The 127,227-nt window shown below is 37.0% G+C and overlaps 10 protein-coding genes and 1 long non-coding RNA gene across 17 annotated transcripts in view; 3 read left to right on the top strand and 8 right to left on the bottom strand.

The window, feature by feature from the left end:
- LOC126709922 (mediator of RNA polymerase II transcription subunit 33B) overlaps positions 1–3,960 on the bottom strand; it is a 10,944-nt gene extending 6,984 nt beyond the window's left edge. Inside the window, exons 1-5 of one of the 2 annotated variants that reach the window (XM_050410292.1) lie at positions 3,373–3,960; positions 1,973–2,083; positions 673–1,020; positions 116–435; positions 1–8 (exon numbers count right to left, since the gene is read on the bottom strand). The exon at positions 1–8 is cut by the window's left edge and continues 84 nt beyond it. In XM_050410292.1, coding sequence (XP_050266249.1) covers positions 1–8; positions 116–435; positions 673–1,020; positions 1,973–2,083; positions 3,373–3,674 — 1,089 coding nt within the window. In that variant the 5' untranslated portion in view covers positions 3,675–3,960. Of the gene's footprint in view, positions 9–115; positions 436–672; positions 1,021–1,972; positions 2,084–3,372 lie in introns of those variants that run through there. The other variant, XM_050410293.1, reaches the window with a different exon arrangement.
- Positions 3,961–20,154: 16,194 nt separating this feature from the next.
- Positions 20,155–24,667, bottom strand: LOC126708248 (heavy metal-associated isoprenylated plant protein 42-like). The gene is made up of 4 exons (XM_050408051.1): positions 24,566–24,667; positions 24,437–24,493; positions 21,128–21,206; positions 20,155–21,032 (listed from the first exon to the last, which is right to left on the bottom strand). Exons 1-4 carry the CDS (start codon positions 24,665–24,667, stop codon positions 20,155–20,157), a joined length of 1,116 nt encoding a protein of 371 aa, XP_050264008.1.
- A 1,628-nt stretch (positions 24,668–26,295) lies between these two features.
- LOC126709534 (uncharacterized) lies at positions 26,296–31,745 on the bottom strand. Of its 4 annotated transcripts, XM_050409822.1 has the most exons (8): positions 31,530–31,744; positions 31,092–31,134; positions 29,493–29,644; positions 29,261–29,394; positions 28,880–29,085; positions 28,579–28,785; positions 27,470–27,550; positions 26,296–26,839 (listed from the first exon to the last, which is right to left on the bottom strand). In XM_050409822.1, the coding sequence occupies exons 3-8, from the start codon at positions 29,584–29,586 to the stop codon at positions 26,575–26,577; spliced, it is 987 nt and encodes a 328-aa protein (XP_050265779.1). In that variant the 5' UTR covers positions 29,587–29,644; positions 31,092–31,134; positions 31,530–31,744; the 3' UTR covers positions 26,296–26,574. The 4 variants fall into 4 exon arrangements, with proteins under 4 accessions (XP_050265779.1, XP_050265777.1, XP_050265778.1 ...); XM_050409820.1 differs by lacking the exon at positions 31,092–31,134; XM_050409821.1 differs by lacking the exons at positions 27,470–27,550; positions 31,092–31,134 and having other exon boundaries at positions 31,530–31,745.
- A 3,099-nt stretch (positions 31,746–34,844) lies between these two features.
- On the bottom strand, positions 34,845–36,655 carry LOC126710293 (uncharacterized). 2 transcript variants are annotated; one of them, XR_007649625.1, is made up of 3 exons: positions 36,560–36,655; positions 36,350–36,432; positions 34,845–35,451 (listed from the first exon to the last, which is right to left on the bottom strand). It is a non-coding gene; the product is annotated as an uncharacterized LOC126710293 (long non-coding RNA). The 2 variants fall into 2 exon arrangements; XR_007649624.1 differs by having other exon boundaries at positions 36,370–36,432.
- Positions 36,656–47,119: 10,464 nt separating this feature from the next.
- On the bottom strand, positions 47,120–48,352 carry LOC126708247 (uncharacterized). Its single transcript, XM_050408049.1, has 2 exons — positions 48,239–48,352; positions 47,120–47,923 (listed from the first exon to the last, which is right to left on the bottom strand). Exons 1-2 carry the CDS (start codon positions 48,350–48,352, stop codon positions 47,120–47,122), a joined length of 918 nt encoding a protein of 305 aa, XP_050264006.1.
- Positions 48,353–52,198: 3,846 nt separating this feature from the next.
- On the top strand, positions 52,199–57,645 carry LOC126709452 (endo-1,3;1,4-beta-D-glucanase-like). Its single transcript, XM_050409702.1, has 7 exons — positions 52,199–52,512; positions 53,382–53,403; positions 55,956–56,079; positions 56,284–56,374; positions 56,519–56,608; positions 57,009–57,106; positions 57,333–57,645. Exons 1-7 carry the CDS (start codon positions 52,278–52,280, stop codon positions 57,477–57,479), a joined length of 807 nt encoding a protein of 268 aa, XP_050265659.1. The 5' UTR covers positions 52,199–52,277; the 3' UTR covers positions 57,480–57,645.
- Positions 57,646–67,443: 9,798 nt separating this feature from the next.
- On the bottom strand, positions 67,444–68,040 carry LOC126708246 (uncharacterized). The gene has a single exon (XM_050408048.1). It carries the CDS (start codon positions 68,038–68,040, stop codon positions 67,444–67,446), a length of 597 nt encoding a protein of 198 aa, XP_050264005.1.
- Positions 68,041–70,576: 2,536 nt separating this feature from the next.
- Positions 70,577–75,227, top strand: LOC126708245 (endo-1,3;1,4-beta-D-glucanase-like). Its single transcript, XM_050408047.1, has 7 exons — positions 70,577–70,805; positions 71,952–71,973; positions 73,620–73,743; positions 74,035–74,125; positions 74,270–74,359; positions 74,766–74,863; positions 75,071–75,227. The coding sequence occupies exons 1-7, from the start codon at positions 70,577–70,579 to the stop codon at positions 75,218–75,220; spliced, it is 804 nt and encodes a 267-aa protein (XP_050264004.1). The 3' UTR covers positions 75,221–75,227.
- Positions 75,228–76,612: 1,385 nt separating this feature from the next.
- LOC126710143 (sm-like protein LSM2) lies at positions 76,613–80,238 on the bottom strand. The gene is made up of 3 exons (XM_050410525.1): positions 80,072–80,238; positions 79,549–79,707; positions 76,613–77,023 (listed from the first exon to the last, which is right to left on the bottom strand). The coding sequence occupies exons 1-3, from the start codon at positions 80,072–80,074 to the stop codon at positions 76,904–76,906; spliced, it is 282 nt and encodes a 93-aa protein (XP_050266482.1). The 5' UTR covers positions 80,075–80,238; the 3' UTR covers positions 76,613–76,903.
- A 5,543-nt stretch (positions 80,239–85,781) lies between these two features.
- On the bottom strand, positions 85,782–89,102 carry LOC126710142 (BTB/POZ and MATH domain-containing protein 2-like). The gene is made up of 4 exons (XM_050410524.1): positions 88,400–89,102; positions 87,416–87,764; positions 86,883–87,159; positions 85,782–86,297 (listed from the first exon to the last, which is right to left on the bottom strand). Exons 1-4 carry the CDS (start codon positions 88,858–88,860, stop codon positions 86,119–86,121), a joined length of 1,266 nt encoding a protein of 421 aa, XP_050266481.1. The 5' UTR covers positions 88,861–89,102; the 3' UTR covers positions 85,782–86,118.
- A 33,184-nt stretch (positions 89,103–122,286) lies between these two features.
- The window catches only part of LOC126710401 (uncharacterized), a 6,984-nt gene continuing 2,043 nt past the window's right edge, over positions 122,287–127,227 (top strand). Inside the window, exons 1-3 of one of the 2 annotated variants that reach the window (XM_050410835.1) lie at positions 122,287–122,562; positions 123,788–123,971; positions 125,471–125,888. In XM_050410835.1, the coding sequence (XP_050266792.1) occupies positions 122,479–122,562; positions 123,788–123,971; positions 125,471–125,888 (686 nt within the window). In that variant the 5' untranslated portion in view covers positions 122,287–122,478. The remainder of the gene's footprint in view (positions 122,563–123,787; positions 123,972–125,470; positions 125,889–127,227) is intronic. The other variant, XM_050410837.1, reaches the window with a different exon arrangement.

Below are 127,227 nucleotides of genomic sequence, written 5' to 3'. Positions count from 1 at the left end.
TACTAAACCTGCAACAGTAATTCTGGTTCAATAATGTTGCTAGAAGAACTTAAGTCTCATCCACTCCAGGTAAATCAAAGACTGAAAGCACTCATATACAAAAATTGACTCCTACCAGTAAGAGTTTCAACAGCACTAGTTGCTGCCACTTGTGATCCATCCATAGCATCTTCCAAAAACAAATCAATGGGGAGCCAAAGGGCAGACAAACTAGTTCCATGAACTTGATTAGCAGAAGATATCAGAGACCCAGAAGCCATAACTGCATGAAACTCTTGCCCCGACATTGTTTTGCATTCTCTAGATAGAAGTCGACGTGTGTCAGACGTCAACTGCAGAAGGGTCTCTGGAGTTATGTGTTTTGAATTCCTCAAGACCACTGATTTTGCGGAAAGCAGTTGCAGTCGCTGAATGAAACCTCCCCAATGTGATGGCCTACAAAGGGAGAAATATTTAGGTCTCAAGTACCTTATATTCAATAAATTTCTCAAAATTCTAACTGGCCACTCTGAATTTATTTAATCACATAACTGCACCAATGTTAGGCTTTAGGTTGAACATGACACACTCAATAAACTGCTTACTTTTCTCTTCTCTCTCACAAACAAAACACATTAACATTAAGATGCACAAGAAGTGAAGAGGAAATCACTAGCAAATATAAGTTCTTACATGTTTCGACGTGCCAAGTAAAGAATCCTTGAAGTCACTTTGTTTTGCAAAAACTCTCCAATTATCTCAATAGCCATTACGGTATTTACTTTCTGCAGTCCTTCATTGTGCTCTATTCTCTTCTCACTAAAGCCATCATGACCATCTATTTCCATATCTTGGGACCTCATTGGCCATCTAGACTTCTTGTCTGGGGTAAGTTCCAACAACCCTTCATCATCCAAAGATGCATCAAGTAACTGCCATACAATTGAAAAGACAAATTCAACAAGAATTACCCCAGGTTCAGACACTTGAAGGCCATATATCTGGGAAAGATGAAGAACGTCATCAATGGATTTCATGATCCTGTAATTTCAATTAAAAGGTATTTTAGTACTTTATTAATCTATGGAAGAAAAAGTATCTGAAAGAACAAACATAAGAAAGACCACTCAAAACCAAGCTCAAGATAGGCTTTCAATATTTTCCTGTATGTTTATGTGAACAAGAACAACTCTAACATTAACTGGTTTTTTTTTTTTTTTTTCTTTCTTTCTATTAACAGAAAACTTAAGGGAATAAGAAAGCCAAAGACATCTCATCCAAACAACGAAGGGCTTTGCCTTTGTTTGGCTTCAAGGATCCCTTTTTGGTGGTAGGGAGGAGGGGGGGGGGGGGGGGGGGGGGGGGGCAGTGAAGTCTGCAACGGAATATGAAAAATGGTACTTTTTAATGAAAATCTTCTCAAAATTTTTTTATTAAGATATAATAGAAGATAGACATGATTGTTAATTATCACCAAAGGTAGAAATTCAGTTTTAAAAATATTTTTACTATATTATAGTTCAAGCTAGCATCAAGCAATCAACAAAGAACTTATCAAGTACTGAGAAATATTACCGTAATAATAATAAATCATTATACTAATGCGTGCTTTATAGCACTATTTAATATAATTAGAGTTAATAGGGTATGGCTTAAAACTGTGAAGAATAGGCCTCTTAAGAAGCGTGTTTTTCATGAAAAACAAATATTAGTAGTACGTGACATTAGAAAACTGCCACTGCTGCATAAGGCAAGTCACCTTACTGGAAAACTAGCAATCTCTAACAACATTAGTCACAAAAATCTTTCTAATTTAACACTCCATCATGAAACATTAAATTTCTTTGTTGAACTTTTAAGCCAACATTATTTTTGGATATTGCAACATATAATGGGCCCAGTGACAGTACGTTTTGACTATAAAACTGAGCAAGAGATCATCAAGTCATCTCTGCACAACAAAATAAGGGGAAAAAAAAAAATTGAACCTTACTTATGATAATTTGGACCACGGATTTGAGATGCAAATGACAACGCATGTCGCTTGAGGAGTTCCATATATAGTCTGTATGCTCCAGGCTGGTGCTGCCGATTTGGAATGACCCTGTATAAAAACAAGGTTTAAAGTGAAAAGATGCACATAGTCTGATGGGTGATCAGCAATGTTCTTAGGGGCAAAAACAAGGACACAGTTTAAGTCTTCGACATACTATGACATAAGCCACAGCAATATCCCAGGAAAACAAAAAATTTCTAAATCAAAGAGTAGCACATAAGCAAACTCCGTTACCACCACTACACAAACGATATTCAATGCCAGTCAATTACCAGATGGTACTACCACGTAAACAAAGCACAATTGAAGAATAACTATATCCCAAAGATTGTTTCACAAGGAAAGCCCTCCACCCAAAAAAAAAAAATGGCAATGATAAGGAAAACAATGTAACATACATATACAACTCTTCTCAAATAAATAAATAAATCTTTGAAACAAAACCAAAATGTTGAAGACTTGAAGCCAGTGAAATTGGACTAAAATGGCATTTCCTCCTCCCATAAGAATGGATAGTGTAAAGTAGACTCATAGGTTCAAAACCCATTGGCTGTCTGTCTAACTTACTAACAAAAAAACGAAATTTATCAAGGCATAATTCGTGCAACATTACCAAATAAAAAATAAAACCTTTAAAAGATCATAAGCTTCAATTACTTGCCCCCAAATATCCCAACTAGTTTCAATTGCCCATACAATTCAAGCTTCATAATCTTCATACATGCACCCAATTAGGCAATTACACATAATCCTCTACGCACATACATACATTTAACACAAACATCTAAACATACAAACATACAAACACAAATACATACATATTTGACACAGAGCCCATGCAGGACCCAACACAAGATGTAGAATGGAAATATGGTTCCAACTCAAAATCAACTGCTTTGATACCATAATAAATTCAAAAAGTATAGACACTCACATTTTCCATGACTTTTTTGCATAAATAAAAGTGATCAGTAACTGACCCATGAGAGAAAAAAGTGACATTGCTCCAATTCCAACAACCTAAGGGGTGTTTGGTACATGGAATTAAACAACATAATTCAGTTTTTAAATAAAAATATACATATTTTTACGCACTTTTTTACCACAAATATTTCTAAAAAATACAAACAACCTTACTAAACAAAAACAAGGTTATCAAATGCCCTAAAAAAGTCATGCCGACTAAACAGCTAATTTTAGCCATTTTAACCATAATTCTAACAATTAAACAAGACATTTATGTATTTCACACCTAGTACAATAATACCTTAATCGTTAAGAATAAAAAAAACCCAACCAAAAAAAAAAAAAAAGTGGGAGTGAGAAAGTCACGTGACCTGGTGGAGAGGAGAGAGAGAACAAGCATAGGAGGAGCGATCTTAACAGTCAAAGCTTTCTCGAGGAACTTCCACGTGACAGGCACGTGATTAGCGAAGCAGATGTGAGAGACCAACAAGTGAGCCAACTCCACCGACGGCAGGACCACTCCGGCCGAGCTCAGGCTCGTGCTTAGCTGCACCGCCCAAAGCAGCGGGTCGCTGTTCTTTTCCTGTGCCGATTTCGTCAACTCCAACACTCCGTCCCATAGTCGCTGCCTCTGACGCGTGGCTTCACTCGCCTGTACACTCATCATCGACATCGAGAACTTGTAGATTCTTCTTCTTCTTCTTCTTCGTCGTCGTCGTCGTCGTTGTTGCCTTTGTGGGTTTTTGTCTATGGATTCATTGAGAAAAAAGGGAGAGGAAATTAATAAATCACTGTATGTGTTTGTGTTTTTGACTGACAGAAACAAATAGCGAGAGAAGAGAGAGAGAGAAATAGTCAGTCGTGGAGGGCGCGCTTGTAGGGATTCTCTATGCAAAAATACTATGCGCGTTGTTTTTGTTGACTGGTGGAATGACTTTTTTAAAGAGCAAAATGGATGCGTGAGATGAGAGGATTAAAACTAAAAAAAAAAAAGTGTGTTTTTCTCTTCTGTTTTTTGATACCACAACAAGTGTCTTATTCCTTAAGCTTTTGCTTTTACATTATGATTTTTGACCTAATCTAATTCCACTCATTGGGTTAATGTCTAATGTGGTGTCCAAAAATATCTTAATCGGATTACGGATTTATGGAGTGTGAATCTCTCACCAGTTTATGAGGCCTACATGTGTGTGTGATCCACGTGGTGTGACTTGTGAGACACCCACACTATGGCATTTTTTTTGGTTGTTATGGTATGGACTTTTGTTAAGGCAAGGGCTCCTTGGACACATGTGGAATGAACTCCATATGCAATAGCCCTTACATATAGTCAAGTGAGAAAGTTTAGTATTTTGAGCGTGAAGAAATCTCCAAATAGGGGATTGAAACCTATGACTATGATGTTTGGGTTTACAACTCATCATTGTGTGGCTCTTGAAGACTAAGACAACGGCGTACAGGTTTCAAGGTATTTTTGGATTTTATAATTTATTTTATTTTAAAGTCTGTGGACCTTATAAGTTATAAGAGGAGAATTCCCCACATAGGAGTAAATAATTTCTCCGTGTTTCAAGCTCTAAATATTATAGAATTTCCTCCCTTTCTTTGCTAATAATCTTCTTTCTTCATCCACATGCTCTGCTTACTCATTAGAGTCATTTCTTTAAAATATTGGAAGTGTTTTATTCAGATGATAAAGGAAAACAAAGGGCTTTTTCTTTTTTCTTTGTCTTTTTTTTTTTTTGGGGGGGGGGGGGGGGGGGGGAATCAATGTGAAGGGACAAAAATTAGTTAACAAGTGTTTTTTTTTTTAGCTGGAGATGTTATATTCGGATGAAAAATGAATTTCTTTTTAAAAAAAAGCTAAATTTTAGGGAAAAAAGATGAACTTGAGGAAAAAGAAGTCTAAATTTTAGGAGTTCTTAAGAGCATCCACAGCAGCTTGTGGATATTCATCTAAAATACAAAAAGTGCTCCAATTTACACATTTTATCCCAAAATCCTTCCACATCAGTTCTTGTAAAAATGTCTAAATATACGTGATATCTTGCAAAATGAACAGTAACCGTGCATATATACACGGTTACTGTTCACCATGTAAATGATTTTTTTTCTCTCTCCTCTATCAAACTACTTCTCTTTCCCAACCATTACAACAACCCAGCGCGCCAAAATAACCACCCAACCACCAAACCCAGCGCCACCACCAAACACCGCAATCTAGCACAGAGTATTAACCAAACTCAACTGAAAATTAACCCAAAATCAACTAAAAATTAATCTAAACACGTCCACACAAACAAATCAACATAGAGATACACTTGCTAAAAAAAAAAAAAAAAAAGAGATACACCCACACACAAACAAACCCAAACGGACAAACAACAAAGAGAGATCGGTGCATATCGGAACGATCGGTGCTTGACTGGAACGATCGGAACTCGTGGGTATGGGTCTTGCTTGATCGGAGCTGTGGATCGGAGCTAGGGAGATCAGTATAGAGATGATTCAGAAAATTGATTCAGAAAGGGAGATTGGTATAGAGATGATCGGAGCTAGGGAGCTAGGGAGCAGTGGATCAGTATAGACCGAGAGGGAGAGTTGATTCAGAAATGGGTATAGAGATGGGTTATGGGTAGAGAGATGGGTATAGAGAGAGAGAGCTGTACCAGAAAAAATAGGTTCAGAAAAAATGGGTTGAGAGAGAGAGAGAGAGAGCGCGTATAATAAGGGTTTAGGTGAGGAAATAAAAAAAAAATTGAGAAAATTGATTATTTAATAAAAGAGGTGATAAATTAGATGAACTGATGTTGGTGTTTTGTAAAAGTGGATGTATAAAATAGAAAAAGTAGGTTTTTGGTGTAAAAATGGATGTGTAAAATACACGGACTGATGTGGTTGCTCTTAGGTATTAGAGGTGTTTTATTCTGATCAAAAAGTTATTTTAAAAAATTGCTAAATTTTAGGGGGAAAAAGAATGAAAAAACCAAAATTTTAGGAGTTCTCTTTTTTAATTCAAAACAATAGTAGCTATAAATGTTGTAGAAAACGTTTTGTTTTCAAATTTTTAGATTTGGGGGTATTTTGGTCATTTTTGAAGATTTTAGAGTACTTTGGTCATTTTCACTTTAGTGGCATTTTGGTAATTTTGATAATTGGGTAATTGGGTGGTTTAGGGTTTACCCATAATAATTGGATTGGGTTGGGTTAGATTTGGGTTAGAAGCAATTAGTTAAATGAATTTTAATAGGTAAATGAGTTTTATATATGAAGGGGTAAAAATTTGCATGACGGACCTTCGTTATGTTGGGCCTGACGGATCCTAGCCCATAGGCCGACAGTGGGTAAGCCCAAGGCATAGCGAAAACCCTGACTTGAAATACTTGCTACACATGCCTGAATCCTCGTAGAATCCCAAAGGAAATAGGAATCCTAGCACAAGAAGAATTCCTGAAGATACGCATGTTAATGAAGACATTCTCTACAAGGAAAAGTCTTGTCCATCACGTTTGGGATTATTCAAGAGGATTCCTATAAGGAAAAGACTTCTACATCAAGTAAGAGAGGCCAACCTTCTACTACTATAAAAGCCCCAATACCCTCACAAATCAAGGTACGCATAATTTACCCCTCTCTAGCACTCTAGAGTGGAGAATAGTTCTAACTTGACCTTCAAATGGTATTTAGCCGGCACCACATCGATGCTCTCTGTAAGGTCACTTCTTTCTTCTTGCAGGTCGCTATTTCAAGCGTGCGAGGATCATGTAGCTCACTGGTGATTTTTACGGCATCATCAATTGGCACCGTCTATGGGAAACGTCGAGTTTAGCCAGACTATCGCTTCCTAGACATAAGAGTTGCATGGTACTCACTCGCTCGATGGCTACCACCAACAACGTTCAAGGAGATGAGCCACCCCGATCCACTGCGTTGGAGAGGCAGGTCCAAACTCTCAAGGCAGCAGTAGAGCATCTCACAAAACAAAACCACGATCTGGAGGAACAGCTACGTCAAAAGAACGCAGGACACGATGTTCAAGAGGAAAACCAAGAAGGTACTAGTGCTGAACAAAGGGACCAAAAGAGGCCAGAGGGCAGTAATGCCCCAAGCAAACCGAAGCGGCAGAACCTGAGCCTTTCATCTCTCATGGATTCGGCCCCACCACCTATTGTCGGAAAGATGCAGGCGATGAAGGAACAAATGGAGGTCATGATGAATGCCCTCAAAGGACGAGTGTCCAATGATCTTGATGAACTAGTAAACAAAACCGATTCATCGTTCACCGTCTCTGTCAACTCCTTCCCCCTGCCATAGAAATTTCGCATGCTCTAAATTGAAAGCTACGATGGGGTCAAGGACCCCCTCGATCACCTAGAGACTTTCAAGACCCTGATGCACCTTCAAGGAGTACCGGACGAGATCATGTGTAGGGCCTTTCCTACAACGCTGAAGGGACTTGCAAGAATTTGGTTCAGTAGATTAACGCTAAACTCCATCAATACTTTCAAGGAGTTAAGCGCCCAGTTCACTTCACACTTTATTAGGGGACATAGGTACAAGAGGTCTACTGCGTGCTTAATGAGCATCAAGCAACAAGAAGACGAGACGCTGCGGTCCTACATTACTTGTTTCAACAAAGAGGCCCTTTCAATTGACGAAGCGGATGATATGATACTCGTAGCAGCATTCACTAATGGGTTACTGAAGGGTAAGTTTTTGTTTTCTTTATACAAGAACGACCCAAAAACCATGTCAGACGTGCTCTACAGAGCCACCAAGTACATGAACGCGGAAGATGCATTGCTGGCCCGTGAGGAGAAGCCCAGAAAGAGGGAAAGGCAGGAGGACACATGACAGGATAGGGGGTGAAAGATGGCTAGAACTGGAGATCAACGCGATGAAAGGCGCTCTAGACCCCCCAATGGGAAGTTCACAAGCTTCACCCCACTAACCGCCCCGATAGATCAAGTCTTAATGCAGATCAAAGATGAAGGAGCACTGACGTTCCCTAGTAAGCTAAAGGGAGATCCCAACAAGAGGCCAAGGGACAAGTATTGCCACTTCCACCATGACCATGAGCACGACACGGCCAACTGCTACGATCTGAAACAGCAGATTGAGGCCCTTATTAGACATGGGAAGCTGCAGAGGTTCGTCAACAAGGAAAGAACCGATCTGCCCCAGGAGCAGGCCCCACGACCGGAGAACGAGCACCCTAGACCACCTATAGAGGACATAAGAATGATCGTAGGGGGCACAACCGCTACCAGATCTTCCAAAAAAGCCCACAAAACCTACCTCAGAATGGTCCATAGCGTCCAACTTACAGGATCCGTACCTAAAATGCCATGAATAGATAACCCTGTCGTCGGATTTTCAGAAGATGATGCTTGGAGACTTCACCATCCGCATGACGACGTACTTGTGGTCGGCTTACAAATAGGAGATTATAACATGCATCGGGTCCTTGTCGATAACAGCAGCTCAGCGAACATCCTATACTACCCGGTATTCCAGCAAATGAGGATTGACAGGGAACAATTAACCTCAATGAATGCCCTACTCGTGGGATTTAGAGGAACGAAGGTGTTCCCCTTGGGCGCAATCACACTATCTGTGACGGCAATTGACTATCCTCAGCAGATCACTAGAGAGGTAACGTTTCTCGTAGTCGACTACTCGTCTGCCTACAATGCCATTCTTGGACTACCCAATCTCAACTCCTAGAAGGTGGTAACTTCAACATACCACTTGATGATTAAATTCCCAACGGATTACGGGGTAGGAGAACTGCGGGGAAATCAAGTGGCAGCACGGGAATGCTATATTGCCATGTTAGAGATAGAGGATCAACAGCAAACGATGTGTATCGGAGAACAACGAGCACTAGCAGAGCCAGTTGAGGAACTGGAAGAGGTGAACCTTGATGACTCACGGCCGGAACGGACGACTAGAATTGGCACACTAGCTAATCAGCCGGTACGCCAAGCACTCACAGCTTTCCTTAGAGATAACCAAGACGTGTTCGCCTGGAGTCACGAAGACATGTCAAGAATTGACCCCTCAGTCATATCTCACAAGTTAAATGTATCGCCCTCATTCCCTCCAATCCGGCAAAAGAAACGAGTGTTCGTCCAAGAGCAGGACAAGGTCATAGCGGAGGAAGTTCGAAAATTACTAGAAGCAAATTTCATCCGAGAAGTATACTACCCCCCGACTGGTTGGCAAACGTCATCATGGTTAAAAAGGCCAACAAAAACTGGAGGATACGCGTAGATTTCAAGGACCTCAACAAAGCTTGCCCTAAAGACAGCTACTCGCTCCCACGGATAGATACCTTGGTTGATTCAACTGCAAGACACCAGCTCTTAAGTTTCATGGACGCTTTCTTGGGTTACAACCAGATCAAGATGGAAGAATCTGATCAAGAGAAGACCTCCTTTGTTACGAGCCAGGGACTATTCTGCTACAAGGTGATGCCATTCAGATTCAAAAATGCTGGGGCAACATACCAGAGGTTAATGAACAAAATGTTTGCACACCAGATTGGCAGGAACGTACAGGTTTATGTTGATGACATGTTAGTAAAAAGTCTGCGTGAAGATGATCACCTAAACGGCCTCAGAGAGACCTTTGACACACTCCGATCGTTCAACATAAAGCTAAATCCAAACAAGTACGTGATCAGAGTGATGGCAGGGGAAATTCTTGGGCTTCATGGTGTCCCAAAGAGGTATAGAGGTCAACCCGGAGAAGATACGGGCCATAATGGAGTTGGAACCACCAAGGACGGTTAAAGAGGTCCAGAGTTTGAATGAAAAAATCACGGCCCTGAACAGGTTCATCTCGAGAGCGATGGATAGATGCCTACCCTTCTTCCGCACTCTAAGAAAATCATTTGAGTGGATGGACGAATGCCAGGCGGCATTTGACAACTTAAAGGCATATCTTTCCTCTCCACCATTGCTCAGCCCATCCAAGCCAAGGGAAGAGCTTTACCTGTATTTAGTCGTTTCACACGCCGCTGTAAGTGCAGCTTTGGTAAGAGAGGAAGACGGATTGTAGAGACCAGTTTACTTTACGAGCCGAGCACTCCGAGGGGCAGAAGAGAGGTACCCTCATATGGAGAAGTTGGCTTTCGCGTTGATAATCACAGCGTGAAAACTAAAACCGTACTTCCAAGCACATACGATCGTTGTATTGACGGACAAGCCCTTGAGAAAAGCTATGAGTAGTCCAGACGCAGCAGGAAGAATGGCTTTGTGGGCAGTAGAGTTTAGTGTTTGACATACAGTACCGTCTGCAAACAGTTGTGAAAAAGCAAGTAGTGGTTAACCTGGCCAGGGGGCAGAGGAGAAAAAGACAGTGGAATATTTATACAAACAAATCTTCAAATAGACGAGCCGGAGGAGCCGGCGTGATGATCCAAACCCCGGAGCGAGATAAGATCCGTTGTATGATCCGACTAGATTTCCCCACAATCAGCAACAAGGCAGAATATGAAGCCTTGGTGGCAGGGCTAGACCTCGCAAAAGCTGCATGTGCGGAAAATGTAGTCGTACATTGCGACTCACAGGTAATAACAGGTCAAATCAATGGTAGCTACGAATGTAAGAATGAAAGGATGAAGAGGTATCTAGAAAAAGTGAAGTACCGAATCGGTGACCTCGAAGTCAAATTCATTCAAATCCCAAGGGAAGAAAACGTATGTGCTGACCATCTAGCAAAAGCTGCCTCAGCCGAATTGATGCTAGTCCCCGAACATGTATTATCATTCGTTCAAATCTCCTCACTTATTGATGACGGAACGAATATGCAGGAAGTATATTCTGAATACAATTGGACTACACCATTGATATCCTATCTGAAAACTGGCATGTTACCAGAAGAGAAGGACGCCGCAAGAAAGTTGAAGGTCCAGGCATCACGGTTTGTGCTGATAAAAGATGTCTTATACAAAAAAGGGTTCTCTCGACCATACCTAAGGTGTTTAGGCCACGAGGAAGCAAATTACGTAATGAGAGAAATCCACGAAGGTATCTGCGGGAACCACTCGGGAGCACGGTCATTAGTACACAAGTTGATCCGAGCAAGATACTACTAGCCTACAATGCTGAAGGACACGCAAGCTTATGTCAAGTCCTGCGACAAGTGTCAGAGGTTCAGCAATTTCATCAAGCAACCGTCCGAAGAGCTGGCCTCGATGACGGCCCCTTGGCAGTTCGCTCAATGGGGATTAGATATCATGGGCCCGTTCCCAACAGCGGTCAGGTAACTAAAGTTTCTGGTAGTTGGCATAGACTACTTCACTAAGTGGGTAGAAGCAGAAGCCTTAGCCACTATCACGAAGAAGAACATCTGAAGTTTTGTCTGGAGAAATATCATATGTAGGTACGGGATACCCAGAGTGCTGGTCTCTGACAACGGTAAGCAATTCAACAACAACGCGTTCAGAGACTTCTGCTCAGAGCTAGGAATCAAGAACCACTTCTCGTCGCCTGCACACCCACAGGCTAACGGGCAAGTCGAAGTCACGAACCGATCCTTACTCAAGATAATCAAGACTCGGCTCGAGGGGGCAAAGGGTATCTGGCCGAACGAATTACCAAGCGTTCTGTGGGCATACCGAACTACAGCAAGAACACCCACTGGATAAACGCCATTTTAAATAACATACGGAAGTGAAGCTGTCATTCCCGCAGAAGTGGGGCTCACAAGCTACCGGGTGGAGAACTACGACAAGGATAAGAACGAAGAGGTCATGCGCCTTCAGCTCGACCTAGTGGACGAAGTCAGAGCGGCAGTAGAGCAGAGGTTGGCGCGTTATCAGAATCTCATGGCGAAACACTACAACTCCAAAGTCAGGCATAAAGACTTTCAGGTCGGTGATCTTGTACTACAGAAGGTAATGGGCACCACTAGAGATCCTTCACAAGGAAAGCTCGGCCCCAACTGGGAAGGACCCTACAGAATCACATCATGGCAAAGGAAGGGCACCTACCACCTCGAGATGATGGACGGACAAAAGCTGCAGCACCCATGGAACCCGGAGCATCTACAAAAATACTACCAGTAGAGATAATATGAAGAACAGCGACGATCCCTAATTTCCCAGTTTATTTAATCTTAGCTACAAATTACTAGTTTTTCTTTGATAATTTTTGCTACAATACTTTGTGCCTTTTTAAGCCCAAGGGGGCAGGTACTTTTTCTTACAAACGTATTTTTATTTTTAAAAAAGAGGAATATTCAGACACAACCGTGTTTTTCTACTTGAATTCTTACAAAGTTCAAAAGTGAACGAGAGAAAACGACGACCAAAAAGTGGACGGACCACCCATAGGGTGGAAACTATTATCAAGTCCACAAAGTGGACGGATCACCCATAGGGTGAATTTATTATCAAATCCACAAAGTGGACGGACCATCCATAGGTTGGAAACTATTATCACGTCCACAAAGTGGACAAATCACCCATAGGGTGGAAACTATTATCAAGTCCACAAAGTGGACGGATCACCCATAGGGTGAATTTATTAAAAAAGCCCACAAAGTGGATGGACCACCAATAGGGTGGAAACTATTATCAAATCCACGAAGTGGACGGACCGTCTATAGGGTGGAAAATATTATTAAAGTCCACTAATTGGACAGATCATCCAAAAAAGGATGAAGTTTCTAAAAGTCCATAAAATGGATGGTTACACAGAAATCCCCAAGATGGACGGATCATCCTAGACGGGCGATATTCAAAGTCCATAAAATGGGCAGATAACAAATAAAGTCCGCTAGATATACAAAGTCCATAAAAATGGCAGTTAATATACAAAGTCCACCAGTTGGACAGATCATCCCAGACAGATGAAACTTTCAAAGTAAGTAAAATGGATGGATAACAGGTTCTCTAAGTTCACATAAACGACGGATACAAGCCCACCAACCGCACGGATCATCCCATAAGGTGAAGATTCCAAAGTCCACAAGGAAAGACGAGATAAACTACCTAGTATTTAAGGACGGTTTGTCCAGAAACTAAAATTAATACACACATCCGTAAAGATGTTCGGTTCTACATGTAATGGATAACTGGAGAGGACGGAGATTTGTACATCTCATTCAAATAATAAAGATAGAGCAGGCATAAAGTTGTGAAATAAAGCAACATTGACGGATAAAACCCTCAAAGGGCAATTGTTCAATACACAAAATTAATGACGGATTGTTCTCAAATATATAAAATAAAAAATAAAAATAAAAAAACGATCTACTCTTTAGGGTCGGCATCTTGAACATTCTTTGCTTGAGCTGACTCTCCGTCACCTTGAGCTGCTTCCTCAGCAAAAAGGTCATCTATATTCTCTGAGGCGACGGGCATAGCAGACGTCTGGGCTTGATCGTCAACGTTTATCATGGACACGTCCAAGGCAGGGTAGGCTTTCTTAAATTGACGGAGCGCATCATCAAAACCTTGCAGGAATGAGTCTCCCAGCTCAGCCAATAAGGCGTCGGAGTTACGGTATTCTCGGACCGCTACCTCCTTAGCTTGACGGAACTTTTCCTTCAGGTCTTGGATCTCCTTATCTTTGACCTCCAAGGCTTTCCTCGCCTCATTCATCTTCTGCTTGAGCTCCTTCCTCACCTGCTCTGAAACCTCAAACTTTTTCTCCATAATGGACTTCCATTTATTAAGTTGACCCAGCTCATCCCCCGTTTGCTCTGCCGTTGCTCGCACACGATCCAAAGCCGTCTCAAGGTTGATGCACCGATCCATAAGCCCCTTCATCATAATCATGGACTGAAACAAAAAGTTAGAGGGGTTAGATAAAAACAAAGTGGAATGGACGGATATAAGCTGATGGACAAGGGTTACCTGTGCAATTGCAAAAAGCCCCGTCTCCCTCATTGCCTCAGTGGAGTGGTTGCTTAAATCCTCGTAGTCTTCCGACGTGATGATAGATGAGAGTTTCTCTAGGGCATATTTGGAGTCGTCACGGAGGAGGGGAGGTGGCTTCTCCTGGCTAGTGGACGGGGCCTTCATAAAACCCTTTCCAAACCCATGCTTTGCTGGGGTGACCGTCTTCGCACCCTCAGCCATCAACCCTACGACAGGCTCCAATGGGACTTTTTGTTGTTTAAAGGGACGGTCCCTTTTGGACGGTTGCTGCTTCCTTTTAATGGACGGAATCGTCCCCTTAGGAGCCACATCGCCGGACTCCTTTCTCTTTGCAACCTGTGTTTTAATCAACGCCCTCCTCTTGGCATCATCCATCTCTGAAAATAAGGATGGATGAAGTTATTAACTAAAAAAAAAAAGTCATTAATGCAAAATAAGGCTGACGGACTTACATCTGTGAATTTTTGCGTTATATTTGACGGCTTCCAGCATGGGTTTAGGACCGTCACAATACCAGTGGATGGTGTCTGGATTTACTAACTTCGCCCAAGTCCTTTCCTCTGACTTGGTTTTTGAAAAATTCTTCTCAATAAAACTAAACTCCTCAATACTAACTTGTGGACGCCGTCTAACTGCAAAAGAAATGGACGGTTAAAAGAGATGGAGAAATTATAATTGAACGAATATAAAAAGAATCTACAAATTAGGACGGATGCTTATTGGACGGATTTAATACTCCCCAGGTTATGTCAACGGGCATATATTCCGTCTCCCCTAGACGACCCATCCACTCATCACTTTCTAAGAAGAAATAACGACTCTTCTAGTCTCTATTTGAGTCGGGTGTTTCAAATATGACCTTTAACAATGGACTCCTACTAACAAAACTATACATCCCCCTTAACCTGTCTATTTCATCTGGACGGTAGCAATGAAGGAATTCACACACCGTCAGCCTCCTAGCACCGTTTGTCATAGCACCATAAAGAATCTCCATTGCTATGAAGACCCTCCAGGCATTCGGGGATATCTGGGTGACGGACAGACCCAAATACTTTAAAAGCTCTCTATGCAGGGTACTTAGTGGAAACCTAAGTCCCGCCTTCAGCATATGTTCATACACTCTGACACCTTCTACCCCCTTATAATAACATTTCTTTGATATGCAGGGTAGACGGATTGGAATGTTATCTGGAATTTGAAAATTAGCCCTAAATGTGTTGAAGTGTTTCTCCTTGATGACGGATGTGAATTTATGCACCGTCCACTCTGGTAGCATGATGAACTCCCTAAGTCCATCAGCACCAACGACGGATCTCAATGGTTGATCCTCACCGTCATCAGAAATATCTTCTGATTCAGCCATCTCCATATCCTCATTTGTTGAGGACGAGGAAGAGGTGGATGGAATCCTCTCTTTGCCTGGACTCTCTTGGTCTTTATGACCAAACGGGTATACTTCCTCGTAATCCGCCCCGTCACGAACGACTAGCTGATTACTTGACGCACTAGACATTGCCTGCACGTGACGACAAAACCTAAGACTGACGGATCTAGAAGTGATGACGGGTGTGTAAAAAAGGTCTAAGAAAATAAAATATACATTTGCAGGACTCATGAAAAGAAAATACTCACCAAGTCTGAATAAGTGAAGGTTGACGGTTGTATCGATGACGGGTATAGCTATTTGATGGATCACTGTCTGACAAGGTTGACGATGGCGCTCTGACAATATGTTTTAGTTGAAAAGTGGAGAAATGAAAGAGGAGGAGTGTGATATATATATGAAATGCACGGAAGACGAAGCGACGCTTTGATCCGGGGGGAAATCCAATCAAAAAGCGACACGTGTCATACCTTATAATTGCTTGACAACCTGTCAACAATGATCGCAGTCCGCATCGTCCTCTTTAAGAATCGTCAACCCCAAGATCCTTAAACTGTCAACCCCAAGAATAGTGAACCGTCACCCTATTGGTCCGTCCATTCAAGCATGACAAACCATAGGGTGAAGGGGGCAACTGAAGGGGTAAAAATTTGCATGACGAACCTTCGTTATGTTGGGCCTGACGGATCCTAGCCCATGGGCCGACAGTGGGTAAGCCCAAGGCATAGCGGAAACCCTGACTTGAAATACTTGCTACACACGCTTGAATCCTCGTAGAATCCCAAAGGAAATAGGAATCCTAGCACAAGAAGAATTCCGGAAGAGACGCGCGTTAATGAAGACCTTCTCTACAAGGAAAAGTCTTGTCCATCACGTTTGGGATTATTCAAGAGGATTCCTATAAGGAAAAGACTTCTACATCAAGTAAGAGAGGCCAACCTTCTACTACTATAAAAGCCCCAATACCCTCACAAATCAAGGTACGCATAATTTACCCCTCTCTAGCACTATAGAGTGGAGAATAGTTCTAACTTGACTTTCGGAGGGTATTTGGCCAGCACCACACCAGTGCTCTCTGTTAGGTCACTTCTTTCTTCTTACAGGTCGCTATTTCAAGCATGCGAGGATCGTGTAGCTCACTGGTGATTTTTACGGCATCATCAATATACCCAACCCAATTACGCCCACCCCAAACCCACCCATTTGTCACCCATAAACAAAATGGGTAGGTTGCCCCCCTCTACCCATTTTTGTTCATCAAAAAAAAAAAAAAAAAAAATTGTCCAAACATCCGTATTGTATAATTTAACCACCAACTATCAATTAAGGCAGATGCAATGCCCCTAAGGGATATATCCGTACACTCACAATTCGATGGGTAGCACATGTTCATACATACACTAGATAGAAAGCACAAGTTCAAACATCCACATTTGGTTTGGTAGTATAATTACTAAACTATTTGCCACTTCTTTTTTTCATAAATACATATATTTCACCTAGTAACAATAGGTAATGTCAACAATTATAAAAAATATTATATCCCGACTTTTTGCTAAGAATTTTTATTATTGTATTATTTAAAGTATAGCACATGCCCATACATCCACATATTTTGAGAATCAAATATAATGTATTATTAATATATATATATATATATATATATATATTTGTCCCCTCTTTTTTCTTAAATTTTGGTGAAGAGAAAATAATGTATAAAGAGTGATGCCTACGCAAATTAGAAATGTACATGCATAGCAGCATCTGAATTATCTATGTTGATCTTATTGTCAAGAATATGTTCCTATTAACAATAACCAAAAATTAAACATTAATTAATTTCACTAATTTGTAGAATTGTATTCTCTAAAAAGAAAAGAATGTGTCGCAACAACTATGATATTTTTTAGTGTTTTCAATTTTGTATAGGAATCGGCCAAGTGTATGTTTGTTGTTCTTTACCATTAGGTTAAGGCCTTTATAGGTGGCTTCATATTTGATTGAATTTTTGCATTTCAAAGGACTCAAAATAAACACTTTCTAAAAAAATAACAATAAAAATCTTGTTTTGTCGAAACCAAACAATGGTGGTCCATAGAAAATTTTAATGGGGTGTAATTGAAAGCCATAATACCGTGCCTCATTTGGTTGTGGCCATGGAAAAGATTGGGCATGGGATGGTTCATCTTGGCCGTGAAATTGGATGGCCAAGTTTGGTTGTGGGTGGCTCATTTTGGCGATAGGTGGTCAATTCTTCGTCATTGGGGGCTAATCTAGGCTGTGGGTTGGCAAACTTGGCTATATTGGGTGGGCGATCTAGGACGTTGAGTGGTTGATCATGATTGTAAATGGCTGATATTGACTGTTTGATATATTTATGATTAAAATTGAATAAAGAAATAGAATAGAGAACAAAATAAAAGGATCAAATGCAAATGGATTTGAAAAATAGGCTAGTTAAAATAGAAAAAAATAAATAAATAAATAAAGAGTTTTATTAACTGCAAATTAGTTAATTTGTAAAGAGTCTCATGTGACTGTGCTCTAAAGGCATTAAACCGCAATGAACAACAATGAACATCCAAATGGTATTTGATATCTAAAATCTAGTTTCCTTGGAAAGCATTCATTAATTTTTTTTTTTTTGGATTGCCCTACTTTTATTGCACTTCCCACCATTCATGGTTTTATTGTTTTATCTAAGGTCCATATTTTAATTAGTTTTTTTATTATAAAAGAATCAGTATTTTAATTTATTTAAAAATTATGCAATTTGGGTCCAATAGCTGCCATTTCGCAATCCTAGATTGCGCACACTGCACACATGGTCAAATCACTTTCCCATCCTCAGCCTGCATTTCACATACGTTTATTTGTTTATTTTATTTTATTTTTAATTTTTTATAAACGCACGTTTATTTGCTTTAGACTTATGTGCCGGCAGTGACCTTTCTTGCTGGCTAATAATGGCTATTTTTCTCTCTGCCAAGTAGAGTTGCCTGGCAAGCTAAGAAGCACGGGGTGTGGATTTGGATACAGATGCGGTTGCGGTGCGACGATTCGATAATTTTTTTTAAAGTTAAGATATGGGTGTGTTGGGATATATTTATTAATAAATTATTTAAAATATTTTTATTTATATTTTTTTATATATTATTAAGCATATATTTTCATATAATAGTAAACATATATCAATTTAAGAGTAATAGTAAATAATAAAGTGAATACTGAATACATAAGTACATAATCATTCTATGAAGTGAGCTTGGATCAGTGAGCTTGAGGAGAGATGGAGGGATTGATTCGTGGGTTTGAGAGAGAGAGAGAGAGAGAGAGAGAGAGAGAGAGAGAGAGAGAGAGAGAGAGAGAGAGAGAGAGAGAGAGAGAGAGAGAGAGAGAGAGAGAGAGAGAGAGAGAGAGAGAGAGAGAGAGAGAGAGAGAGAGAGATGCGTTTTAGGGTTTTTTTTTTTATTTTTTTAAATAGAGTGAAATTGTGTCTTTTATCGTGTGTTTTAACTTCTTCTTTTTTAAACATGTGTTTCGTCCCAAATCGGACCGATTTGGGGCTATTTCGGCCCATTTCGACCTAAATTGAAAATCACAAAAAAAAAAAAAAAGAAGAAGAAGAAGAAGAAGAAAAAGAAGAGAGAGACTCGCAATAGACGCACATGCAACCACGTCGACGGCCACACACAGCATCCGTACGAGCTGTTCGGTGCAAATTAGCCACTCTTAGAGGCGCACCTGTGCTTCCTAACTGGCATGTCCCAGCTGCAGCTATAAATAACTGAAACTCCACAAAGTTTAAATAGAAAAGAAAGTCTAGGGATAACTTTTTTTGTTAATTTTTTTGTCACAGTGGTCTATTGTAAGTGATGGAGAAAAAATTGTAAATCTATGTCAAAATGATTATCCATTGTCATAAAAGTTGTGACAAATGATGTGGTCCTAGAAGAACCGTAGAGAAACCACCAAGAAGGAAATAGAAACACCAAACCCTAGCAATAAAACCCCATCATAGCACAACACAAGCAACTCAACTATACACACAAACCAAACCCTACACTTCTACCCTTTCGGGTTAAGGCAGTGAAACTATGAGTTGAAAATATTATTCGTTTCAAAATTGCATGGATGCATCTCTAATTCTTTGTTGTCGGTGTAAGTTATGGATATTCTATCTTTTATTATATTGATTTGTCAACTTTAGCCATGCATATATCACATACAGAAAAATTTATAGCAATCACAAGTAACATTGAGTGATTTCAAGTTCTTGAAATAAATTGATCCATTATTTCACTTTCATTTGCCAGTTCCTTAAGAAGGATATATCCGTATCTTTAAAAACAATGTAAGAAAAAACCAATGAGCCACCAACTTAAATATATTGGGGGTTTAGAAGCATCCAAAGCAAATTGCTTAGCAAAAAAATCCGACTTAAACATCCTTAATTTGTTATTAACACATCACTAAAAATACTTGAGATCATGTCATTGTCTATATCACACAAAACACATGTTTGCAAATTCCAAGGCATATAACAAAGAAGAATAAGTCTAGAGTCACACAATTTTTCCTAGCAAATGAAAGTAATGTTGCTCTATTTATAATATCATGTCAGTAATTATGAAAAAAATTGTAAAAGGTACTCAAAAATATACAAATTAATTATGAAGTTAAGTTTGTAATTATATTCCAACTTCATAATTACAAGAACTGTAAGTTCGTAACTTCATCTCAAATGTTTTTGAATGAACAAAAAAAAAAGGTGTCATGAAAAGTCTAATAAAATTAAAAGACAACATACTTTGAATCTATTTAGCTTTGTTAAGAAAAACCCAAAGCCAAGCAAAGCACTGCAGCAACAGCTCACATTATAGAACAACCTTTAGTGTTATCATCACTAAAATAGTGGAAGACGGAGTTGCCAACTGGTGCATCCCTAGTATAGCAAGAACCATACGGAGGCAATGGTGGCGCCACCCTTGGTTTTTGCATCATTGGCCTATACTGATGATCATAATAAGCCGCTGGTGGAGGCGGAGGTGGCAGTGGCCTTGCATACATCCCTTGTTGATGGTGATATCCTTGATACCCATATGGTGGTCTCGCTGGTGGTGGCATTGTTGGATACCCATATGGTGGTCTCGCTGGTGGTGGCATTGCTGGATACCCATATGGTGGTCTCGCTGGTGGTGGCATTGCTGGATACCCATATGGTGGTCTCGCTGGTGGTGGCATTGTTGGATACCCATATGGTGGCCTTGCCGGTGGTGGCCTTGGTAGACCATAGCCATACCCTTTGGTTGCACCACGTAGAGGAGTGCCTCTAGTCTCTCTCCTGCCATTCACATGGTGATGGTGTAGAGGAGTACCTCTAGTCTCTCTTTGGTCATTCACATTGTGATGGTGTTGATGATGCCCATTTGGTCCATGGTCGTGCCTAGGCTTTGTTTTATGATTATTATGATGAGCATATTCACAATTTTCATCATGCAAATCATCACTATCATCTTCGTCGTCGTCGTCATCATCAAAATTAGAATCAGAATCAGCAATATGATTATTATGTATCTCAGTGAATAAGTGGTTAAGTTTCTCTTGTGCAACTGGGGGGTCCTTTTCATAGGACAAAAGCTCTGCCTTTCTTCCAATCTTTTTTATTGCCTCTACAACTTTGGTTGGTTCTATGTTACCAGTAACTTTAACCAGCCCTTGCTTTACATCAATATAGATAGAACTCACTCCTAAGTCACCATAAAAAATGAGAACAATATTATTATAAGTAAAAATAAAATATAAACTAGTTAAAGAATTATTTCATAGAAAATTGAATATATACCATAGACCTTTTGCAACTTTTTTCTCAGTTTCCCAGGACATGCTTTGCAACAATTAATATTCACTTTCAGCACACAAGCCTGCAAATAAAATCAAACATCACTCAAATAACAAATTACTGAAGTTTAAAAAAGATAAATGAATAGTATAGGGTATTTCTGTAACAAAATGGACGAGTATATATATATATACCGAACCAACAGGGCGGTTGGCTTCCATTGAAAAGAACTTCAAGATATGCCTCAAAAACCCTAACAGAGAGATTGATTGGTGAGAAAGAGAATTGTTTTGTAGATGACAAAGAAAAAGTTCAGCAAAGAGAAATGTCTTCGCTGAATATAAATTTAGAGAGATATGCACAATCTATTACCCAAATGGAAAGATTTTTTGGAAACCTAAACGGAAATATTTGTCATTAATAAAAAGCAAAGCCAGAAATTTTCAAAGATTGAACCACACTCTGGTCCTGGCTTTATTATTTCTCATGAGGAATTCAAGCATATAGTAGATTGTAATTATTAATATACCAATAACAATAATAGCACTTCATTAGTACTAACTATTATCATCTTTAAGACTAATAGTCATATCTGGCCCACAATAGGTGAGTGTTTGTAAATAGATTTTTTTATTGTTATTTTTGGTAATTAATTTGTTTTATTATTTGTTACAATTAATAAAAACGTAAAATGGGGAGAAGGATAAGCTAAGCTACCATAATTTTTTCATCCACTATTTTGAATTACTATTTTTTTTTATAAAAAATAAAAATACATGTATTAGTCTTAGGGTCATTAAAACACATTGACCTCCTTAGAAAGGGCTAGGGAGACCTTTTTATCCTTCACTGATTATAGTGTGTTAGTTTAACACAATGACCATAGTACCCCATTCAAAAAATTGTCTCGATATATAGCTTCATATCAAAAGTAAGGGTATACGATAGTCTTCTTAACTCAACAGTTTCACTCCCTACTTTGACATGCTACTAACGGAACCCTAGTTGGAACATAAACACACGTACAAGAATATAATCTTTCTTCTCTCACAGCCACTCATCCAACCACATCAATCACAAGAAACCCCATCCATTGTAGGCATGCAAAACATTTTAGACAACAAAAACGCAAAAATAGATTGAAATTTGGCTACTATGAAACAGACCCACATACGAAATTGAAGAATTTAATCATTTTTGTTTTGGAGGATGAATTTTTCTTTGTAAATATATAGAACAAAAAACCAATTTGCGATTAAAAAAAACAATATTGTTTTCCTTGTAAAAACTGAACTTTGTAATACGTAGCAATAGTACATGCAGTTATGAAAAAAAAAAAAAAAAAAAAAAAAAAAAAAAGAAAAGAGAATAATGAAAAAAAAAAAAAAAATTGCACCTTCTTGGCTGGGATTGATCCGAGAAAACTTTGTTAGAGAGAAATCTGCAAGAAAGAAAAATTAGAAGAGACATGAAAATGGGTTTTGCGAAAGACAAAGAAAGGTACTCATATTCATATATATATATAAATATATAGAGAGAGAGAGAGAGATATCAGATATGCACAATATCATGTCAATATATTCTCGGAATGGAAATGATTTTTGGAGGAACAAAAATGGAAATAATTGCTAATAATAAGCAAAACCAAACGTTTTTGTGCGCACAGGTTAAGGAATTAAGTTAAGGGGAAAAAATGGGGCTTAATGAAGGAAGAAATTAAATTTATAGTGTACACACCCTATGTATGCGTAATTTTGGTTCATTTCTGTCAAAATTTTGGGCATAAAGGGCTTAATGTTTTTGGGTAATTTTGGGCATATAAATCACACCCTATATATTTACGCATTTTAATAAATTTTATTAAAAAAAAAAAAGGCAACAACAAACGACAACATCGAAAGAGAAGATGTACAAAACATTTTTATTTGGGTGTGGTGTACAAGTAGAGCAAGTTTGTTGTCTCTCTACGCTCTCTGCAAAGCACGAAGCTGCTTGTGAATATTTTTGTTTTCAGGGGCAGCAGGGGAACACGCCGTTCCCCCTTAGCCGCCGTTTTCTTTTTCATTTTTTTTTAATAACAGTTTCACTTTTTTTAATTACGAAATATAAAAAATAAAAGCTTAAAACTGCATTGTTTTAGTTAGTAAGCCGGAAAAGCTAATAGAATCTTAACAGAATACTTAATTGATAAAAATTGAAACTTAAAATATTGAAATGACAAAATTAAAATTTAGAGGACTAAAATGACAAAAATTAAAACTTAAAGGGTCAGTTTTTGATTTATATATATTGATGAGGATAAAATAAGTGGACAAGGGTGATGGGACACTTTTTGCCGTCAGCATTTCTAAAGAGCTGACGGCGATATGATGTGAAGGAACTCTACTTTGCCGTCAACATTTCTAAATAACTGACGGCGATATGGTGTGAAGGAACTCCACGTAGAGTACCATAAAGCTGGGCATCTTGAAGCTGACGGTGCTGAATCTGACGGAAGAACATAGACTGACGGCGTCAGTCATTGAATGCTTGATCACCACGTTTGCGTGTATAAGTAAATAACTTGCTCCCCACGCTTCATGAAACCTAAGGACTCTTATATGGAGAGAATCTCGCAAAATACGCTCAAGGAGACTCCTATAAGGAAAAGACTTCTACTCCAAGGAAAAGGAGGCAAGCCCTACTACTATAAAAACCATACTCCCTCACAAACCAAGGTACGCATAATTGACCCTCTCTAACACTCTAGAGCAGTGAGAATAATTCTGACTTAACCTTCGGAGGATGTTTGGCCGGTACCACATCTGCTAGGTCCTTTCTTTTCATTGTGCAGGTGCCATTTGTAGTGCGCGAGGACTGTGCGGCTTACTGGTGGTATTTTCGGCATCATCATATATATATATATATATATATATTAAAATAATCTAACTTTTATTTATATATTTTGAACTAAAATAACTTTTAATATTTTGTAATAAATTTAACATAAAAATTATAAAAAATTATAATTTTTTTGATAAACTTTATATAAATAAATTATCCAAAATAACATTCTAAAAAAAAATTATCCAAAATAAGCTGCTGAGAGAGAGCTTTGCCCCATGCATTACCGTCTAACACAATAGGCGCCGTCTACCCCTTTCTATTTCCCTTTACCTTAGTCCGAGCCTCGATTTTAATTGCATAGTCAATATCAGAATATTGGCTATAAACAAGTGCTTTCAATTTTAGATTGATGGGTTTTAATGGACTGGATCCAATATCGTAACACAAAATCACCTAAAAAAAAATGTAATACTTGTCATTAATCACCTGAAAATCCTGAACCCTCTTGCCCAAATCAAAGTACCAATTAAGGTGGAATAGAATCTAAAAACCAAAATGGATAATTAGAAAATAAACCTCAAATAAATCAATGTGAAAATTTATTATGAGCTGCACCGTCCACAGCAGCCTGTTCCTCTCTTGCGCTGCCTTCATCAGCTCCAACACACCATCCCATAGCGGTGGCGTGCCCTCACTCGCCTTTCCAGTCACCGCCATTCAGATTCTTCTTAGTTCTTCCTGGTGGTTTTTTTTTTGTTTTTTTATTTATTTATTTATTTTTTTTTAAAGAAGAAATGAGAAGGAGAAGGTTTTTTGAGAAAAGAAAAGAAAGGAAAGGGAACTGATTATGGCGCGTATTTAGGATTTTCAGTTTGTTGACTAAATATATATAATTGGAATAAGACTTTTTTGTCTATTTTTTATTATTTTCAAAATGATCCTTTGATGTCCTTCAAAATATAAATTATGCGGAAAAAAAAAGTATTTGACACTTGGTTAAATGAAAATTTAGAATAAAATAGTCAATTAAAAAAAAAGTCTTATCTACCTTCATACTACACATTTATTTAGTAGTATTATATATATTAAAAATAAATTTCAAGCAGGCTCATAATGCGAGCATGAGACTAGTTTTCAACTTGGTTTCGACGTATTATAATACCACCACTACAAAAGGTTGATTTTTTTTTTTTTTTTTTTTTTAAGAGGGTCCAAACCCTTGAAAAAAAGTATGAAAAATTCGTGAAAAATATTATTTCAAGGGTCCTGATGACCCTTGATGACTCTTGAAAACAAACACTAGTGAAAAAGACATTTTGATAGCTTCATGACCTTTTTTTTTTTTTTTTTTTTTTTTTTTTTTTTTTTTTTTTTTTTTTGAAACTATAGCTTCATGACCCTTAAAACAAGTGTTTTATCATAATATTATATGTTTACATATATAATGAGTTCCAGTTAACTCAATTGGTAAAATTTTTTATCATCGAATAAGAAATCAATATAAGAAAAGATTTGTCATAAATTTGAAGAATTTGCTTCTCATTTTTTTTTTTTTTTTGAGGAAAATTTGCTTGAAACAAAAACTTTACAGAACTAATATTGAACTATATTGAATTCAATTATCATAAAAAAGAAATGCATCTAATTTCCAGTTTAGGATTGTTGTAAAAATGTATGGTTTTATTATAAAAATTTTAGCTGTAAAGAACTTAAACTGAAAAGCCGTTAAACGTTTCGTGTTTTGAACTTGTTACATTCATATGATAATCAAATTGATTAATAGCTTTTAAAAATGAGAGTAACACAACAGAACATTCTAAAACTGTCTGTTATTTTATTTTATTTTATAAATATTTAGTTTTCTACTCTAAGTTGTCTTACATACATTTCACAGTTTCTATGAAAAACATAAATATATCTTATAAGAAATTTAGGGTAATTAAAATTTTCAAACATCTAGTTTTTCAAATCCAGCAATAAAAACTTGTGATATAAATTATTACTAGCTGTGATCTTAGGAAGTAAGAAGTGACTACTGAATTTATTAGGACATCCATCCATCTTATTGACAACTTCTGCAAGGGCAAAACTGCAGCTAAGTTCTGCGCCTTCTACAAATAACCCCAGAAAATTATTCCAATTACTATTGAGAATTCTGGTGACCACTCCAAAGTACATTTGATGACTAACATAAACCTTTCTATAGAGAGGCCAAACAGATTGCATAAATTAAATCACATAAAAATGAGAGATTAAGGACATCATCTTGGTTATCTTTCCCCTGCATTTGCAGATGTTGGAATTCAACCCTGTACAATGAGCATTTCAGTGGAAAAACAGAAATCTGTGTTTACGACACCCTGTTGAAAAAAAAATGTTAATTTACACAGCAAGTTCTTCATTTTTATTTTTTCTTGTGGAAAGTATCAAACAATATTAACACTCTAGTAAGATCCCTCCGAATATGTAGAACTCCTACTATAGCTCCAACACCAATCTATTCCTAAGAATGGGCTACTTTGAAACTATATTCCTCTCCAACCTCAATAAAATGTAATTAAAAAATGATAGCCTTCCATGCTCTGAGAAGATCAACGAGTCTGATAGATGAAAGAAATCAATTGCTATGGCTGTATTGCTTGGCTTGAGTCCAGACACCAACATTTATAGTTTGGTCTTGAAATTTCATATAGCTCATCTGGGCTCATCTGCTCAAGTTCCTTAGCTCTTAAAGAATCAAATTTGCTGGTAACGTTTTGGGATTTGTAGGCATCAGTTGATATCTCACTAGCATCATTCGGATGATCTTGGGCACGCATTCTCTTGTACAATCTCATTGCAGACACACTATCTATATATGGATCATGAAAGCTTGTCTGGATATTGTACCTGAAAAATCAAAACATTGTGATCCTAAAATATTAACTAAAACACTCACAAAGTTCTACTTTTTCAAGCAAATAATAGTATCAATTCTATGTAAAGTGCATCATGGAGATCCCTAAACCAAATCATGGGTTCCTTATGAAGATTGATATCATTCACATATAAATCAACTATGCTCGATGAAGATTAAGTTGAATGAGTCAAGATTGATGTTTACCACAAGAAACATATTTCAGAGAGATAAAGACTCTTTCTTCATCCTTTCTTGAAGTCCCTTGTAATCTTCCAGATAAGACTATTTTTGTTCTTTCTACTTTGTATGGGGACAAATATGTTTAGAATAAAAATAAAAATAAAAAAACAATTCCCAACAACAACATCAGCATTATGATAGCAACATCAAGTGTTCCGTGGGGCAAATATGCCAAAATTGTGGTTCCATTATATAACTAATATGAACATGTTTTAAGATATCAAGAATGCAATACAAGCACAACACTAGTACAAGAAGTACAAAATTAAGTGTTATGACCAAGCTTCTTCAGATAAAAACCATTGAAAACCAAAGAGATTATTTAGAAAACCAAGGAAAACTCAAGATCATTATCAATAAAACAACTGAGAAGAACTTGCCCTAGATATTTTTGGGTGAGGTACTTGAGTGAGTGGCAAACCAGATTTGTTTTCATCAATGGAGGGTACTTTGCCGTATCCCTGCATTAAAAGAAACAAAATGGTAACCATCAAAAACAAACTTTAATCTCCAATAAAAATCTGCTAAGTGAAAGTATAGCGTAATGTGTTCCAACTTTCCAAAACTTGGAAGTTTGATTCAGAAACTTTGATCTTCATGCAAAGCTTTTAAGTCTAAATTAAATATATGCTAGTAAAACTACTTAGCTTCTCCAAAAATTTACAATGATTGAGGCCCAGCACTTCTAGTTTTGGCTGAACTAAGAAAAAAGAAGTGGACTATCTGGCCCCTATGATATTGACCAAAAAAGAGTGATACCATTAATTTCAGAGAAACTTTGGGGCAAGCTAGAAATTATGGATGATATTTAAGAAGGGAAGGGGGTAGAAGTATAATATTTATATACTATTATCAATCTTTAATCTTATATAGAGTTAAGATGTGTTGAAAGCAAATGAAGATTTTTTTTTAAGGATAATTTTCTATGTTTTCCATTACAATTGAAGGTAAAAATCCAGTCTTTGCTGCAAAACTTCAGTTCCATTAAGATAATGCAAATGTTGTTAATATTTTGAAATCCTATGACAAATTGATAATACTGTGACAACAAAAAAGAGACTCATTAAAGGTTATAAGAAAAAAAAATAGACTCAATCGGAATACACTTTAAAGAAATAAAATGATTTTTTTTTTTAAACAGACAATTAAATTGTCGGAGTAAAGGATCGTCAACAAGGGCGTTCTAGGGTGTTGTAGATTCTTATCCAAGACTTGTATCATTTGATGATGCCATGTGAATCGCTAGAAACGTGTGAAGTGTATGGCTAACTCAATAACGAAAGTCCCATATCAACTACTTGATATGGTGTAGCAGATAAGTAGTCCACTAAGTTGCCAGTTGCATATGCTGATCCTGAAGCAGAATATATGATATGACATAATAGTTTCATTCAATTATAACTGCAATCTTGTACATTTCTCAAGATGAAATTTTAAGATGCACTTGCTTCATAAACTAAGTCTGGCATCTAGAAAGAGTTTCTAATACCTCAGCAGGTTATCAGGATAAGTCATTCTTAAGCAATCCAAATCATGCTCCAATGCATGCCCCACAAGAAGCCTAGCCTTTCCACCCTGCATCCTTGCCCTCACAATAGATTCTCCATTGTACAGAATTTGCAAAATTTTTTCTTGAACTAACTTTAGTGGCATGGCATCTCTTAGATGCTCTTCAGTTAACCCAGTTATTTCGAATCTGAAAATATTTATGGTGACATGTGAATTATAAGTGGGCCAATTCGTGATAATTCTTCTAAAGAAATCAAGGATGATATAGAGCATACAAATACCTGTAATTAGTGACAGGAATTTGAGGACGCACATATGTGTGGAAAATCACATTCTCATCTTCATCAATTAGACACACTAAAGCACAAAGGTCCAACGTTCCATCATCTCCACCTCCAACCATTTCACAATCTATGGCAATTGCTCCAGGACCTCTGCCATTGTGGCTTACAACAATTGGGTTTGAATATGGCAATTTCATGGTTCCCTGAAACAGTTCAACACAAAGTATATGACCATTTGAGTTTGCATGTCTAGATACAATTGCTGCTGAGTGTCTTTGATTGATCAATTGATTAAAGGAAAAGAGCATTTAGAAGTACCAGAAGATTATAAACTTTTAAATTTTGTACGGTGCTTGAAGTTCACACTCATCAACTTACTATAGGACTAGGTGCAGGTAGTTGGCAACTTCTCTTATGCTCACCGAGAGAAATGGGGCTATCAAAAACTTTCAAGCAAAGATTACAGCCTTGTTCAGAGAAGACCCTTGAACAACTTTCTTTTGGCAATGGACCTAAATGATACAGAACATATGAGATAAGCAACTTAGGAGATAAACCCATACAAACATCCAATACTCTGGATCAGAATGCATATGAAATAATATCTCACCAATAACATGCTCCCTCAGTGATTCAAAAGATTTACAGTGCTTCAGACACACCCCGCATCTAGGCTGATGAACTGAGTGGTATGAGACCTTCATGTGCTCAACAAGATGCTCCTTTTTGTTATACTGCTTGAAGCAGGCAGAACATTTGTGCCTGTAAACAAGTGTTTCAAAAATCCTTCAATCATATGGAGCCAAGTCAATATATTACATAACCAACAGACAAAATCAACCTCACAGCAATATCCTTCACTTGTTAACATCAATTTGTACAGTTTGTCAAGACATGTTACTTGTTCAAATTTGAGACATTATAACACAAGACATGAGAAGACAGAAGACTGAATAGTATTTTGAATAGTATCCATGCAGGGGAGTACTGCAATGCAAGAAAAAAGAATCAAAGGATCTGGCCTCCAATAAGCCATTTTTCCACAAAATACGATCAAACAACAGGAACCTCATTTTCCATCTTCAACTAGTGTTAAAGTGCCTCTTCAAAATTTGGGGTAGGTCCCCTACCAACCCGCCTCCCAGAAACACAAAAGTCCTTGTGCATTGAGTGTGACTTTCTTACAACCATTTTAACAAGTTTGGAAGTGCTAGCTGGATAACCCCTCAAAAACATATGCACAGAAATACAAAATGTGAAATCTGAAATCAGCCACCATCAAATCGGCAGATAAATGAAAATTTTAAAACAACCAAAAACTCCTGATAGTTGTAAAGCCCTCACAATCTCAGTTTTCCTATTTATATGCAAGAACTATGGAATTTCATGATATTTGAATAAGAGAATGTTTGGTCCAAAGAGGGGCTAACTTAATTATAGCAACATATGATATTGTTAGGGGGAGAGTTCCATTGAGATTTGGTTTACTTTAAAACATTACATCATGTAAATTTATTTTTACTTTTTCAAATAAAGCAACGCATAACAATATAAAATAAATATATTAGATGTAGACTTGTAGTGATTTAATGAGATTCTCTAAGCAAGTTGAAAATATTCCAAGTTCTAAAATACTACTCTACCTCGGTGTGCTAAATACAGCAAGGACAGGCTCTAAGGCAGCAGCAACAGTAGGAAAAAGGAAAACAAACCAAGCACAAAAGGGAGGGCCAATAGAATTATAAAATTTTAAGAATAGCTCACTTCTATATTCCTCACCTTTAATAAAGATTCTAAAACCTACAATTGATAATTATAACAATATTGAAATATAGTTTGGTAAGTCATACACTTGCTTGCATTAACCCTGACCCTTCTCAACTACCCTGACCCCTTGCAATCAAAAGACATTCCTTAAAGTATACACCAGCACATTACTGAACATGGATACACATTAAACAAAACAGTACATGAATATTCAAGCAAGAGCAAAAGAACCATCAAAATTAAATTTTGCTTCTTTTTTTTTGGGGGGGAGGGAGGAGGATTTTCTCAGCAACCAAACATAGCTAGGAACCGTATAACAGTTAAGAAATTACTATAAATAAATAGATACAAACATAACAGTGTTCCCCAATGGAAAAACCAAGGCAACTTTTGTTTTCAAAATATTGTTTAAATCTAAAACCCAAATTTCCCCCAAACATACCCATTTGATTCGCATGGAATTAACTGCCTCAAAGCCTCACAAACTGCATAAACGAAGACAGGGAGAGAATTGGAAGCTACTTGCAAAATACTAATAAAATAAAAATAAAAAAAACTCTAAATTTCCAATTACTTTTCCAGCTCTTTCTCAGTAACCAAACATACCCATTTGAACACATGCAATAACCTGCCTCAAAACTACACAAATTGCATAAAAGGAGAGAGAACCCACTTGCAAAATACTAATCAACAAATTGATAAAACCCATACACAATCAAAGAAACTTCAGAACTCAAAGCTCACATTTTTATTTTCTCCACCTTTCTCAAGAACCAAACATACCCATTTGAAAACATGCAATAGACTGCCTTAAAACTTGCACAAATTGCATACAATTAGTGTTAGAGAAAGTGTAAGAGATAGAGAGAGAAAATGGGACCTGGTGGTTAGTTGCTTCGAAAAGTCTGATTCTGCTTCAAAGGCCATAGAGATGAAAGAAAGCTCTCAAACGAACTTCCTGGATTGAAGAATCTGAAAATGGCGGGAATTTGATAAAAATGAGTAGGCAATGTTCTTGAAGAAGGTCAAGCTGGATATTCTATCAGAGCACAGATATGTCAGATTAGTCACTCATACTCATTAGTCACAGCAAAATTAGGGTTATATATATAATATAAGGGTAATTCTAGTGTACCCCTCTCTTTTATTTGTTGGGGTACGGTACCATTAGTAAGCAACTTACTATATCCAGTTACTAAAACATTATATTTGATAGTACCATCTTTATATTGTATAATACTAACATCACATGTAACTGTACTTTTGTCACATTTGGTAGTTCCCTTATTTTTTCTCAGATTTGATAGTACCATCCTCACATTGTGTAGTACCAACATCACAAATGACTGTACTTTTGTCACATTCGGTGGTTCCCTTTTTTTTCTCACATTTGATAGTACTGTTCTCACATTGCGTAGTACCAACATCACATGTAACTGTACTTTTGTCACATTCGGTGGTTCCTTTATTTTTTTTCTCACATTTGATGGTACAATCCTCACATTGTGCAGTACCAACATCACATGTGACTGTATTTTTGTCATATTCAATGGTTCCCTTATTTTTTTTCTCACATTTTATGGTATCATCCTCACATTGCGCAGTATCAACATCACATGTGATTGTACTTTTGTCACATTCAATGGTTCCCTTATTTTTTTCTCACATTTTATGGTATCATCCTCACATTACACAGTACCAATATCACATGTGACTGTACTTTTGTCACATTCGGTGGTTCCCTTATTTTTTTTCCCTCACATTTTATGGTACCAGCCTCACATTGCACAGTACTAACATCACATGTGACTGTACTTTTGTCACATTCGATGGTTCCCTTTTTTTTTTCTCATATTTTATGGTATCATTCTCACATTGCGTAGTACCAACATCACATGTGACTGTACTTTTGTCACATTCGGTGGTTCCTTTTTTTTTCTCACATTTTATGGTACCAACCTCACATTGCGTAGTACCAATATCACATGTGACTGTACTTTTGTCACATTCAATGGTTCCCTTATTTTTTTTCTCACATTTTATGGTACTAGCCTCACATTGCATGGTACCAACATTACATGTGACTGTACTTTTGTCACATTTGATGATTCCTTTTTTTTCCTCACATTTTATGATACTATTCTCACATTGTGCAGTGCCAACATCACATGTGACTATACTTTTGTCACATTCGGTGATTCCCTTATTTTTTCTCACATTTTATGTTACCAGCCTCACATTACATAGTACCAACATCACATGTGACTGTACTTTTGTCATATTCGATAGTTTCTTTATTTTTTTCTCACATTTTATGGTACCATCCTCACATTGCGTAGTACCAACATCACCTGTGACTATATTTTCGTCACATTCGGTAGTTCCCTTATTTTTTTTCTCACATTTTATAGTACCAACCTCACATTGCGTAGTACCAACATCACATATGACTGTACTTTTGTCACATTCAATGGTTCCTTTATTTTTTTTTCTCACATTTTATGGTACCATCTTCACATTGTGCAGTATCAACATCACCTGTGACTATATTTTGTCACATTCGGTGGTTCCCTTATTTTTTTTCTCACATTTTATAGTACCAGCCTCACATTGCGTAGTAACAACATCACATGTGACTGAATATTTATCACATTCAGTTGTTCCCTTGTTTTTTTTCCTCACATTTTATGGTACCAGTCTCATATTACTTAGTACCAACATCACATGTGACTGTACTTTTGTCATATTCGATGGTTCCCTTATTTTTTTCTCACATTTTATGGTACCATCCCCACATTGCGCAATACCAACATCACATGTAACTGTATTTTTATCACATTTAGTGGTTTCTTCATTTTTTTTTTCCTCACATTTGATTGTACTATCTTCACATTGTGCAACACCAACACCATATGTCACTGCACTTTTATCACATTCCCTGATAGTCTTATTTTCTCTCACATTTAATGGTACTATATTTACATTGAGTAATACCACCATCATGTGTGGCTGCACTTTCATATAATAAAAAATTTTCAGTCTCTACTCTCAATTTCTGAATCTTTGACTTTCTTCTTCTCTCTCTCGGTTTTTCTATAGTCTACACTTCTCTCCAATTTCGTCTCTCAAATTCTTCTCGTCCAAACCATCCACAAAAACCTATCTAGAGTGACGATTACTAAACAAAACCCTAAGCAAGACCCACAAAAGAAGAAACAGATCCCTAAGCCATGAACGGTTCCTCACCAACTCTAGCGAGGGAATTGTTCTCGCCAAACAAAAGAAATCCATTGTTTATTTGCTGTCCTGCGTTCCCTCTCTCTCTCTCTCTCTCTCTCTCTCTCTCTCTCTCTCTCTCTCTCTCTCTCTCTCTCTCTCTCGACTATGTTTTCTTTCCTCTCTCTTCGACTTTGATCCATTTTCAGAAAAGACCTCACCATTAATTGATCTCATCAGTGCAGGGAAAGGGGTTTTACACGGCAACGATTGAAACCCATTTTCAGATATGATAGAGTTGGTTTGAAATTTCCCCAAATTTTTTTGATTTGTGCTTCATTTTTTCACCAAAATTGCTTGATGATGGCATTTGTGAGGTTTGTTCATTCCAAGTTGACTTTTTTTGGTTTCCTCTATTCTGTTACAAGAATTTGATAAAGTTCGCATTTTTATTGATTTTTTGTGAGGATTTGTGTTTGTTTGTGGTTTGGTTTTGATGGGCATTTATCATTTTGGTGATTGGTCGTTTTGTTTATGGTTATTTAATGAGCAATGACTAATTACATATCTTAGTTAATAATTTAATCACTTTTTTTTTTTTTTGAGAGCTTCTCCATGTCAAAGCTACCGTTGTCTAAAGGTTCTTACGTACCAATCATAATGAAGTCTGGACTTATGTTTGTGTCCAAGAAGCTCTTTTCATGAACAATCTCTGTTTGTGTTTGAATTCTAGCTGTAAATTGTACATGCCAAAGTTGGAACCCAAAAAAAAAAAAAAAAAAAAAAATTATCAAACTCCACTCTAGAGAGGTAAAAAACAATCTCATAATTGCCAATAGCTGATAATGTATTAAAAAAAAAATGGAATAATCAGTAAGCGCCATAAAAGAACTACATCAGCTCTCAAAACCTTATCTTTAAACTCCTAATCAACTAGAATAACATGTAAGCACCATAAAAGTCAAATGAAGATATAAAGAAACACACAAAAAACCTTATTAAATTAAATATTAACAAATAGCAAGAAAATTTACAACTGATGAAGGCTTCTATCAAGTCTTTTACCTATCATCTTCACATCTGAATAGACTTTCTTCATACTGATTTCTACACATATGTTTAAGACAATACTCCTCACTTCCAGAAGTCACTGATACCCAGTGATCATTCAGTGACCCTTTCGGAAGTGTTAGTAGATGATCATTAACTGCCTTTTTCTTTTGACCTTGCCCTGAGATTCTTTAGACCAAGATATAACCATCCTTTCTAAGACTGCTATATTCTGAAGCAAAAGTCCTCACCACAAGTACTTCTTTTTCAGTTCCAAGAAAATCACCAATTTTGGTAATTTTGCAGGCCCTCCCTCCCCATTGGTTCCTCAAATGATCCTTCAACTTCATAACTGATACTAGATGAATAACCAAGTGCTCGATGTGCAAGAAAAATTAGCCATGGTTGCTTTTGCCTATCGACTGATGCCAAGCAATGCTCAATGATAAAAATTAGCCATGTGTAGTACTATTCTGTCATGGCCTGTTCGTGATAAAAATGTATACGAGAGGAGACCAATGCTTTGAGTCAATATCCTGATTATGGAATACACTAATATTAGGAAACAATAAGTTTGTACTGGCAATAACAAAATTAACAAAATCTATATGAATAAATAGATTAAAAATTATTATTCTTTGATGTATAAAGTTTATTCTTAATATCTTTGTTCACATGTCAATGATATTTTACTCACCATAATTAAAAAAACAACTATCAAATGAGTAAAGCATCAAATTACAGGGAATAAAGAAACATAATGCAAAAGTACACATGTAGAAAAGATGCAAGGGATCTAGAAGTCATAGAATCCTAGAATACGTGAAAAGCAAATGGACCCCCAGGCCAAATAAATTTCCAACTTCTTGAAAGTCAAATTTCCTGAGTAATTGAGAATAAAGAAGTATACTATTCTGATGTGCTCAAGAATCTCCTGACTCTTTTTTCACCATCACTAACAATTTTTTTTCTTAGAAAAAAAAAAGTAGGAAAAAAGGGTTAGGATTTATCATCACATGTTGTACATGATTGATGAGGTCCACTAAGTTCCAACTTATTACTCTCATTTTGAAACTTAATTGAATTCACATCAATCATTTTCATGAAAAATAATCTAGTGCAGGGGTGGACTCAAAATAGAATAAAAATTATGACCAGCTACTAACATCCAAGAATGTACTACAAGGTGATACTCATAACAAGCCCATGTATAAATTAAAATTCTTTATCTTCACTCCCATCCAACCTAAAATAAATAAATAAACAGTAGATCAACACTATTTTTTACAAATGAACAAACTTACTTATTTATAATTTAGGAAAAAAATTGACTACTGTCTAAATTTGCCTTACATAATGAACAGGGATCAATAAAAACATCAACCAACATGGCAACATAGATAATCAAAGAAGTTTCATGGTTTAAGTATATACAATCATCATAGTTTTCTCACCTGCTAGTGACCAAAAGGAGTAATAGAAGAATTAAAACCTACTGGGTTGTGTTCCTAGCAAACCTGCGAAACCAAAAGGGAACCAAAAATTAAAAACAGTCAAGCAATAAAGGGACCAAACGGAAATTTTAAATATATATAATAAAAAATAAAAACCAGATGGAAAAATGAATGAAAAAAAGGGATGTACCGAAATTTAGAGGCGATAAACGACAGATTTCGCGAACAAAGAGAGATGTAGAGAGAGATAGAGGAAACCACACGAGAGGGGAGAGTGACAATCCTATGCTATGGGCCCAAGGCAACACGAAGGAAATTAGGTACCAATGCATTTATTAGTAAAAGATTAGGAGGACTCAAACTCAATATCAAAGTTTTGTTGACCCAAGACTTGGCCATTGGAAACTCATTTTTATGTTTTGTATCTTAGATTTGTCCATTAAATTTCAATCATTTAGTTACATTGGTTGAATTTATAGAGTGACACTAATTTATGTGAGACTATAATCTCATTCCTATGCTTTGAAACAAAGAGTGTCCAATTTATAATAAAGATTTTGTTTTCCATTCATTAAAATTAAGAGGTGTATAAGAGGTTAGTCTTAGTAATTATACACAAAATAGACAATCAAACATATTTCTCAATTTAATAAAAAGTCCAAAGAGATAAATAGAGTCACAAATAACGAGTGAGATGCATGTCCAATTATGACCACATGTAAATATAGCATTTATTTAAATATGCTCGAATAAGCTCTTCACATAATTATAATATATAAGATAACCTAATCATATTTTGGTTTGTCCATGTATGGAATGAACTTGTAATTATCATGGAATCGACTTTTTTTTTTTGAGAATAATCTTGGAATCGACTTAAGCATCAAATTATAGATAATAAATTCATAATCCTAACCCATTTCAATTTTAAACTGAACAGGTATATTATTATTTTTTATTACAACTAGGTAAGAGGGATCATGAACTAAGAAATATTTATAGTTAACTCTTTGTGCATAGTTGAAGTTTAATCTAAGGAATGAATAGTTGCATAGATCATTATTAGAATAATAGATTATCAAATCATTCAAATAAATTATTTAACAGCTGCATAAATTTTTTTTTTTTTTGGTAAAACAGAAGAACAATGAGTAGAATTTCATTCTCAAGGTGGATGTTGTCTTATTTATTTTTTTTTTTTTGATGGGAGAATGTTGTCTTATTTTATTCAGGGCATGCTTAGGAAGAAGTGATTTCCTATGTAGCTGTCTTATTGGGAATAATGAAAACATTTCTAGATACTCAAAGGATTTATATCCAAAGCAAGTTTAAAGTGAATTCAATGAAGTGTGTGTGGGGGTGAGGAAGAATGGAAATGACTTTTTGAAACCCAAATGAATATAATTGCTATAAAGCAAGCAGTCATCTTTGCACTCGTATGTCAAGCAAGTTAAGGAATATGATTTTTTTAATTTTTTTTATAAAAGAAGTACACAAATTATTGTGATTGATGTGTAATAAAATTAGTATTAATAATGAATTCATGTAAAAGTAATATTGCTACCATTATAAAAATTGTGTCAACAATTACAAAATATTGTCATGTAGCTAATATTCTTTTAAAAAAATTATTATGCAAATTTATTAGGGTAAATCCGAAACCAAATTGGTAAAGTCTCGTAGATTATGGTTTGATTAATATGTTCATTCTGTACATATACGTGAAATGATTACCAAGTGGAAGTAGTGTGGAACTCCAAAAACCAGTGAAGGGGCTGGCCCGCAGGGAATCTATTGGGTTAAAAAAAAATCAGTTTTTGAAGCGGCCCATATTCTATCGTAAATGGGCCTCTGAATGCTTGGTTCTACCTAATAATTTTTTGTTTATTAAAGCTCTGTTAATTTATCCCAAAATAAAAGTGCACCAAAAAATAAAAAATCTTTGTGAAGCTCACTAATTATTTTATTTTTATTTTAATAGACGTGCATATATTGGCTGATTTTCTTTATTTGCTTTTGGAGCATGGGTGCTTCATATATATATATATATATATATATATATATATATATAAACACATACTTTTTTTTTTTTTTTTTTTTTTTGGTGTGGTTCTTGGGCAAGAGATCTTTGCTGATAAATGATAACGCTATAAAAGTCAAACAAGTAGAAATTTGATTGATAATAATTTGGGCATAAAGTCATATATACTTTTTTTTGGGTTAGTAATAATATTAAACTATTGGACGGAACCTCTGAAGTCTCAACAAATTAATACAGTTTATTTATTTATTTTTTTTTTAACCCCAATGTGTATCATAAGCACGTGGAGATTTTAAAATCATCTCATCATTTTTTTGTGGCAAAATTCTACGGTACCTATATTTTTCTTTAGGGAATAGTATCCATTATGATTATTGTAAGAACACGGTTTAAGTCCTAAGCCCAAAAAGTAAGTGGATTTAGGCCCAATGAGTCCAATATAATGAATTTGTAAAGAGTGGATTGGAAAACTAAGTTCTAATGAGTTGGGTAGCAATTATAATAGATCAAAATGACAATAAAGTAAAAGTAAACTGGTTTTATCTAAAGCAAATCACCCTCGGCACAGTCCAAGGAGATCAGTTCTTGTATATATTATTTTGGAGTTGGTTACAAATACAGTGCTAATTGCTATGGTGTTTCTTTCCTCTCTGATCTTCTCTCCTTTTCTCTCAAAGCCTCCCTTTTATTTTATACTATCTTTTTCCTTTCATCTCTGTCATTTACGTGTAAAGCAGATTGTTGGTGTTGATCCTTGTCACATCAGCACCTTCCTAAAGTCTTTTGGGAGTAGCTGTAAGGCTGAAAACTACTGTTCAGGTATCACTTCCTCATTAATGCAGCCAGAGAGTTAGCTGCAAAACATTTAATGCGGTGATAGCAGCTTTCCCTTAGATATTTCCCAGCTCCCCATTTGTCCTTTACGTTCACAATGCATATCCTTATCAACAGAACTTCCTGGAACGCCGCTTTAGACAGAACACACTTTTTGCCCTTGGCTTAGTTTAGCTGAGGAGATACTCCTCCTCGGCCTGCCTTCCCCAGCCTTCCCGTTCGTAGCTCGCTCACGGAGCTCTGAGTTTCACATCTTCATTACTGTTTATCTGTCCTCGGACCACTAAGCGTCCTCAGACAAGGACCAAGGCCCAACATATATTCTTGGACCCATCAATCATACAATATCCCCTCAAAACTCTGGTTTTTTCCCTCATATCCGAGGAGAAAAAGTGGGGTTTTGACTCTGGTAATTGAACCCATATGTTTCTTTGATTTCCACACGTGAGAACATTGCTTTGCGTGTCCCGTGATTGTTCCTGATGCTTCGGAGCCCGCGACGTCTCATTAAATGCTCTAGGTGGTGCTTTGTTCCCCGCATCTTATGATGAGAAGCAAATCCTACGGCTGGTATTTCTCCTTGAATTTTAAGCGGGATAACTCTCTCTTAATTCTGCCTCCTATATAAGGCACGTAGTGGGTTTACTTTTTCTTTTACTTCACAAATTTGCAAAATCTTAAGATTTTCAAACTCTCAAGCTTTCAAGACTTCCCAAATCTCCCAACTCTCAAGAAGTTCCTGAAGTGTCACATGTTTTCATTTTCATAAGTCTCTACATTCTTAAGTTCATCCCTTCTCAGCCAACCTCCTCGGCCTTTTAATCTTCAGTTCCTTTTTAAAAACATTTCCCTTACTTCCCCTTAGTTTGCTTAGATGGGTAGATTCAAGCACCGGTCGTTATGGAGGGTTTTAGGGCAAAATATCACATTCCACAGGGAGTTGCCCTGCGGTATTGTGCTTCAGATAAGGTGGTTATAGATAGAAATGAAGGGGAGGCTGTGATTCCTATGATCGCCTTAATAGAAGGAGGAATGACGTTTCCCATGGGTAGGGTAACCTGAGACTACCTAATCAACCATAGGCTGTGTCCTCACTAGTGCACGCCCAACCTATTTAGAGTTTTAGGTAGCGTCGATGCTCTCAACAAGCAAATGGGTTTGAGACTCACCCTGGCACGATGTCGTCCATATGTACGAGTGTCATTCACTTGCTTACTCGGGGTATTACCTTAAGTCCAAGTCCTTCATTGTTAGGCTTGTATCGTGTCTTCCCAAGTCCAACAAGAGCATGAAGGACGACTATTTAATCGCCTCTGGGGAATGGCACAACGGTCTTTACTGTCCAACTCGGGAGGGAGAGCCAGGTGGGGTACCCTAAGGTTAGGTCCCTTGACACGAGATTTAGTTCTTTTAGCTTTGCTACTCTTCCCTTTAGTATTTCATTTTCCTTTGATGATGAGTTTTATTAGTCTGGCCGTGTTCTGTTCCTCGGCTGTTTTTGCAGATAAAAGGCATGTAGCGCCCCGCCTCAGTTTGGTCAACGTCGCGGACCTCAACAGAGTCCTAAGGTCTGAGGTGTTTGTGAGTGAGGACAGGCAGCTGAGAGCAGTCCACCTCATCCTAGACTTCGAACCGCTATCAGACAATTTCTAGGAAGTGGGCCATGCTATTAGGGTAGGCGATCCTTGGCTATGCAAGATAGACGTCTCAGTACCTGGGTTCCTTACCTGTGAGGATGTTGTGCCAGTTGAGGTGCCTCCTCAACTTGCCTTCCCTGAAGCAGCGGCTCCAAGGGAAGAAACTTCTTCCTCATGCTTATCACTCGAGGAGGAAATAGACCAATTCCAACTCGAGGAAGAAAGGGAGGAGCAGGGGAATCCTGTCATCCACATATCAGACCCGGAGGACAAGTTTGACAGGATCTCAGGTGTTCGCACCCCAGGTCTCATACTTACAAAAATAGATGACAGCTCCAAGGAGGAAGAAGAAGAGATGTCACTCAATTCGAGGAAAGGCTTAAAGGACCTCCTCGTGGGGAGGAATAAAGGGTCATCTTCTGAGGAGGCCCAAAGTCCCAGCCCCCCTTTTCTTTTCCCCCTCCTCCCCCTCCTATTATTGGCCTGCTCCCCATACCCAATTTGAAGAAGAAAGAGCAGGAAGTGGAGGAGGGTGAGGTGGTCCGCCAAGAGACCAAGCAAAAAATGGCCCAAGACAAAGGGCGAGCTACCTCAGTGGAGAGCAGGGAGGACCCGGGTGTGGCCGAGGTGTGCCAACAACACCACATCTAGGTTCCTCGGCTGGAGTTAGACGAAGCTGTCATTCCATGGAACTTCTCTATTAGGGAGTTTCAGAGAGGGCATTCCTCTTACGTAATTGAGACCCTGGAGTAGCCCCTCCTCCTGACAAAATACATGGTTGCTCTGAGGCACATGAGGCAGCCAGACCTCTTCATATCCTTGAAAAGGGATCTAGCCCTGGTAGGTTCACTGTCATACCTTTTAGTTTAAATGCTAAGTTTCCCTGCCTGTTTGCTTTATTATCACAAATTCATTGTACGTATGTATTATTATTATTATTATTATTATTTTACATGGTATTCCCTTGTTGTTTTTGCACAGGCTATCCAGGAAGTTTTTGTAGCCGAAAAGTGGGTTAGGAATGCTCGAAATGATGCCTGGGTTGAGGCCAACCTCTGCACCGAGGCCAACAAGGCCTTGGGCACATTTGAACAGAAAAATAAAGAGCTTACTAGTAAGCTGGTTGCTGAGGAGAGGGCGCGTTTGAGTGCCAAGGTGGGCTTGAAGAATGCCCAGGACCAAGTTGAGGACCAGCGCAAAAAACTCTATCACACTGAGATAGAGCTACCTACTCAGAAATAGCTGGTCCTGGAGCTAAAGTCAGACCTGCAGAAGGTCAAGGAAGCAGCTCGAACGACCAAGGAAGCTGCTAAGGCTTCGGAGCAAGCATCCTACGAGCGTAGGGTGCAAGAGACTGAGATACGACTGGCAAATGAGCTGGCGGAGGTGTGCAGAGATTACTGCAAGGAGGTGTAGGTAGAAGTGCTCAACCGAGCAAGAGTCCCTACTACCTCCGAGTGGAGGCTTGCTGAGAACATATTCTTCTCGGAGGACATTCAAGAAGTTCTAGTGGTGTCCTTCCTCCTACTGTTCCTGCCCTTCCCCCCTTGAAGCAGCCCTCCACCACTCAGGCCTCTCTTCCTCCTTCCGAAGTCTCCAAAGGGCCCAGTAAGGAGGCTGAGGTGGCCAAGGGTAAGGAGGCTAGCCAGGGAGGTCCTTAACTCGAGGATAAGGGCAAAGGCAAGGAGGTCAAAGCCCTACCAGAAGCCAAGGGTAAAGAGGCTGCCCTCAAGATCAAGGATGCCGACTCCAAGGCCAAGGATACTGCTGCCAAAGCCAAGGATGCTGTTGCCAAGGCCAAAGATGCTGAATCCATAGCCAAGGATACTAATGCCAAAGATGACCCTCCCCGCACCAAGGCATAGTTTTAGGATTTTTCCTTTCTTTTTTTTTTTTTTTTTTTTTTTTTTGGTGGCAGTTTGCTGTTGTATACAATGTACCTTCCTTTTATTCAATGAAAAGACTTCACTTTTTACTTTATGAATCTTTCTTTTTCCCTGTAATATCTGATGAGACTTAGGATTGATGATGTTGCTAACAGTAGTAGATTGTTGCTAGTTCAAATAAATTAAACACGTATAAATAGCAAAGAAAATGATCATGTGCTTGTACTGAGAACCGAGCCACCAACAGGGAAGGCTAAATCTCATGGAGATGAACAAAACACTTACTAGAAAAAGATCTGAGGGACCAGACATAGTCCTGGTTCTGCTTAACACTTATGCAAATAATCAAGGATATTAACTTACCCAAGGCAAGTGATCCGAGGAGCCAGATATAGCCAGAGATGTGTTTTAATACTTAGAAAAATAGATAGAGAATGTTAATTTACCCAAGACATGTGATCCGAGGAGCCAGACATAACCAAGGTTCTATTTAACACTTCAATGAATAACATGAAGTATTAATTTACCTAAAGTATGTGGTCCGAGGAACCAAGCATGACTAAGGTTCTGTTTAACACTTAGAAATATGTCATAAAGTATTAATTTACCCAAAACATGTGGTTCAAGGAACCAGGCATGACTAAGGTTCTATTTAACACTTAGAAAGATGTCATTAAGTATTAATTTACCCAAAGCATGTGATCCGAGGAACCAAGCATGACTAAGGTTCTGTTTAACACATAGAAAGATGTCATAAAGTATTAATTTACCCAAAGCATGTGGTCCAAGAAACCAAGCATGACTAAGATTTTGTTTAACACTTAGAAATGTGTTATAAAGTATTAATTTACCCAAAGCATGTAGTCCGAGGAACCAGACATGACTAAAGTTTTGTTTAATACTTAGAAATAGTGATTGGAAATATCAGTTTACCCAAGGTATATGGTCCAAGAAGCCAGGTATGACCAAGGTTCTGTTTGATATTCAAATAAATAATATGAAGTATAACGCATAATGTAATAAATGACAATATGATAGGGAAAACTTTCATTAATAATAATACATTCTCAGGTTATTTACATTCCAGGGGCGTGGTACAACATTTTCATCTAGATCTTCAAGATAATATGCACATATTCCAGCCACCGAGGTGATGCGATATGACCATTCCCAGTTAGGCCCTAACTTTCCCCACGCTGGGTTCTTTGTAGCACCCAAAACCTTCCTTAATACCAATTCTCCAGGTGTTAATTGCCTTAATTTCACGTTGGCATCATAACCTTGCTTGAGCTTATGTTGATAATACGCCAATTGGACCATGGCATTTTCTCTTCGCTCCTCAATTAAGTCTAAGCTTTTCCCTAACAGCCCATCATTGTTGTTCGGAGTGAAAGAACTCATTCTCAAAGTTGGGAATCCAGTCTCCAGAGGAATAACAGCCTCGGCTCCATAAGTCATTGAAAAGGGTGTCTCCCCTGTTGACTTATGAGGTATGGTCTGATATGTTCAAAGGACATGTGACAGCTCTTCCACCAATTTTCCCTTCGCATCATCCAATCTCTTTTTGAGTCAATTCATTATGACCCTATTGACAGCCTCGGCCTGTCCATTCCCGTGTGGATAAGCCGGGGTGAAATACTTATTCGTAATTCCTAGGTAGCAACAGTACCTCCTGAAGGCTTTGCTATCAAATTGAAGACCATTGTCCAAGATGAGGGTATGGGGAATCCCAAACCGAGTGACAATATTTTTCCAAACAAATCTCTTGGCATCCACGTCCCTAATATTTGCCAATGGTTCAGCTTCGACCCACTTGGTGAAGTAATCCGTGCCAACTAGCAACCATCTCTTATTTCTTGTTGCCTTAGAGAAAGGTCTTACAATATCCAAGCCCCATTGAGCAAATGGCCAAGGGCTGGATAGAGGATTAAGGACTCCCTCTGGTTGGTGGATGTTTGGTGCGAATATTTGGCATTGATCATACTTCTTCACACACTCTTATGCTTCCTTCTGCATGTTCAGCCATCAGTATCCCTGAGTAAGGGCTCTATGAGACAAAAACCTGCCTCTCGTGTGGCTTCCACAAATTCCCTCATGTAACTCCTCAAGAAGTAGCTCTGATGCCTCAGGTGTATGCATAGCAAGTATGGCCCAAAAAAAGAGTGCTTGTACAGCTTTTGGTCCTCGGACAGCCAAAACCGATGAGCTTTTCTTCTCACCTTGTCAACCTCTGATTTCTCCTCAAGCAAAATATCCTCCTTGAGGAATAGCACTATGGAGTCCATCCAGCTAGGTCCTACCCTAATTTGATGGATATGGACCACCTCTCTCTTCTTCTCACTAGGCTTGCACAAGTTTTCAACAAAGATGACCCGAGGTAAACCTTGTGTCGAGGAGGTTGCAAGAGTGGCCAGAGAGTCAGCATATGTGTTTCCACTCCTAAAGATATGCAGCAAGTTGAAATACTCAAACCCTGATTGCAAGTGTCTCACCTGATTCAAATATTCTTGCATTCTCACATCCCTGGCCTCTAACTCCCCCTTCACCTGGCCTACGACCAATCTTGAATTTGAGAATATCTCCACTGCCTTTCCTCCCATTTTTTGAACCATGACCATCCCCACCAATAGAGCCTCATACTCAGCCTCATTATTTGTGACCGAAAAGCCTATTCTTAAGGATTTCTCAATAGTAATCTTCTCAGGAGATATTAACACTAGCCCCACTCCAGATCCTCTTTGATTCGCTGCACCATCAACATACACCCTCCAGGACAAAGGTTCCTACAAGGAGACCATGCCAACTAATTTTCCATCCATGCCCTGCAACCTTTTCTTCTAATGGGGATTTAGCAAACTAGGCCACTAAATTTGCGAGGACTTGACCCTTGACGAAGGTGCGATGCATATACTTGATGTCGAAAGTCCCTAGGATTGTACCCCACTTGGCAATCCTCCCTGTGAAATCAGCACTCCGAAGTAGTGATCGAAGCGGAGTTAAAACAACTACTGTATGGGATTGGAAGTAGTGGGGGAGTTTACATGTAGCATGTACTACTGCCAAAATGACCTTCTCCAGTGGTAGATAATGAACTTCTACTTCATGCAACTGTTTGCTTACATAGTAAACTAGCCTCTGTACACCATTATCAATTCGAATTAACACCAAGCTTACAGCATGAAAAGCCACAACAATGTAAGCAAACAAGACCTCGTCCACCTCAGGTCTGGACATGACAGGTTGTCGAGAAAGGTATTCCTTAAGCTGTTAAAAGGCAAATACACACTCCTCGATCCTCTCAAATCCCTTCCACTTATTTAATAACTGAAAGAATGGTCTACATCTGTCCGCTGACCGAGAGATAAACCGGTTCAGGGCATCGGTCATTCTTGTTAGCTTCTAGACTTCTTTGGGATTCCAAAGTGGTTGTAGACTATTAATTGCCTTAACCTGATCAGGGTTGACCTCAATTCCACGATGAGTGACCATATAGCCCAGAAACTTGCTTGATTCCACGCCAAAGGAGCACTTGAAAGTATTAAGACGCAGTTTGTGCCTCCTCTGTATTTTAAAAATATCCCCAAGGTCCCCTACATGCTTGGACACCACCTTACTCTTCACCACCATATTATCTATATAGACTTCAATATTTTTGCCCAATTGTAGCTCAAACATCCTAGTCATCATTCTCTGATAAATGGACCCTGCGTTCTTCAAACTAAAAGGCATCACTTTGTAGTGGTAATTTCCTGTAGGAGTGACAAAAGCTGTCTTTTCCTAATCACCCAAAGCTAGTGGTATTTAGTGGTATCCCTAGAAGGCATCTAAGAAGCTCATCCGAGGATGGCCTACAGTTGCATCCATTAACTGGTCTATTTGAGGCATAGGGAAAAAGTCTTTTGGACAGGCCTTATTTAAATCTGTGAAGTCCTTACACACCTGCCACTTCCCATTTTTCTTCTTTTGCCACTACAATATTGGCTAGCCACTCAGGATAAAACACCTCTTTAATAGTCCCAACCTGCTTAAGTTTCATCACCTCGTCTTTAACAGCATCAGAATGGTCCTTAGATGAGCGCCGAGATGGTTACTTTTTGGGGGTGACAGATGGATTGACATTCAAATGATGACAGATGAAACTCAGATCCACCCAAGAGCCTCGTAAGCACTCCATGCAAACACGTCAATATTCCTTCTGAGAAACTCTATCAGCTCTTCCTTCTCCTGAGGAGGTAGCTGAGCTCTGACCTAAAAAAATTTCTCTGGATCGTCACCTACAACAATTTTCTCTAAATCCTCACACTTCGCCTCCTCGGCTGTCCCTCCACGGGTAACACCGGAGTCCTTGATTGCTATAAACCTCTATCAGTAGAGGCCGAGGACTTGATTTCAAGCTGATGCATAATAGCGGCTACCAAACATTGTCTAGCCACGAATTGACTTCCCACTAGCTCCTTGATCTGATCCCCGGACGGATACTTCACTTTCAAATGGAGGGTGGAAGAAACAGCCCCCAGGGTATGGAGCCAAGGCCGTGCTACAATGGCTGTGTATGGAGAATAAGGATCCACCACAATAAAATCCATCTCCACCACCTCAGAGCCTGCCTGCACGGGTAGTCTAATTTGACCCTTTGGAATAACAACCTTTCTATCAAAGCCCACCAGAGGTGAATCATAACTCGTCAAATCTTCCGGCTTCAAATTTAGCCCATTGTATAAATCAGGATACATAATCTCAGCCCCACTACCCTGATCCACTAGTACCCTCTTCACATCATACCTCCTTATCCTGAGGGTGACCACCAGGGCGTCATCATGTGGTTGTATAGTCCCAGCCTTATCATTGTCCGAGAAGCTCAACGTTGGTCGGATCTCTACCCTAGCCCTCTTCGGCTCATGTCCAGAATCCTCAGTAGGTGGCTGAGCCACAGACATCACCCTAGACAGATGAGAACCAGTCCTCCATGGGGCAGTGAGGATGACGTTGATTATGCCCAAAAAGGCTCTCGAAGAAGCATCCCTCCGAGGTTCTGATCTTACCCGGCCCCCTTGACCACTGGGATGATACAAAAATTGCTTCAACCTTCCTTCTCGAACTAGCTGATCCCGATGATCCCACAAAGTTCTACAATCATCTGTGGTGTGCCCTTTATCCTGGTGGTATTAGCAGTGAAGGTTTTGATTGCGCTTCATGGGGTCGCCTCCCATCTTATTTGGCCATTTAAAGAATGACTCATTCTTGATCTTCTCCAAAACTTGGTGTACTGGTTCTCGGAACACCGCGTTAACCATTTGAGTATTGGTGGACCCCAATTGCCCAGCATAGTCTCTTTGGGGCCGATTATTGTTGTATCAGTCCGACTTGAAATTCCTCCTCTCCTGAGGGATAACCTTATCCTTCCCCTTCCCCTGTTGTTGGTCTTCTTCGACCCTCTTATACTTATCAATTCGGTCCATAGGCTAGCGTACACTGATAGCGGGTTTCCCAGTCAAAGACTTCTTCAAACCATGCTCAGCAGGTAGGCTGACCTTGAAAGTCTTGATGGCCACATCGTCAAAGTCACCATTTATCTCATTGAACATCTCCTAGTACCTGTCCGAGTATGTTTTCAGGGTCTCCCCTTCTCGCAATGTCATAGACAGCAGAGAATTTAAGGGCCGAGGTACCCTACTACATGTGATAAAGCGAGATCCAAATGCCCAGGTAAGTTCCTTAAAAGAATCTATAGAACCTGCCCCTAGGCCATCAAACCATCTTATCGCCACAGGCCCCAGACTAAACGGGAACACATTGCATATCAAGGCCTCATTCCTGGAGTGGACAGCCATTCTCTGGTTGAAGTGGCTTACATGCTCCACATGATCTGTTCGACCATTGTAAATGGTGAACGTTGGTTGAGTAAATCACCGAGGAAGTTTTGCCCCTTCAATTCTACGTGTGAAAGACGACCTGGAAATTTGGTTCAACGCCTTACTTATAGCGTCATTTCCCAAGCCTTTGTGAGACGGGCTCTTGTTCCTACGTTCACGGTGGTAATCCTCATCACACGAGAAAGATTCACTAGGGGGAGTTCTTGACCTGGGTCTGTAGCTACTATCCCCCTCGTCACCAGAAGAAACATCAGAGTTGGTGGGAGTTCGCCTTCGCCGTTCACGGCACAACTTCATCTTCAAATGATCGATCTCCAATTGCATGGCTCTAGCGTTTTCCTCATGAGAGACATGACTCCCACCTCGAGAGTGGCTCCTACTAGTATGAGTGGTATGCACACTAGTTTCCTGGTCCCTTCTGAACCCAAGATTGAGGAAATGATCTTCACGTTGAGATCCTATGGACTGCTTCTAGTTTGGACCTGAACCTACCATAATTGACAGTTACACTCACTATCACGCAAGAATTTCCCACAGACGGCGCCAATTGTAAGGACATGGTTTAAGTCCTAAGCCCAAAAAGTAAGTGGATTTAGGCCCTATGAGCCCAATACAATGAATTTGTAAAAAGTGGGTTGGAAAACTAGATTCTAATGAGTTGGGTAGCAATTATAATGGATTCAGATGACAATAAAGTAAAAGTAGACTAGTTTTATCTAAAGCAAATCGCCCTCGACACAGTCCGAGAATATCAGTTCTTGTATATATTACTTTGGAGTTGGTTACAAATACAGTGCTAATTGCTATGGTGTTTCTTTCTTGATTCTCCGATCTTCCCTCCTTTTCTCTCAGGGCCTCCCTGCTATGGTGTTTCTTTCATCTTTATTGGTGCTGATCCTTGTCATCACATCAGCACATTCCTGAAGTCTTTTGGGAGTAGCTGTAAGGCTGAAAACTACTATTCAGGTATCACTTCCTCATGAATGCAGTTAGAGAGTTAGCTGCAGAACATTCAATGCGGTGGTAGCAGTTTTCCCTTAGATATTTCCCAACTCCCTATTTGTCCTTTACGTTCACAATGTATATCCTTATCAACAGAACTTCCTGGAACGTCGCTTTGGATGACAGAACATACTTTCTGCCCTTGACTTAGTTTAGCTGAGAAGATACTCCTCCTTGGCCTACCTTCCCCAGCCTTCCTGTTCGTAGCTCGCTCACGGAGCTCTGAGTTTCACATCTTCATTACTGTTTATCTGTCCTTGGACCACTAAGCGTCCTTGGACAAGGCCCGAGGCCTAACATATATTCTTGGACCCATCAACCCTACAATTATAATTTCATATTTTTAAGTGTTTTTAATCATTATCATTAATACTTCATGAATATAAATAAAACCCTAAGATTTAAATATTTAAAATAAATTAATTTAATTGACACAGACAAAACCCTCAGCTCATGGTATTCAATTTAGGATTGTTTCCGTTGAAAATATTGGGACGTGCCAGTTAATCTAAAGGTCAAAGTTAGTTCATAGTACATACTATTTCGCTCCATTTTTTTCCAACGGAAAACCTTATGTATGTGAAGCAGTCTTCCAATTTTTTTGTGTTAGATAGTATAAAAAAAATAGATTCAGATCTTCTAGATTTCCTAAGGTACTCTATTAATAGATTTCCTTAATCCTAACCACTCTTTTATGATTTAATGGTCTGAATTTTGCCATGTCAACATTCTACTAACTTTAATCTTAAAATAATAAAATAATGTTGCAAACAAAACAGTTAAGATTATTGTTAGTGGAATGCTGACATGACAAAAATCCAGACCATTAAATCATAAAAGAGTTGTTAAAATTTAAATGAAATTTATTTGGTAGAGTACCCTAAGATCTAGAAGATCTGAATCCAAAAAAAAAAAAAATAAGTCAAAGAAAAATTATCTCATAATTTTCCTTATTTAGCTTATAGAATGAGATCTAAAGTTGTTTTCCACTAAAATTTTATGAAAGACAACTCTATTTCATGTTAGACTAAATAAGAAAAATAATTCTATCTCACATGAAGATAAATATGAAATGTTAAAAGACAATTTTCCAACTCATTCTAGATAATATTTTTTGGGAAACGATTCATTTTTCAAAAAATATTGCCCAAACCCAAAAAATATTGTCGAAACTTTACTTATATTGCACAAGCCCAACAAATCTAATTTTTTGAGATACGCAAATAATGGTGGAGGGGAGGGAGAAATGGAGATGGGGTTCTTTGTTTTTTGAGCAAAATGGAGACGGGGTTCTAATAAATAATTAAAGACATGAGCATTACAAAGGTTATAATTATTATTACTTAAACCGCAACAAAATGTCAAAATTTAATCAAATTTTGTAGTTAAACTTTGTCAAAAAAAAAATTAGCTTCCTAGATATTAAATTTCTCTAAATTTTATCTGTGTTGATCATAGAATCCATTGTTTCATCACTAATCACAATTGAATAATTAATACAATACCTAGACTTTAGAGATATTATAGAAAAACTGAAGTATCATAGAAGATTAATACAATACTTAAACTTCAGAGATATCATAGAAAAACTGAGGAAATATCATAGAAAATTAATACAATACTTGAACTTTAGAGATATCATGGAAAAACTGAAGTATTATAGAAAAGATCTAGAAGTATTACATAAAAACATAATTTATTTCAATAAAAAAAATTAATTAATTTTCCTAACCGAAAACGTGGGCAATTTTTTTGAGGGTGGGGGCAGTTTTATTTGAATGGCGCAAATAAATTATTCAAAGACTAAGGGTCTGTTTGGATAGAACTTATTTTGCTGAAACTGAAAACTGAAAACACTGTAGCAAAATAATTTTTAAATGTGTGAATAGTATTGTGGGACTCAATTTTAATGAAAAAGTTACTCAAAAGTAAGATTTGTGGGTCCCGTACACTGTTCACGGGACCCACAGAACTAATAAAAAGACTGAGAAGTCAACAATTACCGGCTACTGTTCACATGAACAGTAGCCGTTGTTCCCTAAATGAGTGCGCAGCAGCAGGAAAAAAAAAAAAAAAAAAAAAGTGAAGAAACGTAAACGCAAACGCAAAAAGCTGGATCCAAACCCAGCCTAAGTGTAGTGTCATAAACTTTTCCACAATTCTTTTTCAAATAAAAAAAAAATATTTCTATAATATTGCCACAACTTTACTATATGGTGACTTATGAGTGATAAAATCATGAATTTAGATGGACTCATTATTTTATTTTCACCATCCATAAATAGCCCGCATAGTAAAATTGTGGCAAAATTTATGGTAATAACTTCCCCTTATTCAAAGAAGGAAAAAATATTGATCACTTTTTACGGATATATTGTCTCTGTCCTATCTAATAATAGGGCAATAATCGAAATCAAAGAGGCAAAAAGGTAGGCGTTGACTGCAATAAGAAACCTAATTATACCTCCAACGACGTCGTTTCAAGCATTCCATAAAAAGCGTACCCATTCTCCAGTTCACATACCATAAAAAGACAAAACCATTTTAGTTCATAATCTGACAAAGTTATAAAAGCCATCGAGCCAATTATCAGTAATTTTGTGTCACCTTTAACAGTTTTTCAATAGTTTCATTCATGGCTAAGATAGCTCAAGTTTCTGTGCTCAAGCTAGCTTTTTTTGTCACTCTTTCTAGTTTTGTATCTCTTTCTCTAGCTCAAGAAACACTAAGCCGTCACTGCTTGGAGAACCCACCAACTCCTAACTCAACCTATGGAGCTGGGTTGGTGAAAGACATTGGAGGCCTCAAAGCCTATGTTAGTGGCCATACTCGTTCCAGGCTGGCAATCCTGCTTGTTTCTGACGTTTATGGTAAGAACTAATGACATATACTCTTTTAAAAATATTTTGCTTCCAGTATGTTATGGTGTTTGGGTTTTTAATTTCACATATGAGCTGTTTTCTGATCTGGGTTTGTATCCAGGATTGTAGTTATGGTGTTTTACTTTCATATTTTAGCACTTTTCAGATCTGGGTTACACTCAACATGTGCTTTTGAGTTTTTCCATGCTTACTTTATTGGAACATGTTCATTCTTTTAACAAAGAAGAAGATTTTCTTTTCTGAATTCTTTATTCAATTAAAGTATTACAAAAAATAATTGAAGTTTGAAATGTAAAATTTCCTTAATTATGGGCTAAATTAAAATTCAACCAAAGTAAAGAAGCTTGATGCTAATGTCTTTCATACCAGGCTTTAATATTTTAAGGATTTCTTTTTTCTTACAACAAGAGGTGGAAGAGGATTTGAGAAAGAACAATAACGAGTTCACTAAAACCGTAAAACACAAAGCTCTTGACAATTTTAAGAAGAGACGACTTTGGAGTACATGTGTTTGTGAAATTTGATCATCTATCTAGTATCTATTGATTAACCAATCAGTACTTTCTAGAAGATATCTTGTGTTAGATCTAATCCCCTATCTCAACGTTGGAAATTTAGTACTTATATCTTGTACTTTATAGAACATATCTTGTGTTAGATCTAGTAGCTATTGATTAAGCAATCAGTACCTTGGAGTACATGTGTTTGTGGAATTTAAGATTGAGTTCCCATATATATTTCCATCACTTTGTATTTGGTTCTATTTATATTTCTTTTGTTATTATTTTTTTCTCCTTGTGTTACAATTTGCCCTGTTTTTTTTTTTTTTTTTTTTTTTTTTTTTTTTTTTTTTACAGGATACGAAGCACCACATTTAAGGTATGTACACTTCTCAACCCCTAATGTGATTTTTAAAAAATTCATAGATATAACATGAAATGAAACCTTAGTATGCAATCCTGGATCCCCCTCGTAGTCACATCTGTTCTATATTTAGATCAAACGGTTTCTATTTTTCTGCCTACTTTTGACCAAAGAGACATTGTTAACGCAATTTGAATAGTAGTTGTCAACATATTTAAATATGGGGTGGAAAAAAAATCAGAGATAATGTGGAACTATCTATTTTGACTTTTCAGTCTCATATTTAGGCTTTAGCCCGAGCTTAAGCAGAAGGCCAGGACCATGATGAATAGGAATATGCTGGCGACTTTACAAATTACTTTGACTTGTCATATCATAAAGATTGATATTCAACTTTGGATGTGGTCCTATATAGCTTCAATGGTACATTTGGGCCTTACAAATCACATCCTTTCAAGTTTCAACCTAATAAATAAGTATGCCCCATATTCACACTCGAGAAATTGAGTCTTTGTAAAAGGGAGGCTGCGTGTATGACTCTCTCTTCGATAGAGTTGGTGCATGAGTCTTGACCAAAGCCTACCTTCAACCTTTGGCTAGATAACCCTCATAAGCAAATATAAGTAAATTTAACCAATTGCCTTAAAATTTGTGTTTTCTGTGTTCATCAATGAGCATTTGAAAAAGGGTAACAAAAAGGTCATGTTTGAACGGACATGCTCTATATTGCTTGTTTGATCTAGTAGATAACCTATGATACATGTGAATCCAAAGTCTGCCTTGCTATTTGTGTTGTGGTTGGAAAAATGCGTGCGTGCACACACACACGTGTGTGTGTTTAAACCATCAAGATTTTAATAGTATAATAACCACTATCATGCTCAGATTAACAAAGTCAAGTGATCTTTGATCTTGTTAAGGCCTATATCAGCAATCTGACTGCTTGGAGAGTAAAATTTTAAATTAGAAATAGCAAACCTGCATATAAATGAAAATTACTCATGCTTTAACAAGGAGATAATGTCATATCACTGCTGATAAGATTATCCTTTACCTATAGTAGCTTTATACTTTTGTTGGTATATTTTAATAAAAATAATAAATTAATTATATTAATTTTGTTTTTACAAAATTTACGTTGGAATATTATACCATATTTACTCGAAGATTTGTTACAAAAAATGTTTATATCCCATTATCTATTTTCTCAACCCAAAAAAAAAAAAAAACATTAGCTTTCTAATTTAATTGCCATTATGCTATGATTATAACTCATATGTATTCTATGTCTATATAAAGGTGAATTATCTCTATTGAGATATCTATCTAAAGAGTGAGATATTTGTGGCTCAGCCAAGTCATAACTGGTGATATCTATCTTTCATCTATCATATTGTTATATATCTTTTCCTCAAAAAAAAAAAAAAAAAATTATAAATCGATCTGATAAATGATTATCCATTTGAATGATTAAGATGATAAGCGACAAATTACATATTATTTGTTGTTAGGTTGCTCAATTATTGTGATTTATTGCATTATTTATTATATTTTTCTTCTATCGAAACCAACAATATTAAGGTGTTTGGCACCACTGCGGGAGAGTATCGAAGACACATCTCAACCGTTGCAATGGGTTCACTAACACGCCACCCCTTTCATTAGCGTTCTAGAGAATTAGCCCAAATTCTTATACGGTGGCGCAAAATGCTTAACATTGTTGGTTTCATGGTAAAAAAATTAAAAATAATTCACTAAATCACAATAATTTAGCAAGCTCTCGCTTATCATCTTAATCATTCAAATGAATAATAATTTATCATATGTAGATAGATTTATAATAATACGATATAAATAGGATAGATATCACAGGTATATATATGGCTTGATTATATCTTGTTATCTAGATTCTAGATAGATATATTAATAGTAGTAAGATACCTTTCATATAGACATATAATACATATGAGTTATAATCATAATATAACGATGACAAACAAATTAAAAATATAGTGAAAATATAGTGGGGGAATTAATGGGATATAAATATCTTTTTTAACAACTCTTTGAGTAAAGGTATAATATTACATGGTAACTTTTGTAACAACAAAATTAATATAATTAATTTATTATTTTATTAAAATACATCAACACTTTCTATATTCTTCTCTTTATATCCCAAATTAAATATTTTCCTTTGGTTTGCAAAATTTCCTAGATTCATTTGGTGCATTAAGTAATGTAGTACATAAAATAATATGTCAATGAAAATTGAATTGTGCTGATACGCAGCTCATGACAATTGTAGCACCGTGAAGAACATGCTCCAAACCCCAGCACTTTAATTACACTGCTTGATTATGTTATTTACTGTGATAAATTCTCTGTTGTTGTTGTGTACGTATATTCATTCATTGCTCTCTAATAATCATCTTAGGCCTAACTTACAGAAACAATAAGGAATAACAGATTTTACCCTCGTGAGTGTGAACATATTTCACATACATAAAAGTGTCTACATTTTGCTTCGAGACTAATGCCTAGTTCTTTTGACTGTCACTTGAAAGGGATATCGCTGATAAGGTTGCTCGAGCTGGATTCTATGCTGTGGTTCCTGACTTCTTTTTTGGTGATCCCTACGTAGTGAACTCTTCCAGGACAATACCAGAGTGGTTAAAAATTCATGGAACAGTTTGTGCCCAACTCTTCTCAAATAAAGTTGAACATAATATATTATCTGTTTTATCATGAACTTCAGTTTAAACAGTCATCATATATAGTTAAAAATATTTCTTTGCCATTTTCTTACCTACAAATCCTGATTTGTATACAATATTTGCTTTCGAATTAAACTAATTTTGTTGCCATCGTATTCCTCCTAACTGTCTGATTTAGGACAAAGGATTTGAAGATGCTAAAACAGTAATTGCAGCTTTGAGAAAAGAAGGCATGCATGCAGTTGGGGCAGCAGGGTTTTGCTGGGGAGGTGAGATATCCATTCATCTTTTCTAAATAGTACTTTTTATCTTCTAACCCTTTTTTGGCTTGGCTTATCGAGTTAGCTTATTGATAAAGGAAGCTTTCTAAAGTACCTTGGCTAAAATCTTAGTTTCTTGAATTCTTTTGTCAGGCAAGGTGATTGTGCAGATAGCAAACACTGACTTCACTAAAGCTACAGTGTTGTTACACCCTTCATGGGTCACTCTGGATGATATTAAGGGTATGATTATTAAAACAAATCTAAAAATTATGTAGGTGTAAACCCAGACATCTTGCAATGTTACATGAAATGCTACTAGAAAATAAGGATAAGCCCTGAACATGCGTGTATACTAAATATCAACAGAGGGACTTCAAGATAATAGGAAGGATAAGTGCTTTACTTCTATTGTCTAATGTGAATATTAGACTTGTATAAGTATACACAAAACACACACAAAGAGGTGAAAATTTGCCTGTTTTTGGGCCTAATTCATCTGATACAAAATAGCTGTAGGAGAGCTGCTTCAATTTCTAGTGAAAGATCATCGATTAATTGGGCTTTCCTATTTACTTCAATAACATTTATTGACACAAATGCTTGTATAACTCACAAATGCTGAAGAATTCTTCTTTTTCAGCTGTCAAGGTTCCAATGTCCATATTGGCTGCTGAGTTAGACAATGGCACTCCACCTGAACTCCTCAAACAGTTTGAGGAGGCTCTAACAGCAAATAAGGTAAGGATCTCCAAATTTCAGATAATCTAAGTTCATGCTGCTTGACTACTAGCCTTGGAAGTGAGTCATGTGACAATTAGTTTTGGAGATAAATATAAATGACATCTCATCAACAATCGTCATGTAAGAGTTTTGCAACAAGAATTTCGATTATATTGTGAAAATATTTATTAAGTAGGTTCCCAAAATCGACTTTCAGTCTCCAATTAATTCTGCCATTCTGCAGGTTAACAACTTCATCAAGATATTTCCTAAGGTTAAGCATGGATGGACAGTCAGGTACAATGAGACTGATATACCAACTGTGAAGGCTGCCAATGAAGCCCATAAAGACTTGTTGGATTGGTTGAGCAAGTATCTCAGGAAACATTGATGTTCCTAGCAGTCAAAATACTAGAATCCTATCTGTAGCCCAGAATTTGTTAAAATAAGTTGTATGATCCTTAAAAACTTATTTTTTGGGGCCAAGATAAATTCGAACAAGCTGTTTGCATGTTTCAAGAAATGAATAAAAATATATTTGAGTGTCTTTCATTTAAGTATACAATATTTCTGAATGGGAGATATATGACATCAAAACATGCCTTCTTTATAGCATATTAAAAAAGTTTACCATCCATATCTCTATATTTGATTATATCCCCCAAATTTTGTGCCATTGATGACATAGAAGGTGTAATTTGACATGCAACAGCAGAATCAATCAATTCTCCTATTATATTCACCAAATTTTGTGCAATTGTGGTAACTCCACGCTTAAAGAATTGATGTGTAACACTCCCCCCCCCTCCCCCCCCCCCCCCCCCAAAAAAAAAAAAAAACCTTCTAAAGAAAATTTGTCACTCACAAAGATTAGATTTGCTCACCTATATTCCAAAACTAAACCTGAAAATTCCAAAACAAGGCATAAATCTTTTTGAAGATGTGTGGCTCATAGTCAAACTATTTGTAGACGTGTCCTAAATACAACAATATTCCAAAATAATGTAGTAGTGCACTAGACACCAGACAAACGTTGTATCCGTTTAGAAAAGCTCAAAAAGTATTGTAAGGACTGGATTTGCGTCCTAAGCCCAAAATTTAAAAGGCTCTAGGCCCAAAGAGTCCAATACAATGAATTTGTAGAGAGTGGGTTGGAAAACTAGGTTCTAATGGGTTGGGTAGCAATTATAGTAGATCCAAATGACAATAAAGTAAAAATAGACTAGTTGTATCTAATGAAAATTGTCATCAGCATAGTCCGAGGAGATCGGTTCTTGTATATAGATCTTAAAGTTGATTACAAGTACAGTTCTTATTGCTACAGTAATTCTCTCTTAATTCTCTGATCCCCCTTCTACGCAGGGTCTTTTACATTATATATCTCCCTTTAGATGATCTTGGCCCTCCATTTGTTGATCGTCCAGGCCACTACTTGAGTGTTTGTCCCATCGGACACCCTCTCAGACCTTCTGTGAGTTGGGGCAGCCAAGACAGCACTATTCAGGGGTCTTCTCCACATAAATGCAACCAGAAAGTGAGTTGCAGAGCATTTAATGCAGTGGTAGTAGCTTTCTCTTAGATATTTCACAGCCTTTCTTTGTCCTGTTCCTTCCTGATACTTATCCTCAACATTGGAATTGTCCAGAACGTTGCTCTTAATGGCAAACCGCACCTTCTGACCTCGGCTTTGCTCAGCCGAGGAAGCATCCTTCCTCAGATCACTCTTTTGAACCCTCACGACCATACCTCACCTTTCATTCATTAACATGGACTCCTCTGACAGTGTTTCCCTGTCCTCGGACTACTTAATGTCCTTGGATTGGGCCCCCGACCCAATACATACATAGATACGCATTACTGGGCCTACCACCCTATAATAGCTCCTTGAAATTCTCCTCTCTGGCTCCTTGGAGAGAAAGGAGGATTTCAATATTACCACAATTGCCCCGCACTTATCATATATCACCTCTGTCAGCGCAGGTGCTTTTTAACTGCCCCACGCATGCTCTTGACGCTTCGGCATCCGAGACGCGCCTTCATTAAATTTCTGCGACACCATGTTCCCCACGTTCTACGGCACGATGTGGATCCAACGGCTGAGAATCTTGTTGGAACCCAAGTGGGAATTTTCCCACCTGTCTCCCTTCCTTTGATATAAATACTATCCAAACACTTCATTCACTTCACTTTAGCACTCATACATTGAACTTGCGCACTTATTCAACTTACTTGTGCCTTCACAAATACCAAGAGCCAGTCCGAGGAGAGTTTTTTTTCTTTGCGTAAGTCTTTATAAACCTTTCCATTTATTTTCCCACATACTTTTCTTTTCTCTGCGTCTATTCCTCCTCGGCCTTCTTAGTTTCCCCCTTTACTATCTTAGCACCTCCAACCCTTCTCTGAATATGGGTAGATTTGCTTACCTGGTAGACTCCGCGGAGAATATAGAGAGCTTTAAAGCTCAATATAGAATCCCGCTAAAAGTCTCCATTAGATACTGTAAGGAAGGGAAATGGCATGAAAAAAGGCAAAGGGAAGAAGTGGTAATCTCGATGATTGCCTTTATAGAGGGAGGGATGAGAATTCCCATGGGCACCGTCACTAGGAATTACCTTAGGGCTCACAGATTAGTTCCCACCCAATGTGCCCCAAATATGTTTAGGATTTTAGGCAGCGTCGATGCCCTCAACGAGAAAATGGGCTTAGGTTTTACCCATCACGATGTCAACTAGGTCTATAACCTTCACAATTTAAAGGAGCAGGGGTATTACCTAAAAACTTGGTACTTGGAGGTTAGACTCATCTTGTGCCTCCTTGAGTCCAACAAGGGCATGAATAAGGATTTCTTGATCGTTTTAGGGGAGTGGCACGATGGCCTCCCTTACCCGACGAAAGAGGGGAAACCAGGTGGGATTTTAGGTCTAGGTTCATTACTTGAAAAATCACCTCTTTTTCTCTTGACATATTCTTTACCCATTTGCCTATGTTTATGCTTGCAATTGAATTTTTTCCTTTGATTTGTGCCATTTTTTGCTAATGATATTTTTTGTTTTCCAAATGGTCTTGCAGATAAGAAAGTTGCTATTCCAAATTTCAATCTCATCAACCAACAAAGCCTAGATAAGATCCTCCAAGCCGAGGTGTTTATTCACAAGGATGGCCAACTAAGAGCGGCCCACCTAATCTTAAACTACACCCTAATCTCGTCCAGTTTTCAAGCGCCAAAGTGCTAGATAAAGGCAAAAGATCCCTACCTGCACCAAATAAGTGTTGTCGTTCCGAGTTTCCTCACCATCGATCCTATCCCAGAAGGCATACCAAAAGTAGCATTGCCATTCCAACGCAGTGCCGAGGAAGAGGCAACCTCGTCCCAGTTTACAATTAAGGAAGAGGAAGAGGTCGTTGAAGTTTCTGATTCGGAAGACAACTTCGAAGTCTTCAACCAACCTTTATCCCCTGAAACCCCAACTGGTGACCTTGGCCACCATATTCCTGCATAAGCTAGTCACTCCCAAGAAGATTATTCTATCCCAGAAGACATGGGAATACAACGAAAGCCCAAGGCTTTCCTTATAGAGGTAATGAAGTCCCAGGTTAGAGGCAGGTCACCCAAGGCGACCGGCCAAGCTAAACCTCTTTCCCTCCCTACCCCCCCATGACTCTCAACCCGATCTAGTAGACAAAAAGTAGAAACAGGAGCAGAAGGGGAAGGACGTGGTAGAAGAGGGCTGAGGTATCCCTTCAAAGGAGAACGAGCCCCAAAAAGGGGCTAAGGTGGCTAAGACCACTCAGACGAGGTCCCTAAGTGATGGAGCACCAGGAGACAAGGAATGCGATCTATGCACCAAGGTTTCGAACTGGAATCCCCCCTGGTGTTAGACGGATTCTCTCTCCCTACGAACTCCTCAATCAGGGACTTCCAACAGGGAAAGGCTGGGTAAGTAGCAGACGTTGTAGAGCAAGCTCTGTAATTACCCGATGACATGGCTGATCTGAGGACCATGAGGAAACACAAGGTGTTTCTAAGTCTAAAGAGAGACCTCATTATGGTGAGTTTTTCAAGATAAGTCCATTATTCATTAATAAATAAGATTTTTTTTTTTTTTTTTTTTTACTCTTTCCTTTGCTCACTCACTAAGTTTCTTTTGCAGGCTATCCAAACCAGTTTCAGAGCTGAGGAGTTGATGGATATTTCTTACCTACAGATGAAGGAGGAGGAGGCCAGAAGGGTTGCTACTGTTGAGGCCTTCAACGTGGCCAAGAAGGGAGTGAAAGTGCTGAACGCCAAACTCCTTAAGGCCGAGAAGGAGTGGAAAAGTGCTGAGGCGGTGTTGGAAGGGGCGGAGAGGCAAGCCGAGACCCAGCGTAAGTAACTCCACCAAGCCGAGGACGAGCTTACCGCTGCCAGGGAGTGGATCAAATTGTTAAGGAAAAAGCTGGAGGATGCTAAGAAGGCCAAGGAATAGGCCGAACAAGATGGCTATGACGTGGGGGTAGCCGAGCCCGAGGGGGCCCTTAAGGTTGAGGTCTCAAGGGTGTGTAGAGTATACTGCCTTCAGGTGTGGAATGAGACCCTCAACCTGGCAGGGGTTGAGGCCTCTTCTGCAATTAGAAGAGCAAAAAATGTATACTACCCCCTGCAATCCGGGCACCAGGCTCCACAGCCCCCAAGGATGATGCAGCCCCCAACATCACAAGCCATGTTGAAGAGGCTCTGACTAAGGACCCTCTTCCTCCCAACAATCCTCATAAAGGGGCAGAGCAAACCGGCGTATTTGACAAGGAGAAAGAAGTCCCTAAGGAGGTCGCCCCCGAGATGACAAAGACCTCGGACGCACCTAAGGATTCTTCCCAGGGAGGGGTGGTTTCTCAAAGCCACAAGCTGGTTTTGGCAACTTTCCCTATCCCTGCCAAGGAAGACCTTAAGGGTAAGGGTTCGGCATCCTTAGCAACAACAACCACTCAGCCTGCCAAGACTCCTAAGGAAAAACTTGTAATAAGGATGAAACCATGAGTTGTTGTTTTTGTTTTCTCCCTCCCCCCCCCCCCCCTTTTTTTAACTGTTGTTTTTGTTTCTTAGCTCTGTAATTCATTCAACCTTTTGTAATCTACTTGCCTTTTTCAGAGGCTTGGTTTAATGATAATTGCAAGCTTTTCTTCTATACTTGTGATGTTTATATGGATCCAAATACAGTTTATGTTTCACTTAATACTTAGCCAACGTGACAATGAGATACAACTACTGCATAAGTGGTAGCATACTTACCACCCTCATATGAACAGCAACAGAACAGGTTAAACTTACTAAGTCCACGATCTCAACAAAGTGTAACCTTAACCTTAAAAACATACATAATGGTAGAGCACCCATTCATGTCAGGCTCTACCCAATTCTCCACCTATCAGTAAGTTTAAGGAACTGGAGATGATAATCAATTCTTAAACAGATCATAGATATACTTTCAAATGCTTTAAGTGGTGCTTATGAGTGTCTATTTTATCATGTTATTACAATGAAGATGTCTGCCATTTAGCATGGCTTGTTTTATTGAGACTTAGATAAATAACAGATAGTATTAGTTTGCCTAAGGTATGTGGTCCGAGGAACCAGACATAACCAAGATTCTATTTAACACTTACACAAATAATTTAAAATATCAATTTACCCAAGGTATGTGATCCGAGGAGCCAGGCATGACCAAAGTTCTGTTTGATACTTAGAAAAATAACTTAAAATATCAATTTACCCAAGGTATGTAGTCCGAGGAACTAGGCATGACCAAGATTTTTTTTGATACTTAGAAAAATGATATGAAGTATTAATTTACCCAAAGTATGTGGTTTGAGGAGCCAGGCATAACTAAGGTTCTGTTTAATACTTAGAAAAATAACTTAAAATATCAATTTACCCAAGGTTTGTGGTCCGAGGAGTCAAGCATGACCAAGGTTCTGTTTGATACTTAGAAAAATGATATGAAGTATTAATTTACCCAAAGTATGTGATCCGAGGAGTCAGGCATAACTAAGGTTCTGTTTAATACTTAGAAAAATAATTTAAAATATCAATTTATCCAAGGTATGTGGTCTGAGGAGCCAAGCATGACCAATGTTCTATTTGATACTTAGAAAAATAATATGAAGTATTAATTTACCCAAAGTATGTGGTCCGAGGAGCTAGACATAACTAAGGTTCTGTTTAATACTTAGAAAAATAACTTAAAATGTCAATTTACTCAAGGTATGTAGTTCGAGGAGCTAGGCATGACCAATGTTCTGTTTGATATTCAAATAAATAGTAGGACGCATAACGCATAATGTAATAAACCAAAATATGGTAGAGAAAACTTTCATTAATAATAATACATTCTCATGTTGTTTACATTCCAGGGGCGTGGTACAACATTTTCATCTAGATCTTTAAGATTATATGTACCTATTCCAGCCACTGAGGTGATGTGATATGGCCCTTCCCAGTTGGGCCCTAACTTTCCCCATGCTGGGTTCTTAGCAGTACCCAAAACCTTTCTTAATACCAGGTCTCCAGGCACTAATGGCCTTAGCTTTACGTTGGCATCATAACCTTACTTGAGCTTGTGTTGGTAATACGTTAGTTAGACCATGGCATTTTCTCTTCGCTCTTCAATTAAGTCTAAGCTCTTCCTTAACAGCCCATCATTGTTGCTCGGAGTGAAAGAACTTGTTCTCAGTGTTGGGAATTCAATCTCCAGAGGAATAACAGTCTCGACTCCATAAGTCATTGAAAAGGGTGTCTCCCCTGTTTATCTACGAGGTGTGGTCCAATATGTCTAAAGGACGTGTGACAGCTCTTCCACCTACTTTCCTTTAGCATCATCCAACCTCTTCTTGAGTCCATTCAATATGACCTTATTGACAGCCTTGACCTGTCCATTTCCCTGTGGATAAGCCAGGGTGGAATACCTATTTGTTATTCCCAGGTCACAACAATACCTCTTGAAGGCTTTGCTATCAAACTGAAGACCATTGTTCGAGATGAGGGTATGGGGATCCCAAACTGAGTGACAATGTTTTTCCAAACAAATCTCTTAGCATCCACATCCCTGATATTTGCCAATGGTTCAACTTCAACCCACTTGGTGAAGTAATCCGTGCCGACAAACAACCATCTCTTATTTCCTGCTGCCTTAGGGAAATGCCCTACAATATTCAAGCCCCATTGAGCAAAAGGTCAAGGGTCGGACACAGGATTAAGGACACCCCCTGATTGGTGAATGTTTGGGGCAAATTTCTGACATTGGTCACACTTCTTCACGTACTCTTGGGCTTCCTTCTGCATGTTCGACCACCAATATCCCTGAGTAAGGGCCCTGTGAGATAAGGATCTGCCTCCTATATGGCTGCCACAAATCCCTTCATATAACTCCTCCAGGAGTAGCTCTGATGCCTCGGGATGTATACATAGCAAATATGGCCCAGAGAAAGAACGCTTGTACAACTTTTGTTCCTCGGACAACCAAAACCGAGGAGCCTTCCTTCGCACTTTGTCAGCCTCAGATTTCCCCTCAGGCAAGATATCCTCTTTCAGGAATAGTACTTTAAGGTCCATCCAGCTAGGTCCCACCCTAATTTGATGAATCTAAACCATCTCCCTATTCATCTCAACAGGCTTGCACAAGTCTTCAACAAGGATAAACCAAGGCAAGCCTTGTGCCGAGGAGGTTGCAAGAGTGGCTAGGGAATCAACATGCGTGTTTCCACTTCTCGGGATTTGCAGTAAGTTGAAAGACTCAAACCCTGATCACAAGTACTTAACCTGACTTAAATATCTTTGCATTCTCACATCCCTGGCCTCTAACTCTCCTTTTACTTGGCCAACCACCAACCTTGAATCCGAGAAGATCTCCATTGCTTTTCCTCCCATTTTCTAAACCATGGTCATCCCCACTAATAGAGCTTCATATTCAGTTTCATTGTTTGTGGCCAAGAAGCCCAATTTTAAGAATTTCTTAATAGTGATCTTTTTAGGAGATATTAAAACCAGCCCCACTCTAGAGCCTTTGTGATTTGATGCACCATCAACGTATACCCTCCAGGATAAAGGTTCTTGCAAGGAAATTATGCCAACTAATTTTCCATCCACGCCCTTCTTTTTAGCCTCCTCATCCAACGGGGATTCAGCAAACTCGGCCACCAAATCTACGAGGACCTGACCTTTTATAGAGGTGCGAGGCATATACTTGAAATCAAAAACCCCTAGGATCGTACCCCACTTGGAAATCCTCCCAGTATAATCAACACTCCGAAGTAGTGATCGAAGCGGAAGTTGGGTTAAAACAACAACTGTGTGGGATTGGAAGTAGTGGGGTAGTTTACGTGTAGCATGTATTACTGCCAAAATGGCCTTCTCCAGTGGTAAGTAATGAACTTCTGCTTCATGAAAATACTTGCTCACATAGTATATTGGCCTTTGCACGCCATTGTCAACCTGTATCAGCACTAAGCTCATGGCGTGAGAAGCCACAGCAATGTATGCAAACAAGACCTCATCCACCTCGGGCCTAGACATAATAGGTGGCCGGGAAAGGTATTCCTTGAGCTGCTAGAAGGCAGAGGCACACTCTTGGGTCCATTCAAATCCCTCCCACTTATTCAGCAATTGGAAGAAGGGTCAGCACCTGTCCGCTGACCGAGAGATAAACCAGTTCAGGGCAGTGATTATTTCAGTTAACTTCTGGACTTCTTTAGGATTCTGAGGTAGCTACAAACTGTTAATTGCCTTAACCTGATCAGGGTTGACCTTAATTCCACGATAAGTGACCATATACCCTAGAAATTTGCCTGATCCCACGCCAATGGAGCACTTGGAAGCATTGAGGTGTAGTTTATGTTTCCTCAATATTTCAAAAATATTACCGAGGTCTCCTAGGTGCTTGGACACCATCTTACTCTTTACCACCATATCATCTATATAAACTTCAATATTTTTGCCTAACTGTGGCTCAAACATCCTGATCATCATCCTCTGATAGGTAGACCCTGCATTCTTCAATTCAAAGGGCATTACCTTGTAGTGGTAATTTCCAGTAAGAGTGACAAAAGCTGTCTTTTCTTGATCATCTAGAGCCAGTGGTATTTGGTGGTATCCATGGAAGGCATCCAAAAAACTCATCCAAGGATGGCCTACAGTTGCATCCATTAGTTGATCTATCCAAGGCATAGGGAAAGGGTCCTTTGGACAGGCCTTGTTCAAATCTGTGAAGTCCACACATACTCGCCACTTTCCACTCTTTTTTCTTACCACTACAGTATTGGCTAGCCATTCGAGGTAAAACACCTCTTTGATAGCCTCATTCTGCTTAAGTTTGGTCACCTCATCCTTGATAGCATCAGAATGGTCCTTAGATGAGTGCCGAGGTGATTGCTTTTTAGGGATGGCAGACGAACTAACATTCAAATGATGGCAGATGAAGTTTGAATCCACCCTAAGTGCTTCGCAAGCACTCCATGCTAACACATCAATATTCCTTTTGAGGAACACTATCAGCTCTTCCTTCTCTTGGGGAAGCAGTTGAGCTCCGACCTGAAAGAACTTCTCCACATCATCACCAATAATAATTTTCTCTAACTCCTCACATGTTGCCCCCTTTGACACTGCATTCGCAGACAACATCGAAGTCCTTGATTTCTATAAGCTCCTCTCAGCAGAGGTTGAGGACTCCATTCCTAGCTGATGCATTATTGCAGCAACCAAGAACTGTCTAGCCACGAACTGGCTCCTAACCAGCTCCTAAATCCGATCGATCCCAGATGGATATTTCACCTTCAAATGCAGAGTGAAGAAAACGGCCCCCAGGGCATGAAGCCAAGGTCTTGCCACAATGGCCATGTAGGGAGAATAAGCATCCACTACAATGAAATCCACATTTACCACCTCTGATCCTACTTGTACAGGTAGTCGAATCTGGCCCCTCGAAATAACAACTTTCCCATCGAAGCTTACTAGAGGCAAATCATAAGTTGTCAAGTCCTCAGGTTTCAAGCTTAGTCCGTTGTACAAATCAGGGTACATAATCTCTGCCCCACTACCTTGATCCACCATCATCCTCTTAACATCATACCCCCTATCCTGAGGGTGACCACTAGCGCATCATCACGTGGTTGTATGGTTCCAAACTTGTCCTCTTTAGAGAAACTCATCGATGGCCGGTTCTCCATTCTAGCCCTCTTCAACTCAGGTCTATAGTCCTCGGCAAGTGGCCAGGCTACAAACATCACCCTGGAGGGGTGAGAACCAGTTCTCCCCAAGCCGCGAAGATGACATTGATGATGCCCAAAGGGGCTTTGGAAAAAGCATTCTCTTTAAATCTTGATCTTGTCTAACCTCCTGGTCCATTGGGCTGATGCGAAAATTGTTTCAGCCTCCATTCTCTGACCAGTTGCTCCAGATGACTCCTCAAAGTTCTACAGTCTTCTTTAGTGTGCTCTTGGTCCTGGAGGTACTGGAAATGAAGGCTTTGATTGCGCTTCATGGGGTCACCTCCCATCTTATTTGGCCACTTAAAGAATGACTTGTTCTTGATTTTCTCCAAGACTTGGTGTACTAGCTCTCGGAATACTGTGTTAACCATTTGAGCAGTGGCAGACCCCGATTGCCCAGCAAAGTCTCGCCGGGGCCGGTTATTGTTGTATTGATCCGACCTGAAATCCCTCCTTTCTTGAGGGATAACCTTAGCTTTCCCTTTCCCCTGTTGTTTATCTTCCTCGACCCGCTTATACTTATCAATTCGGTCCATAAGTTGACACACACTGTTAGCAGGTTTTCCAATCAAAGACTTCCTTAAACTATGCTCGACAGGTAGGCCGACCTTGAAAGTTCTTATGGCCAAATCATCAAAATCACTATCTATCTCATTGAACATCTTCCAGTATCTGTTTGAGTACGTTATCAGGGTCTCTCCTTCTTGCATGGCCATAGATAGTAAGTAATCTAAGGGCCGAGGAACCCTACTGCATGTGACAAAGTGAGATCCAAACGCTCGAGTAAGTTCCTTGAAGGAATCTATAGAACCTACTCTCAGGCCATCAAACCATCTCATTGCCACATGCCCCAAACTGGATGAGAACACCTTACACATCAAGGCCTCATTCTTAGAGTGTACAACCATTCTCTAGTTAAAGTGGCTCACATGCTCCATAGGATCTGTTCGACCATTGTACATGGTTAACGCTGGCTAAGTGAACCGCCGAGTATGTTTTCCTCATTCAATTCTACGTGTGAAAGGCAACCTGGAAATTTGGTTCAACACAGTGGTCATAGCATCATTTCCCAGGCCTTTATGAGACGTGCTCCTATTCCTACGCTCCCGGTGGTAGTCCTCATCACAAGAAAAGGATTCACTGGAGGGGAGTTCTTGACCTGGGTCTGTAGCTACCATCCCCCTCAACACCAGAAGAAAAATCAGAGTTGGAGGGAGTTCGCCTTCGCCGTTTGTGGTGCAACTTCCTCTTCAAACAATCAATTTCCAGCTGCATGACTCTAGTGTTTTCCTCATGAGAGATATGACTCCCACCTCGAGAGTGGCTCCTACTAGTATGGGTGGTATGCACACTAACTTCTCGGTCCCTTCTCCGCTCAAGATTGAGGAAATGATCTTAACGTTGGGACCCCAAGGATTCTGCCTGGTTTGGACCTAAACCTACCATAAATGAACGTTAAGCTCACTAGAACACAAGAATTTCCCACAGACGGCGCCAATTGTAGGGACTGAATTTGAGCCCTAACCTAAAAGTTAAAAGGATCTAGGCCCAAAGAGCCCAATTGAATGAATTTGTAGAGAGTGGGTTGGAAAACTAGGTTCTAATAGGTTGGGTAGCAATTATAGTGAATCTAAATGACAATAAAGTGAAAATAGACTAGTTGTATCTAATGAAAATTGTCCTTGGCGCAGTCCGAGGAAATCAATTCTTATATATAGATCTTGAAATTGATTACAAGTACAGTTCTTATTACTATAGTAATTCTCTCTTAATTCTCCAATCCCCCTTCTATGGAGGGTCTTTTACATTATATATCTCCCTTTAGATGATATTGGCCCTTCATTTGTTGATCATCCAGGCCACTACTTGAGTGTTTGTCTCATCAGACACCCTCTCAGGCCCTCTGTGAGTTGGGGCAGCCTAGGCAGCACAGTTCAGGGGTTTTCTCCACATAAATGTAGCCAGAGAGTTAGTTGCAGAGCATTTAATGCGGTGGTAGCAGCTTTCTCTTAGATATTTCATAACCTCTCTCTGTCATGTTCCTTCTTGATACTTATCCTCAACAGTGGAATTGTCCAGAACGTTTCTTTTAATGGTAGACCACACCTTCTGACCTCGACTTCGCTCAACCGATGAAGCATCCCTCCTCGAATCACTCTTTTAGACCCTCATGACCATATCTCACCTTTTCATTCATTAACATGGACTCCTCTAACAGTGTTTTCCTGTCCTCGGACTACTTAATATCCTCGAATTGGGCCCCCGACCCAATATATACATAGATATGCATTACTGGGCCTACCACTCCTACAAGTATCATAGATTTTCTTTTTCTTTTTTTAGAATTGGAAAAAACATAATTTTACTGACGAAAAATGTGGGCATTTTTATTTAAATGATCCAAATAAATTATTTAAATAAAGAAAAGGATTTAAAATGTGTTTGGATACCGCTTATTTTGCTGAAACTGAAAAATTATTGCTGAAAGTACTATAGATAAAGGTAAAAGTTAGCTGAAATAGTACAGTGGGCTCATAAATAGTGCCAAAAAATGCAGTTGGACTCATAAATAGTAGCAAAAATAAGCTGAATAGAGAAATAATTTTAGTTTTTCATCCGCATCCAAACGCACACTTAACCACGTTTTTTTTGGATCTATTGTCTCTGTCCTATTTTACAATAAAGTAAAATCAATGTGTAAATATTGTTGGTGCTGAAATCTTGGCATTAAGTTACAATTTAAATTTACAAAATATACATTGTGTAACAAATCTTTTTTTTTTTTTTTTTTTTTTAATCTTCTGGTTGAAAGGGAACTTAAATTATATTAAACAGATAAGTAGTACAAAGTCTAGGTAAGAAATACCCCAAACCTCAGTCAATAATTGGTACAAAATATAGAAATTAAATGAGGATATATACATTTGGTACAAAATATAGAAATTGAGGATATATACAAAAACAAAACAAAACTATCACCAGAAGAAAATCAATCCTCAGCCAAAATGTGCGTAACACATCTGTGTGAACTAAACATAGCCCAAAATCAAATTCAAAGAACCAAAAATGCTGGCGTTGACTGCAATAGGAAGCATAATAATATTTCCAACGATGCCGATTCAAGCATTCCATAACAGGCTGACCATGATTAGCAACCATGCATTATCCAGTTCACGTACCATAAAAAGATAAAACCTTTTTAATCTGACACATGCAGTTACAAAAGCCATTGTGCCATTGTCAGTTTCATTCATGGCTAAGGTAGCTCCAGTTTCTGTGCTCGGGCTAGCCTTTTTTGTCACTCTTTCCAGCTTTGTATTTCTTTCTCTTGGGCAAGAAAAACTAGGCCGTCATTGCTCGGAGAACCCGCCAACTCTTAACCCAAACTATGGATTTGGATTTGTGAAAGACATTGGAGGCCTCAAAGCCTATGTTAGCGGTCATTCAAAGCGGGGAATCCTACTCGTTTCTGATATTTTTGGTAATAACTAATAACTAATGACATACTCTTTACTATATTTATCTTCCAGTATGTTATGGTGTTGGTGTTTTAGGTTCATAGCTGTTTTCTGATCTGAGTTTGTATCTGGGACTGGATTGTAGTATTGGTTATTGAATCATATTAATGGGTGTTCTTAGGGCAGTTGTTAATAAACTATATTAGAAAACTTTTGATGCCACATTCATGGGAATATAAAAAGCTATTGAAAATTTTTTTTTTTTTTCATAAAATATTTCTAAAAATAATTTTTAAATTAATACATTTAGAGCATCTATTAACATTTTCCTTGATTATTTTAGTTTCGTATTTCAACATTTTTCAGATTTGGGTATTTGTCAACTTCGGGTTTTGAGGTATTCCATGTTTGGAACTTATTCATTCTTTTAACAAATAAGAAAATTTTCCTTTTTCTAAAATTTGAAAAAAAATTATTGAAATTTGAAATGTTATATTTTCTAGGAAGAAAAATTTGTCCTTATCAAGTTATTAGTCCTTATCTAAGAAGCAAGTACAAATACGAGTATAACACACACAAAAAAGAGAGTAAAAAATAAGAATAAATACGACACCTCAAGTGAAGTATTCTAGCTTCCTAGAATATTTTTTAGTAATCTACGTCCTCTCAAATTTAAATTCTCAAATTTAAATTCCCTTAATTACCGGCTAAATTTAAATTGAATCAAAATAAAGATGCTTGATGCTAATGTCCTACGTACTAGACTTTAAGATTTAAGGATTTTTTTTTTCCCTTTACAACAGGTGGGAGAAGAGAATTCCAACTTAGGTTCTATATTCATGGATAGAGCCATGACAAAAGTCACTAAAAAGTAAAAACACAAAGCTCTTGACAATTTTAAGAAAAGTGTGGTTGTGATTTTTGATCACCTATATAATATCTATTGATTAACCATCATGAAAATTGTGATTAGTAATTTTTAGAACATATCTTGTGTTAGATATAATTTTCTTCTCTCTCTCTCTCTCTCTCTCTCAGGGGAGGGATAATTTTGACATAAATTGTATCATGATTGAGTACCCAAATTTATTTCATCATCTTGTTTTTGGTTTTGTTTATATTTCTTTTGGTATTATTTTTCTCCTAACACAATTTTTCCCTTTTTACAGGATATGAGGCACCACATTTGAGGTGTTTCCACTTCTCAACTTTACCTCTAATGTGATTTTTAAAGAACTTCGTAGATATAACATAAAATGAAACCTTTCTTTTTATTATAGAAGAACATGAGTATGCAGTCCTGGATCCCCTATAATAACCATTCTGTAATTAGATAAAATGGGTACTATTTGTTTGCCTAATTTGACAAAAAAATGAAAGCAATATTTTTTAACAATTTGATTAATAACAGGTTTTCTTCTTTATGATTGGTTAACATATTTAAATATGGAAAAAAAAAAAAAAAAAAAGAGTAGACAATCTAGAAATAATGTGGACCTATATATACTTTTTGGTGTATTTTAATAATAATAATAATAATTGTATTAATTTTGTTGTTACAAATTATGGAATATTACTTTTTCAAAAAAAAAAATTATGAAATATTATACTGTATTTCTCCCCTAGACCCCTAAACAATTTGTGCATGAGAAAGTACTAATTCAGCTACAATGTCATTATATTGTGAATTGTGATTGTAACCCATGTGTATTTTATGTCTATATAAAAGTGTTTCACAACAAATATTGTATATTTTATCCCTTATCATTTTAATCACTCAAATGAATAACCATTCATAGTATAGAGGATTTATATAGATAAGATAGATATCAATAGTGGTAAGACACATTTATATAGACCTAAAATACAAATGATCATGTTATAATCACAAAATAATAACAAATAAATTAGAAAGATAATGGGGGTTAATGGGATATAAATATTTTTGTAACAACTCTTTGAGTAAATGTGATATAACATTTTCCGTTGTAAATTTTGTATAAAAAAAAAATCAATTTATTATTTTTATTAAATAAATATTGTCTATATTCTTCTCTTTATATTCCAAATAAATATTTTCCTTTAGTTTGGAAATTTTCCTAGATTCATTTGGTGCATCAAGTAATATAGTTACAAAAAATAATATGTCAATGAAAGAATTTTGTAAGCCAGCAACTGAAACCCCATTAAAAAGTAAGTAAGAAAATATCTATTTTCTCAAATAGATCATAAGTGACATTTTTTTTTTTTTTTTTGAGAAGAAAGACCTCGAATTTCATTAATGGAGACTGTTAAAATCAGCCAGTAAAACAGTAGTGATATCTAGTGGTACATTTTCCATCTAGACATGGAATTGAGGTGTGGAAATTGGACATGTGAATGTGATACTAAGCTTCAACATTTGACTCTCTTCATATTAAGAAATAAACTAACCTTTGAAATAATGTGTTAGTTTTATTCCGCATAGGGTGCTGGCAGTGGCACCTCAGCTTTCCATGATTTCAATATTTTAATGGTAGAAGAGAGAAAATTTGAATTGTGCTGTTATTACACAGCACACGACAATTTTTGTTTCGTGAAGAACATGCTCCAAACCCCAGTACTTTACACTGCTTGATTACGTTATTTATTGTGATAAATTCTCTATTGCTGTTGTTGTGTGTGCCTATATATTCATTACTCTCTAAGAATCATCTTAAGCCTAAATTATAGAAACAATAAGGAATAACATATTATCTTCTCTTGAATAGGTATTGTACATAGATTCCACATACATATAATTGTCTACGTTTTGCTTCAAGTCTAATGCCGAGTTCTTTTTGATTGTCACTTTAAAGGGATATTGCTGATAGGGTTGCCCTAGCTGGATTCTACGCAGTGGTTCCCGACTTCTTCTATGGAGATCCCTATGTACAGAACTCTTCCAGGACAATAGAAGAGTGGTCAAAAAATCATGGAACAGTTTGTGCCTAACTCTTCTCAAATAAAGTTGAACATAATATATTCATCTGTCTTATCATGAATTTCTTATAAATAAATTTTTTTTTTAATTCTGTTTTTTCATGAATTTCAGTTTAAACATATTCTCAAAAAAAAAAAAAAAAAAAAAAAAAAAAGTTTAAACAGTTATTGTATCCAGTAAATAATATTTCTTTGCCATTTTCTTACTTACAAATCATGACTGTATGCAATATTTGCTTTCAAATCATACTAGCTTTATGCTATCATATTCCTCCTAACTGTCTGATTTAGGACAAAGGGTTTAAAGATGCTAAAAAAGTAACTGCAGCTCTGAGAAAAGAAGGCATACATGCAGTTGGGGCAGCAGGGTTTTGTTGGGGAGGTTAGATATCCATTCATCTTTTCTTAATAGTATTTTTGATCTTCTAATTCTTTTTTGGCTTGGCTTATTGAGTTAGCTTATTGATAAGGGAAGCTTTCTAAAGTACTTCAGCTGAAATCTTAGTTTCTTGAATTCTTTTGTCAGGCAAGGTGGTTGCACAACTAGCAAGCACTAATTTCACTAAAGCTACAGTGTTGTTACACCCTTCACGGGTCACTCTGGATGATATTAAGGGTATGACTGTTAATACAAATCTAAAGATTATGCAGGTGCAAACCCAGGAATATTACGATCTTACATGATATGCTACTAGAAAATAAGGATTATCCCCGTACATGTTTATACTAAATATCAACAGAGGGACTCCCAAGTCTCCAATATAATAGAAAGTATAATTGCTCTACTTTTAGTTGTCTAATATGTAAATATTTAGCCTTGTATAAGTATACACAAAAGACACATAGAGGTGAAAAGTTGCCTGTTTTTTGGGCCTAATTCGTCTGATACAAAATAGTGGTAGGAGAATTGCTTCAATCTCAAGTGAAAGATTTTCAATTGGACTTGCCTATTTATTTTATACACATTTATTGACACAATTGCTTGTATAACTCACAAATAATGAAGAATTCTTCTTTTTCAGCTGTCAAGGTTCCAATTTCCATATTGGCTGCTGAGTTAGACAATGGCACTCCACCTGAACTCCTCAAACAGTTTGAGGAGGCTCTAACAGAAAATAAGGTAAGGATCTTCAAATTTCAGATAATCTATGTTCATGCTGCTTGACTACTAGCCTTGGATGTGAGTCATGTGACACCTTGTTTTCGAGATAAATATAAATGACATCTAAACAGCAATCTTCTTGCAAGCGGTTTGCATCATGAGATATTCAATTAGGTTGGTTCCAAAAAATTCTCTCAATCTCCAATTAATGCCTCCATTCTGCAGATTGAGAACCGCATCAAGATATTTCCTAAGGTTCAGCATGGATGGACAGTCAGGTACAATGATAGTGATTCAACAGCTGTGAAGGCTGCCATTGAAGCCCATATAGACATGTTTATTTGGTTAAGCAAGTATCTCAGATGGCATTTCTAGCTGTGGAGTGCTCGAATCCTATCTGTACCCCAAAATTTATTAAAATAAACTGTTTGAACCCAAAAACTTATTTTTGGGGCCACGATAAATCCTAATAACAAGCTGTTTGCATGTTTCAAGAAATTATTATAATATAATTGAGTCTCTTTAATTTTGTGTAAGCAATATTTCTGAATTGAAGGTATACGGCATCAAAACATGCTTTCTTTACCACATATTAAAAAAGTTCCCAAACCCTATCTCCATATTTGATTGTATCCCCCAAATTACGTGCCATTGAGGACATAGACGGTGTAATTTGACTTGCACCAGCAGAATCAATCAATTCTCCTATTATATTCCCTAAATTTTGAGCAATTGTGGTAACTCCACGCTTAAAGAATTGATGTGTCGCAAAAATAAAATCTTCTTCTCATTTAGTGAAGATTGGAATTTGCTCACCTATATTCCAAAAACTAAACCTAAACCTGTAAGGCTGTAAATTCGGAGTCCTTTTTTGCCTTTCAAATGAAACAATTACATGGAAAAAGTTCAAACCCCAAGTCTAGTATGGTTTTGTCATAAGAAAAAAATCCAGTATAAATTAATAGAAAGGCAATGTGCTGAGTATAAATATATTTAGAATATTAATTAAACTGTTCAATAGAGTTCACATCTATATTCCTACCTCCCGTTGAACATCTACCAACGAAGAGAAAATTTGTCCTCTCTGTAGTCTTTACATACACACAAATCTAACTAAAATAGTCAAATTCTCTTGGAATCATAATGCAATGTCGGAATAATAAGAAAATTCTCTCTCTCTCCGGGAGATGCTATACTTTTCTCAAAGACTATAAATAACTAATGTAATCTACCAAAGATAAAACAATATTTTACAAGGTTGATGAAGCATAGAAATTCATTATAACTATTAGGCCGAACCAACCAAGAGAGAGAACTCAATGCAAATAGCAAACAAACCTAAAACGGATATAAAAGATAGAATCTAAGAACGACGAAGAAGAGGAGAGTGCGGTTTTGGGAAGCAGCAACCAGCACTGATTTATTTATTTATTTATTTATTAAAGCTATTACACATATTAAGAAATAACTATTATGACCATACGGGTCTTTAAATAAAAAATAACCACCAAATAAAAAAATAACTATTCTTTTGAAGTGGATGTTCCATTTAGAGTTTATTCTTGCATATCAAAAGTGCCATTAGTAAAATAATTATGCAGCAATTCAATGCCCACATAAGGTTGAGACACCCCACATAATTAGTTGGGAACCGAGGTTCATTGCTTGCATTATGCTCTCCTCATGACGGCAGTGGCCTTGAGCCTAGTTTAACACAAGCGAATAATGCAGTAAGATGTTTTTGACTCAAAAAGGTAGTCATGAATATCAATGAACTGCCATGTTTCTGTTAAACATTACATGTAAGATGTAATATTAGCAACCTGCTCATACAGACAAATCATATTAGTATATATGTTCACTCAAAAAAGTATAATCTAGGATTGAGGAACATATAGATCTATTCCAAGGCACATGTAAGAAGTTAACATAGCAACTTGCTTAAGAGGAGAAAAAGAAAAGCTTAAGTCATATCACAATGCATAATTTGCTTCAACAAATAGTTTCATCCATGAGTATCTTGAATCAAGAGTTCATGGGATACAACAACATCAACATTCAGCCACCCCGAGCTTCTCTTCTTGTTGCATCATGAAGCAGTTCAATGTCAACTCCCTCTGGAGGTAGTTGAACGTATCTCACCACTGACCCCCGGATGAAACAGTTTCTCACTGAAAGCTGCCATTTTTGCAGAAACATTAAGAAGAAGGGGAAAATGCAACAAAAACTAAAGTCATTTTGGGAGTTGATATATTAACAGAACCCAAAAATTCTCATTCACGTAAATGAGCATTTTGTAGCACAATAAAACTAGTCATGTCAGAAATGCATAATATACAATTTGAGAAAATTAATCATATACAGCAAACACAACACAAGACCCCCGCACAACCCACCCAGTCTCCCCCCTCTTTCCTTAATTATTTCCTCCCTGAGAGAGTAGGAAACCCCCAAAGTTAACCTTGATGATATATAAACCAGAATTGAGACTCATGAAACCATGATGAAAATGGAGTAGAAAATCATTTGGTCAAACCAATTTTTTTCAAAATTTTTCTTTTTATTTTTTATTTTTTATTATTAATATTTTTCATTGATCAGTAAGTTACACTGGTGAGTCTTGAACCCACTACCTCACCCTTCAACCCAATCTTAAGGGAGAGCTAGAGCCCATTATAAGCAAAATTAATAGCAGGTCTATAAGTATCTTCCAGCTGTAGGATCCAAAAGAGATACCTGATTCATTAATGATTCCAATTGTCTTCCAAAGAAATTCCATCTAAATGAATTAAGTGTCTATATAAATTTTTTGGATAAGTAATAATACTTCATTGAAAAAAAAAATTGAAAAAGACCCCCAAGTAAGCAGACTGTACCAAGGATATAAAAAATGGTCAACCAGGTGTCTACATGATATAATCTTCATATAAGATAATGACTTAAAAATAAATAAATAACTCTATATAAGATAATGTGAATCATTCTCTACCGTATTTTGCATTGTTAAGAAGTTCCAGATCAATTGTAATGCAGCATGTGAACTCTGAAGTCACAATTATCGGTTCTAATAGAAATTACACACTTATGGTCATTGGTCTTAAAAACTTCAGGACTAAAAATAAATAAACCTTTGAATGACATCAGACTGCTATATGGTTGCCTGGACATTGAATTAGATGATTTTTCCAATATTCCAAATAACCACTCAGATGAGAGAACAGGTAGGCAGAATATTAATTCCTTATATCAAGACCCCCAAACCTTGATAGTCGTGCGGACAGAGATAGAACAGAGTTAGAATATTAAAACATGGACCAATAAATTTAAATAGACACACTTTTTTGTAAAAATAATTGGCGCTTATACAAGGCTGTTTGCGTAGTATAGAAAGAATGCTATGATGACAAGACAAGACATTATAGTACTTTGAATTTTAGGGCCTAAAACAAGCAGAGAATAAGGAACTCAGCACTCACTTTAAGGTATGAGAAAGGGCTTCAAGACTAAAAAGAAATCATATAAGCTGTTTTCAATGATTCTACACAATCAGAGGGTAACAATGTTAAGGCTACCTCCTCCCAACTTATGGTCCCATCACCATCTTATCAATTAAAACATAAACCTTACATCATAGTTCTAAATAATCTAGAGCGTAATAATTTTCAAAACGTATTTGGCAGGGGAACTGGGATAAACTCAGAATCTCATAAAAACATCCATATATTCCCAAATCATCCAATCAAAATGTAACTTCAAATCATGAAAAATCATATCTCATGGATATCCCAATATGATTAGTTAAAAACAACACTAATCATTTACAAGAACAAATAAATGATAGAAAGCCAAAAGTCAAATGCTCATGTACATATCTTCTTTAGGAGTTGCCACTTGCTAAACACTAAAGTGCTAATGAGAAGTTTTTAAAATGCCTATAAAAGTTATTAGCAATGGAGGCATTTCATCATGTTCCCTAAGCTACAAAATTATGCAATCAACATCCTAATTCAAGATTAATTTGCAATGCCCACCCCACTAACCAAATCAGTGCAATTAGCAGGTAGCTATCCACCCTAAACTATAGGACAACCGTAAAATGTATCCTAAACTATAGGACAACTGCAAAATGTAACCTAAAGCTAAAATACAAAAAATTACAATCAACACCCCAATTGAAGATTAATTTCCCCACCAATCTATTAGTTTAGATACTAATAGGGACATCGAGTGGACACTGCAAATTCATTTCAAATTAGGACATTGCTCGCAAGTTTAGGTTCACATTGCAAACGCCCTTACTGTGGATGTATGTGATTAGCCCAAATTATTATTTGTGACTTTATTTATCAATGTATACAACAACTGATTCCATAGAGCATTATATTGATTGTAGAATGACTAGAGAAGATCCTATCCCCCATCAATTCATTATGAACCCAATCTTCTTCCTTTTTTGCTAAGCAACGCAATCTTCTTCCTTGTTAAAGATTATATGGAGCTCCAAATTACAATGACAACATATGTCTACCTGTTATCTAATCAAAAACCCATTAAACATTTACAGTGCAAACAGGCAAAGATTTTCACACTACAATAACTACAAATTAAATTAATTTATAAGAATTTATAAACCCTAACCCTAAAATTTGAATAAGTACTAAAATAGACAATTGAAACTGAGAATTGATAAGAATGATTAGTACCATGTGGGGATACTTGTCCTGGTCAACAACCCTAGTGTTCTCAAGCTTGATATTGAGGTATTGATCAACTGAGTGCAAAGTCCCTCTGATTGCAAGGTCATTCTTCAACTCCACGGTTACTTCTCTGCCCACCAAGTCCTTGAAATACGAGAAGAACAACTGCAGCCATAAAAGTTAAACGAAAAACACAAAGACCCAGATATCAGAAACTAATGGAAACAGAGATTACTTTTAGAAAGTTAGAGACTTTGAAGAAATTTTTTTAACCAAAAATATACACTTTACAAATAAGAGAAAGAAAACCCATAAAAGAAAAAAGACCCAGATGTCAGAAACAAACGAAAACGGAGATTCCTGAAAAACCCATCAAGGATTTGGAGAAAAAATCACAAAGAACATAAAGATAAAGTGAAAAGTTTGCGGGAGAAACAACAAAAAACGATTTTTGCTGGAAAAGCTAAGAGAGAAAGAGAAATCAAAACGAAACACTAACAAAGACAAAGATTAAGCAAAAAAGATTTACCATATTTTCTACGCCGAGAGAGAGAGAGAGTGTGTGTGTTTGGTTTTTGTATATGTAGTGCCTAAGAAGAAGTTTTGGAGTCGAGGTATCGAGCTAGGGACAGAATACAGAGTGAAGGGCAAATAGGGAAAGGAAAGTGGAGAAATAGCTCTGTTTACTGTCTTACTCCTACAGATATGTCATGCACTCATGCTGAATACCCAGCCCAGCCCACTTAGTATTTTTTTTTTTTGGGCTGGAGCCCACTTTATATTTTAACTGTGCCATAAGCAGGGGATGGCCATTCGTGTTCATGAGTCGAGTTTTTATCTTGTTGAGTTATGAGTATTCAACAATATGAGTTGATTCGAACCCGACCTGTTTATTAAACGTGTTAGGAATTCTCAACCCGAACACGACTTGTTTATTAAATAGGTCAACCCAAACCAACACGTTTAATTAACAAGTCATGTAAAGGTTAATACAAATGACTTGTTTTATAATCTATTTAATTAATAGGTCATACCTAACCTATATAATTTTTATCAATTCCCATGTATATAAAATAAAAATACAATTACAACTATAAATATAACAATAAACATATAAAAACAACCATAAATTAAGTAATAATATCAAAATAACTAATAACTTTATAAGCTAAATAGGTCAAATGGGTTAGACAGGTTCACATGTTGAATTCGAACACGACCCATTTATTAAACGGGTTAGCTGTGTCAACTCGAATATAACCCAAACCCGTTTAGCCTCAACCTATAACCTATTTATAAACAGGTTAGTAGTGTTGGATTCACAAGTCGTGTTAGATTTTGCCACCCCTAGCTATAATTACTATAGATTTTAGCTTGCATTAAATATTTCCCTAATTTAAAAAGTAAATTATTAAAAAAATGACAAATAGTGTTATTCAGTCCACTTCGGTCCTATTCGATCCATTCGGTCTATTTGGTCCTATTCAGTCTGATTTGGTCCTATTCGGTCTAATTCGCTCCACTTCGGTTCTATTCGGTCTTATTCAGTCCACTTCAGTCTTACTCGGTCTTATTTGGTCCATTTCGGTCCTGTTCAGTCCACTTCATTCCTATTCTATCCATTCGGTCTACTTTAATTCTATTCGGTCTTATTAGGTCCACGGGGTCTATTCGATCCTATTAAGTCCATTCGTTCCTATTCAATCCATACGATCCTACTCGGTTTTATTCTGTTATTCGATCCATTGGAGTTCTATTTGGTCCTATTTAGTCCACTGAGGTCCTACTCGGTTCATTCAATCTTATTCGGTCCTATTATGTCTATTTGGTCCTATTCAGTCTACCAGGTCCCATTTGGTCCTATGAGATCTTATTCTGTCCACTAATTCCTATTCAGTCCATTTTGGTGCAATTACATAATGGAAAAAGACAAGTTTAGGTTAAGAGTACATGTTCTAAATCCAAATTTATTAAAAAATGTATATATGATTTCAAACTCGTAATATCTAAAATTTAAAGCATATAACATTTATTGTCATTACGCTCCTATTAAGCTATATAAGTGTACGGTTCACTTCGATCTGGTTAAATTTAAGTAAAAGTCTTTCTAAACATAAAGACTGAATATACAAAATGTAATTGCTTGTGCAATTACTCGTTTTAACATCATTAATGTGGGGCCCAAAGTTTGAGGTCCCAGCCCACTTTACATTTAGGGCCCAAAGCCCAGGCCAAGGAGCCCTATTGTCGAGGACGATCTCACGCTCAACACCTCACAAAACGCCTGAAGAAAAGGACAAACTCCGTACAGGGGTAGGACAAGGAAAAGGATGCCGACACCGCAGTATGGAGCCCTACATCTGACAGGCCCATACTTCAGACCATGCTATTTAACCTTTCCCAACCACTCAGATGTACGGATTGATGGGACAAGTCCATACCTCAAAAGCGAAACTGACACGTGGACACAAAAGGGGAAGGAAATACGAGTATAAAAGGAAACGAAAGCCAAGAGGGGGGGGGGGGGCAGATCCTACAAAAAGGAAGAATGGGAAGAATGTGATGCTCCTCGAACTAAGTCCGAGGACTCAAACCCTTCAAGCTACATCGATGTAAGGCTTAGCTATTCAGGCCAAACCTACCTTTGTATGAGCTTCCATAAAATCAGGACCAGACCGTTGCCCGGCAACCAAGGGCAAGCCTTTCAAACCCACTCTCTACAAATTATATTGTTCGGGCCCATTACATACGAACCCAATGTCATTCTTGGGTCGTTAAAAATCGTGTCCCTACAATTGGCGCCGTCTGTGGGAAGGCTTGCGCATTGGCACAGGTAGCGGTGGAGTCAAGCCTCTATCAAGCGGAGGTCTGCGAAGGTTCCTCCATTTCCAGCGACATGCAGTTGTTGCTCCGACATAAACTTCCGCTAGGGGCTACGCCTCGCAGCGCCGATGGCACGAGCAGCTCTAGGGGCTTCCAGCCTCAAGCTAACTCTCCCCACCTTGGTCGAGGGGCTAACCTTCGAAAAATAAATAAATAAATACAAAGAAAAACTACAAGTTTTGGACAGAACCAATGCCTTGTATGGTCCTCGAACTCAAGCCTATGGGGAAACCAACTACTTCAAAGAAAAAATACAAGTTTTGGACAGAACCAAGGCCTTGTATGGTCCTCGAACTCAAGCCTATGGGGAAACCAACTACTTCAAAGAAAAAATACAAGTTTTGGACAAAACCAAGGCCTTGTATGGTCCTCGGACTCAAGCCTATGGGGAAACCAACTATTTCAAAGAAAAAATACAAGTTTTGGACAGAACCAAGGCCTTGTATGGTCCTCGGACTCAAGCCTAGGGGGAAACCAACTACTTCAAAGAAAAAATACAAGTTTTGGACAGAACCAAGGCCTTGTATGGTCCTCGGACTCAAGCCTATGGGGAAACCAACTATTACAAAGAAAAAATACAAGTTTTGGACAGAACCAAGGCCTTGCATGGTCCTCGGACTCAAGCCTATGGGGAAACCAACTACTAAAATAAAAAAATATATAAATAATACAAGTTTTGGGCACAACCCGGTACAATCGAACCTCGGTCCTCGGATCAGAGGCCAGGAATTATTGAAAACACGGCCAAAGTTCCACACTACTCGGCAGCCCTCTCGGATGGATTATTTTGGGTTCCTCATTCTCAGGCACCTACTTCACGCGCGTTACGGTACACTCAACTGTTATCTTGGTTAGTCTCATAAGTTTAATTTGCTATTGATTGGTGTTATTATATTTGATAGTTTCAATAGGTTCAAATTGGTAGGTTTTTGTCACAAGGTTTCCTGTCCTATGTATCATTAAAGGAAAATACACATATAGCATACCCATTCACAAAGTAATTGCCGCAGAAAAGAAAAGTATTTAGAGGGAAACAAATTCACCTTTTATTAGCACAAAGAAACAGTACAACGTACAATGAAAAAGCTTGAATAAGCTTATACTAAAAGCTAACTACATAAGCGGAAAGAAAAGATACAAGAGAGTGAAGAAAAAGCCGAAGAAGAGGTGCAGAGAAGAGGGATGCTGCCATTCCAAAATGTTGTCTAAGGAGACCATTCCTCAATACTTTTACATGCCTATGACTCAGGCAGCAAAAGAATCCAACTTAGGGCTAGCACCGTTGAAGAAAAGGTGCAGGGAGCCCAACTTGAGGCTGGCACCGTTGAAGAAAAGGTGCAGGGAGCCGGAAGTTGATGAGCCTCCATGTTAGCCACGCCTCCGATAGAGCAGACGGTGCTGATGACGGAAAACCTTACTTCTGACGCACCAAGAATCTGATGCGACCAGTGCCTGCTTCGGATTTTGACTGAAAGAGGCAGAGATACCATCCCCACCTTATCCGAACGAAAGATCATCTTGAGTCTATGTCTCCCCTGTCCGGACCGCAACACCCTGAGTTTTGGAAGGATTCGGTGCCTCTGAAGCGGGTGAAGATCCCTCATCCCCACCCATGCCTCAAACATATTGCTCTGAGGGTGGATGGCACTGGAAATGGAGATTGTGAGTATGGCGGAAGGATTGTGATTCTGAAGGGAGCAGAAGGGTTTATATGCAAGGGGAATGACCCCCTATCCTATTTATATAGAGAGCAAACCGGAGGCATTTAATCCATGCAAGTTTCCAATAAGTGCTACAGACAAGACGGTCCTGGCACAATTTCCAACACCATCTGCAACCGCAAGGTTTGAATAACCTCGTGAAGGAAACGTATTAATGGCGCGCCTTGGACACTAAAACGTTAAGGACGCCGCACGAGAAAACCTAGAGGGATGTCTCACCATTTTGCGCGCCCCCCATGCAAACGAAGAAACCCCGACATTAAAGAAATTTTGAGTTGGGCAAGTCATGGTTTGGGCCTAACATCATCAAAACCCTCCTCCCTAACCACAAGGTAGGGAAGTAGGATTTTGAGGGGCTATTGTGGGGCCCAAAGTTTGAGGTCCCAGCCCACTTTACATTCAGGGCCCAAAGCCCAGGCCGAGGAGCCCTATTGCCGAGGACGATCTCACACTCAACACCTCACAAAACGCCTGAAGAAAAGGATAAACTCCGTACAGGGGTAGGACAAGGAAAAGGATGCCGACATCGCAGTATGGAGCCCTACATCTGACAGGCCCATACTTCAGACCATGCTATTTAACCTTTCCCAACCACTCAGATGTACGGATTGATGGGACAAGTCCATACCTCAAAAGCGAAACTGACACGTGGACACAAAAGGGGAAGGAAATACGAGTATAAAAGGAAACGAAAGCCAAGAGGGGGGGGGGGGGCAGATCCTACAAAAAGGAAGAATGAGAAGAATGTGATGCTCCTCGAACTAAGTCCGAGGACTCAAACCCTTCAAGCTACATCGATGTAAGGCTTAGCTATTCAGGCCAAACCTACCTTTGTATGAGCTTCCATAAAATCAGGACCAGACCGTTGCCCGGCGACCAAGGGCAAGCCTTTCAAACCCACTCTCTACAAATTATATTATTCGGGCCCATTACATATGAACCCAATGTCATTCTTAGGTCGTTAAAAATCGTGTCCCTACAATTAATTTTAAATAAATTGCATGAGATTGATTAACGCACCCCTTCAAAAAAGATTGATTAACGCACAAAATAGTGACTAGTTATGCATGTCTTTTTTTTTATTTCTTGCTAGATAAGTAAAATTTTATTTTGAATATAAGTAGATAATGGAGATGAGATTCAAAAAAGAGATAAGACTACCGCATAAGATTTCATTACCATTATATTATCACTTGAAACCCCATTCCATCACTGCTTATAAACCTTAGAAGGTCGTGTATGATTAATAGTATTTAAATTGCAACCAAAATGAATTCTCATAAAAGCAGAAGGGAAGGTCTCCAAAGGCATACGTAGGATTTTTTTTTTCTTTGGGACCCATGACAGGCTCTGAGGCTCCTTTAAGGACTCGTTTTCCATGAGGATAATATAAACTCAGAATGCGACCTAATTCAAAGCAAAGATACATCAGCCTATTTGGCGGCTTTGCAGGTTTTTTGGAACAGCTCTTTTTTTTCACTACGCGTCTTTAAAACCATATTTAGACAATCTCCACCCTCAAAAGATTCCCCCGCATCACCAGTTCACACAACAGTTGATGAGAAAATTATCCAGAACTGAAATACATTGTGAGTGAGAGAGAGAGAGAGAGAGAGAGAGAGAGAGCATTAACTGTGATGAGAAAATTATCCAGAACTGAAATACATTGCAATCTAACACAACGGTGATCCAAATTTTAATCGCACAAATATAGTTCTACCAAAAAAGAAAACACCAAAACAAAAAACACAAGGAAAGAAAGTACTATGGGAAGAGGGGGGAGAGGAAATGGCATACTGCAAGTGGAAACTTACACATTACAAGCTTTTCCATGAACAACAAATGAACAACAAATTTACATTCGCTTACAAGTGAAAAGCTAAAAGCTAGAAGTTGGTTTCTATATCTAGAAAACATTATTGTTTTTATCTTTTTCAATTTTTGGCTACAAAGAATAGTGGAAGCCTGATCACTATAGCCTTTGCTTCACCCGCCTGCCATTGACATCACTGCCGTCGAGGATAGCTTCATTTCCATGCCTGCATAGGATGACAGAGTGTTCACTAACTCTAGCCACATACTCCAAGAGTTCAGTCAAGACAGTAGGGCAGCTTTGCTTCAAGTATTCAAAGCCATCTGTCTGCATCACAGCTGGGGGAGAAAGAAAAAGAGAATAAGCTGCAGCCAACATTAGAATAAAAATCCAGACAACAAAAACACTTTGAAACCCACTTGATTATAACTAAATTTACAAAATGTCTTCCTAAGATCCAAGACAATTATAGGATTGCTTGGCATAGCTTCTCAATACCCTGCAGACGCACTAGTTGCTTACAAAATGGATGAGACTTTCACCTTATTTAACAGTAATAAGTTGATAACATTAGGGTCCTAACAAACATATTGGGATACCTGTGAGAGGGATGTAGCTTATTTCACCTTTATGCTGACCATTAACATTAAGGTCCTCAAATCACAACATGTGAGTGTGTGGTGTGCAAGGGGTGGTGCTGCATAAGCCATATGCATGAGATGCCTTCTCCAAAGAGATGAGACAGTCTTAAAATATTAGGACTCATTAGTTGATGAATGATTAATTTCAATTAGCAAGAAGTTGATTATCCAAGTCACTGATTATAGTATGGCCTCTTTATTGTCAACAATTTCCATCAATAAATCTTACTTATTCAAACTTTTCATAATATTAAAAAATCTTCAAGGAAAAAAATGACTCACCTCTCAGATTTTCAGGCAGTGCAACAAATTTGAGACACACAGCTTTCAGCTGGAAACAGTGATGCTGCTCCGCCAAAGCTAACGTTGTTGCTACAGTGTTTATGGCAACACCTTCACAGAGATTGGCTTCACATAGCACCCTCAGTCTTTCAAGACCATAACGATCTGCAGCTGCAAGCAGATGCTGTGCCATCAAAGTAGAAGCCCATGTTGTGTTTAAACCAGTAAGCTCTTGCATGTCAGGTAGGGAGTCCCAATACATAAAATGAAGCAAAGCCTGCATTATGGCACATGAGGTTAGATAACAATTATAAACATTTAACATAAATATCTTTCTAGGTTAAATTTACTATCCCCAAGAGTGAGGCTGAGCTTGGAAAAGTAAAGGGAAAAATAACTAAGAGAAATATTGGAAAATAACTATTATGGGAAAAAAACTGAAGTGTAAACAGTTAATATGAAGAACCCCAATGCTAAGTATTAACTACCAGATGAAATAGAAACCCCAATATAGAAGGGTATTTTTTCCCAACCTTAAAAACAGGAGCCTCCATGTCTTCAACTTTTATACACTGGGTATTCTGATCCCTCATTGGACCAAATAATTGGGCTCTAAATACAGGTGAGCGAGTTGCAAGTACCAATTTATGAGCAGCAAAAGTTTCTCCATCAACTTCAAAATTCACATCTGTTCCCTTTCCAGTTTCCAGTAGCTGCCCAAAATTCAGACCAATGTTAGAAGATGGTACTGCAATAGAGTAGATCTTAGGACCCTCGGTATATGATCTCACAACGCCTACACTACAGTTAACCGAGAGGCAATCATCCTTGAGGTAGTCTGATGTCTCTAAAGCAGTTCTTTTGAAAAACCGTTTGTAACCCCTGCAGCATCCAACAAAAAAATTATCATACCACACTTGCCACTCAATTACATTAAACGAGAACTTGGGCAAAAGGTATACACCTAAAAAATGATTGGATGCAGGTTATAAGCATAACACGATAGGAGGTGGAAAATAGTTCATGTAAAGGCATTATCGATTCAAGTAATACACACAAATTTTGAACAAGAAATTTGCCAAGAAATTGCATCTTTACACCAAAAATCCTAGCTCAATGCTAGAATTCAAGCCAAGAAAACCCGTTATCTATCAAATTCAACAAGCATACCACCGCCACTTGTACATATTGACCTCTTTCAAAATGAAAACTTCCAATTCCAAAACAAATAAAGTAAATAGCCAATTGCTATTACTTCACAATTCCTAATCATGCCATTGGTTTCTATACAACTACCCACATTTATCATGTCTTAAAGTGCATTTAATACATCATTAAATAGATTTTCTTTTTCTTTTTTTCGTAACTATACAATCAAACTACACCCAAATATCAAGAAAAACATATAACCACCAAGAACCAATACACAAACAAAAAAAAACAGCATCATAATCATAACAATTATCATCAAGATCATCGAAAAACGACCAAGAAATTAAACAAGAACTATCAATTACCACATGCTGCCGCGATATTTGAGCGTGTAAGGCCCACTATCCGGAGTTCTCCCGAAATGGGTATGAACCTTATGCCTCTCTTTCCCACTCTGATCCAAAAGCGTCAATTCAAAAAGCGCTCTCACATCAGTGCCTTCGCTCGCCAAAGCTATAAAAAGCGAAACGTACGTAGCATTGTCCTCCAAACTCTTACCGTCCGGGTAAAAATAGATCGCCCAAGAGTACCCGCCGACGACGAAAGTATCGGACGCCACGTACTTTCCGATCCCCATGCCTTTCGAGAGCGAGTACCCCGAGATCTTGAACTGGTGGGACCCATTCACCGTCTCGGTCATCGAGGTCGACGTCGTCGTGGTCGGCGTCGAGCAAGACGAAGAAGACGAAGACGAATTCGCCAACGTGGACTCGCAACACGGGAATATCGGCCTCGAATTAGGGTTTTCCCTGAAAACCCGTCCCATTTTTCTTTTTTCGCCGCGGCGCGAGGATCGCGATCTCGGAGCTCAATTTGAGGGGAAACAGAGGTGTTATGATTTTCTTTTCTCGGGAAAGTAGGGTGTTTGGTTGGTGAGAAAATCTAGGGTTTGATCGATTTGTGTGGCTATTTATGTTTCTCAAAGCTTCAATTTTGAGAGAGAGAGAGAGAAAGAGAGACAGAGAGATAGATGGGTTGAAACTTTAAGGGTGACTCTGAAATTTGGGAATGGACCGTGCTTTAATAAGCAGTGAATTTGTTTTTATTTCTATTTTTATTTTTTTGTCTGAGAGAGAATTATTGGTGAGAGAGGCGGGCTAAACTGGCTAAGCGTACCTGCTCTCCTACATGATTTTGGTACACGCGCTGTTCTTCTCTATTACTGTTACACGCAATCTATACGGCTTGGCGTGCCATTTTTGTCGATAGTCATTTTGTCTAATGCAAGTTTTATTTTTTATTTTTTTGGGAATCAAGTGATGAAAATCAATGAAACTCAATTGTTTTAAAAATTGTTGTGTGTATAGTGTTACTCATGTGTGATTTTAAAGTGAGACTAAAAGCTCTAATTAGTAAACACGAACACACTATTTGATTGTTAAGCTTAAGAATTTTGCAGTTCAATCTTAATAAGCATTTATTGGTGTTTCTAGTAAAAATATTCATAATTCAAATCTCCACACCCTTATCTATTGATGTATAGGAAAAAAAATACAAAGACATTGATTGGTTGGAAGGAAAGAAAGAAAAGAAAAGAGAAAATAGTTCATTTCCCTATTTGGTTGTAAACAAGAGAAAATAAACATGAATAAGGAGTGAGTTTCAGTTAACTCAACTAGTAAAGTTTCTGATGGTTGAATAAGAAATCTAAGATTCAATCCCCACTTACACCAAAATTTGATTGGTGTATTAGTCTGATGATAAAAAACTATTATAAAAAACGAACGTCATAAGTTGAAGTGCTCTAAAAAAACATGAATAAGGAGTGATGCAATTTATGTGGGGTTTATCATTTTGGTATCAGCCTTGTGGGTATCCAAAATATGGTTGTTGGGCTCAACCTTTACTTGTATTGTAGGCTTTGGGTTTCCTACTATGAGTGGTCCTACGCTCGGCAACTTAAGTACACTCCTGTTTCTTCCAACTCTTCTCTTTACCTCAAAATATCACTCTCTTTCTTCCTCAGAATAATTGTTCTCTTCCCCTTCTCTATTCTCTTCAGAATTACCAATCCCATTTTCCTCATTCTCTTCTCCTATTTATAGGCTAGGATAAGTGGAGGAGTTATGATTACTCCCCTTTACTAGTGCGAATGGGGGTCCAATTCTATAATCTCAAAGTGAACACTTCGTCAGGAAGGTGGAAGTGGCGTGGTCTTATTTCAACTCTTGGACAAATTGGGTCCTAAGGTGTCCGGGTCAAGGCTAAAGGTCCGAAGTGGGGATGGGAGGTGGGTTGGGCTACCAGGTCAAGTCCCCTTGCACCTGTACAAGCCCCATTGGGCAAAAATGGGTTGTTTTGGAGAGCACTGTTGAGTGTTGAGCGAATTCATGAAACCAATATAATTTAATTAGGCATGAATTATGTTTGCTATATCAATATTTTTAACTGATATGACGATGATAAGGATGTTTTTAAAATAATTTTCAAGTATAAGGACTAGAGTAAAACTTTTAAATTTAAAAGAATGGTTTCGAAATAAAGGTTAATTGTTAAGGACTACATATGCCGTTCAACTATTTTTTTTATATAAATTTTTATCGATATAATATAATTGTAACATATGACATGTTTTATGATAATTGATCTTTATCATCATAATAAAATATTATTATTTTGTATATTAAACTTTCACCAAACCCCATTAATTTCAGGAATTCTATCAAAAACTTTGCCAAACTCTCATGTAATCTTATCAAGTTGGTCAAATAGGTCAAATCAGATTGAGCTAACCTAAAATTGAATATCTAAAACATTATTTAACGAAATAAAGGATTAATAAGAACTTTTACACTCAATTGATTTATATTTTAATAGAAAAAGTGAGGCACACTTTTTTTTGAGAAACAAACTCACACACAAGGAAGAGGAAAATAGATTTCAACACAAAGACACACTACAATTCCACTCAAAAGTCATGGTAACTTTTAAAGGAAAGTGGGGTAAATTATACTACACATAACACACTATTTTAAAGTAATGTGGGACAATTACCTTTTTTTTTTTTAAGAAACAAACACATACATACAAGGAAGAAAGAAAGGGTTCTAACATAAAAGCATACCATAAATCCACTCAAAAGTCATGGTAACTTTTAAGGGAAAGTGAATCCAGTTATACTACACACAACACATTTTTTTAAGCAATGTGGGATAGTTACCCATTCTTTTTCTTTTTTCTTTTTTTTTTTTTTTTTTTTTTTTTTTTTAAGAAACAAACACACAAGTGAGGCACACTTAGTTTGATTATAAAAACCCAAATTTTTTTGTCTTCAAAAAATTAATATAGGATATTTTATTAATAATAGAGTTGTGTACAGGTACCTAACGTATAAAATACAAATTCGTTAAAATCTTAACGATTTTAGAAATGTAAACTCAAACTCACCCCAAATCCATTAATAAAAAATAAATTAAAATTAAAATGTCTTACCATTAGGGTGGGGATGGGTCATAAATTCCACAAAGCCCAATCCATTGTCGTCCCTGCTTATTTTGATAAGGATAGCTTTCTAAGCCTTTTTAAGGAAAAAAAAAAAAGTTGTAGTTGCATTTTTTATACCTTATTTTTGAAGCAAAATAAACTCATCCAAACACACATTTATTTTCTTGAAAATAAAGATTTTTATTCTATTCTATAAAGGTTTGAGAGAATTCCATCACAAATATATCCCACCTTAGATGTGTAAGTTTCCTAATAAAGTTTTTTTTGGTATAATTTATTTTAATTAGTTTATTATCGTACAGTAAGTTTGATAAAAATACAATTGTACTTATTAAAAAAATTTAAAAATTAAAACTTTAAAATGTTGTATATAAGCCAGATGACCTGAAAAACTCTTGTTGTTTTTGTAGAATTTATTTTTATTCGTTTATTCTAAAAAAATGGGTTAACATACAATAAATTATAACTGTACATATAAAAAGTGAAATAATATAACAAATCAACAAGAAAGGCAAAGTAACAAAGGAGTCAATACCATACTGGAGGCTGTATCGGTTTGGCCAGCGGTGCGATATATTTCGGACACTGGTCAATACCGGTGTACCGTTTCGAGTTTACCGCTATTTTTTATATTTATAAATAAATAAATAAATATATATATATATATATATATATATGTATGTATGTGTGTGTATATATATATATATATATTATAATAAATATAAAAGTTTATCATAAAACATTTCCTCAATTCAGAACTAATTATTTATGATTTTAGATTTTAGTATCAATTATAAGAAAAAAAAATACAATATAAAAAATAGAAAGCTTAAAAGTTACCATTACATACTAAGAAAACAAATAGTACTAATAAATTAATGCAAATAAATTATCATTTTGCCTAACAAAAATTACAAAACTTCGGTATTGTCCGAAATTGGCCGGTACAGAATTGACTCCCTGCAAAAATAAGAAAAAGAAAGACAAAATAAAAAAGAAACGAAAAGAAAAAGTCAAAGGCAAACATGCACGAAGTCATATGCACGTTCAAACGGGTGGTGAAGTGCTGCTTTAACGGTAAATTGCAAAGGGAGCGTGAGTGTGAGTGTGACACTTTAGAATTATTTAGGATGTAGAAGACATGCGAAATTAGCTCATACTTCGAAAAGCATGCAAATCTAGCCGTTTGGGTAAAATGCTTTTTTTTTTTTTTTTTTTTTTTTTTTTTTTTTTTTTTTTATAATAAAAATTGATGTGTTTTATCACTGATTTTAATTCTGTAAAATATATATATTTTTTAAATTATGGATTTTCCATTTCCTATTTTTGAAGTCTTATATTTTCATTATAGCTTTTGTTACAAATTACGGTACCCATTCTTGCAAACATCATTAGGCATACGGTTTTTTTTTCCAAGCCATTTTTTCTTTCCCTTTTTTTTTTTTGATGAGTTCTTTCCCTTTTTTTGTTCTATTATGTTTCTCTTCACTTAATTATGATCTTTGAGTTCTTTCTCCTATTGTGGATCTTCAATTTCTTACTCAACTAGAGATGACACTGGCAACTCTTTTTATTTATTTGTCTTATTTGGTGTGGTGGTTTAGTATGGTCAAAACTTTATTAAGTACTCTCGAAGCATAATGAAATAGTGTCTCTTCCTTTCATATTCATGGTAGACTCATCTAACCATAAATTTAATAAATAGACCTTACCATAATTGTGAGATGAGTAAGTACTATTTTTATACTCTGATAGTACCTACGAATTACTTTATTACAAATCAACAAATTCAACACATGTCTGCTCATTTAGGAATGAGTCACCAAACAAATCTTTGTTGTCCTCAACTATCGCAATATCACTATAATGACCCAAAAGTCACCACAATGTCATCAATCGAATCACTGCTATTGTGTGTGTTTAAGTTTTCTCTTAAAAAAAATATGTGTTAGAATTCTTTGGGATTCCTATATGTAGAAATGAAAATTGGTTAGAATTAGTTTTTTTTTAATTTTTTTATTTTGGAAGAAATTGGAGAAATATTACCAAGTATATATTACTTTATGTTAGAGAATTAATTATTTTCACATAAAAAAATTATAATTTAAAAATAATTTAATGTAGTTAGTTTGTTATTGAAAATTGTATACTTGTGTAATTAGAAATTTGTTTATATAAGTATATTTCATTTTATACTTGGTTCTTTATTAAGAACAAAATCAAGAACCACCACCTTATTGCTGGCAAAAATGTATTTTGCAATAATCAATAATCCAATGTAGTAACATTTATTATAATTATTTTTTTAGTAAAAATACCTTGCGTCCAACAAAAATGCAGTTTCAAATAAATAACAAATAAAACCAGTAAACATTATGCTAATTTTAGATGAACATAAATAAGTCCCACTAATAAAAAAATTATAGTTCAATGACTCATAAATATGATTCAAATCTCCCCTCTCCATTTATTTAAACTATGAAATTTGACTAACGTGTTGGTACAAGACTCATTGAAAAACTGAATCATTTGTACCCAAAAGAAAATTGCCATATATTTTTTTCTTTTTTACCCAAGATGAAAAAAAATCCCAACTTTTTGTTTTTATATAATAATAAAACTTAGGTAAATTTTTAATTGATAAATTTTCAATTTTTGCAATTAAATTTAATATTATTTTAATATAAATTGTTGCATTGGTCAATTGCAAATTTGCCAATTCTTCTCTCCCTCTGTGTAAGACAAAAACATAACGTAAACATGACCTCATGTATTCAGATAAGGTCTTGAAACATTCAATGCGTAGACCCCATGGGCACGATGGGTCACTAGTCAGGTCGCAGGAGAAATTGTGGTAGGAAATCCATGTAAGAATGTGTACGGTAATTTATAACCTCACTGCCATGTACCCTTCGCTTCGTAGCCTCTCCATTTATTGTGGCTCTTAAAAACTTACATATTAGGGTATGGGACATATTTACACATTTTATTTATTTTTCTATAAATTTTTTTTTTTTTAATTTATTATTTTAACTTTTAAGTTCTAAAATAGAAAAGAAAACAAAATAGCAACTCAATTCATATATTTCCTTCTTCTTTTTTTCAATCCAAATAATACGTTTTGTTGGTTAGAGTTTTTTCAATCCAACTTTTTTGATGACTTTTTTTGTTTGCTTATTTTGAGACATTTAGAAAAGTAACTGTTTATTCTTTTAAAACTCTTGAAGCAAGAAAGCACTTTATTTGCTTTAGTTCTTTAAAAATGGGCTCAAAAAATACTCAAAGTTTAAATATCTAATTGAAATTGGTAAAGAGTTCAAAGTTCATACTCAAATCATGTTAAAAAAAAAAAAAAAAAAAAAGACGAAGTAATTTTGAACTTTAGTACTCGACTTGATAATTATTCATTACTATAGTATTTTGTATTAGCACAAGTATATCTTTTCTCATACCAAATATGCTGTCTTCCAAGATTTTCACAACTCTCTCTCTCTCTCTCTCTCTCAAGTTTTTGATGACTAATTACATTGTAATTAATCTTATTAATAGGAACCATACAAAATCCTTATAAGATGTTGGACTCGGTATCTTTAAGGATTCTAATTTTTACAAAATTAACACCCCTATTGACCCTAAAAAATTACAAGATTAATGTACATTTTTAATACAAAGGATAAAGTGTAACTCGAGATCATTTTAGATCTATCTCTTCCAACTATTATTATATGGCATTTTACAAAACTATCCTTATATATTATTTAAACAAATCATATAGCTAATTAGACTTATGACAATTTCTTGGTGCAGTACGTTTGATTTTTAAATTAAACTAAATTAATTAACATTGTAAAATAGGTGTTTATTTAATCAGTGCAAGTGTGCAACCTTGTTTTATCATAAATTTTGCCTTTTTGGCAACAGAATGGTCAAACCCTATTCAGACTTGAATTAACTCTTACGAATCTATGATTGATTGGGTTGGTGAAGTGACAATTGCAAACATTAATTTCCAAAATATTAACAAAACATTAATTACCCTTCTTCTTCTTTTTCTTTCTATATGTAACTAATAAAGGATCATATTAAAGAAGCAGCCTGATGGTGGTTGAATCCTCAGTAATATGGCTTCAGGACTTTGACTTTGAAACTTCTTTGACTGGGGTGACAATCAGAGAACAATGCACATAATGTTTTACTTTAATACTGAAAGCCACATTACTTGCTGCCCATGATAAGACATTCAGACTGGTAAAGACTTGGAATTTTTTTTTCCTGGGTTGGTGAAGTGATAATTACAACATTAACTTTCCAATGTTTAGTAATACTAGTTTGGACGGCACGTGCAAGTCACGTGCTGCCTCTTAGATAAGAAAATTAAAATAAAGTTTCTATTTGAAAAGTATAAAATCATGTATAAATAATTCATACAATACTAATTTGAGTAATATAAGAATTTTGATTATGCACAGACTTAGAGTAGCTAGTTTTTTTATTTTATTTTTTATACATAAGAAAGAGAGAGTTCAACTTAGAGTAGCTATTTAACATTGGAAGCTTTCGTCAATCAGCATACATGTACACCAAACACAATTTCCAGTACCAAGGAAGCACCTCAATTTCTTAATTTTACAATTGAAAATAGCAGATTCAAAATTATTTCAATTTTACACACACACAACACCACACAAAAGAATCTATAGCCATAATAGTACATTTTGAAGAAACTATTCAATCTAACACATCACCAAAAAAAAGAAATAAAAACTCAACTCATCTAAAACAAATAGATATCTAATACATCCATATTAAACCAAAAAAAGAAATGGCAAATGAAAAATATTTGTACACAATACGCAAAAGATTTTGTAAGAGAGAACTTGTGGTTGTAGGGAAAGTTGGCAATAAAGGGGTGGAAAATAGAATGAGGTGGTTGGAGGAGCGTGTATAGTTGTGCCATATGTGCAAATGCACCTAAAAAGCACCATTACAAATATTCACAGATACGTTGACTCTATCATGACTTGCTTTGATTAAATTCTAACATTTTTATCATTTAAAATGAGAAACAAATATATTTTAAAGAGTAATTAGTCAAGCCAATGCTAAAAGCAAAATCTATAATTTATAATGTGCATTTTCAAAAGGTAGTCTGCCATTGCTTCTCTTCCTAAACAAATTGTTCAACCATTGCAATTCAAAAATAAAACAATCAGTAAGAATATTCAAATTGAACAAGTAAGCAAACTAATTCGTTTGCATTGGAGAAGTATAATCTGTTAAAGGAACCTAAAAATTGATAATGACAGTGGTATTTTACCTTTATCTGACAAGGGAGTCACAGAAAAACCACTAAGTCATATAACAAAAATATAAAATAAACAATTGAGACAATGGGGAGTAAAAAGTATAAACAACAGGATATACAACTCTAAACAAAGCCATAAAGATAAACCATCAAACAATGATCATATTGCTTGGCCAAAATTAAGGTAGAGGTTTCTGATCAATCAAAATAAGGGTATAAACAATAGTAATTCATCCATTGGTTGAATCAAGATGATTGTTCAATTACACAAAGTCATGCCTAGTCATATCAAATAAAATCTAAACAATTAGTTATACACAAAACAAACATAAACTAAGCCCGTTCTTCATATATTAAAAGTTTTAAGCATTTAAACTTGAAATCAAAGCAAACATGCAAATTACAACTCAATCTTGCTTTGTTGAAGCCTAGGAATTTGGTGCAGGGAATCACAAACCTCTGATTGATGACAGTGAGTGCGAACAAAAACAAAAACCTCTAATCTAAAACCCTCAAAAGCCTATAACATTCAACAAAACCATGAAAATATAAAGAATAGTTCACAAATTTTTTTACCACAGTGCCATCTCAAGGACCACAGTGGGTTGTTAGCCAAAACCTCGACTAACTGAAGCTTGGGGCAAACTAAAGGGCCCCTTTCAAATTAGAGATAGAGCCTCTAATCTCTTTACCTCCAACAACCAAAAAGGCATTCTATTGAAGATTACAAATTACAGTAATTCATTTATGAAAAACCAATCCTACTCGGCAGAAAGAACGCCTGTATACACCAAATTAATCGGATATTAGTATAAAAAAATAAAAAATAAAAAAAAAACCCAAATTTTCATTCATATACATACATAATTATATACATGATATGACAAAAGAACATCTAATAACAAATATTAACACACAAAATTATCTAATCTGAGTAAAAATCCAAATTGTGAACCCCATGCACAAAGATAAATTCAAAGAACACCTACATATAGCAAACACAACACAAATTCAACCAATCAAACTAAAAAAAAAATCCAAACTTTCATTCATATAATCTACATATAACACAAAATATTCTGACCCATCCGAGTAAAAAATCAAACTTTCATACAAAAACTCAAATCAGACAAAAACAAAAAATCCTCAATTTCCTTCCGTTTAATACCAATAGTCCCTAATTTTCGCAAAAACCATGATTTTGTAGTACCAAAAACCAAAAAATAAGTAAATAAAACAGAGTTTCAAACTTGCAACCTTCTATCTCTCGCACATCCACCAATCCCCAGATATCACAAACAGCGTTTGAGCTCCACTTTTTTTTTTTTTTTTTTTTTTTTGAATCTTCATGTGTAAAGAGAGAGAAGAAGAAGATAAGTAAATGGTGAGTCACAGAGTTTGTGCTTTTTTGAGAAACATTTCCACACCTACCCATAACACATATCAAAATCTGGAAGAAAGAAATAAATAAATAAAAGCAAAGTATATAGAAGCAAAAAGGAAGAAAGCAAAAGATTATACCTTTCAACTCAAAGCCTTCCCTCACTCCGATCTACCCATCCCCCTTTGCTCTATTCAGATCGGCCAATATACCACCATAAACGTCCAAAAAAAACCCATTAGCAACCATGGCTTGCTCTCTCGTTCCAAAAATTCTCTAGACATTGAGAAAGAGAGAAAAATAGAGGTTGAGAGGTAGAGAGAGTTCCAGATTCCAGAACTCTCTAGCCCTCTCACCCTCTATCTCTACCTTCCTCTTCTTTTCTTTTTTATTTGGTTTTCACATTTCAACCAAACGAACCGTTTTGGCTTCACAAAAAGACAAAATAGAGGGACTCACCAAAATTGCACTGTAGATGAACAGTGAAAAACGTTGGATGCATAATGGCAAAACACTGTAGGGGCATTGACACTTTTATATATAAGAAGTTTCTCCAAGTCCCCTTTTTACAAAGAGAGATGCTACGTCTACAATATTTTTATAACATTTTTACAACAAATTACAGGTGGTTAGTTGTTATTGGTTCAAATTTAAAACTAACACTAAGATTACTTTTTTACCCCAACAATAACAATCAGTAACAACTTGCCACTTAGGATTTGTTGTAGAAATATTGTAAAAATGTTGTAGACGTATCATTTCTTTTTTACAAATTTTTGGCAAAGAAAGGAAACAGAAAGGATTTGAAAGGCAATCCAAACATTGATTGTTTATAGGCTTTTCCCACTTGCAATAATCTAGCCATAAATGGATACTATTTCATTGCTGACCTATTAATGAAGTATCTAAAAATAAATAAATCTCCCAATTCATACTAGATCCCATTTATTGGGCATTTAGAAATAGAGCTAAGACATTTATATTTATTTGCTCATCAAATTATAAATAAGAGTTAGGGCACGTTTGGTAGACTGTAATAGGCACTGTAATGTAATAGTTATTCCTATGATTTAGCTATTTAATAGTTTGGTTATGTTTTTATTACAAGGAATAGTCATTCCTTATGAATAGTTATTCTTTAAAATGAAGAATAACTATTCCTCTCTAAAAGGGTTGTAATAGCTATTCCTTAATAGATGCAATAATTTCTAATATTAATATATTTCCAAATAAATAAACTTTCTATATCCACCTAACAATTATAGAAATAAAAAATCATCAAAAAATAACTCATCTCTCTAAAATTTAAAATATATTATTTTCTATGAAATATATCTATATGAATGAGATATTTCCTAAAATAGATTATAAGTTTTATTCTAATGTTACAACTCACAACTAAACTAATGAATAGGTTTAGTTATTCCATTACAACACCTTTTATTCCTGGTAATAAAGATTACCATTCCTGTTGTAATCTACATTCAGTATACCAAACATACCCTTAGTTCATCCATATTTGTTTAGTCCTAAAAAAAATGTTGTTCTACTACTATGGGGGACGAGGATCCAAAACAACTGGTAAGATGGATAGGGCATTTCCGAGGAATGAAACCTTGAGAAATATTGGCAGAATGTCCTCAGAAAGTTTCCACCTAACTCATGCAGGGGCAAAATGGCACAGTTGACAAGGGTCTTGAGGACACCTACTTAACCTCGAAAAGTCAAGAGTCAGAGCTAGAGGTAGCACAGTGCAAACCAAGGGTGAAAAAAGTAAATTGGCATTTAGCAAAAAAGAGAAGAAAGATGAAGGACAAAGCAACCAGCCCCCTGCATTAAATGCACTGCAACAACTTAGCTGACCGCATTAATGGGGAAGTGACGTTGAATAGTGTACACACAGCTCATACCTTAGTGTAGAAGTTTTCTAGCAAGGCCTTAATGGGAAAAGTATCAAGAAAGTTTGATCCTAACCCTCCAAATGTAGAGTCCAGATACATTTTGACTAACTATATAAAGCCCAGAAGTACCTAGATCAAGGGGAGGATTTTTTGATAAAAAGAAGGGAGAGAGACTACTCAATTGTACCTGATCCTTGGACTAAACCCGACGACAAACACTTAGCCATTTCAAGGCTTTTTATAATTGAATACATTCACATCTCACTTGAGCGTAGTCCCAACGTCATTATTTATCTCAAAATGGGTACTTAAAGGTTGACCTTGCATCCCATCTCTAAAAATTAATTGTGTGAGCAAAAAGTAACACGTCTAAAACCGTTGACTTTGTTAGCAATATTTTTTACCTGCCACAATTGGCACTATTTGTGGGAATTGTCTCCTAAAGTACTCCTGTAAAACCTTATTAGCATGGCGAGTCCCAGGCGAAGTGGATCATTAGAATCCATGGTCCGCATGAAACCAGACATAATTCGCGTGATGAGGAAGTGCATAACCTGGAGAAAAAGGTGGAACGGTTATGCTGACGACTTTGTCACAAGACTCCAATAAGGGAGGATAGGACTCCTACCTTAGAGCAAGATCCAAGCTCTCAAAGCGATGGAACTTACTGACCTTGAAGTAGAACTCCGCCCAGTGAATCATTCACATCGTCATCCTATTGCACTTCTAGGGGAAAACATTATCATAGAAGGTCTAGAACACCACCAAGGAAAGGCTAGGGGCATGATGCCATGGGAAAGGCTCTTCTCCAGATATCCCGCTCCCCTTTTTCTCAGCGTATTGAGTAGGCCAAGCTCTCATGTCACTTCAATCAACCCACTTTTACCATTTATAATGGTAAGATTGACCCTGTTGAACATGTGAGTCACTTTAACAAAAGAATGGTCATCAATTCCAAGAATAAAGCCCTAATGTGCAAAGTCTTCCCCTCAAGCCTTGGTCCGGTGGCCATGAGGTGGTTTGATAGTCTTAAGGAGGGATCTATACATTTGAGGAGCTAACAAGGGCATTCAGAGCGAGGGTTGTGACATGCAGCAGGGTCCCAAGGCCTCTAGACTTTATACTTTCAATGTCCAAGAAAGAGGGTGAAACCTTGAAAAACTACTCTAATAGATATTGGGAAATTTATAATGAGATTGATGGAGACTTTGAAGATGTTGCTGTACGAACCTTTAAGGTAGGCCTTCCTACACACTCTGATCAGTATAAGTCGCTTACTATGAAACCATTTCGGAATATGCATCAATTGATGGATCGAATTAAGAAGCATAAAAGGGTCGAGGATAACTAGAATTCTAGCAAGGGAAAAAACCAAGTCTTTCACCCCTGATCGAAGGGATAATTCGTTAAGTTAGTTTACGTCTTCCCGACTGAGGAGGGAGTTTTTCCCCATAACCCTATTGGTCCCCAAGCGGTAAACTCGGTGTTCAAAAAGCCCATATATCGAGTGTTAGAGAAAATCAAGAACGAGCATTATTTTAAATAGCCAAATAGAATGGGAGGAGATCCCATTAAAAGAAATCAGAATTTATACTGTCAATACCACCAGGACCTAGGTTATACAACTGAGGATTGTAGGACTTTATAAGCCTTCCTTGATCATTTAATCAAAGTTGGCAAGTTGAAACAGTTTTTGCAACAGCCGACTAGTCAAGGAGGGTAGCCTGTAGTCGGATCTTAGAGAAGCGAAGCTTCTCGATCATCCTTGGGAACAATAAACGTCATCTTCGCATCTCTGAGAAGGGACTCTAGCTCGGTCAGCCCAGTAATGGTGGTATCTTCACAGTTAGAAGAAGATGAAGGAGAAGCATCGCGTAAAAAGCCCAGGATTCCAAATTAGCCAATCTTAGGATTCTATAAGGAAGATAAGGAAAGAACAATTCAGCGACATGATGATGCGTTGGTAGTAACCTTGCAGATAGTGGGGTTTGATGTCAAGAGAGTGATGATTGATCAAGGTAATGGGGCTGAAATCATGTACCCTGATCTATTCAAAGGTCCAGGGCTTAAGTCAGAGGACTTAAGCAAGTACGATGTTCCTCTGATTGGGTTTGATGGGAACGCTACTATCCTAAAGGGGATGATCTGGCTACCTGTACAGACATGAGATAAGATAGTGAGTGTGGATTTTATAGTGTTGGATGCTTTCTCTTTGTATATGACCATCCTTGTTAGGCCATGACTACACGCTATAGGGGTAGTGTCCTCAACTTTGCATGTAAAGTTGAAACATCCTATTGATGAAGGAGTGGCCGAGCTGGTAGGATGCCAAGTAGTGGCCAGACAGTGTATGGTAGCAGTGGTTAGCCACCGTGTGTCCGAGGTGAGTTCTTCGGAGATAAGACCAGCCTTATAGCAATCACAGCCTGGGTTGCTAGTCTCCTCGGACTGTTCAGTATCATGTGAGGAGTTAGAGAAAATTCTCATTGAAGAGGATGAAGAAAGGTATTTCCAAGTCAAAACTCAACTCCCATCAGAAGATAAAAGGTAGTTAATAGATTTTTTGAAGAAAAATCTGGATATTTTTGCTTGAAGTGCATATGAAGCATATGGGTTGATCCAAAGTTCATCTGTCACCATTTAAATGTTAACCCCAAGGCCATTCTGAAGAAGTAGCAAACTCGGAATTCATCTAAAGAGCACGTCGAGGCAATAAAGGAGGAGGTTCGGAAGCTTAAATAAGCAGGGGTGATAAAGGAGATATTTTACCCCGAGTGGCTAGCCAACACCGTAGTGGTAAGAAAGAAGTTGGGGAAATGGAGAATGTGCGTGGACTTTACAGACCTTAATAAAGCTTGCCCTAAGGATCCCTTTCCTGTTCTGAGGATAGATTAGCTAGTAGATGCAACATTTGGGCACCCTAGAATAAGTTTTCTAGATGCTTTTCAAGGATATCACCAAATCCCTTTGGCACTATCTGATCAAGAGAAAGCGGCTTTCCATACCCTAACAGGAAACAATTATAACTGAGTAATGCCTTTTGGCTTGAAGAATACTGGATCTACATATCAAAGAATGGTGACGAGGATGTTTGAGAACCAATTGGAAAAGAGCGTGAAGGTCTACATTGATGACATGGTGGTAAAAAGTAAAGAAGAGTCCCAGCATCTCATAGATCTTGATGAAATTTTTGCAATATTAAGAAGGCATAAATTGCGTTTAAATGCTTCTAAATGTTCTATTGGTGTAGGGTCCAGGAAGTTTTTAGGTTATATGATCACCCATAGAGGGATTGAGGTTAACCCCAACCAGATTAAGGCTATTCATAATTTGCACCCTCCTCGAAATCCGAAGGAAGTCTAGTGTCTTACTAGAACGACAGCGGCTTTGAATAGGTTCATATCACAGTTGGTTGATTGATGTAAACCATTCTTTTAGCTATTACATAAGTGGAAGGATTTTTCTTGGTCCGAGGAGTGTGACAAAGCTTTTAAGGAGTTGAAGGCATATCTGGCCCATCCACTAGTTTTGTCTAGACCAGAGAAATAAGAGGTTTTGTATGCATACATAGTTGTCGTGCAGCATGCAGTAAGTTTGGTCCTGATACGGGTTGATGGAGGAATTCAAAAACCAGTGTATTATGTCAGCAAATCTCTTCAGGAGGTAGAGGTTAGGTATCTCCCTCTTGAGAAGTCTCTCCTTGTTGTTATTCATGCCACAAAGAAGCTACCATACTATTTTCAAGCTCACACGGTGATCGTCTTGACCCAATTGCCTTTGCAAGCGTTACTCTGGAGATTAGACTACACTGGAAGAGTGGCAAAGTGGGGAACTATGCTAGGTGCATTTGACATCAAGTATTTGCCTCATACGACAGTGAAAGGGAAAATTCTCGCAAATCTGGTAGTAGAATTCATTGAAGAGTTAGGCCTAAGTGACCTCGAGGTGGTAAGAAAGCCCGAAGTAGCAAAAAGAATGAGTTCAATTGCAACTCAGCAATCGTGGCAGTTATTTGTGGATGGTGTGGTTAACCAAAAGGGGTCAGGAATTGGAATCATGATAATCTCGCCAGAGGGGATTACATTGGAAAATCTTTAAGGCTTGGCTTCTCAGCGACGAACAACGAGGCTGAGTATGAGGCCCTCCAAGCAGGGTTAGTTGTTGTTTGGGAGCTCAGAGGTAAATCTGTTAGGGCGTATTGTAATTTTAGGCTCATAGCTGGACAGGTTTGGGGTGATTTTGAAGCAAAAGATCCGAGGATGCTCTGGTACTTGAATCAGGTGAAATGTTTATCGGACGACTTCTATTCCTTTATGTTGGAGCAAGTTCCTCGAAGTAAAAATTCTCATGCTAATTTATTAGCAGCCTTGGCCACTTCAAGTAAAGAAAAACTTATGAGGATTATACTCGTGGAAGACCATGCAACTCCTGCTTATGATACACAGATTCTAGTAGGAGTACACTTCACGCAAGTGGGCCCAAGTTGGATGGACCCTGTAGTTAGATTTCTTAAAGAAGGAACCTTGCTCGAGGATAGAATCGAAGCGGAGAAACTCTGTAGAAAGGCACCGAGGTTTTAGCTATTCGAGGATCAGAAACTATACAAGCGCTCGTATTTGGGGCCGTATCTGTTGTGTATTCATCTTGAGGCGGTGGAAGTGTTGTTGGAAGAACTACATGAGGGTGTTGACACCTTATTTTGCAACCCGTATTTAACCTCACATGGAGGGTAAAAGGGTAATTTCACATTGGAAATATGCATATTGATTCTGGTCATTAGATCCTTAATCTCATTTCACCAAAGTGATCTTGATGTTGTAACGATTAAATCGACTGGTCATGAGCCCTAATCGGACCATTAGATTGAAAGTTATCATCAAATCAAGTTTTAATGGCTGAGATGCACTATCACAAATTGAGTCCGACTATATGTGATTATGAACAATTGATTTCAATTGGTTATAAGTATAATCAATTTGAGATCGATAATGTGTCATAATTTGATTGGTTAGGATTACATTTTATGGTAGGGTTGCACACACCTAATTAACTAGATAGTTAAACATTAATTATTCAATGAGTAATTTGTGCTCTTTTAATTAGAGTAAATTTGGAACCACTTAAGTCTGAAATGGGAGTGATTGGAGCCATTTAATGTTAATTGGGAGCTAATTTGGGACCTATTGGTGTTAATTGTGTTGAAACCATTTTTTAACAAATGACATCTGCTCACCATTTCATTGATATCTCTCAGAATATTTTGAATTTGTGAATGAGGTTAATTTTTCCAGAAACTAGACATCCGAGGCTTCAATTTGAGTACAAGAATGAGACAATTCCGATCAGAATTAAGGCAGATATGATTTTTCAAAGTTGGCTCTATAGGTTGTTACAGCAGCTACGGGAAAACCGAATTTTGGCTTGCTCCTCACTCCCACCAATCTTTCCATTTAATGCACCAGATTTCCCCCAAGGCTAAAATGAGGTCTAGGTTCATGATTCTTTGTCAACCCTCATTAAATAGTTTTCCATTCATATTTCCTCCGCCACTACTATATAAACCCCCTATCTCCTTCATTCCAAGACAACAAAAAACCCTCCTCTCTTCTTTTCTCTTGAGTTCTAGTGAAGTTGAGTAGTTTTGTCATATCTTGGTCTTCCTGAGACTCAAGGTATTGAGTGAGACTTACTCTCCCTCTCCTAACTCTTCTTTTCCTCCACCCTTAAGACCTCCATCAAGAGTCTCCTCCTCCACCATATGGATCTTGCATGAAAGTATAATCCCCTTCCCTAACTGTTTGTTTATATTGCCATGATGTGAATTTAAGATTAAAGCATGATAATTCCCTTGAATATGTTTGAATGTTCTTATCTTATGTGTTCTTCACATGTTCTTGGTTGTTCATCACATGTTTATGCATATCACTAGATTTAATCTTAAATCCACATCAAAAATATGAAAAACATGTTTGTTTAATAATTCTTTCAAATCCTTAAATCTAAGTTATCACCATCCACACACATTCACTAGAATTTATTTTTTTCAATCCAAATGTCATGCTTAATAAATTGAATTAGGGTTTATCACATGCACACACATTAAATTCAACATACAAACTGATTGGCATATTGGATGATGTGATATGAATGTTTGCCACCATAGTCTAGAAGATCGGTTTCACCGGGCAAGGCGGGTGCCTAACACCTTCCCACCTTGTAACATATCCCCCGAGCTTAGATCAAGGGTTAAGTAGATCAAATGTTTATCCATGTAATTTTTGATTTTTAGATTGTAATTAGGAAACAAAGCCATGTACTTTATCTTAGATTGTATCTAGGACCAAAGTCATGTAATTTTCCTATGATCAATGTAAATTCAATTTCAAATTAATAAAATGAGGAATTTTTCATTCATGGTTTTCTTATTTTTCCAATAATTAAATAAGTGGCGACTCCATTGTAAAACCCTTAATCTAAAGGGAAAAATATGACTAGTCGAATCTCCATTTTGAGAGGCAATAACACGACTCCACCCATTCACATGGGTTTGGCCCAACACATCATAAAAACGGGCCAGGGACGCGGTCTCTCATAGAGGGAATTTGTGGCAGTCATATAGGAGGAAGATCCTTTCCCATAGAGCTTTAACACAAGGTTATTAGTGGCCGAGTATGCAGAAATCTCCCCAAGAGTATGTTAAAAAATGTGATCAGTGTTAGAGATATGCTCCCAATATCCACCAACTAGGGGGAGCTCTAAATCCATTGAGTAGTCCTTGGCCTTTTGCCCAATGGGGGTTGGATATTGTTGGACTATTCCCTAAGGTGATAGGGAATCAAAGATATCTTCTCATTGCTATCGATTACTTTACCAAATGGGTAAAGGCTGAACCCCTAGCAAATATCCGAGACCAAGATGTAAAGAGATTCGTATGGCAGAATATTGTAATGAGATTTAGGATTCCAAACAATCTCATCTTGGATAATGGGCTTTAATTTAACAGTAAAGCCTTTTGGAGATACTGTTGTGATTTGGGGATAAAGAAGAGGTATTCCACCCCAGCATATCCTCATAGTAATAGCCAAGCGGAGGCCACAAATAAAGTTTGTGGATGGTTTGAAGAAGAGATTAGAACGTGCTAAGGGAGGATGGGTGGAAGAGTTACCCCATGTTTTATGGACATATCGCACGACTCTTAGAAAATCCACTAGAGAGACTCCATTTTTTGACATATGGATCTGAAGCAGTTATCCCTACAAAAATTGGTTTTCCAACGTTAAGGTCTGACTAGTTCTAGTTCACCAGTAGCAGCAATGAATAGCTCCTCTCCCTTGACCTTGACTAAGCTGATGAATGAAGGGAGGTCGTTGTAGTAAGATTAGCACAATATCAACAGAGACTTAGGCAAAGATTTGTAAAATGGGTAAAAGCAAGGATGTTCATTCTAGGGGACCTCGTCCTGTGACCTGCACAGGGTGGTTGGAAGTATGAAGAATCCTTCTTGGGGAAAGCTTGGTCCCAATTGGGAGGGACCTTATCGAGTGACCTCAGTAGTTGGAACGAGGGCTTATCAGTTAGAGGATCTGGATGAGATTGTAGTCCCTCGACTATGGAATGTAAATAACTTACGAAAATATTTTACTAGTTTAAAATCCTATAAATGATTATGTATGTATGGAAAATCAAGATGTATTAAGCATTACAATTGTTTTTGTTTTGGTTAACAATGGTTTTAATATAAGTAAGGGTTAAACAGAACCTCGGCTAGGTACGATTCCTCGGATCACTTGCCTTGAGTAAATTTACACCCAACTTGTTACTAAGGGTTAAACAGAATCTCAACTAGGTACGATTCCTCGGATCACTTGCCATGGGTAAATTAATACCTAACTTGTTACTAAGGGTTAAACAAAACCTCGAACAGGTTCGATTCCTCGGATCACCTGCTTTGGGTAAATTAACACGTATTTTTCTTGATAAATACAAGTAGGACTTCAACCAAGTTTGAGAACTTTGATAATCAGTTTTGGAAAAGCTCACCTTCAAGTTTTACAAGTATGACACCAAACCTAGAAAGACTTGATATCTTGGATTGCAGAATTAGGATCTCTTAAAAAAAAAAAAAAATTAAAGACAGTTGAAAATAGACATGTATGTGAAGCCAAACATCAATATATGGTAAAGTTCATGAAGACAAGGTAATTTGTCGTGTATATCAATATAATGTTGAACATTACTACTAAAAATAATGAGTAAAAAGTAAAAAGAGAATGTATGCAATGAAAGATAGGCTGAAGCTTTTTCATTGATGAACTAACAAACTTCTTTACAATAAGGGGAGGCTGTAGTACAAAAGGTGGCCACATGTAAAAAAAAAAACCCTCGGCCTAATATCTATTTTGCTCTTTGGACCTCGGGTACTTTCTCCTTCTTTGCATCCTTAGTGGTCTGCTCCTCAGCAAAAGGTTGTGGCCTAGAGATAGCAACTTCAACTGAAAAGGGGACCTTGTTCGAGGAAGGAGTCTCCTTGGCGGTAGCAGAAGTTGTCGGAGCTTTATCACTAGATGCAGGAGGTTGGTCTTCAATATGGGCAGGAGCAGCAGTGCTGGGAGGAGTTGGAGCAAGTGCTTTTTCTCTGATTGCTAGGGGGTAGAACAACTTCTCCGGATTCCTCAACTCCGAGGAAGGGTCCACGCTAGCAGCTTTTAAAGCCTCGATCCAAGTCCGAAGACAAAAGTCTCGACAAACAACTGGGATCTGAGACTTTATGTCGCAGTTTCCTTCTGCTCCAGATTGTACACTGCTTGTTCGACCTTGTTCATCTCTTCAAATTTTTGTTTTAGCTCATTCGTCAATTCTGCAATCTTATCCTGGGCAAGAGTAAGTTGACCTTCTAACTCTCTTAAATGGCGTAGTTGTTCTCGGGCTTGCCTTTTAGAGCTCTCAATCGAGGCCTCAACACTTTTCTAGGCTTTATCACACTCGGACAGCTTAAAGAAGGTCTTCTTCAATTTTTTGTCAGTTTGGGCTTGGACCTTTTGGGCAGCATAGCGCTTGGATTCCTCCTTTTACTTTTCATAAAGGGCTTGGTTAACCCACTCCTCGGTCACATGTGCTGCTTGGGTGGCCTAGAAATTTATGAATAAAGAGAAGGAGTTAGAAGTTAAACATTGTAGAAGCAAATAAGGAAATAAGAGAAGAAGGGAAGTGTACTAGGGCTAAGTCCCTCTTTAGGGATAGAAACATTTCGTGCTTCTTTAAATTACGAAGCTTGGCCATGTCCTGAGGTAGAAGGAGTGCTTGCTCAACCGAGTTGACTACATAGCTTGCCCTTCCATTATTAAATATGTGGATTGAGGAATTTGAGGGAATGGGGGCTCCATCCAATACTAAGGGGGAGGGGGGGGGGTGTTCCAGCTCGAAACTCATGGGCGGCATTCCAAAACCACCTTTGAAGTCTCTCCCTCTCCTCCTTTGTTGAGATCGAGTGACTTTGGCAACCTTAGTTTGTTCAGGAGGAGTTTATTATGAAATCTCCCATTCCTCGGCAGGGCTTTTTCCTCCCTTCTTATCCCTTTTTCGTTTCTTGTCAGCTGGTTTAGTTTGGATAAGAGGAGGAGGGATAGGCGTTGGAGGCTTGGGTACCACAGGAATTTCTAGGGTAGCACCCCCCTACGTGGGACTCCAATAAGGACAATAGGTCGGGCAACTGCTTTTCTATCACCATTACCTCTAGATTTCTACTGCCTCTTGAACCTCACTAACTACAATTGTAACCGACCTCGAGGTGGATACTACGTCCTCGGTCACGTCCCGATTGTAGAGAATCTCAAAGTTCTTGTTGTAGACGAGGCTCTCAGTACTTTCTTCCTCGGTTTCCTCCTCGACCTCTTCAGACTGAGCTTCAACCTTGTCATCTGAAGAGATGACTTCTTCGACTGAAGGTTGAGTTTCAGTTAGGGTGGGGAGTTCCACAAGTTGAGTTCTAGCAGGAGGAGGCTTTCGAATGAACCCTTTAACAACCATGTCAACCAATACGAGACGCGGGTCTTTGGCCTTGATCACGTTCTTAGAAACTTGGAAGTGGGTGGAAATTTGTTTGAAACCAAGGATGACTACACTGCTCGGAGTTGGCTGTCTTGGTTTAGGAAGATCTCAGATCTTAGGACTTGGTTCAACAAATTGAAGTTCACCAAGCTTTCTCTTTTGGCAGTAGCTTTTTTGTCTAAAAAAAAAAAGGAAAAAAAGTGAGAAAAACGATCAACAGAGAAAAATAGAGATAGAATATTAGTGTTTTAGTTCCTAAACAACACAAGATCTTAAAGGTGTCCCTAAGCTGCCCCACCTCGATTGCCATCTATGGTCGAGCAGTGAAGTCCATCATGCCACTCCCCTGAAACGATGAGAAAATCTTTGTCCATGCCTTTGTTCGTCTCGAGGAGGCAAGAAATTAATCTAACGGCAGGAACCCTAGTTTTTAGGTAGTATCCCACTTCGTTATTCCTTTGGTAGCTATAGACCTAGTTTATGACGTGATAGGTAAGAATTATACCCATCTTGTCGTTTATTGCATCTACACTACCCAATATCCTAAACATGTTCAAGGCACACTGAGTAGGGCAAAGTCTAAAAAGATTCAAAAAATCCCTAGTAGCCCTACCTATAGGAATCCTCATTCCTTCCTCAATAAATGCTATCATAGGAATCGCTATGGACTCAGTGGGTCTTTTCTCATGCCACTCCCCCAAATTACAATGCTTTATAGACACGTTACTAGGAATCCTACAGTACTTTTTGAACTCTTCTTTATGCTTAGGGGTATCAACTAAGTTAAAAAATCTACCCATTGGTGAAAGAAAGAAGATAAAAGGAAAAGAAGATCTAAAAATCTATCAAAAGAAGAAGGAATCACGAAAACACTTACAAAATTTAGGAAGAAAGGCTCCTTGGGCGAGTTATTTGAAGGGGGGAGTAAGTTTTTGCTCTAAAAAGAGAAATATGGGGTCAGTACCCCCATATCCCCCTTTTATATAAGGGTCAAAAAAGAAGCGGCAGTTTTCCCATCTCTTTGGTGGAGGAACAGAGACCGTAGGATTGTGATCTTACCATAGAACGTGGGGGACAACAAGCCACCTGCAGCATTTATTACGGCGTCGTGGATTTCGAAGCGTCAGAAGCATGTCGCAGTTAGTTGAAGGGACACTTTCACTTGGGAACATATTGAAAGTGTGCCAGTGTGACCAACCCTCAATTGTCAAAACCTCCCTCTCCTAGGGCAATAACGAAAAGCGAGGTTTTGGGGGGCTATTGTGTGGGACGAGGATCCAAAACAACTGGTAAGATGGATAGGGGCATTTCTGAGGAATCAAACCTCGGGAAATATTGGCAGAATGTCCTCAGAAAGTTCTCACCTAACTCATGCAGAGGCAGAACAGCCACAGTTAACGAGGGTCCCAGACGCCTACTTAACCTCGGAAAGTCGAGAGTTAGAGCTAGAGGTAGCACAGTGCAAACCGAGGGTGAAAAGAGGGTAAATTGGAGTTTAGCAAAAAAGAGAAGAAAGAGGAAGGACAAAGTAGCTAGTTCCCCCTACATTAAATGCACTGCAACAACTTAGCTGACTGCATTAATGGGGAAATGACATTGAATAGTATACACACAGCTCATACCTTAGTATAGAAGTTTTCTAACAAGGTCTTGATGGGACAAGTATCAGGAAAGTTTGATCCTAACCCTCCAAATATAGAGTCCGGATACATTTTGACTAACTATATAAAGTCAAGAAGTACCTGGATCAAAGGGAGGATTTTTTGATAAAAAGAAGGGAGAGAGACTACTCAATTGTAACCTGATCCTTGGACTAAACCTGAGGACTAACACTTAGCCATTTCAAGGCTTTTTCTAATTGAATACATTTACATCTCACTTGAGCATAGTTCCAACATCATTATTTATCTCAAAATGGGTACTTAAAGGTTGACCTTACATCTCATCTCTAAAAATTAATTGTGTGAGCAAGAAATAACACGTCTAAAACTGTTAACTTTGTTGGCAATATTTTTTGCCCGCCACAACCGCCATAACAAAATATCATAATATTTTCACAATAGTTAAGATATAAGCTTATCATACCTTTAATATATATATATATATATCATACTTAAATATAAAATTAATTAAAATAATAAAATATTATATCAGGATCTACCACAATATTATGGCAATTTATTTTATCTTTAGACATTTTCTTTAAAAAAAAAAAATTCACGTGATAGTTAATACCTTAACAAAATATACTAAGAACATGACAAAATTTCTTATAAATAGAAGACTACAACAAAAATTAAGATAGTTCTATATTTCTATTTCCATATTATATATTATATATTAATAATTACTTCCACTCATTAATCCTCTCTAAAAATTATATGGTCAAATTCTATACAAATGGTGGCGTAAAATACTTACACATGTTGAAGTGGAAATATCAGTTCCCAAGAGGGTGTTGAGTATCGAATTCATGCTTAGTTGATTTGTTAGATCATTGTTGACTCGGCTGCTAGCTAGGCTGGCTAATTGAATGATTGTGGTTGAAGTGGCAACTCATAAACTCGACAATTAATTGCACTATCGAACTAAAGAGAATCTAGTCTATAGCCTATAGGCGATGGCATAAGTCTGCACTTTACTGTCTAATTCACAGAAAAAAAAAACCCTTGAAATTGTTATTGAGAATGTGGAAATTAAAGTGAATTCGATGCTTTCACTGTCGAATTCACTTTAACATTTTGGCTACCTCTTATATTTTCTTTTGAATGATTGGCTGCATAATCAACTGGTTAATCTTTATCTGTCTATGCTATATGCAGCTATGCACAACACTCTCCATCTCACCCTATCCCTTATCAAATCACCGTAACTCTAAGATGAAAATTGGATGTAACCTGTATTTACACCCGAAAATATTTAATAATATTAATGATGATGAGGTTCTAATATAAGTGAGTGAGATGGTTATCTCGACTTTATATTGAGTAATATTTTTTTTTTGAGAAACTTTATATTGAGTAATATGAATGAATTATTTGGTATCATAGTTAAGAAAAATAAATTGAACATGTGACACAAAGTTAGACAATAATTAGAAGCTAATTCAAATAAAATTTAGGTTACAACTTACAATTGTGCCTCATCTTTGATAAAATATACATGATATGATGAGATTATTGTGTGCACGTCAAGGCATTGAAATTACACTTCTGACTTTGTCCAAAATTTAATTCAGTCCTATAATTTATAATTGGGTAAACCACATATTTGGTCCCTAACCTTTACACCATATTTCAATTTAGTCCCTTACCTTTTAATTGTGTCAATTTAATCCCTAACCTTTCAATGTCATGTCAATTTAGTCCCTGATGTTATATCTTAGATGAAAATTGCTGACATGACAAACGGTCAAAATAAAATTTAAGTTTATTGTCTCATCAACGTAAGCTAATTTTTTGTTTCGACCATTAAACACGTCATAAATTTTCATCCAAAAGATAATGGTAGGAACTAAATTGACACGATACTAAAATGTTAGGGATCAAATTGATACAATTGAAAAGTTAGGGATCAAATTGAAATATAGTGTATAAGATAAGGACTAAATATGTAGTTTACCCTTTATAATTTAATTATGTTAGTTTTATGGAGAGATTATTGTGTGCATGTCAAAGGCATTGAAATTAAACCTCTGACTTTGTTCAAAATTCAATTCAATCCTGTAATTTATAATTTAATCATGTCAATTTTATAAGATTTTCTCATGTCAAGAGCCTCTAAAAGGACAAAATTATGTTATATTGAAATTCTTAAATACAGTTTCTCAAAAAAAAAAAATCTTTAAAAAAAAAAATTTTGATAGTATTGAAAAGTATAGACACCTAAAATTCCTATTCCACATCAAAATATCACATCAAAATATTAATAATAGTACCATGTTAATATTTAGCTGAAACCTTCCACATCACCAACTTATAATCCACTTATACCAGCTTAGCCATCGTGAATTCAAGCATTTGAACGTTGAACTCAACGAATAATTCTTAAGGACTCTCAGAGTATAATGAATAATACTTACTTTTCTCATAAATATAGTAATGTTCACTTATTAATTTTATTATACGGTCTACCATAAATAAGAGAGGAAAAACCACAATTTTACTAAGAATTTTCCAAACTCAACATCTTAAAAGTATTGAATTAATCACTTTGCCTTATTTTATTATTATTTTCTCATTCAAATAGTGAACAAAAGATTATTTGTATTCCCATAAGTAAAAAAAGAAAAAAAGAAAAGAAAAGATTAATTGTTTAATTATTCATCTCGTGATAAACAGGATTGGCTGATATATATTATAGCAGCCTGACTAGGCTTCCTGGAAGTAATTCACTTGAAGGTCTTTAAACAAAGAGATTAACCAGACAATCTCACAAACGGTTGAAGCCATGGCTTGCAAAATCACTCAATCAAAGTAATATGAATTCCACTTTTTTTTTAAAAAAAAAATTCATATACTTCTAATTTCATTGAAAAAAAAAAAAAAAACCATCTGAAATTAATAAGCTTCCAAGCTAAAAGCAGGGCCACATGTCACAATCTTGGCCACTCCTTTGAAAAAACCTGATAGATTTTTTTTAGTTTACTATTTCAGTGTATATGAATCACGTGCTAGTAGGGATGGCAATGGGGCGGGGCGGGGGCGAAGATCCCAGCATGGATTTTTCTTACCCCATCCCCGCCCCGCCCTGCATGACGGGGAAAATTTCTTGCCCCATCCCCGCTCCTTAAGGCCCCACGAAGACCCGCGAAGCCCCACCCTACACCGTTAAACTTTATTTCTTGTTAATTTTCCCTACAACTATTACCATTTTTTCAAATAAAATTACATGTTTCAATAATAAAAATATACTTGAATTTATAAATAAATTTATCCTATCAAATCAAACTAATTTTTAGCAAATACTAAATAATATTATCTAAATGTTTAACAAGATAATATCACAACAAAAATCTCATAGTATGACACAATAAAATAATCCAAACTCCTAATACATAACAAAATAAAAATGGCCTAGTTCTTCAAAAAGAATCTCCACTTAAATAAAATAAGATGATGATATTTTTGTTTAAATAGTAGGGTTTTAGGGTATAAAAAATTACCTTTTAACCCTTATTAATGCGGGGCGGGGCGGGGTGGGTCTAAAAAGTGTAAACCCATCCCCGCCCCGCCCCGCGGTGCGGGTCTAAAATCTCGCCCCATCCCCGCCCCACCACCTTTGCGGGGCGGGGAAAACCCGCACAGGGCGAAGCGGGGAGGGGCGGGTTAAGTGGGGCGGGGCAAAATTGCCATCCCTACGTGCTAGCTTTCCCATTAATCCATCACTCAAATCAGTCTAAATACATAGTAATAAATTTCATAAACTTTTTCATAGATGATATATTGTAATTTGTTAGAATTCAAGCACACATACAATCTTCATCAATGGAGGAAATCAAGCAAACCATGAGAGAGAAATGAGAAAACTGTATATGCAAATATTGATAAATATTTGAGCTCTGCCTTTATATGCTAGGATTAGAGGTGGGAAAAAACTAACAGCAGTAACTAACTTCTAATCTAGCCAGTACAAAACTAACAACTGTCAAAACAGAATTCTAACTAATTCTATATACAAACTACTTACAGTTTAAGCATATCTATTCTAAACTACTTGTAACTTAGGCAGTTCTCTTTCATTCTTCATTTGTACACAGTTTAACACTCCCCCTCAAGATGAACTGTATATATTTATCAAGTTCTTCTTGGAAAGAAGATCAAAGAACTGCTTTTGTCCCAGAGTTTTAGTGAAGAAATCTGCCATTTGATGCCTTGTTGGAATGTGGAAAGTCTTGATAACACCATCTTGAATTTTCTCTCTAATACAATGACAATCTACTTCAACATGTTTTGTTCTTTCTTGGTACACGGGATTGGTAGCAATGTACAAAGCAGCCTTGCTGTCACAATACAAGAAGGCAGGTTGTGTATGGTGCACCCCAAAAGTCTTGAACAAAGCAATTAACCACATAATTTCACTAGTCACTGTGGCCATAGCCCTATACTTAGATTCAGCTGAAGATCTTGAAACAACTTGCTGTTTCTTACATTTCCAGGAAATTAGAGAATTCCCTAGAAATACACTGAAACCTGAAACAGATCTCCTTGTATCAATGCAAGCTGCCCATTTAACATTACAATAAGCTTTCAATTATAAACTTGAATCTACAGAAAGGAACAAGCCCTGGCTTGGTGTCTTCTTCAAGTACTTAATGATTATGTAAGCTACTTGTAAGTGAGGAACTTTAGGGGAACACATAAATTGGCTCAATTTATGTACTGGATAGCATATATCAAGCTTGGTCAAGGTTAAGTAAAGAAGCTTTCCAATTAGCCTTCTATATTATGAAATATCTAAAATTGGTTCACTAATGGAGTTACTGAATTTGGCAAATTGTTCCATAGGTATGCTTGCAGGTTTACTAGCCAACAAACCTGTATCAGCAAGAAGATCCAATGTATACTTCCTTTGACATTAGGAGATACCTTTTGTAGTTCTAGCCACCTCAAGGCCAAGAAAGTATTTCAATGTGCCAAGGTCCTTAGGCTTCAATTTACTATCCAAAAATTGCTTGAAAGAGTTCACTGCATCCACATCATTGCTTGCAATTAATATGTCATCAACATACACCAAAATGATAATAATGGAACCTCCTTTAATTCTGGTGAAGACTGAGTAATCAGATTTGGATTGAATAAACCCATGATTGACAATTGCGGAAGACAGTTTTGCTAACCATTGTCTGCTAGCTTGCTTAAGTCCATACAAAGACTTAAGCAATCTACAAACCTCCCCCTTGCTGCCAAACCCAGGAGGTGGAAGCATGAAGACTTCTTCATGGAGATCACTATGGAGAAAAGCATTATTGACATCAAGCTATGTCAAATACCAACCAAAAACAGCAGCAAGTGCAAGCAAAGTCCTAACTGTCACAAACTTGACCACATGAGAGAAGGTTTCATAAAAGTCAATTCCCTTAATTTGTGTAAACCCCTTAGCCACCAAACGAGCCCTATACCTCTCTATAGAACTATCAGCCTTCAATTTCACTTTGTACACCCACTTACGCCCTATAGGAACCTTGCTAGGAGAAAGTGGACACATAGTCCAATTGTTGTTAGCCTTAAGAGCATCAATCTCAGCTTGCATTGCTTCTTGCCATCTAGGATCCAACATGGCTTCAACATAAGAATCAGGCTCCTTAGAAACAGATAGAGAAATAGCAAAAGCCCTATGACCAGTGGAAAGCTTATTATAAAACAAGGTAGATGATATGGGATAGAGAATACCTGAATCATTGGAAGCAATGGAATCATGTGGCTGAGTAAGGGATGTTGAAGCTAACACATAAGCAGAAGCAAGGTTGCAGTGGTAATCGTGAAGATAAGAAGGTGCCTTGTGAGGTCTAGGGGATTTTCTTTGAGGTTGTGGTAATGATGGAGAAACAAGAGTGGAAGTAACAGGAGGACAAGAGCAACAAGAGCAGAATGAGACTGTTCTAGGTCAGAATGAAGAGGCACAAGATCAAGAAACTCATTAGGAGGGGCTGCAATATCTGTAGCAAAAGTAGGAGTGAATTCTGCAGAAACAATAGGTGTAGGAAGTTCTGCAGAAACAAGTGATGGACAAGACTCAGGTAGAACATGTTAGTCTGGAAACATTGAATGAGAAGTTGGGAAAGAAGGAATGCAAGTGGATTTAGCAATCCAGTGTTTAAAAGGGAAACATGACTCTTTGAAGATAACATCCTTGGAGACAAAATAGGTTCTAAAAGCTAAATCATAAAGTTTGTAACCTTTTGTACCAAATGGAACCAAGAAAAATACATACCTTTGCCTTGGGATCAAATTCGGACCTGTTTCTTGCCAAGGTTGAAGCATAACAAAGGCAACCAAATGATCTAAGATGACTATAGGAAGGAGGATGACCCAATAACATTTGGAAAGGAGTAAGATCATGCAAAAGGGGACTAGGTATTCTATTAATGAGATAAGTGGCAGTGAGAACACAATCACCCTAAAACTTTAAAGGAAGATTGGCTTGAAACCTCAATGCTTTAGCAACAGTAAGAAGATGCTGATGCTTCCTTTCAACCACTGAATTTTGTTGTGGTGTTTCTACACAACTAGGATGATGTATGATACCTTTAGAAGCATAAAAGGAGTTTAAGGCAAACTCAGGCCCATTATCAAATCTAAGGATCTTGATAGGAACCTTAAATTGTGTGAAAATCATATTATAAAAGGATTGAATTAAGCACGAAGTTTCAGATTTGTGTTTCATTAAGTAGACCTAAGTACATCTACTATAATCATCCACTAAAGTAAGAAAATACTTAGATCCATTTAATGAAGGAGTAGAATAAGGCTCCCAAATGTCAGCATGAACCAATTCAAAACAAGAAGATGAAGAAGAAACAGATGAGGGAAAATGCAACCTTTTTTGCTTGGCAAGAGGACAAACAGAACAATCAAAACTTTTATTAATATTGCATGTAATGACATTTGGTACAAGTGATTGCGACAAGACTAATCTTTGTGGGGAAGGATGACCTAACCTACAATGCCATAAGCTAGGTTTATCAACTTCAGAAATACAAGAGTTGAAATAGAAAGAATAAAACCTAGACAGCTTAGCAAGAAAATCAGAAACAGACGTTGGCAGTGAAACAGAAGAGTTGTTTTGTAGTGTATAAATGCCTCCTTGCATCTTACCCAACCCAATCATCTTCCAGAGTTGTAAGTCTTGAATGAGACAGAATAGTGAAAGGAAAATACAACAACAAGATGAAGTTTGAGTTAGTTTATTGATAGAGATCAAATTGAAGGAGAAACTAGGAATGTAAAGCACATTTTCTAAGAGCAATGTAGGAGAAACTTGCACAGTCCCAACATGTGTAACCTTAGCCATATCACCATTAGGCAGCCTAATAGAGATTTGAACTATGGAAGTTATAGAAGTAAAGAATTGAATTGAATTGAATGTACCATATGGTCTGTAGCACCACTGTCCAGAATCCAATCACTGGAACTAATATGAGTTGTGACAACAATAGAATAGAAAACAGAATATTCTAAGGAAGGAGCTGACCAAATACCTGAAATCTCATGTTCTTGAAGACCAATGGTAGGCTGAGTGATGATATTGACAACTTGGTGTGTGTCTGAACCTCCTTCTTGTGGTGCTTGAGTACCAAAGTGGCTGTGAGAATTCAACAAACTATGCAATTGTTGATGTTCTGAATGGGTCAAATTCACACTTTCATCAGGAGAATTGTCAGTTGCTACAACATTATTAGCAAAGGAACCAACTTGTGAACCCTTGGTCTTGAACTTATAACCAGGAGGGTACCCATGTAGCTCGTATCATTTATTAGCTACATGTCCCAAAACTCCACAATGAGTACATTGAGGTCTCCCAGATTTGGGCTTGTTGAAGGATTTAGCAGAACCATTAGTCTTGACTGCCAGAGTAGAAGACTCAATGGTGTTCTTCTTTCCAATCTTCCTTTGCTTCTCATCTTGAAGCAAAAGAGAAAACACCTTGCCCAAAGAAGGAATAGGGTTCATTAACAGAATCTGCCCCCTAACTGTGGTATAGGTTTCATTAAGGCCCATTAGAAAAGACATGACACAATCTTCTGCCTGATGACCATAAGAACAAGTCCTATAACTTGAAAGTTCTTGCCACAGTGACTTAAATTTGTTGTAATAGCTACTGATGCTCAGATCCTCTTGTGCTAAAGAGCAAGTTTCCTTTCTTAACTCGAAAATACGTGGCCCATTGCCTTGAGAAAACCTGTGTTGTAAATCCAACCAAACCTCCCTAGCTATCTTGAAGTAGACCACACAAGGTTGAAGATCCTTTGAGATGGAATTGAACAACCAAGCTAGAGCAGTGCTGTTACATTTGCACCAAGCAGTGTAAAGAGGATGATCAACTGATTGAGGCTTTAATAAGGAACCATCAATGAAGCCTATTTTGGATTTAGCATCCAAGGCAATGAGAACAACTCTACTCCAAGTACTGTAGTTCTCTTCAGTGAGGTGTTGAATAACAAGTGACACACCAGGATTGTCACTGTTAGACAAGAAATATGGGCTAGAAGAATTTTCCCATGGCTGAATGGTTGGAACAAAGGTACTTGATGTGCTGTCACCCATTTCTTCAAATCAGAGTTTATCTAATCAAAAACTGATATACCACAACCAAGATTGATGAACTCTAAACCAAAATTCAACAAGAATAACAACTAAAGCTTCAAGATTCTTAGAACGAGAATTGAATCTAAATCCACCGAACAAGTGAAGATTTAGATGATGAATTTAGCTACAAAAACCCTAAGGTTCTTTCACAAGAAATGAAAATTGAACTTTCAACAATCAAGTTAAGATCCAAATGAAATTCAATTACTAAACCCTAAGTTCTGAATTCAATTTTCTAAGGATTGCAAAAGAAAGCAAAACAGAGAGGAAAGAAAATATGCGAGAATCAAGAGAAAATGTAAAGGAAAATTTTCTACTTGATCTAAAACTAAGCACAGGGAAAAGCAAAGAATTGAACTAGCAATTTTAGAGAGTACCAAGAATGAAGACTCTGAACCAGCTTTGCTCTGATACCATGTTAGAATTCAAGCACACGTACAATCTTCATCAATGGAGGAAATCAAGCAAACCATGGGAGAGAGATGAAAAAACTGTATATGCATATATTGATAAATATCTTAGCTCTGCCTTTATATACTGGGATTAGAGGCGGGAAAAAACTAATAGCAATAACTAACTTCTAATCTAGCCAATACAAAATTGACAACTGTTAAAATAGAATTCTAACTAATTCTATATACAAACCACTTGCAATTTAAGCATATCTATTCTAAACTACTTGTAGCTTAGGCAGTTCTCTTTCATTCTTCACTTGTACGGAGTTTAACATAATTGGTCTAGTAAAAGTATAAAAATATAAAAGTATTTCTCAAAAAAAAAAAAACTATAAAAGTAAGTTCAATGAATCAATAGTGTTATAGTGATGATCTTATACATTATTATGTTATTAAAAAACAGAATTTACCTAACGGTTGGAAAAATGGTTATGAAAATTGTTGTATTGTAGTATATTGCTAATAAATCTCTATTCATTTTAGTCTTATATATAAAATCTCTTTCAAAAAAAAAAAAAAAAAACTAAATTACTCTATTCATAGGTGGCCCCACAATGACTAATCCAACGGTCAATATGAGGCAAATCCTGGAGTAAGTAAGGACCACCGAGGAAAACTCAAAAAAGCTCTCATTTCGTAGAGTCCAACAAGAATAAACAAAACTACAAAGTACTAAGACGTAACTTTAAGGATTGGACTTAAATACTGTATATAGGTGCTGTTTTTAAGATTCTTTTTTAAGTTTTTTTCATGTAAATTTTTTAGTATATTTTTTTAATTAACTAATCATATAATTAAATTTTAAAAAAAACTTAAAAAACAACCTCTAAAATACCGTATTAGAAATTTTGTCCTAACTTTAAGAGGCTGTTTGGATTGTAAATTTTGATAACTCAATTATCAGTTTCTATAACTCATAATTCAAAAATGATGGGACCCATACCAAAAAGGTTGTTTGGCAAACGATAACTCTGTTTCCATAACTCATAACTCAATGGCATTTCTGTAAATACTTGTTCGGTCTTCTGTTTTTTTTTTTTTTTTTTTTTTTTTAAGCTTTGGTGAGTTTGGGTACTAAAAAAAAAAAACTGCATCGGCTGACAGGTATGGGCCCACAAATATTGTGAAAAATATTGAGTGATGAAAATTAGGTGATGATGCCAAACGGATGTAAAAAATTGAGTGATAAGTGATGAATGATGGAAATTGAATGATAAAAAAAATGAAGCCAAACAGCCCCTAAGTTGTCCACTTGTGGACCTTTGTGGCGGTAGTCCAACCTGTAATCTAGACTCTAGGGCCGTGTGTACCACAGATTCTAAGTACAGACAATTCTGGATCAAATTATTGGATCAGAAAAATCCAAACTTTTACATTTTTTAATTATTATTTGTTTTATAATTTTGATTGCCACCCAAAAGACCAAGTTGTGATTTGTCATATTGAGGCGTAGGGGATGGATAAGTTTATGGACGTGTGAGAAAGGCACAAAGGGGATAGATTTGTTTCAGGAACTTGTTTTCTGAACTGGGTTTCTCTTAGGTATGGTTGTTGAGCTTTGTCTTATGGCTTCTCATGGGTACCCTTCTGGGCTTGTTTTGCACCAAGAACAAAGCAGAGTCTTTAAGGTAAAGCGCAAGTTTTATTTTTAATCTTAATTATATGGTTCTGGGTTTGTTTGCTATGTTACTTATTTGATACTGGGTTTATTGTAGTGGTAGTAGGAATTGGCTGATTAGCATGCTTATTAGTTGATTTTAAGGGTTTGGGGATCTGGGTTATTGAAATATGTGCTAATCCTAAGAGGGTTTTCTTGGGATTCATTTTTTAATGATTGTTTGATATGTTTTATGTATTATGTATGTTCAGAGTAGAGCTTGGCTTTTTGGGCTTATATTATATCAATATGTTGCAATTCTATGTGAAATTTACTGGGTTTTAGATCTTCAAGTGGTTTAGGTTGTATATCTTTACGACAGTTTGCTGGTTTTGACTTTTGAATTTTGATGGGATCCTGCTTGAGTCTTTTACTGATTTATTTCGAATTGCTCAATAGCTTTCACATGCTTGAGAATAAATGGTAATAACTAGCCTAAGTGTATATTTATAACTTAATTTTTTTGTTTCTTTGTAATATGCGTTTTTGATGCATTTTCTAATAACAATTTCAATAGAGCACATGCTCTAGTGCATTCGATGCTAATTAAAGTTTATTTTTAACTTAATTTTAAGACAACTGGAGAATCAATTACTTTCATGGTTTTATTACGCTAGTAGCTTGTGCGGAACTGTCAATTCACATGGTTAAATTATAAGTGAGATAATTAATAGCTGGTTAAGCATTCATTTTTGATGATTTAAGAACTCCTATTTCACATATAATTCACTTATTTAGTACTAACATGAAGAGAGAAGCTCCCCCCTCCCCCCCCTCCCACTTATGTGAACTCTGCTACTGGAATCTGGTGTTCTTAAAAGTTGGTTTCATATTGCTTAATGCCTGACTATCTATCATTTGGTTCTTAGTAGTTGTTAGTAGTTTTGAAATTTGAGATCTTGAGTTTTAATTAAATTGCTATTCTTGTCTTGTTACATTATTTGTTTTCATTTTGAATTCCATGTCTTCAGTTGTTTTGTTTCCTATTGCCATTATATATAATATCTAGGTCCTAGTTGTTGTGGTTCTTTTACCAGGAAAAAAAGTTTTTGTGGTTGCTCCATTTAGTATTTGCTTGATGATTGCATTGGCATGTTTGCTTTTGACAGCCTGGTTAGTAAATGAAACTACAAAATGATCCTGTCCCATAATTGGTTGTTTGCTTTGAAAACTGATTTTTTTTTTCATGTTCAAAGCAGGATTCTCAACCTCTTTTGCCAAGTTGTGGAGTTAGACATGAGTTAATTAGATCAAGATCACTTACTTTGAGGCCACATCAGTGTGAGGATCCATGGAAATCCATAAGTGGGTCATCCGAGTCTAATCAGTTTGTCCATATTGACTCGACATTTAAAAGGCCTGTGCTCATTGACGTGCAAGGTTTGCAGATATTTATTGGATGCAATTGTTGTTAGAAGATCGTTGCCCTTTATTTTTTTGAGAAGTGAAGATCATTGTCCTTTATTGACATAATCCTTTTAAATTATCACTCCCCCCTTTTTCAAGTGAATTTTCATACTTTGAAAGTACGGACGTATAGTGGGGAGAAAAGGAAGGAAATTATTTGATTTGGTAGGAAATTGACAAAGATTTGGAGTTTATTGTGAAGAAGGAGATAGTGGGAAGTTAAGTGATAAACAACAAAGCAAAAATGTAGGAGATGAATTTGTTGTTTTTAAATTCTTGTATTTTAAAATTTTTTATGTAATTTTAACATCCTTATTTAACTCCTTATTTATTTATTTTTAGTAGAGATAAAAATCAAAAGATGAGACCAAGTTTGGCTACCCTCTTTGTAGTAGTATAGTTTAATCAAGGGATGTTTGAAGATGTATGAATGAAACTAGTAAATTGTGCTTTCTATAGGTTTCATTTCTCCTTTGACTCCATTATCTAATTTCTCATTTAGTGGTAGCATGTAAAAGGAACATGTTTGGTAGACCTCTTTCCATCAAATTTTGAAGGTAGAATATCTTTCAAGAGTTCATCCAACGGAAGAAACCAAAGAATGCATGCTTCTGCAAATGCTTTCACATTAAGATCCAGAGGGACTTAAGTTTGTGTGACAATAGTTTCAATTTATACCTTAAAGCAAATTTAATTTGCCAACATTCCCTTTTCATTCATTCCCATCTTATTTAAGGTGTTATTATCATCAATGTCTTAATGATAATGGATTTCTTCATCATTCTATTTCTCTTCTTATAATGAGACCTCTCTTTCTTGCTAGTTTACACTACAGTGAATATGTTTAGAGGGTTATTGGTGTTGATCACTTGCTTGTTATGGTATCATCAATTATGGTGGCAGTGATGACAAAATTGTTCCTTTTTAGTTTTTACTTTTTGTATAAAATTTTCCTAGAAATCCTGTTTTGGAAATCACAGTCTTTGTTGACAGATTTCTCATTGTCAGAATCTGTGTCAAATGCAACCTTAGAGATTTAGTACTTATGAATGTTCCCTGGTCTTTTGATGGCTTCTCAATCTTTTTGTTAGATTGTATTTTTCATTTGGGCATATTAAGTGGACTATTGGATTCTTATATGGACTGTGTCTAGGTTTGTGTTTTTGTGCATGTGCTTGAAATTGTTGATGTGTGTTTGTGTGAAAATAAGCACTAGTGGAGCAAGGGAATGACTCCAGTGGTTAAAGATAAGCAAATAACTAAATATATTATGATCAAGAAAGGTGTGTCTGATATTTTAAATGAGTTTGATTATAAAGGTATGGAAATGGGGGTAGTTGGTAATATAGTCTTTTGTCTTTTTATAGGATGACATGCAGAATGATTCACCCTGCTTATTACTTTTTTTTGCTTCTCTGTATATTTGCATTATGCCGGATATGTATTTAATTGCCTTGGTTTTTTGAATTCAGATGACCAGCCAGACTCAATACTATTTAGCTTTGGAATTGCTGAGCAATGCACAAAACATGACAAAATCTTGAAGTTCCTTATGTCCAGACCAAGTGAAGTAGAGAGAAGTGGACTAGATGTGTCTTTACTATCTGACCTGATGGGGTTACAAGCATTGAAAACTGATGCATATCAACAGCCATTTGGTCCTTCTCTTATCTACCCAAGTGGCCAACTCCATGCCCCGAAGCCTATACTGGACTTTGTGAGAGATTTGGCCAGTAGTTCAAAAATCGTAGTTCAGCCAGATGGACGAGTCATATGCACAGATACAGGGAAGGAGGTCAATGATCTACTTTCAGTTGTTGCTGAGTTCTATGTATCAAGAAACTCATCCAAGTGTGGACAGCTGTCTATGCTGGTTCCACGCTATAGTAGGTATGGATGCTTAGACCTGTCTTGATACAACAAAAATTATAACATGTATAACATAATTTTCATCTGTAGCTGTATGTTTAAATTTTGTGATGGGTTATCTTGTTCCTTCAATCTTTTAACCCCCCCCCTTGGGGATAAGGTACCTAACTTAATTTTACCTTGAGTGTTCTTTGAACATTTTTCTGGATCAGATGACTATTTTCGGTTAGTTTAGCTTATGGCATTGATTAATTAATTTGATTTCTTAAATCTCCTGACAGCCTCTTGATTGGATAGATCTCATATAATGACACCATCAACATCTGGTATAAAAACCTCACCACTTGGCTTGAATATTGTGGTTTTTGTTTTAATTCCTGTCATTTTGTAAAAGACTTTGACCTGACCCCACTTTTGCTTGTTAGGCATTGATTAGAGTTTCAATTTTGATGTACACAACTTTGGGTTTACACTTTATGTTGCTAAACCAATGACTTGTTGAATGGAATAAATTGTTGAAATATGATGACTGAGTAGTGATTCAGCTCTTGCTCAATTGGAAACTCTTCCCCTATAAGTTCAAGGGGGGAGGGTGAGGTCATGGGTTTAATGATGGAAATTGTCAATAGCTCAATTGGTTCTTCCTCCTCCCATAATAATAGTATGGAAGGTGAGGTTGTGGGTTCAAGACCCACTGGTTGTGTGTATAACTTGCCAATAAAAAAAAATTCAATGATGGAAATTACTGCATGAATTATGTCATGCTTGAATCTTTTCTAGTTTGCAACAATGTTCACTGATTGGAGTTGTGAAGTCAGAGTTGTCTGGGACTTCTTTGCATTCTACCTTCCTCTCCAAACCCTGATTTATTACATATTCTAGTTTATATTGGCTTTTTACTGAATAATATGCTATCAGAACTCCTTGCCATTGATACTCCCCTCCAGCCCAATTTATATATCTTGTTTTGAAATGGTGTGAGTAGTAATACGAAGGTAAAATATACTGACTCCCTAGATGTCCCTTGCATTTTATTAGAGATGGGACTGCTTTTAAGATGAATCTTATTTGCTTTACAAGAAAAAAAGTAGGGATGATTCGTGAAATTGAATAAGTAAGAACTTTCAATTTTAGAAAGTAACATGTAATTTGGGACATTCTAAAAAAGAAACCAAGACATTTAAAATTTAAATAAGGATGGAGGGAATATAGCATTGGATGAACTTAAGATGTTGCATTAAAATTGACAACATCCTTTTTAGTTTGTTCAATGAACTTAAGATGTTGCTTCAAAATTGACTGCAACAAATATTCTTTATTATTTTCTATCTATATTTATATCAACCATTTGCTGTTGTCG

The sequence above is a fragment of the Quercus robur genome, chromosome 12, assembly GCF_932294415.1.
Source record: "Quercus robur chromosome 12, dhQueRobu3.1, whole genome shotgun sequence".
Classification (NCBI taxonomy): Eukaryota; Viridiplantae; Streptophyta; class Magnoliopsida; order Fagales; family Fagaceae; genus Quercus; species Quercus robur.
The sequence above is the reverse complement of the archived record's forward strand: the minus strand, read 5'-3'. Positions and strand labels throughout refer to the sequence as shown.

Bases quoted from the DNA above. Each gene is read 5' to 3' on its own strand.
- LOC126708248 (XM_050408051.1), bottom strand. From the start codon at position 24,667: ATGGCGGTGACTGGAAAGGCGAGTGAGGGCACGCCACCGCTATGGGAT. The intron at 24,494-24,565 runs GTGCAGCTCATA...TTTGGTTTTTAG, and splicing joins GGAACAGGCTGCTGTGGACG to ATTCTATTCCACCTTAATTG. The intron at 21,033-21,127 runs GTATATATTCAA...ATGGTGACTTAG, and splicing joins AAAGTTGCAAAAGGTCTATG to GAGTGAGTTCTATCTATATT.
- LOC126709534 (XM_050409820.1), bottom strand. From the start codon at position 31,576: ATGGCCTTTGAAGCAGAATCAGACTTTTCGAAGCAACTAACCACCAG. The intron at 29,395-29,492 runs GTGAGATATTAT...TGTATCATTTAG, and splicing joins ACTGAGGGAGCATGTTATTG to GTCCATTGCCAAAAGAAAGT. The intron at 28,786-28,879 runs GTATTTGTATGC...AAATATTTTCAG, and splicing joins ATTCCTGTCACTAATTACAG to ATTCGAAATAACTGGGTTAA.
- LOC126708247 (XM_050408049.1), bottom strand. From the start codon at position 48,352: ATGTTCAATGAGATAAATGGTGACTTTGACGATGTGGCCATCAAGACT. The intron at 47,924-48,238 runs GTACGCTAGCCT...TAATACCACCAG, and splicing joins CTGGGAAACCCGCTATCAGT to GATAAAGGGCACACCACAGA.
- LOC126709452 (XM_050409702.1), top strand. From the start codon at position 52,278: ATGGCTAAGATAGCTCAAGTTTCTGTGCTCAAGCTAGCTTTTTTTGTC. The intron at 52,513-53,381 runs GTAAGAACTAAT...TTTTTTTTACAG, and splicing joins GCTTGTTTCTGACGTTTATG to GATACGAAGCACCACATTTA. The intron at 53,404-55,955 runs GTATGTACACTT...GTCACTTGAAAG, and splicing joins TACGAAGCACCACATTTAAG to GGATATCGCTGATAAGGTTG.
- LOC126708246 (XM_050408048.1), bottom strand. From the start codon at position 68,040: ATGGCCATGCAAGAAGGAGAGACCCTGATAACGTACTCAAACAGATAC.
- LOC126708245 (XM_050408047.1), top strand. From the start codon at position 70,577: ATGGCTAAGGTAGCTCCAGTTTCTGTGCTCGGGCTAGCCTTTTTTGTC. The intron at 71,974-73,619 runs GTGTTTCCACTT...GTCACTTTAAAG, and splicing joins TATGAGGCACCACATTTGAG to GGATATTGCTGATAGGGTTG. The intron at 74,126-74,269 runs GTTAGATATCCA...TTCTTTTGTCAG, and splicing joins AGCAGGGTTTTGTTGGGGAG to GCAAGGTGGTTGCACAACTA.
- LOC126710143 (XM_050410525.1), bottom strand. The intron at 77,024-79,548 runs GTACTAATCATT...CAAAAATGGCAG, and splicing joins AGGACAAGTATCCCCACATG to CTTTCAGTGAGAAACTGTTT.
- LOC126710142 (XM_050410524.1), bottom strand. From the start codon at position 88,860: ATGGGACGGGTTTTCAGGGAAAACCCTAATTCGAGGCCGATATTCCCG. The intron at 87,765-88,399 runs GTAATTGATAGT...TGGATGCTGCAG, and splicing joins AAATATCGCGGCAGCATGTG to GGGTTACAAACGGTTTTTCA. The intron at 86,298-86,882 runs GTGAGTCATTTT...TTTCTCCCCCAG, and splicing joins ACTGCCTGAAAATCTGAGAG to CTGTGATGCAGACAGATGGC.